At 37.7% G+C, this 144,179-nt stretch overlaps 1 long non-coding RNA gene across 2 annotated transcripts; it reads right to left on the bottom strand.

Moving 5' to 3' along the window:
* Nucleotides 1-57,425: 57,425 nt before the first annotated feature.
* LOC137851741 (uncharacterized) lies at nt 57,426-134,116 on the bottom strand. Of its 2 annotated transcripts, XR_011093416.1 has the most exons (4): nt 133,798-134,116; nt 102,378-102,489; nt 73,077-73,284; nt 57,426-57,912 (listed from the first exon to the last, which is right to left on the bottom strand). It is a non-coding gene; the product is annotated as an uncharacterized lncRNA (long non-coding RNA). The 2 variants fall into 2 exon arrangements; XR_011093415.1 differs by lacking the exon at nt 102,378-102,489 and having other exon boundaries at nt 133,798-134,114.
* Between the last annotated feature and the right edge of the window lie 10,063 nt (nt 134,117-144,179).

Raw genomic sequence — 144,179 nt, 5'->3', positions numbered from 1 at the left:
CTCACCGCTCCTTTCATCCTGAGAACAATATTTCTCAGAGCTTTTCCAGTCACCAGCATTTGGCGATCAGAAAGATCTGATCCTAGTCCTATGAAGTCAGTTGAAAAACTTCAAAAAAGAGTCAAACAGGCTCCCCAGCTCTTTGTACAGCCTTTAATCCAGAATATTTAAAAAAAACCTGAGTGTTCTTCAAAAAGTAAAGTAGCAGAAACTTCTTTAGAATTAAGGCTCCCAGACAACATTACAAAATGAAAAATAATTTTGATGTTTCTCCATGTTTTATCTCATTAGAACAGAAATTGTGGATTACGTCACCTAATTCTGGTTCTCACCTAAGATATGCAACAAGGTACAGAGCCAAGTGGCCAGTGTTGCAGTTTAGCTGGATGAATTCATGTCTTACAAGGAATGAGAATGAGACCACTGGCCATATTTCCCTATGATGAAATGCCTGTCAGATCTCCAGTATCCAAAAGTGAAAGGCTCCTGCCTCAAAACAATGCCTTCCAATGTGCAACTCTGTTGGGAATTGGCACAAAGGGCATGGACATGAGTCCGTGGAACAATTGCTTGATCTGAGCTTGCTTTAAGCAACCAGGAGTAGGCCTTAGTAAATCCCATGGCCTGCTGTAGCTGAGCAAACCGAGCTACCAGGGCAACTATGAGAAGTTCCCATGACAGTGTTCCCACGTCGCCCAATTGAGGAACTCAGAAAAATATTGTTACCAGCAGCTGGCTTCAAGGACAAGATCTACGTGACTGCTAATCACAAGGGGGTTGTTTTCTTGACTGCTAATCACAGGGGGGTTGTTTTCTTGCAGGTGAGGTTGTTTTCTTGTAGTTGTTTGTCTGAGTGCTTTTGACCAATAATCTTGTATGAAACACTGTCCGCCCCTGTTAAGTTCACTATAAAACTTAGGCTATTTGGGCAATAAAATGGAGAAGCATGATCTGACTCTGCTGGCGTCTGTCGTGCTTTCGGCCGTGCTTCCTGCAACGCACTCTAACACAACTCCTTATCTTGCCTGATGAATTATAGAATGTAAAAATCATGCATACTATTTCTCATTCGATCCTCCAGAAACAGTTATATCTAACAACTCAAAAGATCACCAAACGTCAAATTCTAACAGACAAATTAATGAGATCAAATTGCCTTTTCTACTTTTATAAGTACATGTAAATAACATAAGCATGGTAAGACCCTGGCATGGGTTGGACCTAATTTCTCATTCTCATTTCTAGGCAGAAGAGCTGTTAATGTAGGTATGTTCTGTGGGAACAGGATCAGCCATTTATAAGGAAAAGAATGAATAACCAGTCACAGAAATAAAGGTTTTATGGTAAGTTCCTGCAGTTCATTTTGTTGATCTGTACTATTTCTATCAGGTGTAGAAAAATGAAAGTCAATAATTAAAAATAAAAATAAAAATAAAAATAAAACTTGAGAAATACAAGGGCTCATGTACTCCACACCACACAGGTCTCTGTATCATACAACCTGGTTCATCCTTTTTTCAAAAATCATTATTAGGATAAAAGGCATTTCTCTTTGTGATAGACATTCAGGGAAAACTGGAAAAAATCTATTGCTTTTCTCAGAAATTGCCTCTTGCAAAGTTCCTTTTGGCTCTTGTACAATTAAAAACCCTAATTCTCTCAGTTTGCACTCAGAGATTCTCAGTCATCGGTCAGATCATCAGTCAGGGATGCTGCTAAAGCTGTTGAATGAGAGAAGAAAACACGTTTTCTCATCCACATACAAAACCGTAGAAAAAAATCTTCAAAGATTTTCCCAAAATTAGGGAAGAATATTGGTGATTACAAGAACGCCTTCTAACTGTACCTAACATATTTTCCTGTAACTCCAGCTTGTCGCACCAGTGCACAGCAGGACTGGAGGAACCGTGACTGACTCACTTCAGTATTTAATTATTTAAGAGAATAAAGTTAGTGGAAATAAGCAAGCCTTTCAAGGATACATTTGATTCTATTTTTCTGAAATGAAACACATTTTAAAAGCCTCTTAGAAGGAGAAATAGGCTAAAAGAATAAGTTAGCATAAAGAAACCAGCATTACCTTGTCAATAATTTGACTGCTCAGCTGTTATAGTCAAGATACTGGTAAATTATGCAGATACTGAAACGTGCAAGGTCAGCAGTAGTGATATGAGACCTCAACCTTTAGAAAGATTAGAACCCTAGTTATGTGTCACTTCTTTGTGACTCTGTATTACTTTAAGTATAAATAAAATGATATACAAGAGTCACATGCATGATTCAAAATGTAAGACAGCCCCTGCACACAGGTATCTCCATTCATTGCCAGATTCCTCCCTTCCCCCAGCACTGAGAAAGTTGCTTGTTATACAGCTGAACTTTCAATAAATGTGGGTATATGCATTATCTGAGATCTTAAATCTAGGCAGTAGAGTGAAAAATAGAGTTGTAAATCATCTCCTCCTACTGGGTCAGCTCTTTCTATCAGCAGGCTTTTATTTTTTGAGGTTCCTAAGCAGGTAGAACCAAACTCTTTACAATTTGCATAAATGTAAACATTTATTGACCTCCCTGTCGCCTGTGTTTGCATAGATTAGACTTGGGCTTGTTTTATTTTAGGCTCTGGAAATTCAAACAGAAGCAGATGTTTCACACCACCTGCAAAAACAAACGGCACCAAATTTTCTCTTTAGAAAACAATCCCTCAGTATGGAGTCCACTCCAGCAAATCGAAATAACTGTCCCTCTAAAAGTTAGCACAGCTAGTAAGGAACAGCATGTAAAATTAAGAATACTCACATACAATGACATTTTCATGTATCACTCTTTTTAGTGTGGATTATTCTACTAGATAGATAGAAAAAGACTCATGCATGACAGATGTGAGGAAAGAAATTGTTGGGTTTTAAAGTTAAAATTTCCACATTTTTCATCAAGACTATTGAATGAAACTGAGCTGTGGCTCAAAGGCATGAGTAACATCAAAGTACAGGTTCTAGCTGCAGCAGCTTTATTTATCCTGCAAAAAGCAGGCTTGGAAATAGGTCAAACCATTTTATTTTCTTCTGTTGCACCATTCCTCAGTTCTGAGGCAGGGGAGATTCTTCTAGGAATAAGAGTAATCCTATCTTTTACCTTTCAATCCATGATGTCCATAAAGAGATTTAATAATGGATAACAGTGACTGATCATTATAATGATGGACAGCTGAGTCTGCTAAGAGCCGAACTAAGAGCATCAACTTATTTTGAAGACACTGCTTAAAGAAACTTAACACTTGCACTCTAAAATATACTTCTCTTATTAAGCTCAAAAAGAACAGCAAAATAAAGTAAAAACAGATTAGTGACGACACACATTCTAAAACTGATTACACCAAAAAGAGACTACTGTGACATCATGCTTAATAGAGGCTGACAGTAGAAACAAGTCAACATGTAAGCCTATAGTGTGGTCAGCACCTGGGTATTTAAAGCAGGGAAATGAAAATGTTTATATACTTCGACTAAACTCATGGCCAAAGTCAGGTGGGCAGGTGTTTCTAGCTTTTAAAAATCTGACTCCATAGAGTTAATTGAGAGCTTTTTACTGCTTCAGCTTCAGGGAGCAGTGGACTCAATAAACTGACTATATAGCTTAATGCATTCATTTTCATGGTAATTATCACTCCTTTCAGTAATGATCTCTTGTCCTCTGGTTATCGTTCTTGTATCATATTTGAAGTTTATGTGCTTGTGCAGGAATAAACTTAGAAGCTATTTTAATATATTTAACAAACACTCCTGATAGAGTATTTTAAATAAAAATTAATTGCAGGTATTTTTGAGAACATACTTTTAAAAATCTTAGGGTCACTATGTCAGACATGTATAGTACCTTACTCCACACATACTTGTACCAAAACTAGTGAGACTACACATAAACAAGAAACTGAGCAAGGCCCCTTCCATAAGACTGATTTCTCCTTTCAAATCTCCCAGGAGCTCCCTGTTACCTGTTCTTTACCTCTTTCCTGCAGTATTTTTTCCTCTTCTGGCAATAATATTTCTCCATTCCTTTTTTTTTTTTTTTTTTTTTTCTTCTTCATGGTAGATCATCCAATTATTGGAAAAGGAAAGACTACTTCTTTCCTTCCATTCTCTATCATTAAGCCACTGCAATCACTGTGCACAATTTCTTTGTCAAATAGTGACTATTCCCAGAGGAAAATGCCAGTCCCCAAAGACCAAACTGAGCATAGCCCAAGTAATGGTAAGAATACAGATGTACCACAACTACTCTAAAGCAATGGGAGCAAGGTTTGTACTCTGTAACCAAAGGACTGAAAAAAAAATAAATATATATATATACCCAAACAAAAGGAAAGACTGTTTATGTATGGTAAACCTATCCACTTCAGTGCAAGACAAGTATCCTGTAGTTAGGTTGATGGCCCATTTTACAGAAATCTCTTCAGTTCACCTGTCTACTATGATGGCAATACTTTCAAAGACCTAATCTTAGACCTCAGCTGGTCTCACCTCTTTGTAGGAACCAAGCAGGCATGACTGTGATGATCCCTTACTCCCATACCTAGTTCAATCCAGGACAGACAACTGTATTTGTTCGGTGACTGGGGGAAGCAGGCAAATTGTTATGGAACTACCTCTTCTTGCTAAAACTTCCCACTGCTCTACAGTTTGCATCTAAATGATTTAACTAATTGGAAATATAAGAAGCATTTTCATGTTTAAAATTATGCACTGAGGAATGGGATTCATTCTTTCAGCTCAGGCTCTGAGCCTTAGTAAGAAATCTGTAGAAATACATGATGGATTATTTCCATTCCTCCACCCTGCTTAAGAACTGAATCCTTCCTAGACAAGTGTTGACTTCAGAAGGTAGCCAAGGAAGGAAAAATCAAAAATCATTCTAAGTTTTAGAAACAGATCACAAAAGACTTGTAGTATGCTCCTTGCTTAAATGAGCTCCTTGTAGACCATTACAAAACTCTGTTTATCTAAATTATATGGCAGATGTTGGAAGCACAGCTTGTCAGATATGTGTAATTATAGATCTACCTTCTCTATCGCTACTTATATACCAAAGCCCTTATATAAGCACAGATTATCAGATTATGCAAAAGAAATTAAGAGATGTTTCTAGTTTAGTGATATGCTTAGAGGATCCATGGCAGTGAAGCTGACCAGGTTCATGTGCTGGTTAGGAGCTGGTGCTGGGAGTGAATGTCCCAGCATTCCTATGAGTGCATTCCTATGCACTCAGTTTGCCACCTGGTACAAGCAATTCTGCTCAAATCTCACATACTCACTCAAACAAATTGAAAAGAAGGATTTTATCCTACCTTCTTTTCTAATGTGGCTGGCTGAGAGTCAAAATATAATTAGCTCTATTTTTCATTCACTGTGGCACTTAATGAGATCTTTTATGCTGCTGAAGTAGTTAAAGAACAAGCTGAGGAGGGAATAGCGAGTTAAAACAGATCATTCAAAAATACACCTCTGGTCATGATCTTCCCAAAACACTCATGAGGAGTTTGGATTTTTATACGATATGTCCTACTCAACAGAAGAGAAAGCTAATGATTGGATACTAAAAATGACATGCTGTTTCTCTTCTCTCACGGCAAAGATACAGATATTTGGGAAAGTAATAAGGGCACATTTGCAGCAGACATATTTATTAGTCTTATTACTCTCTGGTTTCAGATATTGCCGCTTTACCCAGACAGTTTTATATTTATTGGAATTTAGATCTTGCAGCAAAAATTGAATGGATAAATAAGTCTGCAGGATGAACAATTTCATGCTTACTTTCCAAAAAAATTCATTATAGTCTACTCTGGGTTAAGAAATTGTTTGGAAAATAACATTTTACCATTACTTAGGTTGACTGCTTTGTTTTATCCAAAACAAAAAAATAGTGGAAGTATTATGAAGGTAACTATTTTAAAGTTCCCCTAAGAAAGAAACAAACACACACACACACACAAACTTTTTAGAAACACCTCTTCATTGCCATAGAGATGGAGCAGCATCTGTAAAAATTCCATGTATTAGTCTATTAATGTGATGTATTTGTTCAGAAAACACAAAAGCAAACATTCAAGGTAGAGTTACTGCTAAACAACTAATCACATTAATAATCTTCAGATCATATTTGAATAATTTTCCTTATATATGTTGTGCCACTCAAGACCTTATCTTGCCACCTTGTTTGTCACTGACAATGTACCCGTGTTTTAGCAATTGCTAACAGTAAGGCAAGGGAAGCTGTGAAAACAGAGCGGAAAGTTACCTCTGCACTGCAGGCAAATCATGCATTATAAGGCATGACTGTCCATAGCACAAGCTCTTACTTAATGTGAACAGAAATTAAAAAGCAAATACAAACAAACAACCCTTCTTTCCTCCTTCACTCTTCCCCTTTCCCCTAGAAAAAGAGATCAAAACCACCACAATTTAGTAAAGATTGTAGCATGTTTCAAAACCATGGTAAGAGGGAAAACCCAAACCCAACACTGTCAGAGTACAAACTCAGAATTCAGTAGAGATTGTCAACTGCACGGTCTTGATTTGGGCTGTGGAAAAGATCCAGTCTCTCAATAGGGTATTATGAAACAATTGTCCCTTGTTTCATTAGAAACATCTCTTTTCATTTCTTTCCATACTAAGCAGAACCAAATGCTGCTCAACATGGCGTACCGTGAATGGGGAACAAGTACTCAAGTACTTTTGTAGTCTTCTATTTTTTGTTTGTTTGTTTGTTTCTCTTTTTTTTTTTTTTTTTTCATTTATTGCTGTAAAATAACAATGGAGCTATTTCCTTCTTATATCTTGCTGCCCTGCTATGAAACACATTCCATGACATCACAAGTGAAGGAGCAGTAAGCAACCCCTTATATACAAGAACTCTGATTGTCCAGGTATGTTAGGGGGACAGGGTGAAACAAAAAGGAAGCTAAAATCTTCTTTACCTCTGATTTCTCCTTTAGCTCAAAGCCATTTGAAGATAAAATAAATTTCCTGTCATCCTAAAGACAGCATTCTTTCCAAAGCCCTGTAGTATTTATTTAATATTCTTCTTGACAGAACCCAAATACTATCTGTGGCAGTTCTGACTCCTAATCCCAGTTCTTTTTGTACTAGTGTGGTTAGAGTGACAACAGAAATTTAATGAAAGGATAGGCGAGATGAAGACATATATAGCTCTAAATTATCAAATCAGTGAACTGTAGAGCAAAAGGAAATTTCTAAGAACCAAACAGCCTTGGTTACAGGAGGCTAAAAATCACATCCTCTGAGAATATACATCCTCTGAGAAGTATGTTAAATTCAACTTTTAATATCTCAGTGAGGGAACATGACAGTAAATATCAAACAGAATCAAAACGGACATTTTGGACACCTGCAAGCATCCTGTAAGACAATGTACCTACAAGAGCAAAAGAATTCATGGCATTTTCCCAAAACTGAATTCCTCTTCATGAATAGCAGGTAATATAAATAGGTATAAACATACCCAACGTTCATGTAGGTGACAGAAAAGTATTATGAAATTTACAGCATCTATTCAGGCAAGAGAGTAACTGAGAAGTACAATGTGAGCTCAGGCTTTTCTCTTAAAAGGGATGCTTCACTATATCAGAGCCACATGTAGTTAGTGGCACAACCTTTTGGCAGCCCTGATTTTAGCCTGACACACTACCACAAACACAAGAGAATGGAGCTCTTATAAAATCATTTACTCAAAATACTTGCTCTGAATTACAGATGACTTTATTTTACTGAATTTCACAAAAGACTACAAGTAATCTATATCCCTAGTTCAAAGCAGGAGAACAATTCATTTCATAGAAACATGTGAATAACATTTTAAAAACAAAATTTCCATCTGGAATAATTACTTTTATATTAAGTCACTTAGATCATTAGACGCAAACACCAATAGGAATCTGGACTCCTCCACTCAGCATGCGGCTTGCAATGGCCCCGGTCCAGTCTGCAAAACACAGTTAAAATAATGTTACTCTACACACTGGCTTAAGTTCAGGTTAGCCTTAACTCAACACTCCCTGCCCAGGAGTTGTAGCTGATAAGTTATCTCAGACACCTCTTAGAGGCTTCATTACTCTGAAGAATAATTTATTTAGCCAGTGTCATCCCATTTCTGCATATATACTAGTATCTTCCACAAAGACAGTGTTGATGTTCACTGCTCTATCTCCCCAAACCTTTAAGTTGAACATGCAAGCGGTCAAGAAAGTCATCCTCAATGCAGGCTTGTCTCTCTCCTCATCTTTGACCTATATTCCAGATAGACAGCATAAACCCAGGATGCAAAGAAGAAAAATGTGTTTGCTTTTTGAAACATGGAGAGAATCTAGGTCTCTGATGTTATAATCAGGGTAACCTGAGACAAAAAGGACTGAATGAAAATGTTCATTTAAAATAAAAGGTTTCACTGCTAGCACTAAATAATGAAGTGGAACCAAAGCACTGAAGGTTACTGAGTAATTCAGGTACAACTTCCCTTCTCCGTTTTAAAGTTTTTCAATTTAAATCATTGAAATACTATGAACTTTTGAGTTAATATTTTTTAGTTTGCTAAAATTCATAAGCAATCAGTTTCTTAGTATACCTTTGCTTCATCTGCTTTGACTTGCAATGGAGAACATCTGAAAATGTCTGGTAATATTTCAATGCAATTTGATATTGTTTAATACCTCCAAATAATATTATACATATTTTTAATATTGTATATTAATATTTAAAACAGTACTTTTTATTGTTAATAAAGTAGAATATTTCCTTAAATATTAAGTAAAATTACAGATACTAAGATTTCAACAGAAATGAAATTATATCACTGTTTGATTTATTAAACGTAAAATTACTTATTAGATTGAGTCAGGTATCAGGGCATATTAAAAAGATCTTTTGGTAGAGAAAACAGTGCTAAAACTTTCCCCTTAACTAATAAAGGGTCATTAATGCTTAATTATAATCATCACTAGGACACAGCCTGTTCTTCATTGCACAATCAGTTATTTTCATTTGTCTAGTCTTCTCAAATACACAACTGCATGTCATGTTCAATCCTTCACTGCACAGTTACTCACAATTGGTTATTATAGAACACTCTGAGTTGCAGACTACCTCAAAGTTCAAGGTCAAAATTCCCAGACATCCTGGATACATGAACTGCAATGGCAGAGACTGGTACCTTGACCCCATAAGCATCCTGCAATAAATAGTACCTGAAGCAATTTCACAGGACAATTGAATTGATGAATCTTGCTCAAATTTAAATTCAGAGATCATAGAGCTTGTCCTTGCCACTTTCTAGCACTGACTTTAACAACTCTGACTACATTCATGTAGATGCAAGTAGATGAGAAGTTGAGTTTGATCTCAGCCTGTAATTCTATCCACCTCCCTTCCTAAATAAGTATATAATAACAACAAAACACAACACTGCAAAGCTCTTAACTCACCGATTAGAACATTTGCATTTCAAACTTGAATTATTAAGCATTAGTTGAGTAAATTCAAAAAACACTTATTTCCAGGGATCTAATGTGAGAATCCACTTTCTCTTGATTTTTGAATTAGGACGCTATCCTGGGGTTTTCTAATCAATTGTTTAAGAGGGGCTAACAGATACGAGATGAACCCAAAGTCTCGTTTCAAACATTATAAGCTGAAGAGAGTTGAAGCACAACACATATTTTTACATCATAATTTGTGATCCATTGTCCTCAGCCCCTAACAAAGATTAGGCATTTATTAAAATCTGTGTGTTCAAATAGGCTGAGTTCTGAGTGCATGTGACTATTCATACACACAGAAGTCATCAGATACACCTAGTGTATGCAGGAGTGGAGCCTCAATCACTAATCTGAGCTTTACTTGAGACCTGGTAACTGTACAGGTGGACTTCAGTGGCAGGCAGGCCAAGACAGCTTAATGTCAGCTCTCAGAGGGGCAAGCAGTATAGACTTTGCCACAGGTTAAAGAACAGATAATATGAATATTTTATTGACTACTATCTAATAAAAATCTTGGAATAAGAACAGAGTGAACAGCCTGCTTATAGAGATAACCACTCTCTTCCTATATACTTGTGCAGTGACACCTTCAATACAGTTCCAGTAACAGTTTCAGTAATAAAACGTGAAGAAATAACAAAGATACGAGTGTATCTTCAGTCTATATTGGCAAATTGAAGGTTAGATGACAAAGACTAGAGAAGGATATAACTGCATTAGCACATTATATATGGTCTACATAAACAAAACCATTAACAGTGCAACACCTAATAAAGTCTTTGTTTCTTGATACGTCTTTGTTGAGAAACAAAACTGTTAATTTGTAATTACACAAAATAAAGACAAACAGTAACAATAACTATGCAAACCTTGAAACTTGCATATCTATAAACAAATATACAAAAAAAAATTATAATTCTTCAAGGTTCAATTAGAACAAAAAGGCTGTTTTATTTAGGGTTACAGTTTTTTCTTCCTAGCAGAAAATCTTTTCTATATAACCCCCAGTTGAAAGATACATTGCAGAGTGTTGGTATACTAGTTGTACACTATAGGGACAGATCTCAGTTTGTACCTACTGATAAAATTAAAAAGCTACAGTTATAATAACTAATTTGAAAATCAATTCCTTATTACAGGCTTTTTACAATTGTTCTGAAGGGTCTTGAAAAGATCTCCTACTCTTTCTGCCAGTGTAAAAATTACTAGTAAACTATTTGCGTATCTTAGCAATGATAACTAATAAATCACTTATTGCAGTAGCAACAATATTCTCTACTGTACTGAAGTATGATAGTAGTGCTTATATAGTAAGGTAGAATAACCATGACGTCTGTAGGAAAATTGGTAAATTGGTATTTTAGTAACTTTTAAAAAAGACTTTCAAATCATTAAAAAAAAAAAAAAAAAGTTGTTTTGAAGCCAAGTAAGAAATTTGAGAAAGCTACATGGCAGAAGTTGTATATTACCAACTGTTTGTTTTTTGTTTTTTGGTTTTTTTTTTGTTTTGTTTGTTTGTTTGTTTTTTAAACTGTATATTATAAATACATATACTGTTTTGTGTATGTTTGGTATATCTTCAGAAAAAACTTCGGTAGTTGCATTTCATAACACTTCAAGTATTTCATAATTATCCATTTTATACAACATAGTACAGAACAATATTTCATCTTAACAAGAAGTTCAAAGTTTTGATATGAATTACTTTTTCCCTTGCTTGGTTCCATCCATCTTAAAAGGGATGGACAGAAGTATTTGTATTTACAAACACCAAAAAAAGACTGGAGATATCTTTTTTTTTTTTTTTTTTTAAAGACATGTTGAAAAATATCCAGCATTTTATCACAACTCCTTCCAAAAACAGGCCAAGAAACACTGTTTCAAGATTTCAGCCAAAAAATAGGCCTTACTTTAGCAGATGTCTCAAAGTCCTCCAAGATTTTTGAAGTTGCTTGGTAGAGTAAGTCAAGGTGAACCACTCTTTAAGAATACTCTTAAACTTCTACCTAAACCAAACCCAAATGCTGTACCCTACTGAAATTTCCTAATCAACGAGGTTCTAGATTATGTTATTATGCAAATTGTCCAAATGATTTATTTCATATACAATTCAACAAAGATTAAGAAAAAACAAAAACCACCACCAACAAAAAACACCACCACCACCAAAAAAAAAACAAAAACAAACACAAACAAAAACAAACACACAGAGTGATTAAATAAAAATAACAGTGACCTTAGTAAAAATACACACAATGGGAAGACTTCACGGGGCTGTACTAATATTTCCCTTACATCAGAGCTGGAGAATGGAGACTTCTACGGAAGGTTATGTGTGATATATAAAGCACTGTTACTTTTCCACAGAATTCCTATTGACTTCTTAACATTTATCTTCTTATCTGTATCAATCTACAATGGTAACTTTCAGAGATGCTTGGCTATGAATATGCAGGAAATTTATAAATGAATTAGTCACTTTTGTAGTTCTGGTAAACACTTAAGATGTTGTGAAAAATAGGTACAATATTTGATATAGGAATCCTGAGCAGAGGAATTTCATTTCAAATTGGCAGCCCAAACAGAAACATCAAAATGCAGATTTAGATTTTAGTATGGCAGACAGAAAAACTACGAAAATAATTAATAAACTTTATAGAAGAATCCAACGATCTCAATAAAAGTGCAATATTTTGAGCCTTTTCAAAGAAAAGAGGAAACTGGAAAGCTGTCAGTCTGCATGGATAAGTAAGCAGAAAAGACAGTATTTTATGAGTAAGTAAAAAATATCTATAAAGATAGGAATTAAGGATCAATGAGTTACATAAATCAAAGTCAGAAATTCAAATGATCATAAGCATATGTGAACGGTTCTTTGTTAGGAATTTTAGAATTGCAGAAAAATAGCTATCTAAAGATAGGGTAATAGGAATGACTACAAAATGTGTAAAAGTGAGTTTACTTGGATAAAACTGAAGGACAAGATAATGCATTAACCAAGGTATTTATAATTTATATAATTCTGGTAGGAAATTTTCAATTAATCATTTAACCTCAGAATAATGAATAGCAAGCCTAGTACTACTCAGTCAGAAGTATGTGTGGGGAAAGAAAAAAGAAAAGTAAATGTCTAAGCTGCTACAAGCCCAGTAGTTTGACTGATATTCAGAAACAACTGAGAAACAAAAGGAGAAAGACAAAATATTCGTACATGATAAAAAGTTGCATAAAATCAACATGGTTTACCAAATGTTAAACCATGTCACTTTTCTCAGACAAATGTAATGCCTCCGTGATAATCACCTAAATTTAAGCAGACCTTCTAATATAAAGTCCTCATGGGAAATTATCATTTAATGCAGAGAAAATCAGGGTTTATACATTAATTGTTAAAATGAATAAAGAATTGACTAGCAGAAAAAAAAAAAAAAATCACACAGAAATAGAAAAAAAAAAAGTTACATTGAAAGTTAGGTTATCAGAAAAGAGATCTGGTCTTGGGACTGTTCCCATTTATTATCTTCACCAGTGCTTTTAGTACACAGAATGAGAAATTTCAGTGGCAGTATCACTTACTGAAGAATATATTCCTGTCCTTCAGGAGTAATTAAATGACTTTGTAGATAAAATAACAATAATAATAATAATAGCAAATATGCAAGCTGTAATTTAATTCACTTGGAGACTAACAACAAGACTGTTTTTATTCTAAGATGGGAGGGGTTATCTTGGTTGATCCTATGATTACAAGTGATCATTATGATTTGACTGAAAAAAAAAAAAGAAAATCTAGGGACACAGAAACTGGTAGGCTTGAAGAGACAGCTAACCTTGTGTATTTATCTATGAAGCACCATAAATGCTTCACAGAGAATTGTTTACAAACGTGTCAAAAATACAGGATTTATATAAAACAGGTTGGTATGGAGACAGGCTTCTAGCCTGATAAGAGGAAAAACTAACAGTGAAAAAATCTTTTTCATGCCAGTAAAATGAAAGCTGGAATGATATATAGTTACTCACCATGACATGAGATCAATTCACGTTCTTTAAGAATATAAGCTTTTTTTGTATTCAGTAAGCCCCAGCTTCCAGTGCTCACTATAGCTACAATTAGGATTCAATGAGTTGCACTGAGAATCTTAGTGGATAACGTAGCATACCATGGTTCATACTGGGGTATTAGCAGTTTTCTAACCACATGAAGTAGAAAGTTCTTGAAAAGCTCATTAATGCAGAGGCAAAACATTCTGAGGATTTTTCCAAGTTCATGAACAACCATGTAAGGAAGAATATGAGGCTAGATAATCAATCCTCTGACAGGACATGTTGAGAAAATTAACTGTTGGCATATTTAAGAGAGGGTATGGGATTGCTGTGCATTGTTTTTGTGTTTAGTAGGTTGTAAGCTTCTGGGGTCACTGAATAGCAAGGGCAAATTCTCCAAGTGACAAATGAGTGCACAGACAAGAATCTGTGTAGAGATAAGAGCTGGGAAAGATACCAAGCCCCTACCTCCTCTTTCAGATCAACAGCATCATCGCAAGAAGGGAAGAAAGGTGTGGGTGTATGGAGCTGTAAAAAAAAAATTCTTGAGAGCTGACTTTCATCTGGATGATTCATAGGGCAGAGGGAGGTGGGTATGTCTGTCTACAGCTGTTTAGGTATGCACAGAAAAGAAAAATATCCCAGTAAAATTAATGATGTATGGGTGTCTAGAAGACATGGATGAAGTCTGTAAATCCTGTATCAATGTGATAAGATCACTCATTTAATACAAACAGAAAAATCTGTATCAAACTCAGGACAGCTGACTGGTACCTTCCAAAAAGATTATCCATCAAAAGTAACTAATAAAATATAATCCTTATCTACCAGTGTCTTCGGTGTTTCCTCTCATGCATTTCCTTTTTTCACATAAAACAAACTTACATATATAATACATTTCATGACAGTGCCAAAGAAATAGGTAAAGAATTCTAAATTCATTACTTGCTACAAGGTTCAGAATCCAATTCGTACTAACACAATACTGTCGACTCTATAATTTTAGGATGAATCCTCAGTCTTCCCAGAAACTCAGACCTTGGAGTCATGAAAAAAAGATATGTTTATGTGACGGATCATTAACTTTTAATCATAAATCTATCAGTTACCACTTGTGCAGGTTGCTTGCTTTATCACCAGCACAGACACACAGTTTCCATCTAGTTTGACCTAAACTAGATGGAAAAAAAAAAAAAAAAAACAGATGAGAAAGATAACAAAATAATGAAAATATACTCAGTTAATCCTTAACACAGTTCCAAACTCTCACTCAATAGTTCTAATTGACAACAACAACAACAACAAAAGAGAGAAAAACATTATTTTTTGGTCATCTTAAAAACAACAGTGATATGCAGTTAACCTTAATTCTGCCCCAGCTGTTTGCCTACAATCACTACTGAACAGCAAACCAAACTGATATTTGTATGGGAAAAGTGTATTATACAGACAATTTTCAAACAAATGCATTCTAAAGTATGCACATAATTCACGTCTTCGAAATTCAGATTACAGCCCATATGTCATGAGTTGCTCGCATAGTTAGTTTTACCCCTTCTCTGTTCTTTTTGCTCCAAATGTAAAAAACAGATAAATAATAGTTAAAAAAAATAAAAATGGAAAGTTCATATCCCAACATGTTATTCATATAGTCAACACAAAAGCAGAATAAATATAAACTCAGGATAAATTCTGAGGTGCCTTTTTGATAGTCCAATTTATAGAAAAAAGGGGTAATAACGATAAGTACTACCAGAATTCCCTGTGGATCATGTCTGTTGCTGACAGTCTGCAGGATGAGCAACCCACTTGAGGAAAAAGATGATCATCAGAACCATTACTATGTCTGGTGACCGTTCCTTTCAGAAAGGATAGCTGTAAGTGACATCTAAAATAATAGAACCATTTTTGCTGTGCACCTGAAGGATACCTGTCTACATGAATTCCTCCCTTTCACAACATACAGTGCAACTTAATTACAATGGGCTTTCACAAAAGCACAGTCCTTAAACCAGCTAGCCTTTAGAAACTGGCTAGCATCACCTCTCAGGTAGCATTGTGCTCTGAAACCATGAATGTGCATCACAAACCCATCATTTCACCAGCCAGTACTTCAGAGGAAGTGCAATTCAGCATCTCTCTGCACCTAATAATAGTTTATGATTTATGCTTTATGGCCTACACCTTCTCCCATAATCAGAGATGACAAAATGATGATAACAGACATTTTCAGATGCTTCCCTACCTAGAAATCCTCCTTTCTGTCTTAACACTTCCTCTTTCTTCCGTAGCCATTTTTAAATCAGAGTATGTCAAAGTGCAGGTCTTATTCTCCTTTAGGATCCTCACATAATATTATCTCAAATTCCCATTTGAACTGAGGACCACAAAAAGGAGGAAAGTTCAAGAGGAACAATACCATGAAATCATTTCTTGCTTGGATTTTTTTAATCTCTTAGCCTCTTACTTTCATTTACCTATAATTTTTTGAATCATGACATAATTCATATTAAGAAAAGAAACAAAACCATGGCCAAAGTTTGTCAACAGAATGACTGAAAACTGGCTAAGTTACTAGTGCCCTATGTTATTCTAAAGATACAATAGAGTATGTGATGTCAATAAATATCAAGCTGTTTGCCCAATTTAAACTGATGTTTTGTGATTTGCTTTCTCAATTACCATTAGAAATAACTAAGATTAAATTTCACAAGGTATTATTACTTGAAGAGAACAATGTCCATGTTTCCTGATTTTAATATCCCAAGTCACTTAAAGGTCACAGTGACTGGAATCAGTTTGCCAGCCTATCTGCTCATTTTTCTCCCCTGAGTACAATGTTAAATGTATAGCCACTGATATTTTGGAGAAGTCTATTGAGATGCTGATGGGAGCAGCCCTAAAGGTGACCCAGCTATAATGGGAAAAATTACTGACAGCAAATGTCTGCTAAAACACTGACAGAATAAAATGCCTGCCAGCCCGAGAACTAACTGCCAACCAGGGAACCTGGCCTGTGAGCCAGAAGCATCCTTGACAAGGCACAGCTGACCTCTTTGAAGTGCTGCTGAGTGCCTAAGAAGTAGAGACATCATGAAGATAACATCCAGGAAGGCTAAAATAAGTAATTTCAGCAGCAACTTTTTTCTCTGAAAGGGTGAAAATAGCCTGGAAAAATGAAAAAAAAAAAAAAAAAAAAAGAAAAAGAAAAAAAAAAGAGAAAGTGGGAAATAGTGGATGCTATTGGCTGCTTTAGCTAAAAGAGAAGAAAATAGTTTGGAAAAGTAAAATTTTGTCTGAGAGAACAGCAAACATCATCACTGGTTGTCTCACACAGAAAACAAAAATTAGCAGCATCTACTGCCTGCTCCAAGAGGTGCCATCCTACAGCCTCTTATATCTCTGTGATATAAAAACGATTCATTTCCCATCCAAAATGGAGTTTCTCTCTTAGAGCTTCCCGAGCTGCACAAACATCATCTTTTCCTAAAGGATTTCCTAAAGAAATTGAACTTTTGCTGGGGACACCTGGCTGCCTCTGAACTCCATGTCATGGATCATCTTTGAAATGTGATGTCATTTGTTATTTATTTGGTTCCACTGCTGGGCTCACTTCTGGAGGTTGGCCTCTTCTGAGGTTGTTTTTCTTTACTGACCCATATCTGAGGTCAGATTGAACCCTCATTTCTCTGAACGGTTTGGCAGTACTTCATACACTTTACATTTAGAAAATATGTAGTCACAGGCATACATGTATAAAGTCATCATTCATATTTGCTACTTTACTAGTGATTTTTTAGCCTGTAGTATTAATAACATACATGTACCCTATACCATTGATTGGTGCAACAATTTATATATACTTATGTACACATACATGCTTTATTAATGACAGATGTACTTGCTAGTGCTGATTTCTAGTAATTTGTAATGAAGTAGAGAAATTTAGGAAATAAAGCCTCCATGTCCCTGTGTATTATGGAATACTGTGAACTGCTGCCATCTCCACACCCCCTCAGGCTGGGTAATCCTTTGGATTGTGACAAGTGCCTTTTTTTTTTTTTTTATTGATGCTGAAAGGCAATGTTAGCTTCTTACTCCTCAACATTTCTAGAATTCTTGTTATTTGTTCAGTTGCTTGTTAATTTATTAGATGCTTATGAGAATTTACAAAACCATTCTATCACTCGTGGTTCTTTGATGTAGCAAGCATTGGTTTTACATTGTTTGTAACATTCAGCCAAAACCAAAGGGATGCTTTTTTGTGGTTTAGTTAATTACTAATACTAAAAAAAAAAAAAAAAAAAAAAAAATCATAACCATTTTGAATCATTTGCTACAATGTTGTGGTTAGTATCAATTCGTGAAAAATCCGAAAGTTGTCTTCTAACCACTTTTGCAGAAAACCACAAATTCTTACTTTTCTGTTCTTTATTTAGTGTGAGTTTCTAGTATTTGTTCTGATATAATTCTATGTTTCCCAAATCTCCTCTAAATTCATGCTCTAACATCCTCTAAAATCACATAACTTGTCAACTGGGTAAACTGTAAAAAGTCTTCTAAAATAAAGCTTTTCTCATGTTATAGCAATAAAAGAATAGTGCATTTCTTGCTGTAACTAACTGTCTGCCTTTCTGGAAATGAATCAAAAATTAGCTTTGCCATTTATGTGACTATAGTTCAGGATTTTACTAGGCAATGGCACTCAATCCTAAAATCTATTCTCATATGTTAGTTTTCTGTACACATGCATATAAAGATGTTCCCTTCCACAAGGTCAGATTGCCCATTTAATTTCTGAGGCCAACCTCCCCTTGCATTACAGAATAGCAATGTGCTTTGTTAAATATTACCCTGGTTGATGGTTCAGTACAGCATTTCCATAGCATAAGCCTCTATGTAGCACACAAAGGTCCATCAGACTGTTACGACATTCAGGCACATCTCTAGATCAATGATCAGAGTAAAACCTCAACTGGAAAGACAGGCTGCTCAAATTTCTGTGACCCAATCCAGCCACAAAAATATTAGTGAGCCTTCAGCATACAATTTCAGTTCTTCTCCTTTGGGAGTGTATCTGTGACCAGGAGAAACCAAATGAATAAATATTCTTCCAGTCTTCATTTGCGCCCTGTCAGACTTGACAGCTGGGAAGAATTTTGAAGATAATTGTGTTTGTGTGTGGGTTGGGTGTTGTTTGTTTGTTTTTTATTTTTGTTATGAAATATATGAATATGCTGTTTTACCAAAATTGTGCCTTTGCATGTTTCCTTTACCTGAGGCAGTATGAATTAGAAAGCTGCTTTTAAAAAATCATGAGAGAAAAGCATTTTTCATTTTCCATCAAGCGTCTCTTGCACACAGTCAAATCTTTCACCTACAAGATTAGTATTTTCTTTTAAGGGCAGTAGACTTGCATCATCTTGGGAATCAAATCTAGTAACACTTTCTTCTCAGTTCACAAATCACAGGGACATAAAATAACACCAAAAGTTTAAACAAAAATAATAATGAGGAACAAAACATGATATAAATCATTAACAGCCTAAATGCTACAAAGAATAAATTTTCTAACAGCATTGGTAGGAAATCACACTTCTCATTTCAAGGGATATACTTTCACTTAAAAAAAAATAATCAGTATAACATCACTATACTGGCACTATATATTTTGAAATACTGTAAGATAATACATGTATAAAATGTATCCTAAAATTAAATAGATTAATTTGAAATATTTTTAGTTTACCAGTATTAAAAATTAAAAACTGAAAATTACATTTTATATTTGTCACCTACAGATATGCATTTTTTTATTATTATTATTTGTAAAGTATGTCAAGGGAGCACAAATATGAAATTTAAAACATTGTGTCACAGTTCCTCTAGTTGAGGAATAATCTTGTGGCATTCAGATGGCATAATCTGATTCTTACTGTGTGTGAAAAGTAAATGGAAAGAAAAAAAAAGATAAAAGAAAGGCTCTTGGTGTGAAAGAAAGGAATAGGTGCAATGAAATAATTCTAAGATGCTTCCTTTCACCATTGAAAACAACCTTTGTGGAAATTTCCAGCAAAAGTAGAGGTCAAAAAAAGAAAAAGAAAACTCTGGAAGACATCAAAACATCAGAATTCCTGAGTCTTCTCTGCCATGTATGAACTTGATTTAAAGTAATTAAGACAATGCAAATAACTAAAACAAAACAAATGACCAAAAAAAAAAAAAAAAGCTCAAAGCAAGCATTGTGCTTGCCTGTTTGCTTTTAAAGTTAAGTAAGAAAATCCAGCATTATTTTTCTGGCTGGAAGAGGGTTTCACATGAGGTTAACTCTTAGAAACACACACGCACGCGCACAGCAAAGATAATTCAAAGCAGATAACTTCGTTACATCTCGAATGTCCCCAAAGAACACAGTAACACAACTAGCGTGTAACTTCCTAAGCTCTTTTCATGTTCAGCAGAGAACTGAAAGGCTTTAATTGGCTGTAAACTGAAGAACACACAAAATCTACTCTGGATTATTTGTAACTATTTACTTGAAGTAGATTATGCAATCCTGAAGGCAGGTTGAAGTTAGTATAAATCATTTGAAAAGCATGAACTGCTAAATGAGACATGCCTATGTATTCTTAAGAAATGAAATCCACAGAATGCGTAGCTCTAATAACACCAATGTCGTGTATAAACTGTAGTCAGCACAAAACAAACTGAAAGATAAAGAAGAAGGGGAGTACACTGTATCCTGCACTCCTCTGACCTGTCTGAGCAACTCAGTAATTAGATAATACTTATGAGTAATTTTGGGAGAACACAAACTGGAAGGATAACTAAGTTAATAAAACATTTCAACTATATGGACAATTGGAAGCTATTTGATGTATCTAATAACAGTTTATCTTGCAGGATAGATGAAAGCAATTTTTTCTCACTCAGATTTTGAATAACATCAATGAATACAGAGAAGATGCTTTCAGCACTGATGTAATTTCACAGTAAATCTGAAACATGGACACTGCCTACAGTTGTATCCTGAGACTGGTGAGGTTCTCATTATTTCAAAATATCCTGAATTTACTGTCCAAAAATGTCTGAGGCGAAACTTACTTGCTCTGAGAAGATTCAGGGCTCATGGTTTTTGCATTCTCTGAAGTAAGGCATAAAGAATTATAAACACACACACAAGATAAGCAATAACCAAAGGGAATTTAGGTCTAATCTTGCTACCTCTGTGTTGTTCCACCTCTGCTTTCCCCCCATATCATCTGCAGGGAAGTTTGAAATGGATTAGGAATGGAGTATAGAACTCTTCTCAAAATGAATAAAAACCACATATATATTATATAATTTCTGCTAGGTTATCTATGCACCTTAAATTTTTAGTGGAAAGTAGAAAGAATGTAAGGAAAGTTACAAACAGTAATGAATGCATTTAAGCACATACATGTTTAAAAGGAAAAAGTTGGCAGGAATCACTGTAAAACAGAAGTGTTGTCTGAAGTATCTCTTGCTAATATGAATATACAAAAGTGCTTCTGATATCTCAGTAGTGCACAGGAAACATTTCTGATTTTGTTTCACCCATGTTTTGTCTAATCAGGTTTTTACATTTTTCACATTACTCAGAAAATCATCTACAGGGACCCTTCTGAAGGTGATATGGGGAAGAGTTATGAGTTTAAGTGAAACATTCTTGAAAAAAATGTACTGATTCTTATGGGAAAATATATCCTGATTTGTGTGTGTGTGTGCTTATGATAAGGAATTAAGAATTAATTAGAGTAATTCTTTTAGTTCTGTTTACTTGGTTTAGGCACTGAGCTGGTAAACACACTAAATAGAATATATTTAATGAAAGAGACCAACTTGAGTCAAATAACAGTAATAGCTAAAAGATTTCTCAAATGGAGAATGGAAAGCAATACAAAATCAAACATATTATGATCCTAAAGCAAAGGAAAAAAAAACACTGGAATTTACATTCACAGGAATATTTTACAACAGATCTTGGAGAGCAGTTTAGGTATTTACAAATGTCAGTATATGTTAGACAGTTACACGCCTATACACATCAGAACTGACATTCCTAAAAGAGTTATTGATGAATCAAGCAAAAATAAACAGAATATATGGTTTTAGGAAAGCATGCTATCCCAAGAATTTGCATCACTGAAAGTTTCAAACCTTCTACCCTGCCTGAAGCATAGTCATAACTGCAACAGTTTAAAGCAGCCAAACATCCCACACATAAGCCCCACATTTGAGATGTTAATCACATTCAGCAAATATTCTCAGTGAAAATGGCAGATGACAGCATGTTACAAAGCACCTCTTTCCTTTGATGAAACACATTTTTGGTCATCATTGTCACAAATCACATCATTTCTAAACAAGATCGGGGAAAAAAAAAAAAAGAAAGAAAGAAATCAAGAGAGTGGTATTTTGAGGAAAAAGAATTTCAATTCCAATAAGAGAGGCCAGATTCATTCAAGCTGTAGATCACTTAGCAGCTAATACGCTTTTTCTCTCTCTATTGACTACAAGAGTTGCCTAGGACACAAAGGCCATTATCCAAGTTAAAGTGATGAATATGGCATCTGATATGAGAATGATTTGTGACCATGAAATTTTATCCAGCATCAAACTAGTTCAGTTTTTATTACAACTCGCAAATGCTGTAGGTCAAATCAGAAATACTGGAAACAAAGACTAGCAATGTTTTATTAGGTATGGCATGGGATTATTCTTCAAGTGAAAGCCAAGTAACGATGGTCTCAGCAAGCACAAAAGTACTTGGCAGAGATTACAATGTTTTTTTCTAATTAGTTTTACATTTCTTAGTCATTTGTGCTCTTAATGCATCTCAGGCCGTAAACAACTCAGCAGTAGTAGAGAATGTTAAGCAACTGCTAATTATACTGAATTATAGTACACATCTTTGAGATACTTTCCCCCAACATTTCTAAGCCCCAGATTTGCAATAACAACTGTGTTACAAAATTCCTGACATGGATGCTGTATCACATTGTCTTCATTAAAAACTCAGAAATACAGATCTAGCTTCGGTACTTCAAACGGATTATTAGGAGCCCTCAATGACTGGAGACCTTTGGATTCATGTTCAACTGAATGCAAAATATATTATGAAAATTATCTTGACCTCCTTATGGGTAAATCTCAGCTTTCCCACCAACTGCATGTTTATTTTTTATTATTATTTTTTTTTTTTCCAAGATAACGGTTGACTTTTATACCATCATTTTCTTGTTAAAGAATGACTTACTGTGGTCTTCAGAAACAATTCAAGAAGCAGAGAAATTTAGTCCAAGTGGGAATCCCAAAGCAGAATAGAAATATTTTATATTTTCAGAACAGAAATTTTGCTGTTCCGAGAGACTTCTGAAGAACAACTAGTAAGAGAGGACTTAGTTATGTAGGTGAAGAAAATATCTAGTTTAATTTGAGAAGTCCTGGAACATCTCACCTTACCTACTCTTGCTGTTCCCCCAGGGGTTCTGCCTTCAGGATTTCTTACATGTCAGTACCATGTAAGTGTCTGAGATATTTAGAGAGAAACTAATTGAAATAATGTTTCAAATCAAATCCTCTGTGGGTCATAATATTAACACATTATCTATAACTTAGGAATATATATATATATATATATATATATATATATAAACGGAATTTGAATCTGAAATAGGCATATCTGTAACTAAGTTCTTCAGACAAGATTTCCAATAATTTGTCACTGTTTCAAACTGAAAACATGGATATGCATGGATAAGAAAAGATAAGAGGTGCACACACACACGCGTATATATTAATGATTTCCCCTTCTCAGAATTTACAGAACTTGCTCAATGAGAAAATTCTTTGATCAATGAGAAAATCAAAATAAAAAACCTTCACAGAAAATCTGGGTTCAGAAAGGAGTTGCTCAGACAAACAGAGAAGTAGAGCTACTGCACAGATCTTGTGACTGTTTCAATAGTAAGCTTTTCTATGTCTGGATACTAAGTCTCTGAGTATAACATTTTACAAAGTGTTTTCTTTACCTGCCAAAACTTTGCGGCCATCTTTTGGTGGGTCAATGGGGAACAGCAGAGAGATCATATTACCCTTCCTTGGCTGAATTATCCATTATGAACTCTGAAACAGGAGGCACCATATACTATTTGATTTATATATATATATATATATATATATAATATATTATATAATATAAATATATATAATATATATATAAATTATATATATAATATGTTATATATATAATATATAATATATAATATATAATATATATATACATGTATATACACACACACATATATTTTGTATATACACATATACACTTTTTAAAATTATGGTTCTTCCTCTTACTGTGGATTTTTTCGAGTTGTTCTGTAGCCTGGTATTTAAAATTATATAACTGTGTATGAGGTAGCTAACAGTTGTCATGTTTTAGATATGCATCAGCTAATAGATTTTTAATCACACCGTCATTCTAACTCCACTGAGTTGAATATTCAGTGTTTTCAACAGTAAACTACCCTCTTAGTTGCTTTTGCATTGCAAAGTGGAACACAGATTAAGCTCTATGCTAAAACCAATTCAAGCTGGTTAAGTCTACATGGTACAATGAACTGGCAAAATTATTGCCTCTGATTCCTAAAGCAACATAACATACATTTGCATGGCAGCAGTCTTGAGCTAATTATACCTGCCACTCATAGTTAATTAACGACGGTACAACATAATGCTGCAGTTAACTTCCAATTACAGATGCAGTTCATGTCAAGAGACCACAGGTCTTTCTATTGCACTGTATGGTAATGCATGGATGTGTTCCAATACAGCAGCAGAAGCCCACAGTAATATAACAATAAAGAGCTGCTCTTTAAGTATATATGAAGAGTATATACCATATATGAAGAGTATTTTGCACTACCCTCAGAAATACTCAAGTGAAATAAAACTAATTCTTTATTAAACTCAGATCTATCACAAATTGACTCCTTACAAACTGAATGAAAATTAGTGACTTTTCCAAATCCTTATACTTAAACATGTTGGAACTGAGGGAAAAATATAAGTGGAAAAACAATGATTTTCAGAAGCTAAAATGTTTTAATGACCAGGCCCTTATTAAATTTTTAGAAACACCTATTTTTTATTGAAACAACTCTCGCTCCACTAAGAGATTTCAATTCAAAACAAACATATTTCATGTTTAACCAATTTTAATGTTTTGTTTTTCAGTCTGTTCCCTTTAAGTAAACTGCACACTGTGGTAAGAAAATAAAGACAACTTTTTGAATATTAATTATAGTTCCCTTAAAGTCTCCTAGGTCATTAAAATATGATTAGCCAAAGGCTTTTCTTAGGTAGAATGAATAATACACACCAAATATAGAGAAAATATAGAGAACCATTTTAAAGTCTATAATGATTACCTTATTGAAATTCAGTTAATGAGAAAAATCCATCTCTGTTGATTCTGTGACATGAGTGAACAGTTCAATTCCCAAAGAAGTACAGCATGACAAACACAATTCACAGCACCTGGACTATCAAGTTAGCCACCGCATACTGCAGGGTCTGCAGGCTGGTAAGAAGCACATGGGTATTCCTGCTCAGTACATTATCTAAAGTCTCCTCTTTCTAACTCGTTTTTATTAGATTACTTTAAATTAGTTTTATGCCTTGGTTTATTAAAAAATGAATCCTGTTTCCATAGCAATAAATTTGTTTTACCAACTTGTAATAAATGGACGTATTAAAACATTTGCAAAAATGGATTTCCATTTCAGCTTGGACGTAAGCAAGCATTAGGTATATCTGTCCACAAAGAAATGGTATATGCAAATTTACATCACATATTTAGTATTGCCAAACTCTCCTTTTGGGTGTTAGCAATAGTTCCAGTTAGAAATAAATGTAACCACAATGACCAGTTTGTAGTTTTAAGGGACGTATTTTTGTTATTCTTCCATCCCTAAATGCTCTGAAACTATCTCACTTTAATGGAAGTCAGACTGCAGCAACCTCTCAAACAGCGTAATTTATGTGATGACATATAACCAATTCATGAAATTCTAGTGCTGTCTTTTTATACAACGATAAAAGGGGAACAACCCACACCCTCACACCTCATAGGCAAAAAGGGGGAAAGGAGAGGAGGGTATGGGAGAGGAAGGGAGTGGAGAAGGGAGGTTCTTCTCTCTCAAGAAAATAAAGGACGAATAAGGAGCTACAGCCCAAGCTCAAACATAGAATCAAAGCATGTAAAGAGATGCAAGCAGTGTAGGCTAAACCAGAAGAAATACAGATACTGCCTGAGCATGCAGGGATGGGGTTAGAAGAGCCAAAGCCCACATGCAGCTGAAAAGGACTAGAGACATGAAGGAAAGGCTTCTGTAGGTACATATCAGCAGCAAATGGAAAATTAGAGAAAATATAGAGCCACTGCTGAATAAAGTGGGGGACCATGTCACAAGCAACATGTAAAAGCTGAAGGTCTCTTCTTCACTTCAGCCTGTACCAGTAAGATCAGCCTTCAGGAATCCTGGGCTCCTGAGACCTGCAGGACATTCTGGAACCAGGAAGAACTACATTCAGGGAATAGGATCTGGCTAGAGAACAGTTAAACAAACTGGACGTATATGGGGACATTCCAATGGGATGCACCCACGAGCACCCAGAGAGCTGACTGATGTCACTGCAAGGCCACTCAGTTGTCATGAAAAGGTCATAACAATTAGGGGAGATTCCTGAAAATTAGGAGAAAGCACTACAAGGATGTCAGTGACATCTCCAGGAAGGGCAAAAAAGTGAATCCAGGGAACCACAGACCAGTCAGCCTCACCTCATCTCCCCAGTACAAAAGAGACAAGGACATGTTAGAGTGGGTGCAGCAAAGGGCCAATGAAGATTTATGATCATATGAGAAGAGGCAGAGATAACTTGGACTGTGTCTCAAGAGAAATTTAGCAAAGTGCATAAGTACCTAATGGAAGGAATAAAGTTGATAGAGCCAGACTGTTCTCCATGATGCCCACTAGGAGAAGAGGTAAATGGGTACAAACTGAAAAACAGGAAATTCCACTTAGGTGTGTTTTGATTCCAGAATAAAATAATAATAATAATAATAATAATAATAATAATAATAATAATAATAATAATAATAATAATAATAATAATAATATAAACAAAAGAACAAGACCCCTTTTTCTTTTCTTCATCTTATTTTTGCTACCACTGTAAGGTGGTCAAGGCACAGGAAGGCATGTGTGAATATCCCCAAAGATATTCAAACTCTGACAGCAGCCTAAAGTAACTGTGTTGGACTAGATGATCTCTAGATGTTTCTTCCAATCTCAGTGATTGATAGAATTCATCTAATCATTCTGTAAGCATAGAGAGACAACTCTTTCACCGCAAGCCAATAGATGCTTAATTCTTTTTTTTTTCTCTATCCCAAAGTGGCACAATTCTGTCACAATATTTGGATTTTATCATAAAGAAGGTATTACAATAGGCACTCATTTGAATATCTATTATTAAGGAGTTCTATCATATCTCTTTTCTCTGGAAAATCAGACAATACCTTATGTTAGAAAAAATGGAAAAAAAATAAACATTTTAATGGATGTAGCAGAATAACAGATGATTGTGTATAAAGCAGATATTATCAGGCAGACTAATTTATAACTCACCTCACACTTCTGCCATAGCTATTTTGAACATCTACTGAGTTCAATAAAGATCTTACCCAGTTGCTAATCACTATGTCACCACTCCATGTTGAATCCTCCTGAATGCACACGCACACACACAAACACTGCAATGTGATTCAAGTTTCAACTAATTATAGCTTGGAACAATTTGAGAAACAGCAACTACATACAGGTAATTGCATCTTCAACAGAGAAGCATTATAAGTTACTAGATGCCTGCAAAGGACAGGTGGTTAGTACAGGTGTCCTGGACTACAGAAAGCAACATTCAAACAAAACAGGCAGATCAACAGAGACACAGACATGTAACACATATACATGTCACGAAATGTATATATTCATAAAATGTATATATTCACTAACTCTTCAGGCTAAAAACATGAGGACTTATATGAGGACCTATAGGCAGAATAACTCACAAAACGAGTAGTTACAATTCACGGAAGTACACCTTCTTTATAACAATACTTGAACTCATTCTAACTACAAGAAACACATAATTAAGGTCAGGGATGTAACTTACCCTTGTCAATTCTAAAACAGAAGGTTGGTAAATGATTGCAATAAACAAACACTGAAGTTCTGGTGTTGTTATGATGCACAGAAAGGCTGAGAGCAAAATCTTTTTTTCTTTTTTTCTTCATGCTTTGTAGTACTTGAGGAAGTTAGGAGAAAACAACATGGAAAGAAAAACCTGGCCAAAATCACAAAAGAAACCCGAGGAAATGTATTTCCAAACTGATATATCATGACAGGAAATACAACTACAAAACACCACAGGATATTGAAAATATGCATTTTTTTTTTCCCCAAAACTGCAAATTGGCCAGCTTGTTTTTCTTCATTATAAACAGTAATCATGAGTCAGACTCTGCCGCTCTCGTTTCAATTCTTGTTTATGCTGAGTAGCATTTGTTGCAAAAACTAGGCCTCACAAGTAGCCTCTCTATGAAAAAAATATTCTCAAACTAAGGATGCCAAATAGTAATCAAGAATATTTTGATCCTTTTCTAAAGAAGCTCAATGCCCTGCATCTTATCTTATTTTGAGCATATACTCAAATATGTCTGCCCAGAACAAGAAGAAACTTCAGTTCCTCCAAACCGCTTAACAATGTGGCACATCTCTCAGGAGCTTATAGAGCACAGAAACATAAAAGGACGTAATACTTTTTATTGATCAAATGTGATTTTGTGTATGTGTGTGTGTGTGTGTTTTGACCATGTTAAGATACCAGCTTAATCTTTCTCAGTAGCTGTCTAAAACACCAAAAACAAGAACAGATGACAATGTACTTACAATAGAGTCTTGACATGATAGTAAGACAAAAACAATTAACAAGTGAACTTTGCTTTGCTAGCTGGGTTATAGAAGTATTTGTGCTGATGACTCCTAGTGACATAAAAACCTTGGTTAACATAAAAATTAGTCATCTGCACTGGCTTCACTTTATGGAAAGGACTGTAAGTTGCTTTGATGTCAGTCATACAATCAAATTTGATCCAACTTCTAGGTAAGATTTCATAAAATCAGGTAGCAAATAGCAGAAAACAGATGTTCCACTCTGAATTCCTAACACAAGGGCACTGTGTGTCAAACCACGGGACCAAAGGATAGAGAACTGGTGGGAAGAAATTCTGCACTTACTGAAGTTGATGTACGTTGCCACTGATTTCCCTGGGGTCAGGATTTCATTCTCAAACAGGGAACTGCAAAATGGAATGGCACAGTGATTTACAGACAGTGCTAGGAGAAGTAGTACGTGTTCTTCCACCAAGAGTATGAAAAGAATACTCAGGACTAACAGAGAAATCTGAAATATAAACAATGGCAGATAATGAACAAATTGGAAAAGAGGCTAGTGCTTGTGATTTTTAGACATGTAATCAGAGCCCTATCGCAAAAGGCTTAAGACAGCAGCAGAGAACAAATACAGATGATACGTTATTAACATTACTTTGAATTTAGTTTATTTTCTATAAATGCTGTGTTGGAGTTTAAGCCATTAAGGAAAAACAGGAAAAAAAAATCAGTATTTTTCTGGCAAATTTATAAAATGAGTTTATTTAAAGAAATGCATGACACTGATAGCAACCTCTAACAATGTCTATGGAAACAGCAGTTAGGACAACAGTAAGTTCACATAAAAATATATCTTATGTAGGTTTTTTGTGTGTTTATAAAAACACATACATACTACTTGCATTATATAAATTAACTAGTATACAAAAGCTTACAAAATACACATTTAAAATAGATATAAAAAAAAAAAAGTATAGAAACTGGTAAAACAACAACAACAAAACATAAGGCTGTTCTTTCAACACTGTGCTACTTAACAAGGAAGGGCTCTTTCAACTGAAATAGAGGGAGATGAAGAGCCATCCAATACATAGAATCTCCTCAAATGAAAATTGGCTATGTCCACATAAACAGGACTACACCTAAGTGATAACATAGACAAAAAAAAAAAAAAAAAAAAAAAAAAAGTGCAAACAGACTCTGACAGATTAGATGTAAGCCAAATGTTTCATATGAAACACAGCTCAAAATCACTGACAAAACTGAAGAGCCTGAGCTATGTACTAGAAACAGTGAGTTATTACTGGTAATGACAGTGGTGCTTGCAGCAGACAATCAGTGTAAGATCTGACTGCCAGTGCACCTGCAAATGTTAAGTACTGCTTTCTGTGAGACTGCTAAAATGTCTTCCTTAAATAATCTTTACACGTCCTCACAGCACGTCCTTTTCACTTAGTTTACCATCTTTGCTGCATTCTAAATTTGTTATTGCTTCCTGTATGTGCTTCCAGCTACTTATATCTGCCTTTTGATGAAAGTAGATGCAAAAAATACAGTGAATTTTTTCTAACAACAAAATCTAAACAGAAAATTACTTTTTATCAGCTTACTTTCGTGATAACAAACCAAACTACCCCATGAGCTGGTTGGAAGCCAGTGGTCCCAGAACCAGGGACTTGATTTACAACATGGAACCCTGAGTTTTGAAAGTGACAACTCAGTTACTGGGCTGCTCCCCGAGATCTCACTACCTAGACTGGAAGGAAAGTCTCAGCTAGTTTTCTGGATGTTTGACTGCAGAGAAGGTGGAGGGACAGGAGATGCTTCCCCGATTTCCCAAATTACCTAGTTAGTGGGCTGAGAAGTGCTTTGTTAGTTGGAGAATATTACACCTGTCAATAAATATAAAACTGTTTAACACATGAAATATATTAAATTTGTCAACAAATCTGGTTAGTCTGACATTGTGATTACACAAGGTGCAGTCTGATACAAACAAAAATTCTGGCTAATTCAGAGAGCAGCTGTGTGACTTCTCTGTTTACAGCTCTACTGCAGCATGCCAGGTTAATCCAGACCTCCATTTCTGTAACTGTAATTTTGCAAGAAAACTCCTGGGCAGACAGGTATTTATGTGCCCGATTTGCGGGCTCCTGCAATGCACATATAAGCCCTTCTATCTACAGGGGTTTCAGCAAGATTTATGTAGGTAGCAACCAAACAGATTTAGCAGTCTGTCTGAACACATTTCACAGTATAATCAATGCCCAACATATATTTAGGCACCATATTGGTCCTACAGATAAGCAGTAAAAAATGTCTATTTCAGAAAGTTTGATCCTGAATATCAACATTTAAAGCAGCAATACCACAGAATGATTGCACATGTATAATTTTGTATTATTAAAAAAAATACTTATCTATGCCTATTATTATAAAACATTTATACAACCCATTAACTTTGCATGATCTTTGACAGACTATAAAAGGACAAAAGTCCCTTCCTGGAAGATTTTCTAGTCTAAGTTAGGCAAAGAAGAGTTAGAATATGCTTAAAACAGACAAAAGAGAGGGATTTAGAAAACATTAATCAAAAGTGTGACTGTATTAGGGACAAAAAATTATTTTTGTTTTTCATTGCACAGAGCAATTTAAGGTAGGATATGAGAGATGAGATGGAAAACCATGAATGGAACCAAGGAGGAAGAAGCAGTTGATAAACAAAAACAGGATTCTCAGAGAACATTATTTTGAAAGGGAATACCACAAATACCTACAATAGAAGATATTCTGAAGAAACAAATACAGTCAGACCAACAGAAAAGGCAACACAGCCTGAAAAGTTCAAACAGAGATTAAAAGGAGTTAAAGCCCTCAAAACTTATGATGCCTTTTCTCCTGCTACAGGAAGCTGTAGTTGAAAAGCTGATATTTTTCATAGATATTACTATAAATTTGGTCTTCTGAAAAAAACAAACAAACAAACAAAAAAAACAACCTACAGCATCATGAACTATCATACCAGTGATAGTACAGAAACAATTCCTTGGCTCAAAAAGAGGTCTCTTTTTTTGTGCCAGTGAGGCAAGTGGGATGGTGACAGGCCCAGGCAGCAAAGGGAAAAATAGGATAAGGAGAGCATTCCTATTTTCTCAGGCAAGGCTGAAGCTAAATGCTTCAACATATGTCCTTTCTGATATAATGATTTCACCTACCACCCTAAGAGCCTTACCATGGCAAACACTTTTACAATAACCACCTGAGCCTGTCAAGCCATCAAGCCTGTCATTTTGATGTTTATTTTAAGCCAGTTCTAATATTTATCAGAGCCACTGGTGTTTGAGATTGTGGTAGGGTCAAAGGCTACCCCTATAGAGACAAAGCACCCCAACTGATCAGTTGTGCCTCTTAGCCATCTCAGTTCCTATGCCTAACGTATTTCGTAAATTGTCAGCAAGGAACCATTCCCATATCAATGCTTTTGTGAGCACTGGGAATTAGGAAGATGGGCAAAGAGAAGACTATGGCCTACAAATGCTAAAACATCATTCTGGATGCAGCTTGGGGCGCAAGTGACAGGAGCAAAAGACAAAAACTATTAAAAGTATTGTGTCTAATGCACTCACCAAGAAAGGAAATGATTGAAATTACTGTGTTTTTTTTGTTTGTTTGTTTGTTTTTCTTTTTTTTTTTTTTCTGGTACATTGCAAAAGCACTTGGTAAGTTGGTTCATGTTCACTTGCACGGAAAAAGCATAACTGATTAAGAAACCAAGTAAATAAATAAATAAACAAATAAAAATAAATCTTCATCAGTTCTCATTGCAGAAAATGGGCTGCATTTTCAAAAAAGATAATCGGTATTTTTAGTAGTAATGGTCCTTGATTTTTCCTAAATTCCCAGAATATATCGTTCCCAAATTTGGGCTTCAAGCAAATCTGCCTTGTATGCAGTCTCATAAATTACAGTGTTTCATGTTTACTAAACTTTATTCATACAAATATACACAAAACTAGGAAGAGTTTTAAACACAGAAGGGACCTAAACTTCAAAATTTGCCATTGACTTAGCACAGAGTTCGCATATCAAGTTCATCCACCATAAATGAATGACTTCTAGATGGATTTTTTTGACAGTGGACTTATCCCCATACCTTGTAAAAATCAAATAAACCCTGTAACACAGACATTCTGAAACATGCTGCTTGTTTCACTGGACTGCGCACAAACAGGCTGATATATCAGGACACAGGACAACTGCGTTTGCACTTAATTGCCCTGCAGTAACTATTCCTCAGTCACCGACTGGATTAAGCCCACAAAGGAGTGGTTTATTTATTATATTTTAAGGCATGCATATTAGATCTTGACATGCAGCTAAAAGGTCAAGTTTTAATTTTACAAATGAAAATAATTAATATGTAAACTATCTACTTCTAACAATGCAAGACAAAACATAGATTACTGTAAAACATATTTTTCTCCTACCAATGACTCATAAATCACAGTGCATTTGTTCCTCTCTCTGAATATATTTATTAGCACTACATGTAGGTGGGACATTATGCCAAGTCTATAGTTGCAGAGAAGCATACTAAGATGTACAATGACTTCCTAGAAGTGAATATACTTTCAGTATATTTTTAGCAATGTTACATATTCTTAATTACATAGAAGAAATATTACATAGGTAGTCCAGATCTCTGAGCTGCAAAGTCCCATAACTAGGTAGGAAGTAGGAGAGAGGGAAGGTAGAATATTAATAAAGAATTCAATACAGTAGTTTAGACATGACATTATTTCAATTGGTTACATTAATAGTATAAGAGATATTTTTGCAATGGAGGTTTGCATGTACTTTAAAGAAGTTGTTTGTAATAATAAGAATAAGTGAGTGGCAGATATGCATAAAATGGGGGGGAGGGAGGCAACTTAATTAACATATAATGGACAACTCTCTGAGTCCAAAACACTGTCGGCATGTAACAAAGTCCTATAATATTAACCACAGGAATTATGGCTCCTAATACCGAAAAGGACTTTTAAATTTAAACTTTCTGCAAAGGATCAAACAATCTCATCCCAAAGCATTTGCATTTACCACCTAACCTCTATCTACTACTTCCGTGAGAGCTTTCATACACTGGATTTACCCCTTTTATCCATCTGTAAGTTTTTATGTATTCAGATAAGTTTTGCTCAGTTCTAAATCAAGCTTTTCACGTATCTAATCTGCATTTGGTCAGAGATTTGGAAGAGAAAAAAAAAAAAAAAAAAAAGAACTTTTAATTTTTGAACAGTAATGCCTTACCAGCAAGCTAACTAGTTGTAGCAGTCATTACCATAAGAATCAATTATTCAGTAAATTTATTTCAAAGTATGCATATTGTCTAAAAAGACAAATGAAAAATAATCCTGAATATTTATATCTTACTAGAGGAGACATCTCTAGTGGATCTTCACCTGGAATATGTATTCCACAGTACTTATCAGTACTTCCTGCTGTAAAATCTGCATGCCTCAAAGTTCTAGAAACATGCATCTTAAACACCTTCATCACACAGAGAAAAATCTGCTTCTTACATCCAACAATGCCATCTATGTACTCCTTCATGCTGTCTACAACCAATGGGGTTTCAAAATGTCTCTCAGAGTCTTGCTGAACGCCAGAAAGCCCTGAGCTGCCAGCAGCAGCTCTCAGAACAACTACTGATGCCTCTGGCCCCAAGCTGGACCCTGCAGCACAAGACAGGGTGGGCAGCAGGAGCTTACGATCTTTCAGGCAGTACCTGAGGAAATTCAACACATCTCTGAAGTGTAGAATACCTTGCTTTTACTCATTTACCTCAATCATCTATAGCTTCAAATGAGTAATATGGAATGTAACACATACTCAATTACAAGATTTCCATCAGGTAACACTATTGAATGTTTATAAAGGATATAAAGGATAAAGGTGAAGAAACGAAAGCAGAACTATACTTAAACCACTTTTACTAGGAGTTACCTAAAAAAAAATTTCTGTTCCTCATACAGTTATGTTTCCCCATACATCTCACCTTTTTTCTGGAAAAGCAGTAACATGTTTCAAGTTTTGTGCTACCTTTAACTACTACAAAGCCTGCCAGAAAGCTCATCCACTGAAAAATTCATCTTCCAGAGCACTCCCATTAGATGACACCATTGGTAATGCTCCTCTCATCCAACTGCCTTTGGGTGACGAATGAGTTCCTGTGGTAGATTTTTTCTTTGAGAGGATCACAGATTTCATCTTTCATTCTGAAGTTTTTCTCAGCCTCATACTTACTAAAGAGTCTGGCTAATCCTAAAATTAAAACTAAGAGATTATTTCCCTTCCTTTGGAAAGGCTGGTGCCTGAGGACTGAAACGCAAGGGAAGGAGGCGGCTCAGGGGCAACCTTATTGCTCTCTACAGGTACTTTAAAGGAGGCTGGAGTGAGGTGGGGGTTGGTCTGTTCTCCCACACGCCTGGTGACAGGACGAGGGGCAATGGGCTAAAGTTGCACCAGGGGAGTTTTAGGTTGGATCTTAGGAAGAACTTCTGTACCGAAAGGTTTCTTAGACATTGGAACAGGCTGCCCAGGGAAGTGGTGGAGTCACCCTCCCTGGAGGTCTTTAAAAGACGTTTAGATGTAGAGCTTAGGGATATGGTTTAGTGGGGACTGTAAGTGTTAGGTCAGAGGTTGGACTCGATGATCTTGAGGTCTCTTCCAACCTAGAAATTCTGTGATTCTGTGGAATTCCATCACATCTCTTCTCATCTCCAAGAACTCTGGGGTGAAGGATACTGAGAAATGGAGGAGCCTATTTATGACAATCAGGTAAGCAAAGGGGAAGGAAATTGAAAGAACCAATAAGCAAGTCTAAAGCACAGTGGTTTTTACTGTGTTGCAATGTGTTTGAAAGGCATTTCTATTAGAGAGACGAAGAGTTTTGTGTTGAAGGTAATATGAAGTTCAAGTACCTGTCTGGGATAAATGGTCACACTGATCTTTGTCAATAGTTTCCAGTGTTGCAGCAAAAAAGGTAGATAAAAGAACAAGACATTTTGGAAAAAGAGAAGCTCTGTCTTTAGCATAAGAATTTATTGAAAAGTAGGAGATGGAGTAGTAGTTATGCATGATGAGACCCCATGGATATTTTTCAGTGCTATGTTTTCTCCTCTAAAGCATAAGAAAAAACTTACTGGCAGCACTGGGTCTGGCTGGGATGGCGGCTGGGGTGGACAAAAGGCTGGGAGAGAACATAGCCAGCACAGCTGACCACAGCTGAGCAAAGGGCAAATTCATTCCATAAAACACCAGCATAATTGTTGACTGGGGTCAACTCACCACACTAGCGAAAATGCTGAAGTTGGCTAGAACAGCTAGCACAAAGAAAGAGATGAGGTGAAAAAATAGGGAGAAAAACAGTAGGAAGCACAGCTAGCAGGAGAGATAAAGGCACAGCTAGTAGGTGCAGGGAGTGGGGGGAAAAGTTGTGTGAAGCATGGAGAGAGGGATGAGAGGCAGATCACAGAACAGAGGGGCTGGCAGCGTGAAAGGCAGCAAAATCAGTACCAGGTGAGATCAATACACCAACTCAGCTTAAATGCAGCCTTACCACCCACCAAGACTTCAAAAATCTTGAACAATGAGTGCCAATTATTACAGGAGAGAAAAAGCAACTAGCTGACCTGACTGTTGCTTCCTCTGAAGAAAACAGTAAATTATTATTGGTATAGTTATGCTTTAAAAAATAAGTACCAGTATTGTGTTTACTTAGAGTTCTCATGTTTCCATTTAATATAAATGTGTTATTAGACATTTGATTTCCATTTCATAGGTGCTTGATATCCTTCACTGCAGAATGCATTTTTCACTACGATTACATCTTGTATCAACTTCTATACTAAAAAAAATAAAAAATGACTCAAACACCTAAAAAGATGATTGTGTAATTCTTCAATGGTGAACACCTGACACTAATTACTAATTTATTTATATATATATATATAATTGTGTGTGTGTGCGCCTCATCTCCAATCTCTTCCTTTTTGGTATACCACAAAAGCAACCTTTCTATAAAACTTACATTTCTATTAATATTACAGCCTATTAATTAACCTGTCATGTTGTTAGGTTACAGTTATCAGTTACTTAATACAAGTATATTTCACATCATGACTTTAATTAAATGTGGTATTTTACACTAATGTCATTTCCTCCTAATATAAGTTTACTTAAAAATGATAAAGTCAAGGAATTTCACAGTACACTGAAGGAATCGTTGCCATCCATAGGTTAAGGAAAAGCAGTGCTTTACAGCAAAGCAGCTAAAATTGGAAAACAAAAAGTAAAGACATCTGACAATTTCTTTGCAGATTTGTTGCATAACACCCAGACTTTGAAGGTTTGGTCTAGTAATACTCAAATATCTCATGCAATATATCTATTTATGTAGGTGACCACAGAAAGTCATGCTATCTAAAATAACTGTCACACCAAACGTAAGGAAACAAGTATTCTCTTATTATCCAAGGTTAAAAAGTACCCTAATAGAAAAGACCAAATTACCAAGCAGAAAGAACGGCATAATTTTGTGGCCTGGAGTAACACACAAGTCAGAATTTCACAACATCCATAGGAGCTAACAAGGATCTTTCTACCTAAACTCCTCAAAACAAATAAAGTTCTGTGCATATTAGGTGACCACAAAATAATTCAGCTCAAGATCTGTTCACAACAAAGGCAAAAAAGGGGCAATGTTAGTAGAACACCATTCCTATTTAATATCTCTCAGCAGCCTTGTACCCAAGGCAATTTCCTGCTTTGTTTCTATCATTGGTCAGTTCCGAAAACTGATACAGTTATGCAAAAGGCAAAAAAATCCTTGGATATATCTAGTAAAGCTTTTTTATCAGCAGACCTATGTCCACCAGAGGCATATGACTGCTAGATGGAAAATTCCATTTGGAATGCTACACATACTTTTGTCACAGGTTAAACTGTCTAGAATTTATGCTGATGGAGGTGCAGATGAGAGCAAGTAGACCAATATAAAATTAAAGGAACTGGGCTCAATTAACCACACCAAAGGCCAAGGAGGGAATAAGAACCATTCCCTGAAAATAAATCTGGATGATGAAACCAGGGAGAAAGAGATAACTCAGCTAAACAAAGAGGCTGGCAGAATAAGCTCTGAATAAATCAAGTTGGTGACTTGAAGAAAGCTCCCAGTCATTGATGATGCGAGGATCTGAAACGGCTTCTCAGTAGGTGTGATGGGACACAGGCCAACTGCTGACAAGCCTGGTCATTTATTCAATCACAGGACACAGCTCCTTGTGAAGTGTGTCTGCAGACTCAACAAGTCAGGCCTGCTGTGGTCTCCTGGTCATACAAGAAGGGTTACATCTTTGCTCTGATATCATCTAGCTTTTTCTTGTTTCATCATGACAAAAATAAATATATATATAACATGTATACATTTTTTATATATTTATTTATACATATATAAAGATAATTGCTATATATGTCTCTCACTAACCTTTCCACAATGCTTTAGTTCCCACTCCCATCATACAGCCATTTCTGAGATCTAACATTACAAGTCTCTTGCTGCCTTGGCACTGCAGCAGTTCCCACACCACTCAATTAGAACTCCTGCTATTTGCTGTGCGGAACAACACCCTGCACTACTTACTCCATCACAGAAACTAACAGGAAGCTATAGGGAATCCAGCAGCAGGGCGTGGCTGATCAAGAGGAACTTCCAAAGAGCACCAAATGTCTTAATAAATAGCAGCATCTACCATCTCCCATTTTGGAGACCCCCGCAGGGAAAGTTCCTGGAAACGGGTGGGGTGTTCTTCCCTACCACAGCTATTTTAGCTGTATGGATTTACCTTTTGCAATAATTGACAGAAAAAAAAAAAAAAAAAGGGTATATGGGTTTTACCTGAGGCTCTCTGTGGAGCCTCAGGTAAAACCCATATACCCATTCTCCTTCTGTCCTGCAGCAGCTACTTCAGCTGGGCTATCAATACAATAATACAGTAATGCAGACAGTTAACTCAGGAGACTGCAAGAAAGAATACAACTTTTCATTGATGCTACAAATCCCAGACAAAGTAATATCCTAAACTACCTACTCGCAGTGCTTTAGTCCATACCTCTGAGTACAACTTGAAAAATGGTTCTGTTTGTTTTATCTTATTACATTAGCCTGGTATTACTTTTTGCTCATAACCATTCAGACATGCTTGGCATTTAACATATGCTATTTTGGAAAAGATTCTAATCTGTTAAATAAGTTTTAGACTTATCTGACAAGGCATTTTTCTTGCATATTGCTATCTGCAGATGGTGTGATGAAAGATTAAAAAAAAAAAAAAAAAAAGGCAGCGACTCTCCCTTCCCTACAAGCAGTTCCCACTCCACAAATCTTAGCAGTTACAAGGTAGCATGTCAGATCTTGCATAACGGCTTTTGAACTCTAAATTGCAAATTTTCTGTTAAATCTCCTAGGTAATTTTATCTTAAAGTTGTAAGTATACAGAGGTATACAGAACTGAAATTTATATTACAGTTCCAATTAGTTATTTAGGAGAGGGATGCTCTTCTTTAAAATGGAAGAGGAGAAAAAAAAAAAAAAAAAGCCTCGGGATATTGTGACCGTCTTAGGCAGCAGGCAGCCCCAACACATATAGCAATTAGGCTTGTCAAAATCCCCTATCAGAAGCCCCTGCTGCTCTAGCAACAGCAAGTGCCAGCAGGCAGCTGTGTTCCCAGAGACTGTGAACATAAACCCAGGAGAAGACAACTAGGTAGTTCATTGTGGATGATGAAGGAAGCCAGACAGATGTACTCCCTAATAAACTACTACTGTGAACTGAGAGCTGCAGGGAGCTTAAGCTTTTATGTTTTTATTTGAATAATGGCCAGTGTAAGTTCTCATTTCACGAAAGGAAATGAACTTCCCTGCCTGGAGCCACCATAGTCTGAATCAATCACCCCATCAGGCATGTGGCATAGTCCACTTTATATTATCACCCCTTCAAAAAAAAAAAAAATGTATCCTGTCAGGAGCTCAAGAGAACTCAGCAGTAGAGCAGATGGACTTGCTATAGATAGCTAAAGACTTGCTGAGGTGTGAACAAAATTGGTCAGGTTCTTTGGAAATTGGGACATTAAAAGCACACCTGAGTTCTGCCTATTTATCCAGCATCTTACTTAACCGTACCAAAGCACAACTGGCTTAGGCAGCACTTCCAACTACATTAAGAACGTGTACAGAAATAGATGTATACAGCGTATTAACCTAGAATATCAGCTGTTTTCAGAAACTGCTTGTACTCTTAACTCAGAGTAAATACAAGATAGTGGATTTTATTTATTTTTTAATTGAATGAAGATTCTCTGCATTCAACAAGAAACAAGAACACACATGTAATTCAGCCCTAAATGGAGGTGCACTGAGACAATCTAATTATTTTTCCTTTCCATCCCCAGTACAAGATCCCCAGCCTCCCTCAGTGCAGAGTTTGAAGCAAGTTTTAAGCATGGGTCACAGTAGCTGCAAAAAGAGTTATTTTCACTTTTTTTTTTTTCTTTTTTTTTTCCATTAGTAGGCCCTTGAGGCCTTGGCATTCTTCATTCTTGTCAATTTCTCATGGAAATTCTTTGTCAATTTTTGATTAACTATCAGAAATAAAATGGCAAATTCACTGCTTTGGTACAGTCCTTTCTTTACTGAGCTTCATAGTTAAGCATGGTAGATTATTCATTTTTCTGTTTCTCAAGTTAATGTCATTGGCACTCATTACTTCACAGCAATAATTATGTGAAACACCACACGATTCCAAAAAGCTGATGGAAAATAGGATGGTATTCTAGGAAAACAGACAACACTATTTAACACATGGTAAATGATGCACGCAATGCATTGATAAGGAAAACAATTTTCAAATACTCATTACCAGACTTCAAAAAAGCTATGTTTGTGATTCAATTATACTCATAAATTCTTAAAGTTACTTGGGGGACGGGGAGGGGAAAAGTGTTCATTGATTTGTGCTGTGAAAATACCATGCCTGAAGAAGACCTGCTAACAATGGGAGAAGTTGTACTGCAAGTATACATGTATATTGCAAGGGCATGCTCTTGAAATTAGATATTAAGCTGCATTTGAGGCTTATCCTCCTAATAGCTGTAAGACACTTCTAGTGTCCAGAAGTCCTCAGCTAGGAACAGATCTGTTTTAATTTGTTGCATCAGCACCTAGGTGATTCAGGCCTGAATGTCATTTTCCCCTTCCTTTCTGAACAGGCAGGAAATGTAAATCAGAAGAAAAAAATCAATCCACTAACAAAAGTAACACCCCTCCTAAGAAAGTATCCCTATATTTATCCTCAGGTCAGAATATTTACCTCTTGATATTAGTGGATGATGAAACTGCTAACCAGGCCTTAGAATTTGTTTGAAGGCTCTGTGGTGTCTCCTAAGAGATGCAGCAATAAAGGACAAAGAGGACTCAAGCCCTAGTAGATACAAGCTTGCAGCATGAAACAATCAACAAATTTTATAAGTTTCAGGCAAGATAAAAGAATTGTTAGAGCCTGATCTGACTCAAAGTTTATCACAGCCGTGGTTTATGAACAATGAGTAACAGGTGACCCCAGCCAGCTTTGCATGTGCTTCCATTTGGTACCCAAAAGGGTCACTGTAATGCAATTTGCAGGTAAAGGCTGTCACTGCTCAACTACAGGCAGAATTTCTCCTGGTTGAGACAACAGTCTTAGCACATAGGCTTGTCATGTTCTAGGCATCTGGTGGAAGAGAAGGAAACAAGCCTGAAGTTTTCAGAAGTTTTTTCTGCCTGCTGTATTCTCTATCCCATGTACACTGATAATAAAATATACTGCTTCTCCCAGCTATTCCTCAGGCTCCTTTAATTCTGCTTTCTGCAACCACTATTAAACAGAATTAAAACAGACACAGTATAGTGAACTCTCGAAACAGGCATCATGTGTCCCTATCTCATAATTATCAACCTTCTTGCTACAGTAGCATCTTACATAATGTCTTATACAGATATCAGTTAAATCTTTTTGCCATTTGAACAGTACAATTTTCAACATACTAAGTGTGACTGAAATTACTAGCTTTTTGGGAGGGGCATAGGGGGGGGATAGTTTTATTTTGCTTTAAATCTATCGTGCTTAATTGATACTGTTCTATTAATTTTTGGAATTTGGGATTATTCCCCTCTTCCCCCCCAAAAAATTGGGATCAACTGTTGCTAAACTGTTTATTCATCAAGAAGGCAAAGCAAATTTCAGTTTATCTCCAATGAATTATGCTAATGAAGCTAGTGACTGATACCTTACACATCTTTAAATAGATATGTAAGAAAGAGTAGAAGAACATTACTTGGCAGCACAGAGTCTACAGAATGCATCAGACCTAAGGTATGGCATAGATACAGGAAACAGCAATGAAACACACTGCAAGCTACACAACTGGAGGGAGGGTGTAAAGACTGTGGACAAACAAAACAACTTTCTTATCTATAGTAAAGACTAAGCATTCCTTTAAGGATGAGAAAGGAATTTACAGTCACTCCAAAGTGCCAACCCTGTTGTTCAACTAGCAAACGCAAATCAGAAATTCTAAGCCATCAGAAAAGACCAGGTATATACAATGATGTAGGAGCCTTGACAAAGCCTTCTGTACTCAAGTTGAAAGGAAATGAACGTTTTTTCTTCTGGAAAATGCAGGAAATTAACCGGTCATTCAACCTTGCTTGCACTATTAATGGAACTTAGATAAAAGATTAGAAGATCAAAATCTTAACTAAAGTGAATTTAAACTTCTGAAGAATCTTTTCAGATATTCAAAAGCAAGTTCTATGCTTCCCCTTTGATTTCAGAAGGTATTTTTTCAGATTGATGCCACAAAATGAAGTTTGGAGGTACACCTCTCCAGAATTTAGTGAGAAAGAACGTTCTTTTCTGTTTATAAGCTGAAAGTCATTCCTTTAAAAGAAAAAGAAAATTTACTTAAAGTGAGTCTGGCATTTCAATCGAGAGTAAATGTATAGGGGGCTCGGTGCTGGGGCCGGTCCTCTTTAACATCTTCATCAATGATCTGGATGACGGCATTGAGTGCACCCTCAGTAAGTTTGCAGATGACACCAAGCTAGGTGCGTGTGTCGATCTGCTCGAGGGTAGGAAGGCTCTGCAGGAGGATCTGGATAGGCTGCACCGATGGGCTGAGGTCAACTGTATGAAGTTCAACAAGGCCAAGTGCCGGGTCCTGCACCTGGGGTGCAATAACCCCAAGCAGAACTACAGGCTGGGAGAGGAATGGTTGGAGAGCTGCCAGGCAGAGAAGGACCTGGGAGTGATGGTGGACAGTCGGCTGAATATGAGCCAGCAGTGTGCTCTGGTGGCCAAGAAGGCCAACGGCATCCTGGCTTGTATCAGAAACACTGTGACCAGCAGGGCTAGGGAGGTGATCGTCCCCCTGTACTCGGCTCTGGTGAGGCCGCACCTCGAGTACTGTGTTCAGTTTTGGGCCCCTCGCTACAAGAAGGACATCGAGGTGCTTGAGCGGGTCCAAAGAAGGGCGACGAAGCTGGTGAGGGGCCTGGAGAGCAAGTCCTACGAGGAGCGGCTGAAGGAGCTGGGCTTGTTCAGCCTAGAGAAGAGGAGGCTCAGGGGTGACCTTATTGCTCTGTATAAGTACATTAAAGGAGGCTGTAGCGAGGTGGGGGTTGGCCTGTTCTCCCATGTGCCTGGTGACAGGACGAGGGGGAATGGGCTAAAGTTACGCCAGGGGAGTTTTAGGTTAGATGTTAGGAAGAATTTCTTTACTGAAAGGGTTGTGAGGCATTGGAACGGGCTGCCCAGGGAGGTGGTGGAGTCACCATCCCTGGAAGTCTTCAAAAGACGTTTAGATGTAGAGCTTAGGGATATGGTTTAGTGGGGACTGTTAGTTTTAGGTCAGAGGTTGGACTCGATGATCTTGAGGTCTCTTCCAACCTAGAAAATTCTGTGAAAATTCTGTATTAGCTCTTAGGAAAAAAAAGCAATCAGCATAATGCTCCACTGCAGTATCTAAACATGACAAAGGATAATAATACTGTAGGTCCTAGGATCATACTGTAGAACCACTACAATCACAGTTTTCAAGTACAACACATTCCCCCACCTGAAAGCATCCATCAAAACAGCTTTGATTATCTAAAAGTCATCATCCAGTAAAGAAACTCTAGGAATGTTCTTGTACTATGCCTGGAACAGTCACATCAATACCTGCAATATTCAGAAAAGAATGTGAAGAGGGGGTAGGTTCAGCCAAACAGAAAGCAGCAGTGCCGTATAATGAAATCGAGTATTATTTGCTCTGCAGATTCCCTTGCTTGTTTTTTAGGCAGATGTACTTGTTGACAAACAAATAACAAATATGCAGACTAAACCCTGAATGTTGATTAACTGCCTTTCCCTCTTTGCAAGTTTATATAAGCAACAGATGCCATCATCTTTTACAAACACCACATGGTTTGTATCAGATGGTTTTACCACAACTTAGATTCCAGTATGTATTAATATAAATGGAGGTATCAAGTGAACTGTTTACCATGGAATTCTTTTTGGAAGTTAGCAGAAGCATAAACAATTTAACAAAGTTTGTTATCAGAAAGAAACTCTAAGCAGAAATTAACAAAAGGGCAGTTTTGTGAGTTAATTATCCAATAGTGTACAGGAATACATATGTTACTATATTCTATATATATATTAACACATAATGTCTATGGCAATAAATAATCTATTAATAATAAACTATTTTATGAACTTATGTTTTTTCTTTTTGCTACCTTGTTGAGACCATGGACCAAGTGGATCATGGTATCATTGCCCTTTAACTGATGCACAGATCATGCCACGCATTCCTAATGGTATTGTTTTTCACATCACCACCCCAGAGCTCTCAACTGGTATCTGTGCAGTGATATTTGCACTACAAATGAGTCACCCCTCCAATCTCCTTTCATCACTAGCTTAGAAACGCAATTTACTTCGTTTGCTTTATACCTAGGTATCAGTATGGACAAAGTAGGATATGGCACTTAATTTTTTTAAATACTATAAGCTGCAGACATACATATACAAGAGATGAATCTCTTTTACCTGTGCAAGTTTTTCCATAATCTTTTCTGATCTTGGAGGAAACCATGAACGATATTCCAAAGTCAACCATCAAAACAACATTAAAGCTAAGAAATTGAAAGCAGTTAAAAAGAAACTATGATTTTCAACATCAAACATAGACCAAAAATTTGAGTTCACTTCAAAATTGTGTTAATTCAAATGTATTTACCTGAATACTCTTAAAATTAATTTGGTTTAAAAATACATGAATATAGCACCCAACTGTGAAAACACTGGACCTGTCTCTGAAATGTATGTTTTGAGCATCTATCTTGTGCAGCTATTCAGTACAAGCCTTTAGATTGCCAAAACTCCAAAACTCCAAGATGCCACATACGCTGTTTTGAATCTTTTTTTTTTTTTTTTTTCTGGTCAAGAACACTTCTACAATAAAAACTACAAAAATAAACATTTCTTCATAATTTTAAAAGGATTTAAACGTAATTTGTCTCAATGACTGTAATTCTGATACCCTGCAGGGCATTCTGCCATCAGTAGCTTAAATTTAGATAGTTTCGAGTTTTTAATACACATGACAAAGTTACTGAAGAAATTAGGATGATCACTGTTTATATTTTACTAAAAAGGCTACATTTATTAACTTAAAGATTGTGTACACCATCGAAAACCATTATCTTGTCTGGGTGAGTCTCTACTACACTTTTTTTCTCTTCCAGAAAAAAAAAAGAAAAAAACACAAAACACAAACAGGTAATTCTGAGATGGTTAAAATGAGATGTATTTTCCTAAATTTCTTCTCAGTAGTTTTTAAAAAATAGACACCAGGGAATTAAATCAATCTCAGTCTCTTAAATCAGTATAAGTGAATTATATTGATTTAGCTTAATTTACTAACAAGCTAAATTAAGGCACTCTAATGCAGGAGAATCAGGGTTGTACCAATTTAACAAAGTCAATTTAGAAACAGATTTAGTGAAAAATCAATGCAATTTGCATATATGTAGAAAAAAAGTATGTTGGGAAGTATATGCTAAATAGCATTAGGAAATGGTGTCAAATATTTTGTTTCCAGCACTGATAGCAGGGCTCATTCCAGGAATTCAGAAGTTCACATAGGAAGTTACATTCAATAATTAGTATGAAGTTTTCTTTTTCCATATTTTTACAGTCAGTAAAATGCAAGTGTGTGGGGGATCATTTGGTACATTGTGAAAATAAATAAGTACTACTGGCTGTGAAATACAGATTATGAATGTATCACATTTAGCATCAGCAAATATAGAAAAGATCAATTCCCATCCATGTAACAAAGCACCAAAATGACAAATCAGAAGCATTAAAGCCACAGAAATTGGGTTTTGAAGATACATATATTTTAACTTACTCAGAAGAAACATCAATTTTTTTTTCTTATTCTAGTAAAATTAAACAATAACCACATGTAGTTCCTGTTACAGAAATGAACTTTTTCCCCACAATACTGAAAAGTAAGAAAGAGTTTCTGCTAAAAAAAATAAAATAAAATAAATAGAAACCATTTTAAAGAGTTTTTGATGACATTAAAGAAAAAGATAACACTATCTTAAGAGCATCTTTTAATAGAAGCAGAGGAGCCTGTGAACTGAAATCAAAAGGGTTGTAAGAGCCTGAATAGTTGAGGAAGAGAAAATGGTGTATCTATGGTACTGTATGTCCTACTTGTCAACTGCAAGCACTGGTGAACATTTACCTTAAGTACCATTAAAAACTTAAGTATGTTTGAGCACATACTCAACACCCTAAGGCTTGCTAAAAACTCTGTCACCAAATTTTTATCTATGAAGATACACATCTTAGCATCTAAAGTAAAGTGTTTAAAATCACTTAATGGTTGCTTGACATATCTTTCCATTGTTTTCTGTAGAATATATCTGCAGAGTGAGATGCCTATTTCTAAGGGCAGCATGATCTGCCCTGATTTGGCTGAGAAGAAAATTTAAATGTGTTTTTCCACTGTTCTCATTAAGCTTCTCAACAGCATTTCTTCGAACATTTTTGCAGAGTAACAACAACCAACCAACCAACCAACCAAACACCAAGTCTAATTGTTTTAAACTAAAAGAGAGAGGATTTAGATTAGATGCTATGAGGAAATTATTTACTCAGAAGGTGGTGAGGCACAGGCTGCCCAGAGAAGCTGTGGATGCCCCATCCCTGGAGGTGTTCAATGCCAGGCTGGATGGAGCTTCGGGCAACCTGGTCTGGTGGGAGGTGTCCCTGCCCATGGCAGGGGGGCTGGAACCGGTTGATTTTTAAAGTCCCTTGCAACCCAAACCATTCTGTGATTCTATAATATGGTGTACTAGGTCTGGCTAGGATGTTAACTTTCCCAGCAGCAGCCCATACAGTGCTGTGCTCTGCACTTGTAGCTAGAACAGCAGTGGTATCACACCAGTGTTGTGTCTACTGCTGAGCAGTGCTGGCACAGCATCAGGACTCCCTCTAACCCTCCTAGGGGGTGGGCAAAACAGTGAGAAGAGAAACATCACCAGGGCAGCTGACCTAAACCAACCAAAGGGATGTTCCATACCATAAGTTGTCACACTCAGCAAGAAAAAGGTGGAAAAAGGAAGAAGAGGGGATGGGTGGGCTCTCATTGTGAAAACATTGGTCCTCCTCCAAAACACTGGCTATGTGGGTTGAGGCCCTGCTTCAAGGACATGGTCAAGCATCACTCATTTGTGGGAAACAGAGAGTAATTTCTTTCCTCTGTACTTCCACATAGCCTTTATTTGTTTTGTTTGTTTGTGTTTCTTTTTTTTTTCCTTTTCCCTCTCCCTTTTCCCCTTTCTGTTTTTTTTCCCTTTAGTTAAATTGTTTAGTTAATAATAATAATAATTATTATATATTAAGGAAAGATTATTTTCACTTTAATTAAATTATCCTTATCTCAACCCATGAGTTGTTCTTTACTTTACTCTTCCCCACCTCTTCTAAGGAGGGGGAGTGAGAGAGTGGTTGTGGTATTTAGCTGCCTAGCATGGTAAAATCACCACATATAGTAAGTCTAGTCTCTCCCCCAGATAAAAATCTGAATGTACCTCCTTACAAAGTGAATGAGCTGCTATTTCCCAGCTCAGCTGAATGCTAACAAAATACTTAGTAATGTCCATGTGATTCAACTTTAACTACTGCAGAAACACTTTCTTTAATCTCTTTGCTTTGGCAACACAATAAATTGTCCAATCTCGATCAGTGGATAAACATGTTTCAGTAAGCACTTACTAGACTACAAATTGTCCATCCTTTAAAATTTACAAGTTTAAAGGAAAGATCTGATTGTTTTATAGTTCTCCTAGTAGGTTTGTCTATGAAATACTTTTCCAGCTAATTTTTCTAGGAAATGCACTTGACCAATCATCTCCTCACTGAAGAAGATACTGTTTTTCTAAAATTTTTTTATAAACAATTTAAGCCCTGATCTTCAGTGTCAGGCTACGTTTATTGATCTACTGTAAAGACTAAGAAAAGAGAGCTAGCACAAGGTTGCACAACATTCCAGAACAACTTGGCTGATGCTGTATTTGAGAAGAACTCACTGTGCTTCCATATACTTCCACAGTAATGCAACATTTCATTTACATAAACAAACTATGGATTTTGATTTTCAAAGTATTTCTGTAGTTTCAAAACCTTTAAAAACTTTACTGAAGTATTCAGCAACAAGTATGTATCTGCACATTTCCAGCATCTTCTGTGAAAATTCTCATTGCATGAATCATACTGATCAAGACCGGAGATAGACAAATCAAGAAAAGTAAGGACATGGCTTTTTAAAACCCTACACAGTATTAGTATTTCTGGAATCTTTGGAAATGATTAAAGCAAAATTTGGCTGTAAAGATCATTTAACATACCTACACACAAAAATGTGTTTATCAGGATGCTTACCAGCAAATCTTTTAAATTTAATGATGCTGTTCAAATTCTAAGTATATATATATATATATATATACATACACACATACTTAGAATATATATATATTATATATATATATAATCTCCATGGCCCCATATTCATGTCCATCCCTGCCATATCCAAAGGACAACACTTTTCATTAGAGTCCCAAGTAGTAGTGGGATTTCTTTGAAATCACTGACTTGCTGAATATTCAGAATATGATTAAGCATTTTGTTGGAGAAGGATATGCAACCAATTGCACTAATCATATTAAACTCACATAAAGACTCTAAAAATACATGATTTTCATGGCGTTTCCATGATTAACAGTCTTAAATAGAAAGTAGTAGTAACTCAGACGTGTCTTGCACGCTGCCAAAATATTTTAAAAAGTATTCCCCAACAAAAAAAGTTTATGAAATGGTTTCATTGCTTTTGGGTTATGACAGGGTTGAATGATTTACTTTCTTGGTTTATTTGGGTGGAGAGACAGGAGAATTTTGTTACAAGCAATGCTCTTCTTATGGGAATATATTCTCTTTCTTTGATTTCTGTGTACAGCAGGGAAGCCTACTACAGACCCTCTTAAAGAAAGCAGAAAGTAGATCAATAGAAATTCAGAATGGATTGAATATGGCTGGACACCCAATCCTCCAAATGCTTGTTAGCAAAAATAGTCCAATCACCTTTAAAATATTGAAAGGTAAGGCCTAGAGTACTGCATGCAGTCAACAATTATGTATCGAATATTTCCACATTGTAAGCAGGAGGAGGAATCCCAAAAACAGTTCAGAACGTTATTCCCTGAAGTGTAAATACCATGTTTCATACAGTTTTGTAACTCTATTTTGGCTCTTAAGTAATTAAGAACAATAAAAGCAAAACCAAATAAAACACACACACACCATCAAAACAAACAAAAGATCACAAACAAAAGCCACCACAAATATTAGTAATGGTCTGTGTGGGTAAAAGACATTTGCCATTAATTTTTCCACTCTAAGATTTACCTCATTTACTCCACAATAAGCAACTGAAACTTTCAGAGAAAAAGCTTTTAATTATTATTATTTATTTTATTATAGCTTTCTGTGACAAGGTACTGCTGTTATCATAAAATGAATTTTCATTATAGCAGTACACACTGTATTTACTAGTATCATTACTCCATATATTACAGAAAAGAAACCACATAGGGTCAGATTTTAAAAACATTTAAATGCTTAATGATGCAATGAAGAGTTTGAGAAGAGCCTCCAAGTTTAGCCTACCATTGACTTCAACAACAACCAACCTCTGAGGTATTTTTGAAAAGTTTAAGGAGTATTTAGCGGAATCATTACAGGTTTGCTGATCCTTTAAAATCTCTCCTTCATTAATTTTTATTTTCCTTTCCCAAACAAGACTTAGCATTGTTGGAAATTTTGAAAGTTAACAGACTAAGTCAGAAATGTATACATTGCTTCCCTACTTCAAGCACTTGAATTTAACTATTCATATGGACATTTCCCAATGCCTGTATCTCTCCTATTCCATGTCTTGCATGTTTTCTTTTGGTGGGTGGATGAATAATTTGGAACATGAGTTCATTTATCTTTTATTATATCTCTCTCTCTCTTCAATGAACCCCTAGCTTTAAAATTCCCTATTCTAAAAAAGGAAGTCAGCCATTTTAGAAGCACAAAAAGAACATTCAGTAGAAAATACCTCTTCACCTAATAGATTTGATACAGTAATTTCATCTGTGCCTCGCACTGCCACCTGTGATTCTTCTCTAAAGCATTATTTCTTTTCTCTATATACTAACCCAACAAATGGGCATCAGTATTATACACATGTATCAGCAAGATTCAAAACACTTCAAAAAAAATGAGATTTGTATATTGGTACTCTTCTGTTCATGGTTTCCTGGTTGCTGAAAAGACAGCTAGCTAGTATCATCTATCAGAGAACAAAGGTAATGCTGCCATCACTCTGATTTCTTAAAACAAAACAAACAACAACCTACAACAATATCCTAAAACAAATGAACAAACAAAAAACACACACAAAAAGCACTAAACGAATAACAATAACAGAAGTTTAAATCTCAAGTGTATTATCCAACTCACCCACTTTTAAATCTTTGCAATTCATTTTATGTATCGGAAATCAGTAGATGAAAGGACATCAAATAAAGTTCAAATGCCTTTTTTTAATGCTTTCTTCCACCTAAAGTGAAGCTCAGCATGAACTGTTCAAAAGTCTTTGAAAAGACTATCTTTTTTTCCCTGTTTTCTCTCTTTCTCTCTTTTAATGGAAAGGACATTTCTCCTTAAGAAGTGATCATGCTTTGTGAGAAGTACTTTGTACATAATGTGTTTTGTTCAGCTCCAGCAGTGTGGAGAGCACTGTAACAGGTACATTGACAGCATCTTCCAGGTCACCCTGACTTTCTGCTATAATGTCTACATCTAGAAATGGTATGCACATCCACTATGTATACCAGAATCCAAAAACATCCATGAAAATTTGGCAACCATTTATACAAAATGTTAATTATGTGCACAATTACTTGATTTCCTTGCACACATACAGGGCTTTGCATGTGTAAACATATTTTTTTTTTCCGTAACACTAATTTTATCACTGTCTGAAACAATGTTGCTTCCCTTATCATGTTCTCTCCATTCAGCAAGCAGCAGACAGTGCATGCAGCTGAAGACACAGGTGGCAAATAAAGGAAAATAGTTGTCATAAAAACAGTATATACACATTTCCATACAGCATTTATTCTGCATTTTATTTTGAAGCAAGATGTAAGAGAACAGCTTAGGAGTCTGCTAAAATTCTTTACAGACTTATTTCCCTCCCCATCTACAAAAACTCTGCAATGAAAAATATTTTTGTGGTTGGAATCAAAATCAAAATCAAAACATTGTGTTAGGCTATCTCGGTACTTCCTTTGTGACCTTAAAAATGGTTGCAGAATGTATGCCTCTATTTACAAAAACAGTAACATCTGTTAACCCTTCCAGGACAATACTTTGCAACATTATCTAAATAGAACCTCATATTGTCTTGTTTTCTTGCAGTCTACAAATAGATACCTTAAACCTAGAGAAGATACAATTTTCCTTCATGTTAGCAGGTCACCAACTAAGATCCACTGCTTCCTAGAGTGTGATTTAGGAAAACATCAGATTTCACTTTCTTAGAACACTTTACTTTGACCAATATGGTTTAGTTGAAGGTGTCCCTCCCTGACAAGGCAGGGGGGTTGGAACTAAGTAGTCTCTAAGGTCTCTTCCAACCCAAACCATTCTAGGATTCTGTGATTCTACCCTTCCCTCTTATTCATAAACCACTCATACTACAAATGTAACCTTATTTTTTTTTAATGGGAGGAAATGCATCAAGACTACAAATGAAACCATAGTGACAGGAGTGACTGGTCCCATTCTATATAGTCTTTAGGAGACACAAGGCCAAGAAAATATTGTTTCTATAACAGATTATGTCAGTAGGCAGTCTGTAAATACAGAGGAGCTTTTTGTGTGTGTTTGTTTTTGTTGTGGTTGTTTGGGGAGGGCGTGTGTGTGTTGAAGAGTTTTGTTTCTTTGTTTTTAGCACCTTCTGCCTTGAATCACAGCACCATACAGAAAACATAAAAAAATAGACAAATCTGTTATTTAGAAAGCAATTATATAACACTACTTGCCTTACAAAGCATCTAAAGGCTGGATATATGTCCTTACCTTAAATGTTAAGTTATCAAACTCAAACAAGAGATTATCACCCTTTGTATGACAGAGGAAACCTTCTAAAAGAAGTTTGACAATATACTAGAGCAAGATCATAGTCCAAAGAATAAAAAAATGATTGAAGAACATGCTTTACAGTATTTCAGAAACTTAATCTGTGTCATTGTAGTGGGTTTACGTGGCAAGGTTTTGGTAGCAGGGGGCCATAGGGGTGGCTTCTGTGAGAAGAATCTAGAAGCTGCCCCACGTTAGATAATGGCTCCCCTGCTGGCCAGAGCCAAGCCAAGAAACGATGTCGCTTGTTCCTCTGTGAGAGCATATTTAAGAAAGGAGAACAAAAATAACAAAAAAACAAAAGCTGCTTCACAGGGAGGGAGAAAGAGAGAAGAAGCAGCCCTGCAGCCCCCCAGGCGAGTGCAGCAGGAGGGCAGGGTCGCTGCACCAAGCAGCCAGCAGCAGTTCCCCTGCGGGCTGTGCAGAGAGAGGCCCCTGGTGGAGCAGGCTGTCCCCCTGCAGCCCATGGAGCAGATCTCCACGCTGCAGCCCCCCCGTGGGTGGAGGAGCCCCCGGTGGAGCAGGTGGATGTGGCCTGGAGGAGGCTGCGGCCCACAGAGAGCCCCCGCAGGAGCAGGCCCCGGGCCGCAGCTGCAGCCCCCCCGTGGAGAGGAGCCCCCGCAGGAGCAGGGGGTCTGGGGGGAGCTGCCGCCCAGCCGTGGGGGACCCGTGCTGGAGCAGTTTGCTCCTGGGGGATGGATGGATGGATGGATGGAGCCCGTGGGACGGAGCCGTGTGGGAGCAGTGCTTGAGGAGCTGCTGCCTGTGGGCAGCCCGTGTGGGATCAGCTGGGGAAGGACGGCATCCCGTGGGAGGGACCCCACGGGGAGCAGGGGCAGGGAGGGAGCGAGAAGGAGCGGCGGGGACAAAGCATCAGGGACTGACCGCAGCCCTCAGTCCCCTGTTTCCCTGCGCTGCTCAGGAGGAGGAGGTGGAAGAGGGCAGATGGGGAGAAGACGTTTTGGGTTTCTTTCCTTTGTTCCTCACGTGTCTACTTTGTTGGTAGTAGGCAATCACTCTTACTGTCTCCCTATGCTGAGTCTGCTTTGCCCGTCACGATAGTTGTTGAGTGATCTCCCCGTCCTTATCTCAGCCCTTGAGCCCTTTGCATCGTATTTTCTCCCCCTTTCCCTTGGAGGAGGGGGAGGGAGAGAGCGGCCGTGGTGGAACTCGGCTGCCCAGCCGATTCAGACCACCGCAGTTGCAAAGGACTGGAAAAGTTTTCCGAAGAAACAAGAAATGCATAGTTTCCTTATTAGGGCTTCCTGGAGAATTGGGGTTAATTCATATTCCCAGCTCAGAGGAAGAGAATTGTTGATTTCACCTTCTTTTTTCTGACATGGAAATAAAAGATGAACTGCTCTACAAGTACAGGCAACGTCTCAGAATCAAGCTCTTTTGGTCTGTAATCCTTTCTCAAGGAAAAGATTGATCACACACCTTCCACAGATGTAGGGGAGCAGGGAATAATTTTTGAACTACCCTAATTAAAGTCAGTTTGGGCATAGTGGTCCTTCTCTAGCTGTTTCTGAGACATACGCGTTAGCAACAGAGAGTGTTGTGCCGTCACTGGGAGGCGCCTGTCGTGATGACTTCAGAAACAGAACTGAATTATGTCACCACAGCACTTTGGCAACAGCTACCTCTGCGCACGTTTAGCCGGGAGGGACAGAGAAGGGTGCTGGATGTGATGAAACCACGCGAGGATTTGTGGATCTCACCTCGAGGTGCACAGAGAGGGCCCATGCCCTTCTGTAAGTGTTTTGATGCTTGGCTGGGGAAAACAGCGTGGTTTTGTTGTGAATGCTTCATTTTAGTATTCTGTAGTTTGTGTCAAGCCCTTAGAGAAGCATCAAGTTTGGTACTTTGCTCAATGATGGAGCTGCACAGAGTGAGAACAGACCCAATGTACGGGTGAGGGCCTCTGCACGTTCTCTTCTTCCTACAGACGATCAACAAATAAGGGTAGACAGAGAAGAGTGTGCTGTGGTCCTCCCATAGACCGCAAGTACTAAAGCATAAACAAGAGGCTTAAGAGTACCCGTGTCACGTTAAAATTCAGGACAGCAATGGACTTCATCACATGGGCTGGCCTGTCGACTAGTGTCTCAGGCTGTGGTGTATGAAGATGCACGCCATCTGCTTTCAGGGTAGCAATTGCAGTGGGCAAGCTGCCTGACCTTAACATTGTTCATTCCATTTTTCACCTGAGTTTTGCTGGTTTCCCACGATTCACTCTTGGTCTAGAAAAAAAAAGAAAGTAAAAAAAAAAAAAAGGAATTTGGATCAAAATAAAAGGATTTCCTTTCCATTAGTTACATGTTCTATACTTGACAGGTTTGATTATCGACTTAGAAGGCAAATATCTGGCCAGACTGCAAGACTTGTGCTCGCAGCGTGGGACAGCTCTCGTAAAGGTGATTCAGGGTAGCTTCTGGAAAACAAGACGTCAGATCTCCCAGACAGCTTTCTTTGTGCTAATGTAGGAAGGGCGAGTAAGAGTAAAGGTAAGAGTCCAGGTACCGTAAGAAGCGGAAAGTGTGAAGGAAACTTCCTTCTGGCTGATACAGCTCCATATCTAGTTGTCAAGTATGAAGAGAGCAGTTCTAAGTTTCTCGGGGAGAGGAAAACAAAGAGGCTGGGAGATTGTACAAAGAAAAAAATGGGATGAGCTATTTCAGGAAATCCTAGTAACTGGAAATAGAGATTGGAAGAGTGCTTTAAGCCAAAACAGAAACTTTTCAAAACTAAAACCTAGGAGTTGGATGAACCAAGAAATGAATCCATTTTGATTATGCAGTTGTGTCCAGCGTTATCTTGGGAGATATGGTTTCCACATAAAATGTATCTGGGGCTTGAAGTTTTCCTAACGCCCTTCTCTGTGTATTCCCTACTGTTTGGTAAGCGCTGAGGTCACACTGCAGACAGCAGCACGTCCTCTCCCCACTCCTTAGCTGTCTGTTTTCACAACACGCCTAGCAACAGAATGGCTTTGGCACAGCTGCGCCTATGACCGAGTTCATTCAAGCTGGTGGACAAGGTAAAAGCTCTGGACAAGCGAAGGGGAGGGAGGGATGGACGGACATACAATATGATCACTTTAATCTCATTTCTCTAAGAACCCTTGCCGAGAAAACAAAACAAAACAGAACGGAACAGAACAAATGAAGCAAGCAGCCAGCTTGCTGGAGACATTGTCTGCGAAACAGTGCAGACACTTGCAGACAAAAGCATACCAAAGGACTAACTCTTTGAGCTTAATTCTACTCAAACAGCATAACCTCAAAGTCCTGTTTCTGTTCATCACAGGCTGGTACAGTAACATGTCGCATTTGATGACTTTGCAGCATAGATGTCAGGAATGCAGCTTGGGATCACCTCCTTCTACTGAGAGTTCAGTTTGAAGGGATGAGCAAGTAATTTTTCCTGGGTGGACAGAAATCTAAAGTCTGTTTTCTAACACTCTTACAGACACTTCTCTGTCCATCGGCCTGTCCTGCCAACTCTGGTGTGAGTGTGAAGTTGTGGCAAGAGGGGTTTCCCGTTCCTATTTGACCTGGTGGACACCAGCTTTCCTAGGAAATTGCTGATGTTGCTGAGGAGGCAGCAGTATCAAAGCCCTAGATTCTGAAAGCAGCAAAGCAAGCTAGAGGAAAACTGTATGTCCGGGTAATTTTCTTTCTTTTTATTTTTTCATTCTTCACTTGTAAGAAAATCTAAGTCTTTAAACCATTTGTTTGAAAACACAGCTTTATGGAAATGCTTCTGGGTGTGCTCCTTCCCCTTGTTTGCAACCTGCTTAACCTCGCTTCAGCTCTAGGACACCTATGCTCGAATTTATGCTTCCCATGATAAAGCGGCGTTCTTTCGGTATTCTCTTCTGTGACGGTTGCAGGTGAGGTTGAAAAGAGTTGTCAGTACGATTCTTCGTTTCCTTTGCAGTATCCAAAACTCCGTATTACAGCGGATCTTCTCCTCTGATCTGAAAAGCTTCACAGGCCAAAAGAGAATTGAGATGAAGAAGGAAACAGAGAATGCTGACCAGTATTTCCAGTTACCACCCGTAAGTGTTGTGAAAGAATCCGGTGCATTTCTGTAGTGGTAGAAAGTTAATAAAGTCATGATCGTGCGCTTGAAGGCAAGCAATGCTATAAAAACGAAGAATGCAAGGCCCTGCTTAAGGCCAGTCTTCAGGCTGCTTCTCAATCAACAGCTCATTGGGTTGTTCCACAACCTCATCTCCGCTTGCTTAGAAGTTGTGAAGGTCGGAAGCACACTCCGTGGTTTTCATCCCCTCTGTGTATCTTTTCCCTGACAGCAACTTCTGTCTTGGCTCTTCACATCCAGCCAGAGCAGTTTCTTTGCCTCCGCAACCTGCAGGCTGTCCTCTCGTGTGTACCTGTGCTGGACTGAGGGTAATGCTTGTGACGCACACAGATGCTGTATTCACTAGCACTTTTAGAAAAGAGAGCAAGAAGCTAACCTGCGCAGCAGTTTCTTAGGTTTCTGTATATCTATCTATCTATCTCTCTGCACATATATTTCATTACTTATTTACTTTTTTAAAGATCCTTTAAATATAGTAGATCCTTTAAGAAAGCTTACTTGTCCTTCTCCTTTACTTGTTTTTAATGTTTACTTTTCTAACCAATCCTTAATGTTACAATATTGGATTTATTTAGTTCTCAGTCCTTAGAAGTTCTCAAAGCACATCAGTGATTTCTGTATTTCTCAATCTTTCCATCTGCATTGAGACCTCTTATCTTAATTTAGGTATTAGGTGAAGAAGAACACTGAAACCAGCTGAAGCTGTATCAGCATAGATGCTTCTGTGCTAGGAAGTAATTCCGAGTGCTTCCACGGTGTACTTTAGACAGGTTTGCTCTGGTCCTCTGGACTCAGCATCCCCAAGGGATATTTCAAAGCTCTCTGAAGGACCCGTCATTATCTCTGACACTGCAGTCTCCATTAGGAAGGGGTAAATATGCCTTGCCCTTGTGCAAAGGAACTACTCAGTTAGCTGTTTCTAACCCAAATCTCTTTGTTGTCTTCTGTTGACAGACACCACCCGGCTAGCCAAGCTAAACCACTGAAAACGGAAGGAGTGGGACATCTTCAAAAGCCTGCTGCTGCTTCTAAGCAGAACTGCGATGTAGGTGGGGACACAGCAAGAGGACACGTCCAGGCCACGGTGGAACTGCAAGGCACCTGTCTAAGCCACAGAACGAAGTCAGCGATTCCCAGTTGCAGACTGTTGCTCGCCTAGTGACACAGCAGCTGGAGCGCTTCTGGTTGCTGCTGATGGGTTCTCGTGAATCAGCCAGGGATAGCAGCTATGAGAACGACTGAAGCAATCTGAAGATACCTGAAAGAAAGAAAAGAGGAGGGAAGAAGACAAGAGGGGAGGGAAGGGGAGGGAATAAAAGGACGGGAGGGGAGGGAAGGGGAGGGGAGGGGAAGGGAGGGTAGGATAGGGTAGTGTAGCATAGCATAGCATAGCGTAGGGTAGCGTAGCGTAGTGTAGGGTAGCGTAGCGTAGTGTAGTGTGGTAGAGGGGAGGGGAGCGTAGTAGAGTATAGGGTAGTGTAGGGGAGCGGAGTTTAGGGGAGTTTAGGGTAGGATAGGGGAGGGGAGCGTAGGGGAGCATAGGGGAGGGGAGCATAGGGTAATGTAGGGTAGTGTAGCGAAGGGGAGTGTAGGGTAGTATAGGGGAGGGGAGTGTAGGGGTGTGTAGGGACAGGGAGCATAGGGGAGGGGAGGGCAGGGGAGGGGAGGGCAGGAGAGGGTAAGATAGTGTAGGGGAGGTTAGGGGAGGGTAGGATAGGGTAGTGTAGCATAGCATAGCGTAGGGTAGCGTAGTGTAGTGTAGTGTGGTAGAGGGGAGGGGAGCGTAGGAGAGTATAGGGTAGTGTAGGGGAGCGGAGTTTAGGGGAGTTTAGGGTAGGATAGGGGAGGGGAGCGTAGGGGAGCGTAGGGGAGGGGAGCATAGGGTAATAATGTAGGGTAGTGTAGCGAAGGGGAGTGTAGGGTAGTATAGGGGAGGGGAGTGTAGCAGAGTGTAGGGACAGGGAGCATAGGGGAGGGGAGGGCAGGGGAGGGTAAGATAGTGTAGGGGAGGTTAGGGGAGGGTAGGATAGGGTAGTGTAGCATAGCATAGCGTAGGGTAGCATAGCGTAGCGTAGCGTAGCATGGTAGAGGGGAGGGGAGCATAGGAGAGTATAGGGTAGTGTAGGGGAGCGGAGTTTAGGGGAGTGTAGGGTAGGATAGCGGAGGGGCGTGTAGGGGAGCGTAGGGGAGGGGAGCATAGGGTAATAATGTAGGGTAGTGTAGCGAAGGGGAGTGTAGGGTAGTATAGGGGAGGGGAGTGTAGGGGTGTGTAGGGTAGTTTAGGGGAGGGGAGTGTAGCAGAGTGTAGGGATAGGGACCGTAGGGGAGGGGACGGGAGGGGACTGTAGGGGAGGGGAGGGGAGGGGAGGGAAAAGAGGGGATGGGAGGGGTGGGGAGTGCTACCATAAATAAAATTGCCAAATACATGACCTTTTGGATCCGGAGCCAAATATTTGTGTTGCTGAAGGGATGCAAGACACAGACTCCTGATGGCTCTTGAACAGGAGGCGTTTATTGCCCTTTTTCACTCCTACATGTCCTCTCCCCGTAGCCCCACGTGCTGTCCACGCGCCCGAATCTATCATACAGTTGGTCAGAGACCCTCAGACACGCACCTGGAGCCAGCCAGCAATTGCCCACTGCCCAAAGGTCCTCTTTAGCACTGTAGCCAATTCTTGATCTCAGCCTGGCTCAAGGTTTTGTTCCTACCACTTGTTTCCTCATTACCTCTAATTCAGGGACCTGCGAAACAGCGCGAAGCCACCTGAAAATTCCCTCCCCACGCGTTGCCATTCATTCCACAACCTGATTTATCGCTGCCATCCGCGCATTGCACAGTGCCATGAAAGCTTTGGCGTGCACAGAGGTGGCTGAGGATTTTCAGAAAGAACTTTCCTTAAGAACTGCATCAAGACTTTTGCTGGAAGGCAAAAGATCGGGTGATTGATTAACGTAGGGAAGGCAGCTGAGCAAGGGAAGCATCTTCCAAACTTCCAAATATTTCCTGGATACAGAACTACAACTCCTCTGCTCTCCGCTTAGGAGTTTCTGTCACCTGCTTAGGAAGCAGAAGCAGTAAGATGGGATTTAGAGGATCCAGCTGAAGCGTCAGTGCCAGTTAGAGGAAACCATCAATGTACGGGGTTTGAAGAGAGTTGGACCAGTGTTCCAAGGAACATGTACTAGTGCTGCATATATATGTATATAAATATCTCTACAGCTGGCTTGTATCAGACGTAGAGTGGCCATCAGGACTAGGGAAGCGGTTGTCCCTCTGTGCGCGGCTCTGCTGAGGCCGCACCTCGAGCACTGTGTTCAGCGAAGAGCTCGAGGTGCTGGAGCGTGTGCGGAGAAGGGCTCTGAAGCTTGTGAAGGGTTTCGAGAACAAGTCTGGTGAGGAGCGGCTGAGGGAGGGGTGGCTTCTGTGAGAATAATCTAGAAGCTGCCCCATGTTTGGGAAGGGCCCCACTGTTTTTCAGAGATGAGCCAATAAGCGATGTTGTTTTGCGCCTCTGTGAGAGCATATTTAAGACAGGGAAAAAAAACAACACTGCACTTCACGGCAGCTGGGAGAGTGAGAGGAGTGAGGAACAGCCTTGCAGGCGCCAAGGTCAGTGAAGAAGGAGGGGGAGAGGTGCTCCAGGCGCTGGAGCATAAGTCCCCTGCGGCCTGTGGTGAGGACCATGGTGAAGCAGGATGTCCCCCTGCAGCCCATGGAGTACCACGGTGGAGCAGGGATCCACGCTGCAGTCCATGGAGGAGACCACGGTGGAGCAGGTGGACCTGCACTGACGGAGGCTGCAGCCTGTGGAAGACCCCTGCCCAAGCAGATTCTGGGCTGGAGCTGCAGCCCGTGGAGAGGAGACCACGCAGGAGCAGGTGACCTGGCAGGAGCTGCTGCCCGTGGGGGAGCCAGGTTGGAGCAGTTTTCTCCTGAGGGATGGACTCTGTGGTACGGACCCATATCTGGAGCAGTTCTGGAAGAGCTGCTGCCTGTGGGAAGCCCACGCCAGATCAGTTCATCAAGGTCTGTATTCCGTGGGAGGGACACCACAGCACAAGGGACGAGAGTGACCGAGAAGGAGCGGCAGAGTAGAAGTGCTGTAGACTGACCATAACCCCCATTCCCCCATGCCGCTCGGGGGGAGGAGGTGGAAGAGGGTGGATGGGGGGGGAAGGTGCTTTTGGTTTCTTTCCTTTGTTGCTCACTTCTCTAGCTTGTTAGTAATGAGCAATAAATCTTACTATCTTCTTATGCTGAATCTGTTTTGCCTGTTACAATAATTATTGTGTGATTTTCTTGTCCTTATCTCAACCCTTGAGCCCTTTTCACATATTTTCTCCCCATTCCTCTTTGAGGAGGGGGAGTGAGAGAGCGGCTGTGGTGGAGCTCGGCTGCCCACTCGAGCGGAACCACGATAGTCATATATAAGAAAGATTAAAAGGATAGTTTGTTTACAAGTAGGAAACACCTCCAAGGGAAACGAAGTGTTATAGCAGAGTTAGTACAGAAGAGTTATGTGAAGACCTAACAATTAGGAAGTGAAGCTAGGCAAGCCCATTTAATCAAAAATGCAAAGCAGAGAGTTTTGAAGAAGTTCACTGGTACTTGAACATCAGCTACTAATTTTTCTTGCACAGAGAACCTCAGATCGTTTTGAGTGATGATTATATTTCTGAGGCTTCTCTCAAGTGCAAGAAGAACAGACCACGTTAAAAGTACATCTATTACTGTGATCTGTAGCTACACTGTTCTCTTGCTTTATAGTTCATAGTAATGACACTTAGAGAACCCTCTCACTGCACGTTTGGGAAGAACACAGCTGTTAGACATCATAATGCATTTAGTTAATAACAGGTTACGTAGCACTATATAAACAACACAGCTTAGTCAATTACAGGACAACCACTCTAGCCAGAAATGTTATTTCTGTAGAAAGTAAAAATGACTGGAATTCTCATGCTCCACAGTAGTGTATTTCTCAGTATGGCTAAAATAAAAATTTAAAATAAATAAATAATAAAATGTTGGGATTAGAAAAATGAGCCACAAAGTTGAATTGAAAAGTTAATAGAATATGTCAGTGCATATGTAAGTATATACACATATATATAGATACACAGATGCACCTACAGGCATGTGTATGATGATATGCAAAATTAAACTCTGTTCCTTTCACTTGTGTCTACATCAGCATATATAAGCTCACAATGAACGAGGCCATGAGACCCAGAGAAAGGATGGTATCCAAAAGCAGCTGTACAACGGAGGTTGAATATTCCCTCCTACTCAGAAGTGTCCTGTGATGGTGGGAGAAATACAAATTCCACACACTGAACTAAGTCTCTCTGAGATGTTATTTTCTGTTATTAATTAACATATTAATATTAATTATCTTTTTCTGTTATTAATTAATACCCAGAATTACCAACTCCACTGACAGAATACCATAAACCAAGCTTAACATAACAAAAGCAAACAATTTATTTGGCTCAAAATTAACATTTTACCTCTATAGGTCAGGCTACAAAAAGGATAAAACAAAAGCCTTGTTGGCAGCCATAACCACATTTTCACTAACTCTAAATAGTCCCCTCCTACTCACTGAAATTGTCCAGATACCACACCTTAGTGTCCTCCCACTGAAATGGACTTCCCTTTGGTAGCAGTAACACAAAGGAAAAATGCCTCTTACTTCTCTAATCACAATTAGTGTTAGCCTGCCATATGGAAGATACTACTACCCTTCTCTCTGTTGCACAGAGGATAGATATACAGTGACTCTGATTCTGAAGTAAAATTACACATTTGTACCAGGTTTTCCTGACAAGGTCGTGCCCATGAGGGCCTGCAGTGTGCTGCATGTGGCGATGCTGGGGTTGCCCTGTGCTGGCCCCAATGACCCCACCACAGGGCATGGATGGGCCCAGCAGCCATGGGTGGGTACCTTAGGAACAGCATCTTAGGGGTAACTTATCCCTAAATTAAGGATTCTTCAGCACTTGTGGCTTGTTTGCTTTTAAATTGTGATTCTGGTTAACAGAATGGATGTAAGCACTTTACCATTTTGCCAACCAAGAGTGAGATTAAGCTAAATCCTGGTTGCATTCGGGGTCTTCTACAGAGCCCCGGCAATAGGGTTACCTTCCCAAACTGAAGGAAAGGACAATTTAGATGCACATCTCAGCTTCCCTGTCCAATGCAGCTAGTAGCTTCTGCTCATAGGCCACAGGTGGAGTGCCACTGGAGACCCGTAACCGACCACGAGGCCCCAGAAGCTGTGAACCTGGAGGAGCCGGGCCTACTACTATACTCCGGCTGGCACAGCCTGAGAGACACTCAGTTAAAACATAGACATGTTTGTTACTGAGCTGAAATTACTGAAAAGGAATTGTAAAAACAGACTCTAGAGAAAGTATTGGAAAGCACTGTAGTATTAAAATCTTTTGTTATATACCAGTGGGTCCAAAAGGTCCAAAATTTAAGCAACTGACAGATTTGGGAGCTCCATGTAAGCAGATAATGCAAACCTAAGTCTTACCCACTTGCTGTCACAGATTGCTAGTGAAGGGGAAGAACGTGAGCTGCCAGGAAAGGTAGTGCTTCTGAAGGCAAGCTCAGCTGCTTCTACTAAAGGCAGTCTCAGCTCAGCTCCAGCTGGCACCACCAAACTATGGTGGTATGGATTCCATAATCCATGGTAATAAATACAGATTTGTATTTCACAATTATTTTATGTGTGTATTTTAAAACAGAAAGATGCAAACCCTGGATGGGATTCCAGAGGAACAAGATTGACTGAACTTCCACCAAGTGTGTAGCTACCTGTGTACAGTCTCCCTTTATAATGTCTTTAATCACTTCCCAGGCTATTTAAATGAAAGCATTTAAGAGACTAAATTAAAACATTCTCTTCCTAGCGCTTCTCAGATAACATCACATATTATTAGAACTGTAACCCACAGAAGAACTTATCACCTACTCCTTGAAATGTCATTGTTAAGAAAAAGAAATTTAATCCATTTCTAATTATTTTATTTGGATCAGTTGAATTTAGGGAATATATTCTTTCTTTGTCTTGTTTATGAAGCTATATGCCATGGTGTTTCTTCACACTAACATTTTAAATAGAAAGAGTAATTATATCTGCTTTCCTTCAGATAATCTAGATCAAACAGAGAATGCCTGTTACTAATTTAGTCCCTGCATATGGTGGTAGTAGTGGGATTAACAGTGATTTCAAAACTTCACATATAGCTTGTTTCAGGAAAACATTGCAAACGTGCACATTAGCAATTTGCTTCTATATTTTTAATTTTATTTTTTGCAGCACTGTCACTATTTGAGTCCCACTGGCATCACTAGGACTTCACTGGGAGTATTAGGACAGTAGAATTGTAGGCATATCCATTTTTGCGCAATGGAAGCAGTAACACACGGGCAAAAATGTGTGTAACTCAACAGGTCACTACTGAGGAGACAGCTGTGTTGCCATTGTGTAGTATACAACCCCAAAAATTCTTCTAGCAGGCTTTGAAGCATTGAATATCTCAAAGTAGGAGAACTAAATCATCTCAATAAACATCTCCTATATTTTTAAAGTATGAAATTCATCACCATAAGATAAAAGTTTCACACACTCACTTAGAATAAAAATATCTAATTTGCATAGACATGCCAAGAGTTACAATTGGTTAAGAACAGGTCTCAGGCCTGACAAAAGGATACAACAAAGACAGTAGTTGATGTCTGGGAATAGCAGATTAAAGGATGAACAGATGAGACCCAAGTGTTAAACACAGTAATATAAAAAATAAAAAAAAAATAAAAAAAATCCAGAAAACCCAGTAACAGAATAATCAACAGGGAACAAAACAGTTTCTGAAGTGAAATATTCTGTCCATAAATCATGACAGCTCCCCCTGAAGCTGATTTACAACACAAACATGACCAAAAAAAAAAAAAAAAAAAAAAAAGGAAATGTGGAAAGCAAAACCATACAACTACAAAATAAACTGCAGGTTTAGTAGAAACACAAGAGACTTCTGACAGCCTTTTAAATAACTCTGAGGAGAGCTTCAGTCTTCTGAAATTGAATTCTTATGAGTGAAATAAAAACAGCCAACCCTGAAATTTTAGCAAATAGTTTTGAAAAAAAAAATCAGCTTCTAAATCTAGTACAATTTCTTTCCTACTTCATTTTATGTCAGAAGATTGCTTTTTAACTAAAAAATGAATTAACACTTAGCTATGCTTTGGAGACCATTTAAGTCAATAACTGGGATAAAGATTCCATATATACCCATATAATAAAGGACTAAGTCAGTCAAGAGTAAATTTCACTCTAAATATATTGGTTATATTGAATTCTACTTTTAGTCATTTCACAAAGATATTTCATACTTGCCATGTCTTAAGAAGAAGAAACAAAATAAGAGTTCCTAAATTTTAATAGAAAATATTTAAGCATTTGATTAGTTGCTGACGGAAAAAGAGATATGCTCAGTGAGATTTTAAGACGTTCCTGATAGGAAAAATAATACTAATTGACTTTTCACAAAACTACAATTTTTCAGTACAACTTCCTGATGCATCTCAAGTGTGCTTCTACAGTAATTTATTTTTCCATCTTAAAACATATGCCATGGTCCTCATTAGAGCATTTGAGAGGCACAAAATCTCCACTATGCTGAGAATAACTACATCTAGTGCTGGTAAGTCTTCTGGGATTTCAAGCAGCCAGCTTCTGTCTTATTTCCTTTAAAAGAGAACTACTTCACAGAACAAGTAAATGCAAAGAATCTATTTTCATGCGTCTGAAGGATATATTCCATTTACATGTACACTACCAAATAGCTTTTACCTTCACTAATTTCTCAGATCTCAGTTCCATTATCAGACATACTGCATATGTATTAGTACACTCTCAGACTCTGAGAGAACTAATTCTGGGGGTAGGGTTGTGGTTGTTTTTTGTTTTGTTTTGTTTTAACATGTCCTCCCCTCCCCCAAGACAAAATCAAGGTGAGGTACAGAGCATAATTCAATTCAGAGACCCAACCACCAGCAGGATAATACTAAGATAAGTGTTCCTCCAACATGTACACAGCTCTACACTTCTGCTCCAGCAGGTTTTGCACACCAAAACTATCTATATAAGGTGTCATGTGCTCTATATTATGCCATACAAACAGGAAAGGTGCAGTAGAGCATCTGACTTCATGTGCTTTGAACTGACGAAACACTCCCAGAAATCTTTTCTGGCCAGAAAAATGTCATGGGGACCTAGACAGACATGAGTAAACACAACGAGTTGCTCTGGAGAGTGGCTTTGACAGGAAGGGGCCAGGTCACTACGCAGTACTTTGGCAAGATCATGGTAACTTCAGCAGTGCCTCTGGGAAAGAAACACATACACTGAAGCATCTCAAAAAAAATAAAATAAAATAAAAAGTAGAACAGAGCTACAATCCACTCAACAAACAGCTCCACAGCCACGGATGACTGAAGTAGTAGGATCCTGGCTGGAAGATAGCACCATACTTCTCCAAGGGCCACAGACACTGGAAGACTGGGGACCACTGACACTCAGCCATTTTGTCCAAAAGTCTGTGGGGGACTTCCCATACCAGTGTGATGGAGAAAAAAAGAAAGGCAAGGAGTTTTCAAAGAGAGAGTGGTTAACAAAAAAAACCTTCCAACCAACCAAGAAATCTAAAACACCACACAGAAAATCTGGTGCAATGTAACAAAATGAAGAGAAGTTTGGTTCTTAAGCAGCTAAAATAATATATAAATATAATAAATAAATATGATATATATAATATAAAAATAATAATTATATCAATAAATTGAAAATAAAACCCAACAGGATAGTTTGCCCTAACAATCTTCTGTTGAAAAGAAAAAAAAAGTTTATATGGAATGCAGAGGAGACCAATAAACAAGATTCATCATTTGTAATGGTTTTCAATCACAAAACCCTTCTGATAAAGTAAGCTAGAAATTTCATCTGAAGGTCTACCTAGCTCTTTTGCTATTAAAATTTTATATGCTTCTCTTAATAAGCATACTAGTAGACATAATGTGAGATAAAACAATATCCAAGTCACTATTACTCATTCCACATATCACTTAACACTTTTATGTATTTCAAAAAGCCAAATCATATTACATCTGAAATAAGAACAAGCGTAGGAGGAATAAGTCAAATTATTTATCAAGCAGAGAAGTAGATTTACAGTATTGATGTGGAATAAAGGACCTGAAAGGGCTACCTTCTTCCTGAACCTTGAAATGACTATTATTTTGCCTTCTTTATGACCTCAGAAACAGATCTTTTTAATGCTGCACTTAAAAGTGCTACTTTTCTTAGTATAAATTCAGTTAAAACTGAATTGTCTACTACCTATACACCAGACAAAAATTAATTAAGAACTGAATTTCCCAGAAGAAGGATTTGGCACAGTCTGTACCCATATTTCCCTTGGGCTCGTAACATCAAAAATACAGTATTTTTCTGTGTGGTTTCAAGGATGAGCTCTGTTCAGCTTGAGGGTAGCCTCTACTTTACACTTTTCTTTTACACAAGAAGAGAAAGATTTATCCCATTACTGTTCCATCATGCTCTCCACTAAAAACCAAAGAGAGAGTAGATTATCCCTCAGTATCATTTTCCTCTTTGAAATTGAAAAAGAACACAATAAAAAGGAGATATATTAATCAAAGAAAGGGGGGAAATGGTGTTTATGGAGAAGAAAACAACTGAGCGTAAAACTAACACAGCCATACCAAGCTAGAAATTTGTGGTGGTTTTACCCAGCTGGGCAGCTGAGCTTCACAACCACCCTCTCACTCCCCCTCCTCGAAGGGAAAGGGGAGGAAATACAATGGAAAGGGCTCAAGGGTTGCAATAAGACCACTCACCAATTATCATCAGGGGCAACACAAACTCAGCACAGGGAGATAAGTGTAATTTATTACTTATTACTAACAAGCTAGAGCAGCGAGCAAATAAAAACAAATTAAGACACCTTCTCCCCATCCACCCTCTTATATATCCTCCCCCTGAGCGATGCAGGGGAATGAGGAATGGGGGTTGTGGTCAGTCCCTAATACTTCGTCTCCGCGGCTACTTCTCAGTCACTCTCTGCCCCTGCTCCACATGGGGTCCCTCCTACAGGATGCCGTCCTTCCCCAACTAAGCCTGCAGGGGGCTGCCCACAGGCAGCAGCTCTTCAAGAACTGCCCCCACACGGCTCCGTCCCATGGGGTCCATCCCCCAGGAGCAAACTGCTCCAGCACGGGTCCCCCACAGGCGGCAGCTCCCCCCAGACCCCCTGCTCCTGTGTGGGCTCCTCTCCACGGGCTGCAGCTCTGACCCAGGGCCTGCTCCTGTGTGGGCTCCTCTCCACGGGCTGCAGCTCTGGCCCAGGGCCTGCTCCTGCGGGGGCTCTCCATGGGCTGCAGCCTCCTCCAGGCCACATCCACCTGCTCCACCGGGGGCTCCTCCACCCACGGGGGGGCTGCAGCATGGAGATCTGCTCTGTGTGGGACCCATGGGCTGCAGGGAGACTGCTGCTCCGTGCCTGGAGCACCTCCTGCCCTGAGCTTGGGGTCTTCAAGGCTGGTTACCTCCCATTTTCTCAATCCTCATTCCCACCTGTCTTTATTTATTTATTTATTTATTTTCCTCCTTCCTTAAATCTACTCTCCAGAGGCCCAGCCAGTGTCACTGGCTCAGCTCTGGCCAGCAGCAGGTCCCTTTTGGAACCATCTGGAGCTGGCTCTGATCTGACAAGGGGCAGCTGCTGGGCTCTGTTTACAGAGACCACCCTTGCAGCTCCCCTGCTACCAAACCCTTGCTATGTAAACCCAGTACAACATTAAAAAAGCAAGGAAAGATCAAAAGACATTAACATGACATACACATTTTTTACAGTGCACTCTCACAGTCTGACAACCCAGCTATAGTGACGGCAGGAATATTTTTTTCCCTCTGCTAGTATAGATATGAAGTGTTAAGTAATAGCAATAATCAGTAGGAGTAGAAAAGTTGGTTTCACGTATTTTGGAGTGACCTAGGGAAACCGTATTGAAAAACCTTAAGACCAGACAGGGCAAACCCATGTGGACATCAAATGCCATGCTTCTTTCTCTCACTCCCAGCCAAACTAGCTTTTTTTTTTTTTTTTTTTTTTTTTTTTTTTGACCAGAAGTATCCATTAATCATTGTTTATTTGGTTCCAATATTTTTAACCCAAAATGTTGCATTCATGTGTGAAAGGAATAGATAAAGTAATTTCCCAAAAGTGAGATAGTGCCTTTTTTTTTTTTTTTGTATGAAATTAAATATTTCCATTTGGAAATGAGAGCAAGGCACGCAGTGCAAGTTGCAGTTTGCAAGTACTATACTCTATAACCAAATCTTTTCTGCTATTTTCAGTTCCAATGATGCATAAAAGGCTTAAGTAGGGCAAAGGATTCATACAGGTACTTACACGGAAGAATGCCAAGACAGACATGATAAACCACAAATGTATTTTCTTCCTTTACAGAGCAAGTTTTTATGCTGGATATAGAATAGTAACCGCATATCTCTTCAGGAAATTACTGCTCATAGCTTCTTTTGAAAATGCTTAAAGAGTAGCTCAGATTTCTTCCTACTGATATTCCTGGGCATCATGAACTCCAAGTGGCACAGTACTGGATCATTAGTAGCTTGAAATAATTTTCAAAGCATGTATTTATAAAAGCAGATATCATTGTACCCTGACTGATTACTTGACAGACCTATCTAGGACTTCTGAGGAACAAACAACTGTACCATGATATGTGAAATGTCCCCAGTCATTCTCTTTCTAGTAATAATAAATGAGTTTTTCTGGCTTTGTATCTGGAGATTGCAAGTTTTTCCTGCACAAGAGCATTTCAGAAACCTATTTATCTATGTCCCCTAGAGAAAACAAGCTAGCCACAAAGGGTGGTTTAAGAGGTTACATAATGACATTAACTACAGACTACTTAATAGCTATAAAACCTGCAAGAAAATTTACTGACTTGCCGATTGCCTTCATTTAAAAATAGGAGATTTTTGTCCCTTCCGAAATCTTAGTTGTTCAGCAATTTGAGACACAGAACCCCTGCAAGCACTGGGTGGCTTTGTTCTGTTTCTCTAAGACCATGTGGCTTTCTGAATGAATGGTGAAGAAACATCACCAGAAGCAATTAAAAAAAAAAAAAAAAACACACACACATGGTTTTGCCTTTTCAATGTTAAATTAATTACATATAAACATATACCCAAGATTCATGGAAAGAAATCTCATTAAGAGGTTTCTGCATAAGTACCAATTAGGGCCCCACTGCATGGATTTTATAAAAATAAGCTTCTGAGAGGTTTTGTCTATTGGAGCCTGAAACAGTCATGTTAGCATCACTCTAGATTTGGTTCTCAGAAATACATATTTTTGACACTCTCTTTACACACCAGTGTTATGTGGAAGTAAGTATCAAATTAAAAATGACAAATGCTGTTTCCTACTTAGGCAAAGATCATATATATAGGTATTTCAAACATTAACAAGTTCCACAGACTGACCCTTAAATACTGACGTGTTGTTTTTTTTTTATATCCCAAAATACAGGCCTATTCTTCTCTACATTTATAGACCAACTATATTAACAGCCTTGGCATTCTAAAAGTTTATCATCATTCTCAGCTAATTCTACAAAAAATACAGGTTGGTGAACTCAGAAATGATGAGATTAAAAACAAAAACACAGTATCTTAAAAAAGATTCAGCCACAACTGTGGGATAGAAATTTCACGGGTTGGGACTTACCTAAATTTGAGAATGAGTATGAAAAAAAAAATAATAATAATGTAAAGAAAAAAGCTTACATTATTATATAATGTGGGAGATGGTGTCAAAAGCTTTACTGAAATCAAGATAAACAATGACTACTGCTGTCACTCTCCTCTTTTCCAAGCTAAGGAGACCCAGCTCCCTCAGCCTTTCCTCATAAGGGAGATGCTCCGAGTGGACCTTAATCTTTCTCATGGCTCTGCACTGGACTCTCCCAAGCAGTTCCGTGTCCTTCTTGAACTGAGCAGCCCAGAATAGGATGCAATATTCTAGATGCGGTCTCACCAGGGCAGAGTAGAGGGGGAGGAGAACTTCTCTCAACCTACTAAGCACACCCCTCTTCATACAGCTCACGATGCCATTGGCCTTCTTGGCCACAAGGGCACAGTCCTGGTTCATGGACATCTGGCTGTTCGCCAGGACCCCCAGGTCTCTCTCCACTTCAATGCTCTCCAGCAGGGCAATCCCCGGCTTATACTGGTGTCTGGGGTTGTTCTTGCCCAGATGCTGGACTCTACACTTGCCCTCGTTTTATTTCATTAAGTTTCTCCCCACTCAATTCTCCAACCTGTCAAGGTCCCACTGGATGGCAGCACAGCCTTCAGGCATGTCATCCATTCCTCCCAGTTTAGTGTCATCAGCAAACTTGCTGATGGTGCACTCCATTCCCTCATCCAAGTCATCGATGAGTATATTGAACAATACCGGATCCAGTACCAACCCTTGAGGGACTCCACTAGATACAGGACTCCAACTCGACTCCATCCCATTAACCACAACCCTCTGGCTTCTTCCCTTCAGCCAGCTGACAGTCTACCTCACCACCCGTGAGGTTTGTCATCTACAAATTTACTGAGGTTGCACTCAATCCCATCATCAGTATTACTGATGAAGAGATTAAATAAAACTGGCCCCAATACTGATCCCTGGGAAACACTACTTGTGACTTAAACCAGACTTAAATCCATTCACAACAACCCTTTGTATCCAGCAATGTATCCAGTTTTTCACCCAGTGAACTATGTGCCAGTCCAAGCCACAAACAGTTTCTCCAGAAGAAGGCTGTGGGAAAGTGTCAAATAGTGCTAAAGTCCGAGTAAACGACATCCACAGCCCTTTCCTTATCCACTAAGTGGGTCAGCTTGTAATAGAAGGAAATCAGTTTAGTCAGGACATGCCTTTTATAAACCCAGGCTGACTAGGTCTGATCACCTGTTTGTCCTGTACATGCTGTGTGATAGCACTTGTGGTGATCTGCTCCATAACATTCCCTTATACCAAGGTCAGATTGACAGGCCTGTAGTTCCCCAAATCCTTCTTCCTGCTTTTACTGCAGATGGGATTCACATTTGCTAAATTCTAGTCAGCCGGGACCTCACCAGTTAGCCAGGTCTGCTGAAAACTATTCCAAGTGGCTTGGCAAGCACTTCTGCCAGCTTCTTCATCACCCTCGAGTGGATCCCACCCAGCCTCATATATTTGTGGGTGTTCAAGTCTTATAGTAGGTTGCTAATTAAATTTCCCCTTGGACTGTAAGGCCTTAATTCTGCTGTGTTCCAGCTCAGCAGGCTGGATAACCTGGAAAGAATTGGTCTTCCTGATGATGACTGAGGCTAAGAAGGCACTAAGTACCTCAGCGTTTTCCTTATCATCATTTTCCCTCACATCCAGTAAAGGATGGTAATTTTCCTTAGTCCTACTTTTCTTGTTTATGTACTTACAAGAACATTTTTACTGTCTTTTATTGTAGTAGTCCAGTTAAGCTCCATTTGGTCTTTTGCACTTCTAATTTCCTCCCTGGATAACCTCACAACATCTTTGTAGTCTTCCTGAGTTGCCAGCCCCTCTGCTCAGACAGGCTGGTCTTCTTCCTTGTTGGTTTGTCTTTTCGCACATAGCGACAGTCAGTTCCTATACCTTCGAGATTTCATTCCTGAACAATGTCCATCCTTCCTAGATTCCTTCGCCCTTTAAAACTGCCTCCCAAGGGACTCTTGTCAAGCAGGTCCCTATATTGGCCAACATCAGCCCTATGAAAATCCAAACTAGCAGTTCCACTGACCATCTTCCTTGCTTCCCCAGGAATGGAGAACTCTATCATGTCGTGATTGTTCTGCTCAAGATGGTCTCCAACCAAATGTCACCCATCACCCACAAGACCCTCCTTCTTAACAAACAACAGGTCAAGTGGCACACCTTCCCTAGCCACAGTTCCTTCACCACCTGCATCAGGAAGTTATCCTCCATACATCCCAGCAATCTCCTAGTTTGCTGCTTCTCTGTTATACTGCATTGCCAGCAGATGTCTGGGAAGTTCAAGTCTCCCATGAGAACAAGCACTAGCAATCATGATGCTTCTTCTAGATGTTTACAGAATACGTAGTCTGCTTTTTCATCCTGGTTGGGTGGTCTGTAATATACTCCTACCACAGTATCTCCTCTGTTGGCTTTCTCCTCGACTTACCCAGAGACACCTGACCCTTTCAACATCATAACTAAGTCAGAACACCACCACACAGGCCAGAATTTCCGTCATGTAGAAGGCTACCTCACCTCTTCTTTTAGCCTGTCTCCTGCTATGATGGGTCCTTCCTCTTCAGTCTGCAGAGCAGTGAAGCAGTTCTACAAGGGCTCCTCAAGCTTTGGGGGACGTTCCTTCCTCTTACTGGTCCTTGACGTTGCAAGCTTCCATTCTTCTGCATTATTGGTCTCCTTCTCTTCTGCATGAGCTGGTCGGGAAATTTTTGGCTGTCTGAAGTAACTAGTAGTAGAGTGTTTTCGTTATATAGATGTAAAGACCATCATAAAATGTAGTCTTTCTGCTTCTGTAAATATATGTAAATTATGTAAACTTTCATGTAAGCTTTTAACATTTTGGTTGCATTACTTCCTAACGGGATAGTTTATTATATGTAATAATGCACATAATTAATGTAATATACATGCAATGTATAATGCAGTTTTTAATTTAATACTTTGTGAATTCTGCAGACCAACGGAAAACTTAAAATTAAAGATTGACATGCTCTGTTTCCTTTCCAGGCTACATTTTCTTCTACTATCTCTGTTCATTTTCATTCATCTCAATCTCAGCATGTCAAGTTCTCAGATGGAACAGGGCAACTGGCAAGACCAATTGTTCTCTTTTTCACTTGAACACAGAAAGTAAGTGAATACTTGTTTTTCTTTCAGCCTTGCTTTGGTCCAAAAATCAAAAATGTGAAATTTTATACACCTGTTACTGACTAGTGACTCCAAAGACATTCAACATAGATCATTCTGAGAACAGGTATTTCTATAGTACCTTGCTTTAAATCGTATTTTTCTTAAATACAATTTTGATTACTGAAAACTTATTTCTGTTTAAGTCGCTTCATTTTAGTGTTGTTTTGATTTATACTGTTTATATTGTACCCAACATGCGGAAGAAGGAATGAAACTGTAAGTACTGCATATAGTACAGTCATAAGTTAGTAGAAAAAAAATCAACATTTTTATTTTAGACTTTAATCACATTGTCTTCAAATAGCAAGCTGAATGCTTAACTAGCTGGAAATTTGGTTGTAATATTATGAGGAATTTTCACATTGTAAATTTATTTAAAAATATCTTAAGGACATAATCTTTACAAATGAGTATTCTAGCTGAACATCACTGCTGTCTAAAAAGACGAGAGTCATAACCACATTGCAAGCCTCCCTGCCCAACTGTGTAAGGGCTTGGCAATGTGAGCCTCTGCCTGGAGCCATTCAGTTCAATATCAGAAGCAAGCTCGTGTTTCAAGGACAGAAGCCTCTGAGCAATCTCTCTGTTACCAAATTTGCCAATTTCAAATTGGATCGTAAGTAATCTGTAGATTTCTGAGAATGCTTCATGTCTACATTACTAACTGCAAAAGTTATCTGTATTATTTTGAACAGCATTTTGCAAGGATCATGGCAGTTTGTTTGTCCTTTTTTGTTTTTTTTTTTAATGGCAAGGAGTTAGAACTAGAAGTTGTCGCCTGAGGCATTAAAAAGCAATGCACTGCCAAAATTTCCACCACCTCACCAGCTTTTGTTTTCAGTGGTATTCTCTCACAGGATAATAAGTAGCAGCCCTTATCTGGTATTTCCTTTCATGATAGCAAATCTCATTTTCCCTTTATTATCAGGAAGCCTTTCAGACAACTTTTACCAATGTCATTTTTCTATTGCACATGTATTATTTCTTTATTTCTTCTCACATTTCTTCAGACAGATAACTGCTTTTTCTAAAACAAAACCAAAAAAACTGTCTGATATAGGCTACAATTAAACAGGAAATTTCTTATTGGCTATAATATCCTAAAAGTGAAAACATTTAATTATATGACTACCAACTTCGTTCTTCATTATTAGAAAAGAGCCCTTATATCTTATCCTTCTTAGCCAGCATATCCCCAGTGACTTACTAAGATTTACACCATTCTCTTCAGTTAGTATCATCTCATTAATTGTATTCATGCAGACGGCACAACTTGGAGGAATGGCTGACAGACCAGAGGATCATGCTGCTACCCAGAGGGACCTGGACAGGCTGGAAAAAAGGGCTGGCAAGAACCTCGTGAAGTTCAACAGGAAGCGCAAAGTTCTGCATCTGGGGAAGAACAACCCCTTGCACCAGTACATGCTGGGTCTACAAATGTTTTTCACCCAACCTTTATTTTTACATATTAGTAACTTCCATAATACACTTATTTGACCCCAGGTGCATTGGCTTTTGGCTATTTTGGATGTTTTTCAGCCTAGCCCAGAACCTGCCTTCAAATAGAAAAGAGCTGAGATGAATCCTGCTACAGAGCCAGCACTGTCCTGACAACCTTTTCCAAAGGCAAAACATTTTCTCACAGTTGACTCAGCTGCACAGGAACAAATCCCAGAGCACTGCAGCACAAAGCAGCAGGGCTTTGCTCCCCCAGGCATACAAATATATTGGCTCAGGCATAGTAACACACAAAAGGCCTTGCTATGGGAATACTTCTACTTAGGTTAGGTTAACTGAACACTCTGATCCCAGCACTAATTAGCTCAGAGAAGTTTGCAATAGAAATATTCCCTATGTAAATGTTCACACCATCAATGCCTTCCTATGCACTTTTTACATTGCCTCTCTGGGACTAACAGGATTGAATGGCTGATGGTCACAAAGCTAATTCTGACTGCTGAGAATGAAATATTACAGAACACAAATATATGAATAGAATTGCATTAGGGAATAGAGTTTGAGTGGAAAATAATGATCAAATAGTAGCTTTTAACCTTTGGCTATCAAGGAGGATAGAATACGTGAGCACAGCAACACAAAAACTCACATCAAGGAATGGAGGGGCCAGGAAGCACCTGCTCAGTGCACTCGTAACAGTCCAGTACATAAAAGTTGTCTTTCTGTCATATGACAAAAATATCCTAATGCAGCTGCCTCTAGTAAAATATCTGACATTTATGTAACCTTTTGGGGTTGAAATCCCGTTTTTTTTTCTTTAAGCCATGTACGATGATTTACAGTGTCAAACAAAAAAAACCCTGAAGTCACCAGTTGTCTTGTATCAAAGGTTGTCTCTCCCTTTTATATCAAACTAGAAAACAAAACTGGCTTAGAACTACAACCCATTGGACATGATAGAGACATTGTTAATCTTCAGCAGGAATCCTACGTCACTCAGTAGGTCGTCTTCTTCATCAACCAAATGGAGAGGTATGGCTCCTGGCACTTAACCCACAGAACTTTGTGTCTTACACATCAGTCAGCTGTGAGCACAGTCTCCTCTTGTCATTTCTGAACAGGCCCGAACCTGTATGGGCTCACTGCTTAAGAGGGAATGTGTTCAGGCGTGAGGCTTGGACCTTTCACATAGAAGACTGTGTGCTAAACGAGAAAGGTCTCCACTAAATCTCACTCTGAAGAAAAGCATTCCTTGTGGAAAATGATCTTGCTTATGCTTGTCAAATATATATAGTTTGTATTATATAAACAGCAATCTGTCTGTGGCACCAATTTTTTGTTATTGGTAGCTTACACTTTGCTTTACCTTATCTTACAATTCTTCCTTTGGATAAAAACATGCAGTTCTCCACCTTCCATTTCAAACTAGCATGATGCTGTGATTTCCATCCATATTTTGCTTTTAGTTCCCTTGTCAAAAAATATTTTTCAAGCACATCATATTCAGTTTTCAGTGCTATATGTTTTCTGCTTGCTTATTCATCTACTATGTACTCTGTCCCTGCAGGCATCGCAGTACTGGAGGTACTAAAGTGGTATGCTTTGCAATTACAGAGTGAGATTTGCAACATCTTTTCTAGGTTCCTGTTTCTATGAAACTCATGCTGACACTCCAGGACTCCTCAGTCTCATGCTTCAGTTTTCCTTACTATTACATTTCCCTCCCTACTGTTTCCTTAAATGAAACTGGTTCAATACTAATATATAACACAGTTCTGTGCCAGCATCTCCCTATTTTTATATCGATGATTTCAACTAAGTCACGTAACAGTGGATTTTATTTTGAAAAGATAGGAACAGAAGACAGTGGTTCAGTCTTGTTAAAAAACATGAACATTTTCTGTTTGAAGATATTGCCTTAATTCCTCCCATTCATTTATGCTTGCAATTAATTTCTTCAAATGAGCACTTTTTCTCGTTACTTTGTTTACTTCCTTTTTGGAAGATGGTATCCCATGTAACACAGCATAACTATTAGAATGCACATATTAAAAATAATGCTGATTTTGCTCAGATTGGCATCCTTTGGCAAACTAGATACTAATTTTAGTTGACTGTACTCACGTGAATATCTGCTATGGAATTCCTGATAACAATTATTCTCAACAACATACATCATTCTTATAAAAAGCTTAGTGATTTGTTAATGTAAACGTAATTTGAGGCAGCAAGTACAACTACCTACTGTACATCTGTTTTTGTGTTTGTTTTTTTTCCCCGTACTAATTCTCTACAGAGTACAAAGGAAGAGCCACAGGGCAAATGGGACTTTATCAGATACAAATAACGCATTTCTTTTCATTTGTTCTACGCATAACTACACCGAACTTTTGACTTTGAATGGGACTAACTCACTGCAAATCTACAATAATCTGTCAGCATATATAATGTTAGTTTACCTATTAAGGGTGTTTTGAGAAAGGGAACAAAATTGCAGGCAAGATTCCACTGCAACCTGAAAAGCGTATTTTGATTTCACACATTAAGACTCAAAAACAATGAAAGAGATTACTTGGTCAAAGCTATAAAAGCACTTCAGGATGACTCAGCAGATGGCATTACTCCCACAGAAAATAAACTGTATCACCATTAGGGAGTCAGGAAACTCCAAGTTCCTGGTGTGAATGTTCTTGGTGGTGTGACCCTTCCCATCCTGTAAACAACCAACAATGTGTCCAAGAAAAGCTTTGCTGACTTCAGTTGTCTCACTGATCCAAACAGCACTGCAAATAAGTTATTTGGAAGCACTATCAAGTTCAGTAGAAGGCTCACATTTCCAGTCATCCGTAACTATCACAGAACTACCATTTTGTCTAATGCAAATGTGTTAACCATGAAGCAACAAATACATTGAACAAGAAATACAAGCTTTTTATATGCATTTAAGCCTTATGTCACAGTGCTCTTACCATTTAAGATGTATACTCTATTGCATTTACAGGTTCATCTAAAAGCAAGAGTAATACTAAAGGGTAATATGAAAGTAATGCCGCCGGATATGTACATCATTCTGACCAAAACTGAGAAGTCTATTTTTTCCTCATACAGATCAACATCCAAAATTTACTGTCTGTAAAAGCAGTTAGTACTTTAAAGATGTCATATCAAAGGTTTGGTTACTATAAGATATATTTGAAGTTTGCAGGTTTTGAAGAATAAAAAATATTAAAATAATAAAAATAAAAATAGAAATGTAAACAAAGTAAACATAAAAATGCTAATCCAAAACACAAATAATGGCTTAGATTCCATCTGTGCTAACTGAATACTTCAAGTTAGTTATTGTATCTCTTTTGTACTCCTCTATTATAGCACCAATACTGAAAGAAAAATAACAACAGTTGTTTATTTCAAAGGCCTGGACACGCTGCTTAAAAAAATTAGTCTCACTCACCTAGAACAGCATTGCCTTCAATTAGTACATATATTCAAGGCTTAGTTATCTTAAGAGTTACTAGCAGCACTTCAATAGTTAATAAAGAAATACGGCTAACCCTGTTTTGAAGGAGAGATTTTACTTCCATAGCACCCAGATGAAGAAACAGATTGTTTTTCAATGAACAAAGTTAAACTAGTTAGGAATGAGAACACTCACCAGATTTAGGAAAACCACTGGCATGATTTCACACCCTACCACCAAGTCTTTGTAAAAGATGATGTGGTTATTCTGAGCCTACTGAAAGATAGAGTACCATGCTGTCACTGAAGAATGAGACCACTGTACTGAAAACATACATCATTCTAATATAATGGAGATATAAATTGAATAAAAACCCTGATAAGCCTTAACTTAATGTAAAGTAATAAAGTAATGTATCACTATATAGTAACATAAAATCTTCAGTTCTGTATCACTGAAGTTAATGGAAGCTTTGTCACTCAATTCAAGTGGCCCAGGATTTTACTCAGTCAAAACTAAAGCCAAAATAAAAGGTCTTACTCCAGGAACAATGATTGCAATGAGTAGTCTTGTAACTTACTTTCTATCAAAGCACCAGTGATGTCATTCTTCAAATTTCCAATTTTCAATGACTTGATTTCACTTTCAATGACTTTGAGAGATTTTCTTAAAAATACTTTAGGGATTCAGAGATTTTTCTTTTAAATGGCCTCTGATATTTTCTCATGAAGAAAAACATAAACACCCATCACTGTTTTTTCCCTGCCTTCAACTCTCAACTGTGTGGATCTAGCTGGGAGATGTACTTAGGAAGGTGTGCAAGTGATGCAGGGATAACAAGTATGTTGAACAGTGATTCATTACAGAATTCCACTATACCTTTTGAGTAATCAGTTAAAGGAACAGAAGTGACAGAGAAAGTGCAGGTACAGTCTTAATTGTCCTACTTATCTGAGGATAGATATCGTTCAGATTTACAGTACAAATAAACACAAGAGGAAAATGTAGCTAGCCCTAAAGAGGCAGTACCCAGGAACCTGACTTATTTTCCTTGTTTTATCAGTAGTATACAAATTTCACAGCTAAAGCTTTCAAAGCCACCAGTCTCACACTCAAGTCTACAGGAAACTGAATGCTGGTAGACAGTAAGTTCATCTGACCACTTTTCCACAAAAGCAAACTCCTGATCACTTTGCAGTAAGTAATAAGAAAATAGTGGGATTTGTCTTCTACACTTCAACCAACCAACCAACCTAAATGTGACATACATGTACAGTGGGAGAGGATGTACTAACTCTTTACTAATTACTGTGTGGAATTTCAAAAAAAAAATTACGTTTTATTGCCATATGAATTACTGCGATAGAAATCAACCCCATTTCTTATGCACGTCACAGAAGGCAACTTCAGACTAACATATACATATAGATTATTTCTCTAGCACGTTATATACTGAAGCTGTATGTACTAAGCCTTCTCACTGCAGTCAATTTAAAAAAATCCACTGCAGTGTTTCCAGACTAGTTAATAACTCTCAGCATTGACAGAGGAACGGTATCAAAAGTTAAGGGAGAGATTCTGGCACTTTAACTGATTAGCGATTCAATTTGCTGTCACTGTGGCCATTAGCAGCCAACACACTCAGGGCACTGCCAGGCTGTTCCAGCCCTAGTGCTGTGAGGCTGCCCCAAGATGGCTCAGGGTCAGAGGAGAGCAAAAGCACTTCAGCTCAGCCCCTCAGCACAGCTCCCTGCAGAGCTGCACTGATGCCTGCCTGCCTGCCTGCACCCAATTATGTGGCTCTTAATTCTTTGCTGACCATAGCAAAGGGTCTCAAAAAAAAGAGTGTGGGGAGAATGTTTTGAAAACCTGTAGATACTGTTAGGCATTTATGACCCAGGGCAACAAATACAGCAGATATGAAAGGAAGCAAATGGGAAGGGGCTGTTATCACCTGTTGCCTTATCTAGCAATTTTTAGCTCATTCTTTCTTTGTACAGCTTTTCTGCCCTTCAAATGCAATAAAATAAAAATAAATAAATAACATTATTAAAAAAATCCCTGGCTACGCACTGAAGAGAACAAGAGCACACTACTAGGATGATTTTCTTTAGAGAAATATTTCTTTTGCTTGATGCAGTACAGTAGGGAGACAGCAATTTGTCTACAAGATGAAATGCATATAATGCCATGCAATTTCTGCTCTCCAAACTTTATGGACAAGTTCAACAATAAAAATTTAGAAATAAAACTCAAACTCAAATAATGGCAATAATGGAAGTCGCCATAGTTTTGTCTCTATCAGAATGAACTTGTGTGAGCTTTGGCTCTATACAATTTTGTAGTGCAACATCTACAAACACAATACTTTGAGAGTGTGTACCTACATATATACACACATAAAATATGTCTATATTTACACAGTATGTGTATGGTGTGCATTCATGCACACATACACACTCTTTTTATTTATACTCAACACACATATGTATACACACATATGCAACACTATTGATTATTATGCATACTTATGTAGTGATCAACAACAGTAACAAGTTCTGTGTAGAATAAATTAAACATGACCTGAGAACAGAAATGAAACATAAAAGTTGGGATTGCAATGAGCTTTGAAAATACAGGCACACAGACCTGAGGCTGAGAACAACCCACCACTGACTGGTGATTAACGAAGATCTCAGTGGTACTGCGATTGAACTGTGCATTGCAATTGCTATGCTTTGCTAAGTCTAAGTTATATTTGTGTTATGTTTTCAGTATAATTTGTATCACTCTGCTAAACCAAAAATTCACATGTAATCCTTAAGATTTCCTAATGTAACACAAGGTAAGGAGCTGCCATTGGCTCAATTTACTGAAAGGAGCAGACTGGTACTAAACAAGTATCACTGTGTCCTGAGAGACGTAGCACTGGTCATAATTAGCTGAAAAGGAAAAAGGATTTCTTAAACACTGTGGCCTGTGCCAAGGATTACTGACTGAACAAATAGAAGGCAAAGAAGAAACATCACCAGAGAAAACTCATTCACAGTACAGTCAATAAGTTTATTTAAGTATGATTTAGTAAAACACCCGTCAGCTCCCATCCTACTACATGCCCATGGTGAAAGACTTAGTGGGAGGGGGGAACAGGGATTTCATCACCTTGAATTGCTTGTCCAGAGCCTTAAATCTCAAGGTAGCCAATTTCCTGGATTTTCAAACTCCTAAACACTTGTTCTTGCTCCTCCTCTCATGTGTATATAAACTGCCAATGTTTTCAGCAAGAACTCTGTATGAACAGACTTGTACAGAAGAACTGCTTTCAGCATCTGTAAAGCTCACATCCCAGAAGTAATGTCATTTGGATGTAGACAGCTAGTGTTCAAACTCCCTCTTGACTTTTACTTCCATATAGTTTGTACGAACATGTTTAAAAACTGGGTGATTTTTCTTATTGCAGTCTTCCACCTGACCCCATTTTTTTCTTTTAATTTGCTTGGAATGAAACAAAGCTTTTAACAGAGCCTCTTTCATAAAGAATACCTGAACTTAATTTGGAATAGAACTATGTATCAAATTTTAATACAGAACATGAAAGAATTTAAATTAAAAGATAAATATTTAAAATACCAGGTTTTGAGGAAATATAGATGCTTGAATGAAGACAGAAGTCACAGAACTGCCTCAACAACAGAAGCTCAGATTCCTGCAGACTTTAATTTTACAAAGGAGCCTAATAAGCTAATACAGAAATGTGTGATATCTATAGAAACATCCCCAGTGTGTTCTTCAAGCATTGATAAAGCACTCTAATAGACAGGCAAGAAATATTGAAGTCCTTAAATGTGGTGTTTTTTTTTGTTTGTTTGTTTGCACTTATTTCCACCTTGTTTTCAAAAGACAGCAGCAGCAATTTGAGAAAAACGAATAATAAAAAGTATAAAAACCACAGCCTTTGTGACTAGATTTACTCCAACTTGTACTTCACCCCTTCTTTATCTCACTTTATTATCAGGAATTTATGAAAATTCTCTTGTTGGATTTCCAGCCTTCTTTCTTAAAACTGCTCATTAAAATGTCTTCTTCTGTCTGTTTCTCCACAGCCACGTTTCCTTTGACTCCAACCCTACCAGCTACCTCTGAAGTGAGACCCCATACATTCTCTCCCGCTCACAGCTTGCTTGGTTTTTCTTGCAAAGCGTAACCTCAGTTGTTGATGAGTGGGTTACTTACCTCCTTCCATCTCTGCTTTCTAAACAGTCTCCTATCCAAATGAACAAATTCCTAAGGCTCACAACATCATGGATAAATATTAGCATTAGACAATCAAAACTAAGAAACGTCTTACCAGACAGGGATGAACATGCTTGCTCAAATACAGCTCTAAGACTCAAAGCATGTAACAAATTCAGCATATGAGTTTTCAGGTCTCATCTAGCCATAAAACATTAATTTAATAAAACAAATTTAGTTAAAAACAGCAACGTAGCAATGAATAGTTGTTGGACTTAGCATTGTCACCACTAGGCACTTTTGCTGTTCATTTGTACTATTTTAATGTGCAATGCAAATATTTATACCACACTGTATGCCACAACAAGTTGCGGCCAGCATATCCTTCAAAAATTATTCCCAGTTGCACCTTGTTCCAATTGACACAAAGAAAAATTGAGCTAGAAATCAGTAACACATTTATCTTCCAGATTATCTAGAACAAAAATGTAGCACTGAAATCAGCTAAACAGATTTCAAATTCAAATATACTCTGTGATTTTGTAGGTCTTACTGCAGTAGCTTTTGCTCCAAAATACGCAATTGATACTGAGGATTTGGGATATGACTTTTTTTTTTTTTTTTGGGTGGGGGGAGGGGATGGGGGGTAAAGGGCAGGGGAGTGGTGTCTTTCAAGTGAAGTCTCCGTGGCCCTGCCAGGCTTTTCAGATCTTTACCATTAAGGCTCTGTTTAAAAGTAACACAGCAGTAGCATGAATAGAGTAATTACCACAGCTACACATCCCCTGCAAATAACCATTACAAAACAGGATTCCTTTTTCCCTTCCAAGAAGTCACTGTCTATCATCTCCCTTTGCTACAGACAATTCTGAAAATCATGCTGGGTACAGTTCTGCCATTTCCCCATTCAAGCACATCAATCTGTATTTCAAATTTATTCCTCTGTAGGAACACAGTTATACTTGGGGGTATCTCCAAACTATCTAGTAAGCTGCAACTTAATTTTCATATTTCTGCAGCTGTGATAACAGGATAAACATCTAGCACAAGTGAGAAAACTACCTGCTAAAACATAGTATTTTGTCCACTGTTTTTCAGTTTGCTATACAGCTTCATGTATTGATAGAAAAATGAATGTTTTTAAACTAAAAGAGGATAGATTTAGTTTAGATATAGGGAAAATTTCTTCACTCTGAGGGTGGTGAGGCACTGGAGAAGGCTGCCCAGAGAAGCTGTGGATGCCTCATACCTGGAGGCATCCAGGCTGGATGGGGCTTTGGGCAACCCGGTCTGGTAGGAGGTGTCCCTGCCCATGGCAGGGGGTTGCAATTAGACAGTCTTTAAAGTCCCTTCAAATCCAAACCATTCTGTAATGTGATTCTATGATATAGATGTGTTTTTTTTTTTGGCTGTTGCAAGAACTAAGACGGAATACCAGAAAAAGTCAGACAAAAATTTCAAGATGACAACAAGCATCCATCTCTAAATTTTCTTTTTGAAGTCTCCCTTATTCAAGTAAGTAAACAAATAAACACAAACACCCACACAGATAGGACTTATTTTGGGAGTTATTTTGTTAATAATTTACTGCTTTCTAATTTAGAGAGACTATTTCCAGAAACCAATTTTAAGTGATCAAGCTACTACAGCATATTTTCTATACAAAACAAAGCACACTAATTTGTCTATAAACAAGTATGCATTAGCAGAAATTATTACTATGAACTACAGCCCTGAATTGGACAATCTATGAGCAAGTACATGATTAGTTAACACACTTCACTGACTTTTGAAACTATGGTATTTCGCTTGCAATCATTTAACAGACTGCCTGAAGTGGGGATACTGTCATACAAAAAAACTACCATTATAACAGCTGCAACAATACCACATTTTTAAAAGAAAGAGTTCTTCGGTGTCTTACTGAAAATATTAAATCTTCCCCCCCCCTCCCTTTTTTTCTTTCTGGGGGGGGGGGGGGGGGAGGTGGGGAGGGAGGGAGAGAGAGGGAGAGGAACAGTCTATGAGTAACTATGTCATGCTTTGGAATTTATCTGTAAAATCTTCTTTCAAGAAGGATAAATCTCCCTGCTGAAAATAACCATATCAGTCTTTAATGGAGTTGATATTAACTTACTAGACATTTCTAATGGATTCAATATGGATTTCTAAGGATTCAATAAGCTGCAGACTTAAAAATAAATAAATAAATAAATAAATAACACCACAGGAGAAGTATACACCTCAGTGATCATGTAATATGGACACCTCACCAGCAACCTACTGGTCATTACTCCGCATATTTTAGGAATTAAATCAGAATTACCTCATGGGTGTTGACGAGTAACTTAGTCAATAGTAGCTTTCAAGAGAAAATAGCAGTTAATGGCAAAGTGCAACATTTGCACATAGAAAAGAATCTCAAGTAAAAGTTCATGTCTGCCTTTATCAATCACTACATACAATTTCTGGGATCTGTGTTTAGAAGATGGCTAAAAAGAAATATAAACCCACACCACACTGGTGGATTGGTAAAAAAAAAAAAAGAAAAGACAAAAAAAAACCACAAATAACAAGAATTACCAATGACTTGAAATAGCTAGTCTTCGGTAAGACAGCAGATAAAAAGACTGTTTTGCTTTAGTGAAAGCTTCATCCCAGTCCAAATCCACACCGGAACACTTAACAAGGGACCATGTAATGTGGCAGATGAAGACATAATGAGACAGAACTGTTGAAAGCTGGGGGAAAGACCATTATATAACCTTTTCTTTCTGTCTTTAAAGGTTGTAATTAATCCTTGGAGCTACTTACCTGGAGTTCTGTGGATTCTCTGACACCACAAGGCTAAATAAAAATGAGAGCATCGTTAAGAAATACTTGTTCAACGTGCATGTTGTCATAGATCAGACAATCCAGTGAATCCCCTGTGCTCTACCAGTTAGCAGACTCCTCGGACAATTTCTAAATTTTACAAGGAAAGTCATTTAAATGGACTCACAATTTTTTATTTGCAAGTTTCTCAGTGCTTTATGAAAATGGTATAGGATCATACAATTCCTATAAATTTACACACCTAAAGAGATGCTGTAAGTAATTATTTTTAAAATATATTTAATAACCCAGTTTAAAATTAATCTTTCTTCCCAAGAAGGACAATGAAATCCTGGACAGTTTATTGTCCAGAATCTGAGATTTTGGTTTTCTTTTTTTTTTTGTTTTGCCCCCTTCCCTCTCTCTTGAGAAACCAATTCAAAGTTTATTCAATTAAGACAACCAGCTTCTCTTACACCTTGTTCTTTAACATACTGCTACAAAGTTATGGAAAAAACACCTGAAGGATAATGTGGTCATTGTTCACAGTCAACATAGGTTCACAATGGGAGGATCCTGCTTAAAAAACTAAATTCCTTTTATGATAAGGTTGCCCATCTAGTTGAGCAAGGGAAGCCAGCTGATGAATTTCAAGCCAGCTTTGAACTTCAGCAAAAACTTTCAATAGCAACAGGGAAGGGTCAGGCTGGGTGTTAGGAAAAGGTTCTTCAACAGGAGTGTGGTTGGGCACTGAGACAGGCTCCCCAGGGCAGTGGTCAGGGCACCAAGTTTGACAGAATTCAAGAAGCATTTGGACAACACTCTCAGGCATTTAGTCTGATTTTGGAGTGGTCCTGTGTGGAGCCAGGAGTTGGACTCCATGACCCTTGTGGGTTCCTTGCAACTCAGGATATTCTAAGATTCTATGAAAGTCAATTTGTTTGTTTGTTTTTCTCCTGTCTGGATGACCAAATGTTGTTTATTAACATTTATTATAATGATCTCTTGCTCCACCCTCTACTCCCCCAAAAGGAAAGGTGTTCAAGGCAGCTAAACTCTAGTACTCATGTCAAAGCTTTTCTGACCCCTTAAAATTGAAAATATTAGTACAATATCAGAATCTCTAAAAATTAGTTCATTTATGCAATGACTTGTATTATTTGATACTAAATATTCTTAAGATTTGCTTAAATATAATTTAGGAGTTTCACTTTTTAGTAAATTCAAGGTTATACAGAGAAGTTCAGTAACTCAAACACTGTGATCTTTGAGAGAACCAGATCTAATTACATGAATCAAATTATTTTATCTATATTTTGGAAATCAGTATCTCTTGAAAAACAATCACCGCATGCTCCTTCCAGTTGCTCAGCCACAGGACATAAAATCATTTTTGAATCTTCATGCGTACACACACTAGAAATACGGGGCTATTCTCACGGAAGACAGCATTCCCAGAGCAGGAGGTTATTTTCCTGTAAACAAATTTCTCTGCTATTGATTACTTGTGGTACTGGTTGGTGACCAAAGGCATTTTTGTCACACCATAAAAGGCACTCTTGTCACCCATCCACAGCAGTAGATCACCTTATTAACCTGCTTAAAGAACTCTCTATAATGACTCAGTAAGCATAGTGGTAGTGTGGACTTTTTTTGGTTGTTGTTTTAAACCATAATTGGCATCTTCATAACATGCATTAGTTCTGGGGGGTGATTTCCCTTCCCCCCCTACCTGAAAGGGCATTATTGGGGAGTGGCAGGTGAAGTGGATGCTCCACTACCCCACCAGGATTTCAGGCCTGATCTGCCATGATCACATCCTCATGCCATGGGGACTAGTCCTCAGCTCCCAGCACAGCAAACCTGTGCTAATTTAAGAGTTCTCAGCAAGGCTAATCAGCAGATAACAGGCTCCCACACAGCAGTGTTACTGCTTCTGCTACACTAAGCAAACATGAGAAGCACTGAAGTATTAAACCACAGTAACCTACATCTCTCTTCAGGGGTCCGAGCTATTTGCAAATTTAAAAAAAAAAAAAAAAAAAAAAAAAAGAGTGGTTCAAGAAAAAAAAAAAGGAGGGGGGATCATTATGAGCACAGAATTTCCTTAATGGGAGAAGAAACTGCAGGACACAAACTTTCTTCTGTGCTGAACCTACTCCAGTCATACAGCTCAGCAACACTACTTAAACCTCTCTGTTTTCTTTTGCTTTCTGAGACATTTTTGTATTCTTTTTAATCCTGAATACAACCAAGGCAAAATTATTGTTATTATATGAGCTGGACGCCCTATTGCACTGACACAGAGCCAAGTGTTCTGTTCACCAGAATTCCTTTGTCCATAACCACAGGGTATCTTATTCTCACACCATAAGGCAGTATTTTTATTAACAGCTTTCTCAAGTTAGCACCTGAAGACAGATAAACAAGAAGATAATTCACAAAACTAAATAGGGCTGGAAAGGAAACTAAAGAGATTCATGTATCTTTGTTCTTATGAGTGTCTGAAACACCAGGATACAAGGATACAAGGATGTCTTTAGTATCCTTTCCAGAGCACGTTCCCAGGTCTACTGAGCTTTCTGCCATTTCTGTAAAACTATACATGATGTTTCTAGAAAATATCTGCAATGTATTTACATTGCTACCTGAGGGGTCAAAGAGGCTAAACATTTGTTGAAAGACAAACCAAAAGTTTCAACAATTACTTTTGGGGAAAAAAATAATCAATGCAGTCCATGTAACTGCAACATGAAAATTATTTTCCTACCTAGTGATGGGAAGTTTATGGTTTCAAAGAATATAAAAGTCCTTGAGAAAAAATCCCTCTCCCTAAACTGCCAACAGCAGCAGGTTGGAAGGCTGTTACTCTGCTTTAGAACCCTACACAAGACAATTCTTTTCCTTGTATTTAATCACATAAATACTACTTTTCACAGCAGTTTCTTTAGACCACCTAGGACTCTAAACACACGTACACCGACATGCATACACACATGTATATTAATGGAAAGTATCATAAAATTACAATACTATATGCAGTCATTGGTCCCAGCCAACATGGGTTCATGAGGGGTAGGTCCTGTTTGACAAAATTGATTTCCTTTTATGATAAGATCACCCATCTAGTCAATCAAGGGAAAACAGCTGATATGATCTTTTTGGACTTCAGTAAAGTTTTTGACACAGTTTCCCGTAGGATCCTACTGGACAAAATGTCCAGCATACAACTTAACATAAACATCATATGATGGGTGAGCAATTGGCTGACGGGCAGGGCTCAAAGGGTTGTGGTAAATGGGGCCACATCTGGCTGGCGGTCACCAGTGGGGTCCCCCAGAGCTCCATTTTACTCCATTTTAGGGCCAATTCTCTTCAATGCTTGTATAAATGATTTGGATGTAGGACTAGAAGGTGTTTTGAGCAGATTTGCTGATGATACTAAACTTGGAGGAGTTGTTGACTCTGTTGATGATGGAAAGGCTTTACAGAGAGATCTGGACAGATTGGAGAGCTGGGCAATCACCAACCACATGAAGTTTAACAAGAGCAAGTGCCGGGTCCTGCACCTGGGACGGGGAAACCCTGGCTATAAGTATAGACTGGGTGATGAGATGCTGGAGAGCAGCCCCGCAGAGAGGGATCTGGGGGTTGTGGTTGACAGCAAGTTGAATATGAGCCAGCAGTGTGCCCTGGCAGCCAGGAGGGCAAACTGTATCCTGGGGTGCATCGAGCACGGCATTGCTAGTTGGTCGAGGGAGGTGATTGTCCTGCTCTGCCCTGCGCTGGTCTGGCCTCAGTTCAAGTACTGTGTGCAGTTCTGTGCACCACCGTACAAAAAGGATCTTACTCTTACTTTGGAGAGTGTCCAGAGGAAGGCTACAAAGGTGATGAAGGGCCTAGAGGGGAAGACATATGAGGAGCAGCTGAAGTCACTGGGCCTGTTCAGCCTGGAGAAGAGTAGGCTGAGGGGAGAACTCATCTCAGTCTACAGCTTTCTCATGAGGGGGAGTGGAGGGGCAGGCACCTACCTATTCTCCTTAATCACCAGGGATAGGACCCACGGGAATGGTGTCAAGCTGCGGTAGGGGAGGTTTAGACTGGACATCAGGGAGAGGTTCTTCACCGAGAGGGTTGTTGCACCCTGGAACAGGCTTCCCAGGGACATAGTCACAACACCAAGCCTGTTGGAGTTTAAGAAGCATTTGGGCTGTGCTCTTAGTCACATGGTCTGGATTTTTGGGTAGACCTGTGTGGTGCCTGGAGTTGGACTCAATGATCCTTGTGGGACCCTTCCAACTCAGGATATTCTATGATTCTATTTCCCATGGCTGTGCTATGCAGAGCTGTAACCATTACCAGCACACTGCTTTTAAAAATGCTTTCCTGTAAGCCTCCCCTCAAAGGGTCATACTCCCAACTACAGTTGAAACAAAGTATCACAAAGGATTTGATGAACTACTTTTAATTTATGACCCCACACTATTAAAAAATAGTATGGGGTCCTCAAACCTGGTTTAACAGTCCTACAATACAAAGAAGTATTGCTATGGAAAACTGAATTTCTGGAAGCAGAAGATACACAACCTTCCAACACATTGTCACTTAATTTGGGCTTAGTTTGAGTCACTGTTCACAGTCCTTCTTGAAGGTCTCTATCAATAAATGTCAACCATTCATCTCCCAGTCTTGGAGCATGAATAAGCAGTCATGAGAAAGGCAATTTTAAATTTAATCAGTCCATGACAAAACCCGAAGTCTGAAAATCAACTCTGAATAGTATTTACATGCAGGAATATCAATCAAGCCATCCCTACAATGTAAATTAAAACAATGACCACCTAGCTGATCTGTCAGCACAGTATCCCTGGCAACAGACAAACCCTAGTATTTCAGGAATTATTGATTTTCTCTGTTTGTAACACAACATTATTTGGTAGAACTTTGGGGGTGTCAGAGGCTGATGCTTCATTCCCTAAAGCAATGCAGGTAGTGCTCATTTTCTTCTGATATCAGAAGTAATAAACTTTTCACTAGGGAAATGTAATAAGTTACTGCTTCACCCTGAGAAGTAAGGGAGTTTTAAAATCACTGCTGTTGCCACCCACCCTCTGTACCAGAACAAAAAATAGACAAACAACCAAAAACAAATTAAAATAATAATAATAATAATAATAATAATAATAATAATAATAATAATAATAATAATAATAATAATAATAATAATAATAATAATAATAATAATAATAATAAAAAACAGAAACCACACTAACCAAATGCTAGTGGAAAACCTGCGAAATAGAAGAGGACAAAGAGTTGTGTAAAAGAAAAAAAAAAATATTTTATGAGAGATACAGACTTAATAAACTTTCCTGAGGTTTAAGACTTTTCCTTAGTTTAAGACTTTATAAGACTTTATAATTAATTATAAACCCCAGAAAAATAAGTATGTGCCAATGAAGTTAGAGGTGCCGCAAGTAGTAAAAGGGTTAGGCTGTTACAGAAGAGCTAGATAACTGAGAACTTGTGCAGCGTAAATCACTATTGTTATGTTTTTACAGGCTAACTCCAAACACCTTCTATAGTATAACCTTAGAATACATTGGGTGTGCTATTTTAAGCAAAGATTATGAAGTCACGATGCTAAGAAACCACTAAGTACAAAAATTGTACATGGTCCCAAACACATAACCCATTATTCAGGAATGATAAACTCGTGGCAAAAAAATATTCTGAGAAGAGCAAGTAAGATCTTCAGGGACAGAGAAGGGTTTATTCATATGTTGAAGGCTAAATAATACTCTTGATTAATTTAGCAAATATCCTGTGCACAATAGCTTATATACAGAAAAGCACGAAGGAAAGAGAACTGTACACAAGACATGCAAACTTGAGATTTTTAATCAGAAATTTCAAGGAAAACTGATTTTCATCAGCAACCATTTGGTGATTCTGAGATATTCTGCAAATAGAATTGAAAGGAAAAAGAAATTAATTTTGAAATGCAGCTTGTTGTTGTATATGCTTTCAGATGCTGATCTAGCACCCTGTATTTAATCAAACAAAACAGCTAAAAAAGAGAAAGCCTAGTAACCCTGCATTTAAAGTTTTATCCCAAGCCACATTACTACTAGGGTGCCTTTTCATAAGAGCTACAAATAAAATCCATTTTCCCTACTTTAGAGTGGAGTGCAAAAAGCTATTCCCACTAAGGTAATTTTAATTAGTCTGCAGCTTACTTCAGTATTTCATCTCCCACTAACATGAAAAGTCATGAGTAGCGTCTCTAACTGTTTGACACCTAATTAAACAGGCAAAAGTTTGTTAGAACTTATGATCTATCATAATTTATTAGAAAATGAATAGAAGCAGCTCCAGAGCTGTGGCCAAATCCATCATTGATTTATTGGACCAAAGAAAGCCTAGATTAAGTGCCTTTTTCATTGGAACTAAACACACATATTTCAGTTAAGAAAGAAAAAGGAGACAAATAGAAAAGGTTAAGCTGAAAAACATGCCAAATACTTAAAAAGAAAATGCAACATGTAATGACCAAAAGCTAACAAAAATAAGCAAGTTACAACACATTCCTAATCTCACCTTTATAAATTCTGATCTGTTCTTTGCTTGTTTCTTTACTTTAAAACAATATACAGCCTTGCACAAATTCAGACATGAAAGTACTCAATTAAGTATCTATTTCTCCTTTTCCTATCTAAGTCCTTCCCCATCACAACTGGTAAGTTTTAATTCCTCACCTTAGTATGCCTTACTTGTGCCCTGCCTTGTACTCCTTGGACTTCCTTCTGTGGAGCCCACTTACACTTTACTTTTTGAACAACAGAGTTTCTTGTCTCCGTACTCATACTCAGAGATCCCCTACGAAGTGTTTCAGAGCGCTGTAGCATTTAATTTAAAGGGAGGAGGGTGAGAAGACCAGAAAGAAACTTGTCATCGAGTGCTCAATTTCTAGCCTGGTTGATCCATCCTTGTGGCGCACATGACAGAAGAATAACATCTGATATTTTATGGTTTCCCTTTGCTCACCCAGAAAGCCATGAGGACCAAACTGTTTTTTCCTCTTTGTGTGTCCCTTACTGAGCAGAACACCAACACGTTGTCACACACTGACACAACTCCCTGCTGTGGCCTTGGATTCTCTTCCTTACAAAAACCTACCACAACTGTTTCCCCCCTGGACCTGTCTGTAATATTCAATGTGTGTTCACATGTGTTCCAAATATAAAAGCAAGCATGGCTTTTATCTGGAAGTAAAGATCATCTGAAGTACTTCAAGTCCTTGTACTGCATTATGAGATAAGGTGGCCCTGTTTCTCCTGTTCAGCAGATGGAAGCCAAGCCCCACCATCATCTTTGCTTTGATACTTTAAAAGAAAATCTTACTCTGTTAGTAACTTGATAGCTGCTGTATAATGCCCAGGATGGAAAGCACCAAAACAGAAAAAAACACAGCATAAAAAAAAATAAAGCTAAAGACACCTTTATTAACTTTAAACAGAAGAATTAATAGTTGCAAACAACTGGATTTCCTTTGAAAGCCATCTGTCCTACTTATATGGTTCCCCATTAACCTCCCAATCCCAGAGTTGCTACGACCAGTACTTGCCCTTCAGCTATGATACCTGCTGTAGTTATGAATCTATCAGTGGAGCTTTTATTTAGACCATGGCAAGGTTTCAGAAGCACACTTCTGTCTGCTGTTCTTTTTATACCACGGTGTTGACTGATCATTGCCCAGACTGCATGGGAAGGTCTTGAGCTCATACACATACATTCAGATGAGCTTCCAAGAGGCTTTGCCAGAACTACGTCTCCTTACAATTTATTGTCTTGTTACTGTGGAGTTAACTCAAGCAAAGCTGAAATGAAAAGTTTTACAGATGACTGGTAAAATAACGCTGCAAGGACTTTCACAGATCCTTCATGCATTTACTAAGAGGTAAACAAGTAGACTGAAAGTAGCAAAGTCAATTTTCATGGCGTGACTAGGTTCAGAAAAGATGTAAATTTCTGAACTATTTCAGCAAAAGAATGTACGAACATCAAATTTGGATCACCACAATGATATGAAGAATTTTGCTTGCCGATTGAAATATTATGAAGTTCTGTGAAATGTAAAGTTTCAGTATTTGTATTACTTCTTGCACCCCTCATGAAGTGCTAGGAGTAACGTTAGATGTGTAAGGGTAACATATCTACTTACTATTCTTTCAAAGATCACTAAATATTATCATAAGAAGCAATAATTTATGAGCCAACCCATTATAAGTTCGGATGCAATGGAACTACCTTCTCATTTAGTTCTTTACTCGTTGATAAAAAACAGAATATTATATGAAATTCCAGTTTCTTTCATATCATTTATTTTTATTTTAAGAATAAAATCCTTTTTCCTTTTAAGCTGCTTTCTGCACTTAAGTGGAAGCCTCGCCCGTGTCAGTGACTGCAGCAGCGAAACTAGGTAACAAGAAAGACGCAGATTTTTTTTTTTTTTAATTCTGCTTTTAAAAGAATAAAGATTTATCATCCTTTGAGGAAAAATAATCTAATTTTATCATATTTTGGCATTTAAATCTTAATTTGGTAAATCTTAATCTTCAAAATCACTATTGGCTCATTAAAGAGATTCCACAATTCTGAACGCTCTTTGCTCTGTTCCTGCATTTTCTTCCATGAAACACCCATTGCCCTTGACACAGAGGCTTTCTGTGCCTATGCATCCATTCAATACTATTACATGTATGTCTAATACAATGTGTGCAGATTTAAGCAGTTCTTCTCATGTGTACTCCAGTTTACTGAATTTTTCTGTTTGGAGGGAGTAGTAACTTTTCAACAGGCAAGTTGTGGTTTCTAAGTAGTGAAAACATATGTACCTAATGCATTAACAGCAAAGAGTTTTAAAACTGTTAAAAAAAATCTGAAATAATGAAACTGATAATCACACAACAATTTTTTACTACATTGGTGATTATTCTCTAAGATATTTACAAGACTTTGTTACAAAAGTGAATCATCCCAGATCCTGCACCAGTGTTTTGTATTCACTGTTAAAACCTGCTGACTGTGAATATCACTGATAATTTGACTATGTTTTGACCCTGCTGATTAAAACAATTAGAACTGAATTCTGCTGGCTCACTAGGTTCTATTTGCTGACGTATCCCCTCTGCACCCAAAGGGAATGCTGGTAGCACTACAGACATAATGCTTTAACCCTTATTCAAGCACATGATTCAAAACATGAATTATGATTATTTATACACAGTTGATTATGTATATGCAGTAAGAGCTGAATCCACAACATTTTTCTCAAGTATTCCATCCATACATTGCAGATAAGAATCAGAATACCTTGAAGAAATTCAATCGAACTTGAATTTCTTGGGCTCTTTAAAATGAGAGTAAAGTAGGATGTTAAAAAAATAAAAAATAAAAAAATAAGGAACCACCACAAATTCTGTAAAGAGAGGAAGAGAGCGATATCCTGCCTATTAATTAAGAGAAGGATCATCATTAAGGAAAAAATGATAGATTTCCCAAATTGTTTAAAACAGCATTTCTAACTGCCCCAGACAAAGATGGGATAATAAAAGGTAATCAGTAAGAGGCAATTGATCTATAAATTAACTGAATTCATATTTTAGGATTCATTTCCTTCACTTATGCTGCCACAGTGGAATTTGGTGTTCTTAAGTAATTTAATTAGACAATAGTAACTAGAAGTTCAATCATTGCTAATTACTTTATTTGCTAGCAATAAAACAAAATGTTAGAACTAACATGCATCTCAATCTAGTGTTTACAACTTAGCATTTTATCTGTCCTTTCCACCGGATCCACAGCTCTGCCCTACCTTTCCCCATGCTTACATTAACAGAAGCCAAAGAGACAGTACAGGCTATAATGATCTTGTACTGACATACTACTCCTGGCTATGTTGGCTGAAGAAAATGAGAAGAATGGAAGAAGAAATAATACCTTCCTCTTCTTTTGAGATTGAAACTAATCTTTAAGCATGACTGGAATGTGTATAAACACCAGCCACCAGGCCTCTTTGAGTGCATCATACAGCAACAGAAGCTGCTGAAAGGAAAAGCTGTGAATCTCATTGCTCCCCTTCTTCCACAGCACTGCAGTCAGAGGGATCCAGAGGAGGGCAACAGTCTCTCAACTACTCTCCCTTTGGAGAGTAACACTTCTTGCTGAGATCCAAGGAGAGAGATACAAACAAGCCTGTCATTGCCTTGCTCAGCTGGGAACACCTCAGAAGCACAGGCAAGACGGCTCACTGAGATCAAGTGAAGTCTGTCTTCCCAGGTGCCTGCTGCATCCAATTCCCACCTCCCTGCATCAATTTCTCTGCTTATTAGACATACCATTTGGAATGCCACTCTTTGGATAAAGCTTTTCACCAACATCTTTGTCCTTATCCTTTTAAAGCTTTTCACCAACATCTTTGTCCTTATCCTTTTTCTGTGTGCCAAGGCAATGCAAAATCTCTTAATCACTGGGTGGTAGCTTGAATGCCATCTCCCCTGTAACAGCACTGTTCTTAACAGCCACCTGCATGGGAGTCACACGTTTGTTTTAAAGGAAAAGTACAATAAGTGAACAAGATAGACCAGATGATACTTTCAAACTTTGTTTTGTTTTTCTTGCTTTAAACAACAGAAGTGACAAAATCTTGTAGCTGCTGTTTGAACATAAATGAGATCTGTGAGACATATTGCCCTCTATGATGGCTGGTTTTTTTTTTGTTGTTTTTTTTTTCCTCCATTCTGTGCTGCAAACACATCTTTTCTGTGGCATGACTTAAGGCCTTGAAAATGAGTGATTGGAGCACTTGTCATACAAGGAGAGGCCAAGAGAACCGGGACTGCTGAGCATCAGAAAGAAAATTCAAGGGGATCTCAGGATGATGAAGAGAGAGCCTGACCCTTCCCAGTGGCACCCACTGAGAAGACAAACCAACTGAAATACATAAAACCCTACTTACATGTTTTAAGGAGAAAAAAATGAAACAGAACAAGAAACCCCAAACCTTTTGCTGTCACAGTGTTTGAATACTAGTACAGGTTGCCCAGAGAAGTTGTGGAGTCTCTGTTCTTGGAGACATTAAAAATCCAACTAGACACAGTTGTGAAAAACCTGCTCTAGCTGACCCTGCTTTGAGAAGGGGCAGGACTTAGATTAGGTCATCTCCAACAGTCCCTGCTAACCTCAGTAAGTTATTATGTTTGCAAAAAGAGTTTCAAAATGCTTTTGGAGTAGCTACTTTTTAAATGAAAAGCAAACTAAAGAAGTTTAGTTACAGAAAAACTGTGTAATATTTTACCTATGTTATTCAGGCAAAAATAAACTACGCAGGGCTATACAGAACATATTTCATAATAGCATAAATTACTACTTCAGTCATCATCACACCACAGTTGGGAGAAAAAAGCAGCTGGCAAGACCTTTTCTTTGTGAATTATTAAATTGTACATCTAGCACTGCCTATGTAAAAGTACAGAAACACTATCACAATGAAGAAAATAAGTTTGCTTTCTTTTGATAATCTGGAAAAGTATTTGAAAAGGTCTAGGCAGTTCAACAGGAAAAGTAAGGCACAATGAAATTACATTTCTACTTTTGTTTGTACATGGAAAAAGTAAAAATGTCACTTTGGCTAAGTTAAAAATGGTCTCTCATATTGCAAAAATGTTATCAAACCAGCAGAATAAAAAAAAGGTCAAGTTCATGACTGGATGCTTCACTGCATCTGTTTCCACATGGACTTGCCATTTTATTGAAAATACCAAGCACATAGATCAAGGTTCCAAAGAAGTGAATTACTAGACCTGATAAGAAAAACCTATCTTAAAAAGTTTGAGAGTTGTCGCAACACAGGTTAATTGTTTCATTACTGAACAAAAAGGGCAAAAAAAAAAAAAAAAGTAACATTTTATCCTCACAAAGCATTATTGACACACTGATCAAAACAGTGAACTGAAAGCCATATATGGATGCAGAGAAATTCTTAGAAAAACAGTAATATAGTAGAGCAGCATCAAATATAACAGTTGTTTGTATATATCAACCCTTTGGGTTGGGAAGTTTAATTAGTGTACTCAGATCTCATTACATTTTTGCTTCTTTGGCTTTTTTTCTGGCAGCATGACCTGAAGTCAGTGCAAATTAAGTACTCTGAGAGCCCTGTGAGATTGGTCTCATAATTATTTCTTACCTTAATGTCATCTAGTTCAGCTTAAAACAGCCAAAACATGTGCAAGGGAAGAACATGTTTTAAACAGTCTCATTTGAATGCATTAGAAGTTGTTTATGGGCATGCCTAAAGTGTCAGGCATCTGGCTCAGAAGTTACAGATAACAGATTTGCTACAAGTTGCATCAGAAATACAATTTGAGATAAGGCAGAAAAACAATAATGCTGTTTTGTTTAGGGCTGAGGTGCACCCTATGACTCAAACTATGCAATTTTTTTTTATTTTTAAACATTTAAGAGTTGTTCTTTACTTCTTCATTGCTATTGCTGATTTCTTTGGGGAGGGCAGGTTTGTTTGTTGTTTTTTTTTTTTTGTTCAGAACTGCAACAAGCAATGATATAGTACAAACTTCAGTAATTAGATAAATGCATAGAATAATAAAGGGAAATTGAAATTATATATTTCTGTTTCCTAGACTCAACAGAACTCAGAAGTGGTGCTTTGCATGTACCTTGCCTGCTTGGTATATGAATGAAGCCACAATACTCCCACTAATTTTAGTTGTGTATGTTCTGCTACAGCTACTGTAAATCTAAATACACTTTCAAATTATTTATTTCCTTTGAAAAGTAGGTATCTAATAAAACAATGTTTGGTATACTATCAAGATGAAACAGGAATAGAAGACATGGACTTTTACTGTATTCGGTAAAAAAAAAAAAAAAAAGTCTCAAAAGACTATTACAACTCCAAGTTATTCCAAATGAGAATGGCATGGAATTTTTATCTTGGGAACAAAGTCTAAAACAGCAAAGGTCTGGTTTATCCCATCAGACATCAAGAGTTAGAAAACAGCAGAATACAAGAGTGAAGTTCAATTCATCTGCTAAGACATCTCTAAAACAGACACAACTAAGTCAGATACACTGCTAGGAAAAGGGGGAGAAAAGCTGTGTATTAGATGTTGATATTTAGCCATCAGATGTTGATATTTAGTTGGATTTAGTGCATCATTGCTGAAAATGTTTTTTACTGCTTTTTCAGGGTACTACAGATAGTTATACTACGTTATTATACATGGGCTCAGAATTGTGTTTGTGGTTTAGAGAAAGGCATCTAAAGATTAATGGCAAGACTGCTCAAACCAAGAGTTTGTCCCAGCAACTGAAGGAGCATACCCTGATTTGCTAGGTCTTAAGTTGATGATATGAACAAAAACATGGCAGTTGTAATTGTTGTATATGAAAAATGCATTTGTTAATACCAACTAATCTGGGTTTGTCGTAGTGAGTACAAAAACACTGGATCAAGACTAAAACTGTTTCTCCAAGAACAGAATACACCTTAGTTTACAGAAAACTGGTAAAGAGAGTTACAGAGTGATGCATCTCATGCCTGCAATGGTCACAGAGACAGGCACCTTGATGACACAAGCCTGCACTGTTTAATCATTTAAGGTAAGATAAAAGATGGGTAGGCATAATATTGAGAGAGAGGAAGTCCCACTAAATTTCTCGTGAATATAAGACTTCAGGATTAGCCTTCAGGATCAACTCCTACACTTTATAAGTAGATCTGAAGACAAGTATGTTCAAACCACAATAAAGGAATCAGGAGACCAATCGGTTAGGTAGCAATGATATTTTACCTGTTCAGACCAAGCAGTTTCACCACATTTTACATGGACTGAAGTGTCAATGACAATGTATTTTGTCATCTTTGCATCTTCTCCAGCTGAGACTGGTCACCACAGGGGAAGGACGTACTACTACATGAGTCTGCATGGCAACTGGGTACCTATTGTTTTTGTCCCATGAGATTTTATCAGTACTGTACAAAGAGTCAACAAATCACACAGACAGACTGAAGCTACTGAGTTGGAAAGCTGCCATCCTGGAAAGTTGCCTACAAGCAATTAACAGAATTTAAGTTATTTAATGAAATCTATAAAAATTGAAAGAAAAAAAAAAATACACCTTTGCAGCATAAGGCTGTAAGCAAACTTGGGCCATGCAATCCAAAAGCTTATTCTGGAGAATTGACAACATACAAGGTCAGAGCACTAACTGGAATTTCTCTTCTGCATGCACTCAGGCACATACACACACAACACCACAAACTGAAGATAAGCGCTTCCCTGGGACCTGCTCTCACTGGCTTGTAGTGGAAGAAAAATAAGGTAAATTGCTAGAGCAGCTTTGGAGATACAAATATTCTTGTCCGCTGCTAGCAAATTTCCACGGCATTCAAGAATGCAGAAATATTGCCTCCTTCTTGCAGGAAACATACACAAGTGAAGGAGGAGTAAAAGAGTAATTCATTGCTATTTTTTTTCCTAAAGAAACAATGAACAGAAACTCAAAAGTCTTATTCACCAAGTAAGCCAAAAGAATAGTAACACCTTTTTTCTGGTGTAAAATAAATAACTCAACATGCACTTTCTCCCAACTTTACTAGTTTCTGTCCAAAACTGATAAATTTCTGTCATTGCTGAGATTTGGGCACATACACAAAGCACTCAGACTTTATTTCTACCTCAGTCAACATTAATCTCTGTACTCTGCATAAATCAGTGAGATTTTTACTAGCATCACAACTTCTCAGGTTGCTATAACGCAAAGGTCTGGTAGAAATAAGACAACTTTTCAAATGGAAGAAGTTGCGTGACAACACAGGAACACATTGTGGGCAGGTAGCTCAAGACTGACACAAACTAAAACACAGTTCCTAAAGTCTATTATTACTGACAGCAGTGATAATTATTCTTCTGTTTCTGATATCAATCTAGGGTAAATGCTCTAACATTTCCACAAACATCAAAAATTGAAGTGGTATAATTGGTCTTGAAGTCAAAGAATCACATGGTTGGACCTTACCACAATTTACAGCCTGAAACTGAGATCACCAATACAACATATACAACAAGTCTCAACTGAAAAGAACATCAGTGGAATTTTTCTTGTTTCATACCTAAAACTCTGACCTCATCTTTGAGATTCACGTTTTTCTGTAAGCTTCATGCTATGCAGAATAAATTCTATATCTTCAGACTGATTACTAAATGCTATCTTCCTCATGGAAGGAAATAAACTACTTGGCTAATTACAAGAGTATTAAAGAAAGAAAAAAATCCCAAATGAAAAAGTCAGAATAAACTATAATCCTTCATTTACACAGCTGTGATGGAATTGCCTCTGGCCCAGGCTGAAGGCCAAGCTTACCATTTGGTAATGGTTTTCTCCCATTTGGAGAAACCTCTCACCTGGCCATGAGGAAAGGCAGATATGAAATCAACATAGTTATGTTGGAGCACAGATGTCAATGCAATTCCTGTGGCTGTACACCTCACACATGGATAGTTCAGATCCCCTGCATTTGACCCAATACAGCCATCCATCCCACCTGCCTGTTCTAACCATTCCACATGGCGTAAGACAGGACAGTACAGGTTTTTATACAGACTAGGCCCTTCACAGTTTGTCACAAGATGAGATGGGGTTTCTAAGCGGGTGGGACTCCATCCATGTTTATGTTGCCCTACACAAGGAAAGGAAAGAACATGAGGTCTACGTGTTGTACTTGCCCCAAAGGCACAAAGTTCCAGGGGAAAAAAGTCAGGCCTCACTGCCACTTCTGACAAGTGAGCGGCCCTGGGAAGAGGGCAGGTGTTTTTTGTCCAAAATGCACAGCCTTATGACAAAATAGCAAAAATTTTTGTGGATTACTAATCCATAATAACCATACCAACTGTTTATTCAATTTGTATTCATTTTATTTCTTTTTTAAAGACTGACTACAATAGCATGTACGTGACTGAGACCAAAGTCAGGTTCTCAGCAGAATCAAACAGAAAAGAAACAGCAATGTTTTATTTATAAAGTATCAATATATAAATTACTATTCATTATTTATCCATCTGAATTGTCTGAATTTTAACAAATATCTCAGTGATAATTAACAGTTTTCTATATTTATAGACAAACAGCATTTCATAAATATTTAATTTTACTATCTAATTAGCATGTGTATCCCTACTTCATATATAATACATGTAAAAATAGGTAATTATCACTAGACTATTTTTTCGGTCAAAAATATTCAGAGAAACACTTTTTTTGCTGATTAAAATGCAAATAACTAAATCTATTTACATTTCATGCCTGACATGCTTCTAGCATCAGAGTAGAAGTATAGAAAACACAGGTTAATTCCAGTGTTAACTGAAGAATCAGCTTTAATATATTTTTTTTTGTAAACAAAAAAATATTTTTGTTTACATTTCTAGATCACAGTGGTAAGAGACAATTAACCCAGTAAGAGGTTAGTTTACTAGTTTCAATATTCCAGAATTGAGATAAAAATGTGGTGTTGTGGCATGGTAAACTACATAGCAGTTCAGTTGTCTCAAACAGTGCTGCAAAGCTCAGCTACTCACCCTTCTGCAGTCTACTCCACACTTCCTTAACTACTGGCAACTTTCAGAGGCTTTTCCTCAGTCTTAAGGTTCTTGGTTCTGCAGTTTGACAGGTCATGGTAATTTCATACAGCTGTAACATAAAGACTGCCACTTAATTACACTTCTCTATCGAATTCATGCTATTAAATAATGTAATTTCCATTACTGAACATAGAAGCCTATTTAAAAGGACCACTCCCCATGGACTGTTAGCATTTAAAAACAGCCCAAACATCCCGATTTCATTTTACCATGCTTTATATCAAATACCTACCTACAGAACTCAATGTCAGTGCACATAAACCTCTTTGAGCTAGATCAGACTCTGTTTGGACAGTAACATACTTCCCCATGAACTGCACTGTTCATATAATTTTCAGGCACAGAACCCACCCTGGGAAAGGGGTAAAGTCTGTATGGTTTAACATTCATATATTTCTTTCTTTATTGCTCAAGACAGTGAGTCAAAACCATTCAAAGAATGCATATTAACTGCTCTGAGCACCCTAAGTGTCCAAGCTGGAGAGCTGGATTCCCCTCCCTCCACGAGTTCCCATGGAGGGAAGCAAGGTCAGATCTGCCACAGGGCAATTCAGACCCTGAAGTCAGAAAACTGCCTGCCTCTGCATTGACAGCACAGGAAGCTTAGCTGCCTGCTTTAGTTCCCTGAACTGAATACAGAGTAATAATACTCCTCTTTTGCAGCTCAGAGGTAAAATAGTTCAAGTCCCACCAGTAATTAATGCACAGATATATTGTCTGTGAATGTGTGAAAATTGAGCTGTATTCATGTTCTTTGAAGAAAGCTAACATACATAATCATAAATAATAGTATAATTAATATTTATTATAAATAGTTCTTTTAATTCATGAAAATGCATATTATCTTGCTGCTGATCAAAAAAAAATATATGTATATGTGCACATGTATTCTTTTCCCACTCAGTATTTCAGCACCTACCCCCGAAGCATTGCTGGGCCACCTCTCATGATACACTGTTAGACACAGCACACAGAACCCAAGAGTACATTGGACAGTTTTCAAAGCATTCAGTCCTCTGAGAAAAGAAGGGCAGGAATAAAAGGGGAAGAAAAAAAAAGCATTTGTGCAGTGACATAGTCAAGAATTCCACCTGTGCTGAAACTTAATGGAAACACACAAGACAGAAGCATTGAAACATCATCCAATTACATGTCTGCAAAAACTAGATGCTCCCAAAGAAGAACAAAGGAACAAGAGGGAAAGGAGGCCTTAGAGTGTACTTGGGTTATACCTGGAAAACCTGGAAAAGTCCTGCAGCTTTGGAAAAGCTTGGCCATTTTCAGGTAGTACTCCCTTCCCACTCACTCCCTGTGAGAGAGACCAAGATTTTCTCAAGGGCTGACTCTGCCCTCAAGGAACAACCTCTGAACTGGCACTGATCACATTCACACACAAATACTTCTCTGCACCTAAAAAAATAAAAGTTCCCAGACAGACTACCGAAGAATAAACCCACAGCTGGTCCTTACACTAAATCTGCAAACACACGGCTTGCATTCCCAAACCGTATCATGCAATCTGACAAAGCTCAGAATGTTCTTCTGAATTTCAATTAAAATAGTATATTTCCTTGAAGTAGTTCTAAAAAAATTGTTTGTTAAGAAGAAATACAGACTACTTCAGTGGAGTTTGTAAGAGTGATGTATCTATACAACAAATTAGTTGGATCAGTGCAGAGAGGTGTGACATTTCACTGATGAAATATGGAAATACAATAGCCACACAAAGGCTTATGTATCATTATGCTTTTAAGTACCTGTAGTATTGCTTATTTGCACATTTGCAGATATATGTTAGTATAACCAACGTGTTCTTTGACAAACATTGTATGAGACTACAGTCCAACACCATTTAGAAATTAAATCATTAATTTCAGTCTTAACAAAACAATGTTTGACTTGAGATAAAATTACAGCATATTTCCCCCCACCACCTTTTTATTTTTTTTTTCTTGTTGAATTTAGAAAATATATTTAAGCTTCAATTACAACAGGAAAAATCTATAACAACACAGATGAAAAGAAGAATAAACTACATTTTGAACCAGGAATATTTCTACATTTGGAAACAGCAAAGAACAACTGTTCCTCCCAGGAATAAAGGATAAAACATGGCTGTTTTTCTTATGAAGAAGTTTGAAATGGCGCCTGTTACAAGACAAGAAAATAAGTGCAACTTAAAATATCCACTAATTATTACATTCCTCTTGTCAATCTGTAGCCTCAAATCAAATATTGTTCTTCTAGAAAACAACCACTTTGCAGTGAAAATAAAATATGTGCAATAAATGTTTGAGCTTATAGCACTGGATTATAGGTTACTGCATTTCCCAGTGAGCTAAAAAAATAATGGGAAGAGTTGTTTGTTCTATTTTACAGTACAATAACTGAGATTGAGCAATAATTTATTAAACATCTAAAATTAAGCTTCCACAATGAATAGCTTTCACCAGCACAAACACCAACCTAGTTGCTTAATTGCTGCCCCAATTAGTTATATAATTATATTATTACATTTGTTTATAATGTATAAATAATATTCTACTGAGCTTCCTTTTTTCCATCTTACTTGAAAATAGACCCTAATTTTTACTTATGCAGCCTGTGGCTGAAACAGGAACATACAGGAAAGAGATGTTGAAACTAATTCCTCAAGGTGACAAATATTCAGACAAATGGTTTAGGATCCACATTGCTTGTATGTTTTTATTTTATGGAAATGCACACATGTAGCCTGAAGAACAGTAAACACAGGCCTCATCAGTTCACTTTTCCCGGCCTCTGAGACTTTAGCTTAACGTTTGAACTATACTTAATACAAATGAACAAAAACTTAACACAAAGCACATTTTTTGAAATAAAATTAATATTCTCAACTTGTTGCAAAGGAAACTTCCCTCCATCATGATATCAACTATCTTCAATCTTTTCAGTGTGTCAGGTCCTTAGAGGGCCAACAGCAGTACCAAGGAGATAAAAAAGCCACCCGTATTTCCGCCCAGAAGTAAAATAATCATGTATTATATCCCAGGTGTTCCACAGAGATGTTGCTGTAGCAGATACGATCTCAGAAGATGTGAAGGAGGGTATGGCATTCACAGTATAATTAAGTTCCCTTCTACTCCAGGAGAGACTTGCTTCGTGGAATTGACTATTAGTAGAAAGATTAAGATGAATATATGACTTGATTTCAGTCAGTTCCATACTTACAAAAACTTTCATGGCTATTCTTTTTCATCTCTTTCAACAGCTTCTTCTCTTGCAACTTGCCAACCACACAGTCTTTAGATGATGATGGAGATGTATTAGATACTATGGGAAACTTGACTCGATGCACTGAAAAAGAGTCCCTAAGAGACCTCCTGGCGCTATTTGTGTCATAAAAATCTAGTCATTACCAGCGACCTCCAAGAGCACTTTCATGACTACTATACTATGTTGAAGTTTCCAACATATCTATTCACACTTGACTTTCTCTTTTTGGATACTGTTGGTTTTTTGCTACTTATAAACACTTACTTTTGGAAAGTATCTTAAGTTTTGCAGATCCTATGCATAATAACATAGGGTATTATTATACAAATGCATAATAATACCCTAGAAAAGCTCACTAAAAATAGCTGAAGTTTCTAGTATCAGCACTCTCAGTATGTGCTCAACCACAGAAAATTAAGCCACTGTAATGTAGATTATCACGTTTAAAGTTGCACGGCAAGAACAACTTCCAAACCTAACAGTATTTTAAGCCATGTTTCTTTACAGAAATATGTAATATGAAGCTTAAAGAAAATTCAGACAATGCAGCATTATTAACGTTGAACAGCTGATACAAAATGATATCTAAAAACAAGGAACCATTTCATTTGCTGTGGAGATCTAGCAAGATTCTTTAGTCTCACACACCTAGACATAATGGAAATAATTTTTAAAACAATCCAAAAATCTTAATAGCATTGAAATGCAAATGTCAGCTGTGTTTCATTTAAAAGCAGCTGGAAGCAAACATCTCTTGTTTTTCAGCTCTCCATTGTGCAGTCATTGTACAGGTATGATGTTCAATTTCTTCTTTTCTCAGTTCCTTATTAGTCATGGAAATTTTCTATCCTGCTCCCCTTCCCATGCTAACACCTCATTATTTATTACACTTTCTTTGTCATCCTGAATGAATACTATCAAGTAAATACTTGTATTCTTACCCTTTTTGCCGCCAAAAGAGTTTTTCTGTGTGGACTACAGACCAGATGTCATGCTTTAGTTTACAGCCGATGTCACAAACACAATGAGAAATCTGCTGATTTATAACTTTACTGGAATTAAAATAAATAAATAAATAAATAAAAAATCAAATCACATGAAGAACTGTATCTTCCTGATTTATTTTTTCTTTGATAAATGAAGAAGCAAAATTATTCCTTGCTCCTAACATCATAGTACTATCACATTACATGGAGAAATGAAACATTTCAAGAAGGCCATTTCCATTTTGGAAAAGCTTGTTTTGGGTATCATATTTAAGCTTCAAAAAGGAACCATGGCTTACCATTGATAACGTCAATGAGGTAGTTTGTAAATATATGATAGAAAATATAAAGATTATTTTACTCTTTTTTTTTTTTTATGATGACTGTCATATTACATTATTGGTTCCACAACCTTCTCTAATTTTCGTAGCTTGTTTTATATTGCCATACAGTAAGAAAATATTTGTAATGATAAACCGTCCTTGCATAAAGTGGCTTTTAAACTTTATTTTTATTAGCGATAAAAAATGCTGATTTATTGCCTCCAGTATTCTGCGGGTGAAGCAGTTCATGAAAGAACCCCTAATGTCACTTCCCAGTGTTTTAATTTAATCAGCTCTGAAATGGAGATACTAAATTATGCTGTCTCAGGTTTGAAGAGTACGTATGTCCAGTGAAGCTTGAAAAATCTTAACAATGTGTTTGTTATTACTTTTTATTAAACTTATACCTAACTTATATTGCTAAATATTAATACAGAAGAATAAGGCTGTTTTACTGTGCAAAAGTTGCAACTATAAAAACTGAACAGCAATAATTAGGGCAAATGCAATTTGAATGTTAAACAATTTTCCTTATTTGAAAAAGGACCAGAAGTGTTTTGGTCCCCTTTGTGGTACCCAATTTCCTAAGGACTGATCTTGCTATATCTATCTAGACACAGTATCCTGATTTGGTCTGTTTTCTAGGTATTTCAACATTCCCAGAACAATTACCTGGCAGAAAGATGAGAAATGCCAGATGTTGGTGGAATGCTTGCAAACCAATGCATGTCTAACGCTGCAAACCTACTGACATTAACAGACTTTGTCTTCTAACTGCTTGGCCATCAGCCCCAGAGTAGTCACTAGTGAATATTTACTAAATAGGCTACCTTGCTAATACTATTGTTTATAGTTATAAGCAATAAATAGATAGAAGAATTTTACTACAGAAATGAAGTTTGGGCAAATTCTGTAGTGTATTAGTAAAAATATGTAGAGCCTCATACTACTTTTAATTCATAGATGTTTGGAGGCATACAAGCCATAGTCCAACAGCAGCACCATCCACTTGGGGCATCATTTTACTTTTCCCCTCATCTTATTTTTGGATAGCATCTATATTCCCATCCCAAGCTGTCCAAGCTGGGTCTCTCCTACTCATCCCTTTTAAACCTTTTTTTCCACCAGGCTATTTCTTTTCCTGAAAGTTTCCAATGTAGTAATGTTATTCAAAACAAAGACAACACTGTTAGAAAAAAATCTTTTGCATAATCTGGGATTACCTCATCAGCCCACTGGACTGATGATACACTCTGACATGATTCAGGTCCTTGCCTCAGATCAGGATTTACTAGCTAAACAGAAAGTTCATCTAGATGAACATTACAAACATTGAAACAGTATACAGTTTTTCTAACTTTAGATAACGGACTTCACAGATTTTATTACCTTTTTTCCTCTTAGACTTTGACAAGGCACAGACGTTTCAGTCACATAGCCATAACTATGCAAGAGACTTATAGGCCCTGACCTCCTGGAGCAGATCTTTCAACTTCCTTCTTAATCACTACTGGCTTCTTAGGTACAGAGGTATTTCCAAATTCTTCTAAGAAGACAAGGAAAACTGAGACCACTTTCCCCTCCAAGTGTCCAATGCAAGACTAATTATGGCTCACCAAAATAAATAAATAAATGGAACTGCAGCCAAAAAGACATGTCGTTTTGCACCATTCTTTATAAATAGGCAGAGCCCCTTGGAAATTTTATATACAAAGGCAAATCTATACATGCACTCTCTGGTGGTCCTTCTTGGCTACTGTTTTTCACTACCTTGGGAACATGCTATGAGCTACAGGAGGACTACTTATCTAAAATTCCTAGTACTCGAACATAACTTGTCCTGAATAGGCTGCACAGTTATCTGGGACTCAGTTCCTGAATTTTGAGCTTATATTTTGCAGATTTTTAGAATATGGAATGAGATGACACACTTTGAATTTTATTAATAAACTATGTTTGCTAAGTAGCTTAATAAGCATATGCAGAGTATAGTTGCATTCCCATCAGGAAATGTAAAACACTATTTAAAACAGTGAAATTACCATAATTGAAAGAACACAGATGCTCTTTAATAATCTAGTAGATTGCACCCTCAATGGAAATGCTCATTAATTCTATTTTAAGACAGTGTGATTCACCTATATGTCTGATAATTATCATTGAAAGCTAGGTAAGCAGAAAGGTTACAGATTCAGGTTTGATGACTCCATCACAGAATATCCACCTTCTTCCATTCAGCAGCAGTAAGCTTATTCACATACTTACCCAAATTATATCATTTATAAACAACAAAAGAAGTCAGTGAGAAAATTAAACTCCTCTTTCACACACAAAAAAGAAATAGAAAAGACGATCAGTTTCAGAAGTTGATCTGACTCTAAAAACTTGTACGAATTAGCACAATAAAACATCTACAATCCAGAGCAGAAGGCTGTGGACCCCATTCACCTGATCTCCAAAACCTGAAAGTGACCTACATCAGTAACACCTGCCTGTGCAAACGTTGCTAAACTGCTGCAAGCTTGAGAGTAGTGCAACAGCTAGCAGCTTTTATAGATAGAACACGCAGTGGGATCATTACCAAGATCCATGATATTTGTACAAGTGTACTACATTGCTTTTCAATATTCAAGATCCTGAAGAGATCTTAATGCAACATGGTATAAGCCCCTATTCCAATATTATTTAAACAATTAATAAAATGCTGAAAGAGGCATCGTTTGTGTTCCTTTTACTTTCCACGGGACTTGCTTGAACATTTTGGAAACGTGGGTGCTACTTTTCAGTTGTTGGTTTATAACATATGGTAAAAGCTCAACAGTCAAATAAGTCACTGAGAGGTAGCTCAAACCTTTCTCACTGAAACGAGCAAACATTTTTAAATACAGAATGTACTAAACCTGGATTTCCTGCGTCCTGAAAGAAAAAAATTAAGCTGGAACACAATATGTAAATACATATAAAAAAAAAAAACAAAAAAAAAAACAAGCATTCAACAACACATGCTATTTTTTGTAGTCTGTTAACGCAAGTTAATTGTAAGCACAGAAGAAACAGAATTTTCCTCAATTTGTTTTCATAAATTATTTTTTTACATGCAGATACAAAAGAACCTGTGCTTTAATGGGTTAAGAATTTACTTTCTGCCACTAGATAACATGTTTTGACAAAATACCCAAGATAAAAGTGATATCCCCACTTACCAAGGACAGTCTAACTCACTCACCTACACCTTCCCAGCCTCCTAATGAAACAAGGGTAATGCAGAGATTATCCAGGAACGAAGAGCTTCTCTCACTGAGCTCTCACTGTTACTTATGCTTTCCTGCAGATCATACTGGCCTATAGCAACATACCAGAGGAAACAAGCACAAGCTGAATGGGAAATAACCTTTCCACACAGCTTAAGTCTGATATAGAACTGGGGATACAACCATGGAAATATTTGATATAAGCTCATTGATATTTTACAGTTGGTAAGCATTCCCTTTAGTTTTCACATAAAAGGTACTTTTCATCAGGTACTTCATTGTATCATATGGTTAACTCTAAGCTTAGGAGATGTAAGTTATACAAATTCAATGGAAGTGAAAAGGCAAAGAAATACCGCAGTTTCATCACACTAACCTTCTTTTAGGTAAAGTAAAATTCCATAAGAATCTAACATTAACATTTGCTAACATAACTCTTAGTAATATAAAGATATTTGCTGAGAACCACTGAAGAGCAGAACTGTATGAAAATGTTAAAAAAAAAACAACAAACACCATCATGCACAAAAATCAGAAAAGCACAAGCTTCAAAGAATAAAAGCATACAATAATAAAATTTTACTTTTTTTTTTTTTCTAAAAATGCATATAGTATCTGTCTCAGAGTTGAAGAAACTGCAGTATTTTAAATGAAAAATGTAGTACATATCAAGGATATATCAATAAACATTTCAAAAGCATAGAGCATTGTGATTACTTTTAATTTAACTGAAGAACTTAAATTAAAAAACAAATCACGAAAATAATGTGTAATTCTCATTCACTGTAAGAAAATAAAGTATAGAATTACATGAGTCAAATCAATTTGTTGGTGCATCCTAGTTTACTAAAACCATTATAAAATGTAGTATTCTAAGTCAATTAACTGATAAGTTAATTAACTCATCATCCTTGTATTCAAAATAGTTTATTTTATGAACAGGAGTTCACTGTATATTCAGTTTAGTTTCTTTTAGTGGATCATGCACTGCCTAAAAGCTTTTTGCTACTGGAAAGAGGAGCAAGAAGACAGACTATTATTTCAGACTAAAGGAGTTAACCCAGAGGTGCTCATATATACCATTAATTAAGAACAAAACCGTGTCTGTATTCAAATGTGTTTTTTTTCAACATCATATTGAAACAACAGAAGGGGGAAAAAAAACAAAACAGCCGGAAATCCTCCACTGAAACAAACAAGCCTACATTCTTCTAGCCTTTACTGTTGTTACCTTTTCAAGACGTAAAGCTGTAATTATTCAGAATCTCATCAAGTTTTTCTAGGTATGTTCCTGGTCTGCTTCAGAGGAGGGGGGATGCCACAAAACCAACATACTCAGAATCCTCCTGTAGAGCAATGAAGCCTAGAGATACCACTCTTTCTGTAGCAGGAGGAAGGAGGGGAAAAAGAAAATAAAATCCACAAGAATCCATAAATAAGTTAAGGAGTTTTTTTTTTTTCTTGGGGCCTACAGATAAAATGTACCTTTTCCATCATCTAGCCAACAATGTGAGAGGGCACAAGGACAGATCAGTTCTTTCGTTCCTACTATGAACTCCATATCACATTTCTATGATCTAGAAAGGATCAGACTATTTTAATTAAAATAAGTTGTTTTCTGAATGCAATATTTTGTATTATGACTATAAAACATTGTAGTTAATATCCTAAATACCCTAAAATAAACACATTCTTGAAAAACAGGTAGTCCAAAAAGAGATTTTATTTTAAAAATAAACAAACCCGAACTTTTTTTTTTTTTTTTTTTTTAATTGAAGATAGGTCTTCTAGATCTTGCAGGTTTCTGCCTAAACTACTGTGTGGTCTCTAGTTCTAACAAAATCATCATAAACAGTAACTACTCTTTCAGCTCCGGTCCTGCCTTGGTAAAATAAATTGAAAATTCGCAAGCTAGTATCAGGAAGATGGAATAATTTTTGTTCTGCTTTTTACACATATTTGAGTATACTTGTTTAATTTTGAATTTCCTGGTTTGTTACCTATTTTAACATTTTATATGGATGACTAATTTGCAGAGTAGCCACAAATGTGAAGCTGCTGTTTGGAACTCGGAAAAGAAATACATATACAAGAAGATGCTCTCTAAAACATACTTCTTATGAAAAGGAATTTTGCAATAATATCATGACCTTGCAGGGTCATTAAAATAATACTTTTATTTTTTAATTGACAGAAGTATGAACTTCACAGGAAACGGTAAAAGACAGCAGGAACAGACCCACAGGCTTAGTATCTCAGAGAGATACTTAACTGCGGCATCACTGAGTTAAGATTCTTAATAATGTCTGTAAATCAAAATGAGATGTTGACAACACTAGTTACAAGTTTTCCTTCATAAATGCATTTCCCTCCTCTTCCAGCAACTTTCATCAACACCCAGCAAGACTTTACCTTTTCAAATCTCTTGCCTCCACTTGGCCAAGTTTTATTTATTTGTTATTGCTGGAGTGCTGCATCAAGCCAACAATTACTGCACCTCAGCATATCAGGTCATGTTTAGATAGGAACACTACTTTTCCCAACTTGAGCTTAAAATATGAATTTAGTACATTTTTATATGTATGTCAAAATAACCTCATGTGTAGGAGGGTGACTAAGGTTACTAATATGGAGGTGCTGCTATAACCGCAACTCGTGGCATAGCTGTATACCAAAAAATGGAAAAAAACAGTTGAAATCAATCCCTTAAGCTCAAGTACTGCAGTAGGAAAAGGTACCTGCAATGTTGTTCAATGTGAGCCTAAGAAGTGTGAAAGCATAAGAGGAGAGCAGCAGCAAACAGTGCAACACAGAACACTGACACTACTAGTAGAACTTTAGAAAGATGTTTAAAAGGCTAAACTAAAAAAAAAAATTGATTGCTGTCTATAATCTCACCTGACCATCAATCCCTCTATACCATAAAAAGTTTTCATCATTTTTCATAAAATTCTCTTACACCACACACAGTAACTCAAGTGCACACAAAATGTATTTTGAGACTAAATGTTCATTAATATCGAACATCAAGGAAATAGTTTAGTGTATCTGTCCACGTATTTGCTGGTATTACACCTCTGTTAAGACCACTACAAATAGCTCCATTTCAAACCCGTGTTTTGGGTTGTTCTTGACACATAACAGTTTCAGGCTGTTTGTTTCAAGAAAGTAGTTAATATACCTCTTCTCTTCAGCTATGGAATGACTAAATCACAAGACAATTGAGCAATCAAGATATTTATTAAAATAGAAAGATCACTTCTTTCAAAAACTAGGACCTTATAAAATTCATGTTTTTTTAAGGGAAAAAAAACTCTACGCCACCAGATTTCTAGCACCCCAGGGTATAGACCGTAGCACAGTGCAGTCCTCTCAAATAAATGGTAGCTAATAGAATAAATGTGTTTAAAACGAGATTACTCATTTAACAATTTTCTACTATGTGTTCATTTTTCACATAGTAATTATTCACAACTATAAAAAGGAGAATTACAGAAAAGTGGTTTTAAATTGCACTGCATGAAACAAAATGCTAATTCACTGCTATAAACAAACCCAAGAACTTTAAATAAATTAGCTTTTTTTTCCATTCTGTAAAATAACACTACTGCTACTTCTGATCCTACTCCATGCACAGAAGACTGGAAAGACAAAGTTGAAAACCCACTCCATAAAGAAGTGACCTCGTGAACTTTGGAAAGATTGACAAGAAAAGATAACCTAAAATATGCAGTACAACCAAGTATGGCTGCTTAAGCTGCAAGTACTGATAAATTCAAATAGAAATAACAAGACATGGTGAGTGCTATTTTATGTAAATTAAGTGATTTAACTATGTTGAGAACTAAGGTGGGTAAAATCTTACATAAAGTAAAAGCAGCAATTGGAAAACAGTCTTGCTATCAATAAACTTCAGACGTAGCAACATGCAAAACCCATCCAATCAGTTGGCTTTTGACAGCACTATCTTAGTATTATGAGTTCCATAAACTTAGTCATGTTCAAAAGCTGCTCCCTAGGGGCAGCTTTTGAACGGCCGGGGAGGGGGTGCTGCTGGCTCCGCCTGCACCTCGTCAGCCTCCCTCACGAGGGCTGCTGGGTCCTGGCAGCTCCCTCAAGCAGACTTGATGCTAGAAAAATCAGCCCTGGCTGGCCCGATCCCCTGCTCCGCTGCAGAACGCGTCTGCCCCGGAGCCAATCGCCTCGGCAAGTTAATTTGTAACGTTAATTTATAGTTGTTGATTTATAATTTTGTTTTGGATCAGATTTCTAGTAACACATACTGTAAAGTAGTCACAAAAATGTAAGAATTGTTAATGTATATGGTTTGTCTTTAAAAACAGACTCTCAGACAATACAAATGACAATTAATTAATCTACTGATAATTAGTTTTTCAAAGACTCTCCCCATCCTTCTGAATGCAGATCAAAGGAGATGTCAGTGCAAGGAGATGTGTTGCAGACTACCAATTAGGTTAAGAAAGCATGAAGTCTGTAAACAACTAAAGGTCTCTAGATCATAGACTGTTGCCTTTAGGAGGGATTTTTTCCTGCAATATACCGTAATGGCAACAGAGTTAAATCCAGGCAATTCAGCAGTTTCCTGGGGACATGGTAGGGATAACTCCTTGATGTAAGTACTGGGTTAGGCAACTGTAGGTGATACACAGGCAAATCCACTCGTCACTAAGGAGGAGGATCTGGCTGGGGAGATGTTAATCAATAGCAGCTTTGGCTGCACTGATCATGAAACAGAAGAGTTCAGGATCCCAAGTGAAGGGAAGACAAGTAGCAGACTACAGACCCTGGGTTTCCTATGAGAGAAGGATTCAGCTTATTCAAGGAACTAGAGTAGTCCAGTGAAAACCAACTCTGAAAGGCAAAGGAACTTGTAAAAGCTGACAAGCCTTATGGAATAATCTCATTTTAGCTCTAAAATGGTCCAGGCCAATAATCAGGAAAAGGAACAGATTACCAGATCAGTTTAACTAAACAGGAAGCTCGTGACTGAGTTTCAGTGTAAAAAGGCAGTACATTGGAACAAGCTACAAAGGAGTATTGTCCAGATGCTCAGGGATAATGTAAGGAAAGCCACAGCTCACATAAAGTTGACACTTGCAAGGGCTATCATAATCAACAAAAAGAGCTTCTAACGCTGTATTAATAGAAAAAAGCTGACAAGAGAAAATGGTCTTAATTGTTCAACAGGGCAGATGTTTGTGTCTGTTGTTGCTCTAGCCAAGGCTGAGATATCCGATGTCTTTCTTGCATCCTCACCAACAAGATCTCCCAGTCCTTTGTGCATACTGAAGGAGAGGAACAGTCAGCGGTGAGTTATGTGTGAGAACCGAACCCAGAGAAGTCCTTGCATCCAAGAGTGCTGAGAGACCTGGCCAATTTCACGGAGGACATTATCACCTTGGAAAAATAGCAAAGATCAGGGTAAGTTAGCAGTGACTGAAAAATGTAAATGTCACACACATCTTTAAAAAAACACTAAGAAGTAAACTCAAGGAACTACAAGCCAGACAGCCTCACTTTGGGAAAATGATGGAACAAGTTCTCCATGAATACAGTTCTGGGCACATGAAGGAGAAGAAAGAATGGACAGCATGGAATTACCAAAGATAAATCATGCCTGAGCAGCCCAACAGCCATGCTGAAATGGCAAGATTAGGGGATGAAAAGAGTAGTAAATGTTATTTACATCAACTTCAGTAAGACTTCCAATGCTGTCTCACAATATTCTTGTATCCACATAATGATAATCATATTCTGAGTGGGCAGGTATAAAATCTGACATACTCTATAGGGATACTGGTACCACATGGAATAGTGCAGCACCACAGAAGGCTGTGATGGAAACTTTCCTGTTTAATATCTCTGTCAGTGACACTGATAGGCTACACTCTCGTTGGTTTGCTGATAGCACCAAACAGGGGGAAGCAACCAACACTCAGAGGGATCTACAAAGGCTGGAGGAATTGAGCAGCAGGGAACTCCTGAAATCCAGCAAGGACAAACACTAAGCGCTGCCCCTGATGGGAGAAATTATCCTCTACTTGGCAATCCCAAGAGCACACCTACTAACACCATTCACTTTTGAAGTGCCCAATACAGAAAGGATGTCATTTAACTGAGGCAAGCTCACTGGAAAACCCCTAGGGTGCTCAAGGGCTGGATGCTTAACCGTGAGGAGAGGCTGAGGCTTGTCCAGCCGGGAGAAGAGAGAGCTTCAGGGTGACAGGCCTGCCCATACCTGCAAGAGGTGGAGGCAGGTGCCTGGTGGAAAGACAAGACTGATCAGGTGTGGATGCAAGAGACAATGATCACCCTGAGGACATTACAACAATGGAGTAGGCTGCCCTGAGAGGCTGCCTTGGGGGTTTCCAAAATTTGACCACATAAAGCCCTGAGCAATCTCATCTGACCCTGTAAGCTGAACAGCTTTGCACGGAAAGTTGGACTAGAGACCTATGCCTGTGGTTCCCTCCAGTCTTACTCTTTAATTTTATAAATTTGTACATAGAAACCATAAAGAAATCAATCTGACAAAGACACTCTATAAAAACCTTACAATGTAACAGAATTTTACAACTCCATAGCTGTGAAGAGAAATGAAATCTGAGGATTCAGAGCTCTAAAGGAATAATTTTAATAGCAATTTCTAAAGTACAATGTGAGAAAACAAATAATTACATTTATATTTAAAGTTGTGGAACACATTGTTAAAAGTTCAATAGATGTAATAAATAGCTTGTTAACACTTAATATGAGATGAGACACAACTGCTGTAAAGATGTGTTTTTTGAATCAGATACCTATGCAGTAACTTCCTTGAACAGACGGCAACTTTTATAACACCCAAACTAAAAATCAAAGACTGTAAGACCTGACCTTGATAAATCATTCCTTCCTTCTCCCTGAAGACATTGTACAACACATGCACTATTGTGACTGTTGAGAAATCTACTAGTATGGTAAATGCCACTATGATCTTCTCGTGCCTTCAAGAAAAGTTGTATTTATCTGTTCAAAAGCCTATTTCCATAAAAAAGATTTTTTTTTTTGAAAAAAAAAAAAATAATAATAATAATCCTAGAGTGATTGTGATAAAACCCATTGCAATTGGCCAGAATTCCTTACACATTAATAGCAGCAAAATATTCCAGGACAAAAGAAGAATATGAAAAAAAAAAAAAAGAAAAGAAAAAGGAATAAGATAACATATCAGAAAATAAACTGATTAAATCTTGCCGTAAGACATTATCACTAGATATAAATATAACCACTATAATAAAATGGGAAAAAAAATCTATAGTTGAAAGACAATTAATAAGGTGTAGTCATTGTGTGTACATATATAGAGCTTATCTGTAGCCTATACAACACCCAGAGCCACACTCTAGCTTTCTGTTGTGCAAGATATTGCTCTGTAATTTTGCCAAGGGCATGAAAGGAGTGATGGAAAAAAACATTAGCCCATGTGTCAAAAAGCCTGTGTTTCTGGATCCAACAGGCCAAGTTTCAGTGTCGGTTCCTTTTATATATATAGATAGATAGATAGATACACATCTTTTTTTCATACTAACTTCATACATACTTTGTATGAGCATCTTAGGAATGCCAAGTGTCTTTTTTTTTTTTTTTTTTTAATACAAGTCAAGCTATCCATATTCCTCATTTCTGTGCTCTGTGCTGTTCACAACAAGTAAATAGTGTGTATTTATCTGGAGCAGAGACAGCAGCAGAACTGCATATGCCCAGGTATACAGCAAGTGAAGCAGCAGGGAAATGTGCATATGTAAGTGATATGCAAATGAAATGACAAGCTCTCAGCTGATTAAGTGCAGACTATGAGATTATGATAGCTCTGTAAAACTGCCACTTTGGTACTCACTAGCAGCCAGAAAAAGCAAACGAAGCATTCAGAATTATTAGGAAAGGCACAGAGAATGAAACACGTATCTTTACATTGCTGTGCAAGTTAACTGAAGTACAAAGTAATGAAAGTGGAAAAGAGCCAGAGTATGTAGGTAAGAACATTCAGTAGCATAGGACACATCCTGTGTGAACAAGAGCCTAAGTTTGGGGAGGAAGAGAGAAAGAAAGTTAAACTATAAAATGCAATCTGATGTGGAGAGATGGTAAATGAGGAGAATTGCACACCACCTCTTCCAGTATGGGAACTAGCATAAGACAGATTCATAACAAAGGTGCCTCCTTTGTTCAAGGGGTCTTTTGTTCAAGGTTGATCAAACAATGCAGCTGTCAGACAATGCAACAGTGCCGCAAGATGCTCTGAATGCTAGGAGTTTACATTGTCTTCAGGGTAAACAAAAATTACATGGAAGCAAAACACACTGTAAACAGATTTGCTTAAAAAAATAAAATCTTGAGAGTGAAAACTAATTCAAAATTGAGAATAATTCAAAAGAAAGCCATAATATTCCATCTTTATTATTAGATATTTGCTTTACAAGTTCTGATCCAAACAGGTTAGTAGGCTAGATGCACCTTTGACTCACAAACTCTTCTCTTATATTAATATTTTCTGCACCTCAACTAACCCATCACCTCTGTGCTCTTACATTTTAGTTGATCAAAATCAATCTCAACTATTCAGAGATCACATTACATGTGTCATGTGAAAATTTCCTGTGTACTATTACACTAATGAAACAAAATCCTTAACACACCCACAGCTCAGAAATTACTGTTTTGCCAGGTAAAACATGTGTAAGGTTGCCTTTGCATTCTTTTTTAACCTTTAGTTTTCTGTTGTGCAAAGACAATGAAATCTTACTGTATTATTGAAAGTGCATATATATACTAATGGATAGTTCCTCACCTCAAAAAATTTGCCATCTAAAAAAGTCATATAACAGATTTCAGCATTTGTAAAAAAGAACCTGCACAGAGATAGAAAGCCAAATGATAACAAATCATAGAGTGGATAACAATGCAGATAAAACCAAACTGAACCTAGTTTTACATGCAGCTGCTGTTAGCCAGAAATGTACCAGTATGCACAACTAACCTCTTGTGAACAATTGACTCATGGGTACAATAACTACTTAGTTTTGTTTTCAAAGGAGGAGTGGAAGTTAAGGAGAAACTTCTACTAAATTGCAGCTAATCAGTGCCATTGTAACATTAATTATTATTATATTTTTAATTTCTCTGAGTAATCCACAAGGTTTTCTTCTCTGTTCAGCAGTACTCTAGCTCAATCTGATGCTAGGTCTCATATGCTGGGCATTTTATATAAATTTTTATATAAGTTTATTCCTCTCATGAAGATCACAGCAGGGACTCATTTAAATATGAAGCAAATAAATTTCCTTACTCTAACACTTTCCTGAACCCATTTGATCCACACTAAAGATAGTCAAAACCCAAATCACCAGTTCTTTTCTATGTGGGGTACACATGCCACATAATTAACAACTGAATGGATTAATATTCATTATGTTTCTCCCTATCCATGTCTCCTCCACAAAGGATGAAGATTACAGTTTGATGATGCAGACAAAGTCAAGACTTTTCCACCTGAATATGAGAGGTGACCTGAAAATAATAAATTTAGAGACTGACCATGAGTATTTTGTTCATATGGTTTTGTTTAGCATTTGCTTTGTGCAGAGTGCTCCAACAGGCATTGTGGGCCTGAGACAAATGAGCTGTGAAATACAACACGCATACTGTTTCAGAGATCTCTTTGTGACTGCGGTAAAGAAGAATACTCTTGTCCTTGGAAAACAAATTTACAGGTACATGGTTAATTTGACCTGAGTTATTGATCTGCCAGGTATGTGAAATCTCACCTTAAACAAAGTCCATTACCCATGCACACAGTGGAAGGAAAAGTTTACTACTAAGAATGTAAACTAAATTGCACCGACCATGGTTGACTGAGTTCAAATTGAAGATCCATTCAGGCATTCTAGTTAAAGGGATACCAACTTTTGCATGAGCATGAGCGTGGGTAATCACAGTACCAACAGAAAAGAAAGCAAAGATATCTGTTAAAAACATTTTTAAACTGCTTATGAATAAAGTTCGACCTGCAAACATTTTTATGTTGTTTTCCCACAGAAAAAAAATGTAGTATTTGCCAAAAGCAAAGAACTCAAAAAGCATTAGGTTCCTAGCACTGTATGTAAACAGGAAGCTTGTTAGAGAATATTAGAGAACAAAAAAAAAAAAAAAAAAAAGTAAATGCTTATGATCAGAATTTAGCTGAACTCACATAACAGTTCCCATGCAGATATCAAATACACATACAGGAAAGAGTTAGCAGATTTCCTCAAATATATGTTTAATACAATACCATGCCTTATCAGGCATTAAGGGATCTAATCACACATTATCTTTAAAGGATAGTGGGCTTAGTAACCCCAACCACTAATCACAGATTTTCTTATAGATGGAGCTAATTTATTTTCAGGTTCTAACGTTTTTGTAACAAAGTCATAAAATCCTGGTAAGTCATGGTTCTGTCACCACAGTCTTAGCGTGGTGGTTGTGGAGAGTATCTTTAACCTTGAAGAAAAAGAAGGATAAAATATTTCTTTCCTGATCTTTCATCAGCTTCAGTGTTGAAGACAAAAGTAAAAGATGTAAAGATACTGCAGGGTCAATACGGACTTTCCAAGAAGCACATCACTACAGTTCCCTTTTTCATTGCTACACTGTACAATGTGGTGCCATGAAGAACAACCTGAGCTATGTTGAAATGACCTTACTCAAGTACCAGAAGTAATGCAGCTGTGTTTGTGTGGGTATCTGCACAGAGTAATTAACCATGTTTCTCAGTGGCACAGACTTATGCAGTTGATAGCTGCATCTGAACATTTATGAATGCCTGGAAGCAACACTGACTTCAGTAGTTCACTGACCCCACTAACCACTACACAGTACTTTCCAACTGTTTGGGAGGAGAGGACGCTTAAATAGATGTCCAAGGACTTTGTCAGTTTCATGAGATGTAGGAATTATCTTATTTCATTAATCCACTGGTTTGAACTTATTTTCAAAGACACGTGGAATGATTTGGAAACAGGTGCAAAAAAAAACAAAAACAAAACAAAAACAAAACAAACAAACAAAAAACAAACAAACAAACAAAAAAAAACACAATAAACTCACCCCCCCCAAAAAACATGAAGACGTTAACATACCAGCAGAATTCCGTTTCAAACCTCAAGTAAACAATGTGCTTGCACTTGGCAGCATTGGAGTTTACAGACCCTCCAGAAGTAATTCCAACCATACCACCTGGAACTTATGAATGTCTATATATGTGTGTGTATGTGTGTACATGTATATACCTATCTCTTACTCCAGCTGAGGTCTTACCCTTCAGTTAGCTTCAACAAGCAGTACCAAGTTTTATTCATGTTCTATTGGAATGTTTTTTAATTTATCAAGTTTGAACTGGTCACATCTAAGTTGCATTACTGAATTTAAGAAGAGATTGGACTGTGCACTTAGTCACATGGTCTGAACTTTTGGGTAGACCTGTGCGGTGTCAAGAGTTGGACTTGATGATCCTTAAGGGTCCCTTCCAACTCAGGATATTCTATGATACCTGTCCTGAACAGGTGGTGTAAGAAGAAAGGCACTGTAAGGTTTGTTTTCTTTATTTGTGTAGGGGTGTTCCAGTCATTTCTTGGTCCAGTGACACAGTGTTTACTATTTTCTTGCCATTACATTCTTTTTCTAATATCTGCACTCTAAAATAAAGTCTTCTCCAACAGCATCTGCATTGATAAGAAATTCCATGTAATTATCATACACAGTTGATAGGTTACTGACTGTAAATCCACCATGTAACCTGTGATGCAGGTGACCAAAACAGAAAACATTTTTTTCTAAATACAAAAAAAAAAAAAAGCTTAATAACATGCAGACCTTTACAGAAACTGAGACCAGATACAAATGCAAACCTCTTCTATAGTGAATGCTCAGTTTCAAGTGGAAAGGAATAACTATGAATTTTTTATTAAAATTTCAAGAACAACAGAAAGCAAAATTAACACTGAAAAACGTTTTTAGTCTGCCTCCAGAAACATCTGGTAATATCTGGCGAATTAAATCCTATATAAGCAAAAGAGCAGAGAAGAAATATGCATGTGTAATCTTAATCACAGTATAGAGCAGTGGACCTTGAGAGGACATGCAGTTCATTCACTTCCTCAAATGATGATCAGACAAAAAAATACAAGAAAAATCACTCAGTTTCTCAAAACTATTGATAGACTTGCATGAACAAGTATGTTTTCTGAAAAATTGATCTATCGAGGTTAGCAGTGCTGAGAGAATAAACAGGTAATGAAAGAAAAATACACAGAAGATTTCTGTAAACAGTATTTTCCTATGTATCTGGAACTAGTATCTTATTTCTGGCAGTGTCTAACTAGATACCGAGTATTGCTGAAAAAGCATGTCAAAAGAGGGATGAGAAAGCTATTTTTTTCTTTGCCCTTTGCACCCTGCAAGTAGGAATATTTTATTTCATACATCATTTACGAATTGCCATGGGGATTCCAGAAGCTAATTTCGCTTCACAGAATTGATGAATGAGGAAAATAATACTGCTGTTTTTCCTGTGTGCTGTTTTTGAAAGCTGTGCACCTGGGACTTTGGCACACTGGATATTGCAAATGATTCATTGTCACAGTGCTACAGTGAAAATGCTGTAGTTTCTTTTAAACCTCAGGGAACTTGTTCATCAAAATGTGTAAATAATTTGCATTTTACTGTTCTTTTACTGGCCACCGTTAGCAACAGAAAAAAAAATAAACACTACAAAAATAACCCATTAAATCTACTAAAGCTTCTAAATGAGTATGTTCAAGCAGTAAAAACTAAGAGAGGAGACAATCCAGACTGAACAGAAATAGGAAACAGGACTGCACAAGGGTGTGATGTGTGACTGCTCCTGCATCTGGCACAGAGCACTGGTTTGCACATCACTGTACATGCTGCTGATGGGAAAGGAGACTGCTCCAGACACATTAGCCAATTTCAGTTTTAACAATTTTAACAGAACTACACTAGATCCAAGTTCAGGAGGAAGATAAAAGAGCATCTGATCTGTTACAACCTCAACACTTGGAACCCAATCCAGTTACATTTTCTTTGAACTGTATCTATCATCTTTATCACACTGAATGAAACCAACTTCCATAAAATAGTCAACTACAAAGCAATCCTTGACAGTTCCAGAGCAAAAAGGATTGTCATTCTAAACCAAATATTGTTACACAGAGGTTTCTATGTACTAAAGATAACGAGAATATTCTACAAGTTAAAGAGACGTTATTTTACATAGAAGGGTATGTAGTGGTTATCCTGTCACTGTATAGCCACAAAACCAAATTCTACAGATAATAATCTGCAGTAATTAATGAAAATAAACAAATACAAACTAAGTGTCTGATAGACATCAGTTCCTTCAATAGTAAGTTATTAAACTTAAGTTTAATAACTTTAATAACTCAGGTTATTAAAGTCATAGAGAGAGCATGCGGCTGCAATCATATTACCAAGTTATTACCTATACTGTTTACAGTTCAGGGTAAACTGGTAAATGTTGCTTAGCCAAATGAGGCAGCTACCGATGTTATGAGACAGATGCTCTTGAGGTTGCTATTTTTTACTCACATAAAGGTGAAAAAGTCGCTACCCTATTACACATCCTTTTGGGAACGTGGTTTCAGGGTCCCCAATTCCTGACACAATCAAGTGGATTAGCTAACATCAAGAAACGATTCCCATGAATAGGGCAGCCAGGCTGGTGCTAGGTTTTCTGCCTGCCCCATTTCCTCAACAGAACAAAGCCAGATAACTTGAGGCTTATCATCACAAAAGCGTCACACCTCAGAAACGCTGTGCTGGTGTCATTCGGGACTTACTTCAGAGGTAAAACAGATGGAAAGAAGACAACAGGGATCTCCTTTATGAGCAACCAGGGCTGAGCCTTCACTGAATAACCAGTCTCACTGCACAACAGAGGGGACAGAACAGACAGTTCCCAGATAAAATCCCAAGTTTGACTGGGAAATTATTTGGGATTTTTTTTTTTTTTAAAAAAAACACCTTCACATTTGCTGGTTAAAATGTCTTCCTAGTTCTTTAACACATCTGAAACTGAAGTCTGTTCCACTACATTTTGCGCCCTTTACCTGCACTTCCGAATCAGCAAACATAACTCGGTCTGACTACTAATGAGAGTAAAATGGCTGCAGAGCATTGCAAAGCCCATGCACTGGAATCCAAAGTATAATCTTGACAATGAACTAAGTCTGAATACAGGTATTAAAACCCACCAAAATACACAACAAATTGTTAACCCTTTAAGAGGTGAACAAAGCCTTTCAAAAAAAAAAAAAAAAATCTAACACTGGAGTCCATGTGACCTTGACAGTACATCGAGGATAATGCCAAAAGGAAATGTGACATTACTCCTCCTAACTTCTGTAATTTTTATTTCAAATTTGGGAAATATCTTGGTATAAAACATAGAAAACACATCCAAAACTACCATATGCTAAGAACAAATCCATCAAGAGATACAGCTGCATGAGCAGTAACATCTCCATCCTGTGTACCCACAAAACTAACAAAAAACTAAGAGTGAAAGAGTTACACATCAGATCCCACATATCCATGCTGCACAAACACTTAAACAAGTATGTTGGAAACAATGAAATAAATATCTCCCAGGCCTTGAATTTCAGAAAGCAAAAAGGCCTCTTCATTCCATCTTGATTTATCCAAGTCTACCTCAAGGTGCTACAATGTAAAACTGATGGGAAAACACATCTCTTCATTCAAATATTACACAAGACTTCTGTTAATTTATAGGGCAACAGAAAACCAAACAGAACCCTCAAAAAATGAAGAAGGGCAGTGTTCTCATTAATTTAGCTTCCCCTCTCATTATTAATTTCTCAAAAAAAAAAATACAGACTTTTGCTTATTGAAAGATTTTTGGTATGTGATATGACTGAAAACTAAGATTCGCTTTTAACAACAGGTAAACATGACTCAAACAAATCCCTCAAAAAAAAAAATCCTATGTTTGCAGCTCCAGAAACAACTAGTCCCCAGGGCCTGGAAAAAGGGAAATATCACTCCCATTTTTAAAAACAGCAGAAAGGAGGACCCAGGGAACTACAGACTGGTGAACTTCACCTTCCAGGAGAGCCTGAGAAAATCAAGGAACAGATCCTCCTGGAAGCAATTTCAAGACACATGCAGGACAAGGAGGTGATCCAAGGCAGCCAGCGTGGCTTCTCCAAGAGCAAATCATGCCTGACCAACCTGGTGGCCTCCTATGATGAAGTGACTGCATTAGTTGACAGGGCAAGGGTGATGTCATCTATGTGGATTTCTGTAAAGCCTTTGACATGATCCCACGTGACAGCCTGATCCCCAAATTGGAGTGAGATGGATTTGATGGGTGGACCATTCAGTGGAGAAGGAATTGGCTTGAAGGCTGCACCCAGAGAGTTGTGGTCAGTGGCTTTATATCCAGGTGGAGGCCAGTGATGAACAGTGTCCCTCAGGAGTCCGTCCTGGAACCAGCGCTGTTTAGTATCTTTATCAGTGACAAAAACAGTGGGATCGAGTTCACCCTCAGCTAGTTTGCAGATGACACCAAGATGAGTGGTGCTACTGATACAACAGAAGGAAGGGATGTCATCCAGAAGGACCTGGACAAGCTTGAGAAGTGAACCCACATACCTGATATTAGGTTCCTAATAGGAACAGAGTTCAAAAAGCGTCTGAATAATGCTCTCAGATACAGGGTTTGGTTTTTGGGTGGTCCCATGTGGAGCCAGGAGTTGGACTCTGTGGTCCTTATGGGTTCCTTCCAACTCAGTGTATTCTGTATTCTTAATGGGACATTAAGACATGAACACTTACAAAACTTTAAAAATTTGCACAAGGCAGTGCTAGAGGAATGTGCACGGAGTGCTAGCCAATATTTGCTGCCTGTTTTTATCCTTGCCTATTTTAAGGTTAGTCAATCTGCATTTGACTTAATTTTACATGTTTGGTTGTGCTCATAGCTTCTCTGTTAATCATGTGGTGGGGATCTGTAGCATTTTTACTATTTTGATTTGCAATTTGCAGCAACATTTATGTTAATGTTTCAGGTACCAACCATGTCTACTGAGCATTAAGGTGTTTATGTATACACACACACATGTATACATATATATATATATATATATATATATATATATATATGCTTCCCTAGTTAGGGATGTGAGCTGTTGCTGCTGTTGTTAAGCTTGTGGAATAGCATTGTGAATGGGTGTGTGAGTAGATGATGCTTTATTTTTTGGTTCTGTCATGCTTCAAAGTGAAAGCATGTTTGCTGCCTGGTTAAGGTGGCTCATGAAGCTGAATATCATTTTTTCCCAGTTGCTTAGCATTGGAAGTTGGTCTGGTAACTAGTCTGTAACATTTGTTGCTTCTATCCTTACACGTGTCATAGAATCATAGAACGGTTTGGGTTGGAAGGGATCATAAAGTTCACCTAGTCCAACCCCCCACCATGGGCACGGACACCTTCCACCAGCCCAGGTTGCCCAAGGCCCCATCCAGCCTGGCCTTGAACACCTCCAGGGGTGGGGCATCCACAGCAACCTGCTCCAGTGCCTCACCACCCTCTGAGTGAAGAATTTCCTCCTAACATCTAATTTAAATCTCCCCTTTTTTAGTTTTAAACAGCTCCCCCTTGTCTGATCACTATCTGCCCATGTAAAAAGTTGCTCTCCATCTTTCTATAAGTCCTCTTTGAGTACTGAAAAGCTGCAGTGAGGGCTCTCCAGAGCCTTCTCTTCTCCAGGCTGAACAGCCCCAGTTCTCTCAGGCTATCTTCGTATGAGAAGTGTGCTCCAGCCTTCTGATCAACTTCATGGTCCTCCTCTGGACTTCATCTAACAGGTCCACATCCTTGTGCTGGACGCAGTACTCCAGCACTCCAAGTGGTGCCTCACAAGGGCAGAGCAGAGGGGGACAGTCACCTCCCTTGACCTGCTGGTCTTACCTCTGGTGATGCAGCTCTGGACACAGTTGGCCTTCTGGGCTATAAGTGTGTACTGCTGGCTTGCGTCAAGCTTTTTGTCCACCAGTACCCCCAAGTCCTTCTCTGCAGGGCAGTAAGTTCTTTTCCCAGTCTGTCCTCATGTCTGGGATTGCCCTGGCCCAGGTCCAGCACCTTGGACTTGGACTTGTTGAACCTCGTTAGGTTATTAGGTTCCTATTAGGAACCACTGCACTGAGGAGCCTGTTAACCAAAAGGGAGGTCAGGCACTGGACGAGCCTTTTCCTAACACCCAGCCTGACCCTCCCCTGACACAGCTCCATGTCAGTATTATTACAATATAGCAGTAAAAACAACAAACAAGCAAAAAAAGATTTTTAATATTTTTCATTTGCATATTCCAGTATCATTTACTTGTGGCAGGCAAGAAAGGTAAGTACATAGAAATCTTTATTTTAAAAAATAAATTCTAATAACCTGAAAGATTACAGCAATTTCCACATTACAAAAAAAGCACAGAACAATATTAATGGTCCTGGTTTAGTGATGGGACTCCATCAGTCAGATTGACTGTTAGACTTTGTAATATTGAAGGGCTCTTTCAACACAGATGATTCTATGATTTTAAAATGCATATTAAAATTGACCACCTCCAAACTAACCTCATACATTTTACATATCATAGTTTTATTTCATAGCATATATATATATATATATATATATATATATATATATATATATGCATGCATGTCCTTTAATTTTGCATTCTAGGAAGAATAGTTATTACTAAGTTACATCTTATTTGGCACTGGTATTACTTTTATACTTTGGAAGTGAGTAATCTTGACTGATCAAGAAATTACCGCTGGCACACACAACTCTAAACATGGCTTTAGTTAAGTAATATTTGACAGTTTTAAGCCATAGCTATGTGTTTAAAGAACAAAGCATGAGTCACCAGTCAGAGTGGCAATGGCTACTTCTGCCATTAAATCATCTTAACATTAATAAGCTTGTCTTTTAGAGTCTTAAAACTCTCTACACATTTTACTTTACCTTAAATACAGTTTTCAGTTTTACAAGGATTTTTTTTTTTGATCAGATTAAATCATTATTCAACTCAGAGAACATACAGAGGGGCTAATGAAGGGGAAAGCAAACTAACTTTGTAGATTACCATCAGCAGAGCTGGTTATACAGAACAGTATTTTGAAAAAAATAGTTCATTTAAATATACAAATGATTAATATCTTGCAAGTAGCAACACTGCTCTGAATCACCAGTGTTTCATAACGACTTTACAATCCATTGTGTAATCTATAGGAGCGGTCAGTGGTTTCTTGTTCTGTTTATTTTATTTTTTTAATTAAAAAGTATTGTTATGGCTTATATCATATGTTAATCAACAACCACAATTTTTCACATCAAAGGTTCTGTAGTTACTGCTGCTGCATTTTGGAATGAATTGAGGACAAAAAGCATTTGGATTGAACAAACTAGCTAACCTTCTCTGTCAGCTCCATGTTTCCCAGCCCGCTTCTTTTACTTGGTTCCATTTTGGCTTTATTTCCACCCCCATCCCACCTTGTAAATTGTGAACACTTCAACCCTTACAAGTAAGGTCACTTTGGAAACCTTTTCTTGGCTTTTTGTCAGTTTCTTTCACATTGATTTCTTGCAATCTCATTGTATTTGACAACAATTACCAAGAAAGACCTTAAGACACAGAACAAAATGCATGCCTCAGGTGCATGCTTCTTTTTTTTTTTTAAATATGTAATATTACTAGTCAGGTAACTGAAATAAGTAATAATAATGGGTTTTGTGCTATACTTAGATCTAGTTTACTAGAACTGTTAAAAGTTGTTAATGAAAACAGAGAACTGCATGGGCTTTTTTGTATGGACATTTTCTTCAAAGATAAAGCTTGTAGAAACAAGAAAATATGCACTTTTGTATGGCTACCTCAGCAGAAAGTTCCAATAGTTTTTAAAAAGTTTATAATAAGTAGTAACAACAGTAAGTAAAAAATATTTAAAATCCAACAAATTGTAAAGGGTTGTTTCTCAACATCAGCTTCAAATTCCTTAAACAAAACAAACAAAAAAAATCAGAAACATTTGAAACCATAATTCAATTCTCACATCAGTCTGAACAGTGAGTTACAAACACTTACAAATGCTTACCCTGTTTTAAAATCAAACAAATCTGAATGCTAGCAATCCAAAACCACTTTAGAAAGTGTGTTTAGCAATTACTTTGCTCTTGGCTAAAATCTTTGCTTATTTTTAATAGCCAGAGTCCTGTGGCTCCTAGTTCCACAGGAAGACAAACCAATATATGAAGAACTACTTCCTTTTGTTTACTGTTAATGTGACTCCTACTGGTGTACATTGATAGCCCAAGTTCTTATTTTGGAAAAGACAGGGCATAATCACGCCTCTGCTTCTCCCATTAAATCCATATGAAGTTTCAACAAGCCCCAGTTATATTCTTTCTGCAACTTCTCAAGACTGAAGAGTCCTAGCCTACCTATTTCTTAGATCGAAGCTTTTTCCCTATCTTTGATCACCATTACTGTGCTTCCCCGTGTTCCAACTTTGTACATGTATCATCCTTTTTTTTCCTAATGCTAGAGAACTGTACACATTCTTTAGATAAAACATGGAATCATACAGAAGCTTAATGATTTTCTCTGCTCTGATCTCTACTGTCTTCCTAATAATTCCTAACTGTTCTTCCATGACAGCCAGCTGTTAGAGAGTTTACATTTTTGAGAAATATTCCTTCCTAACTCTGAGAACGTGGACTCCTTCCAAGTCCAGTGACCGGGAATCTGTACTTAAAAGGGCAAGTTAGGTTTGTCTGCTCCCTTTGTCATCAGCATTAATTTACATTTATCTATATTGAATTTAATCTCATTATCTAGTTACTGAGTCTTACAAGGTTCTTCTACAATTCTTCACAATTTGCCCATGTCTTACAACCAAAGTTTGATTTTGGACAGTCATGGAAGTCTCAAAGCATATGTTGCAACACACTTTACATAACCTATAGGATGCAATGTTATTCCCACAGCCCGTCAGTGTCAAAAACATCCAGGAAACCTGTATCATCCATAAGCACCCAGAAGAATACTTTATGGTGGAAGCAAAGTGGAGAGAGTAACAAAAGGCTCCGATGTATTTGCATCCAGGAAGGACATGCAGAACTCAATAATTAACATAGTAATTTTCAGTACCCTACATGATGCTTAAGATGGGATCAGATCTCACCTCACTACACTGTTATTTGTAACAGATGTTATTTTAACATACTTAACATATTTTGTAACTACTGACAATAAATTGGTTGTTAGGTGCCTAGCGACATCATTAATCACTCTATTTGTGCTTGGGATTCTCATGGGAAGCTGAAACAGCTATTCACTGTCATGCTGTGGATTCTTTTGCTCATCTTGTTTTCATGCAGGTTGCCATTTTGAAACTGTGCACAGACACAGTGATTTTGGATTGAATCTTCAGGGACACTGAATATAAACCTATCATGGTTTTATTGTTATAGGGAGGCCCAGTAACTGGGGATTTCAAATCTGTTGCATCTCTGCTCAAGGATATAGAGGTTCTGTGCCTTCATTAACAACAGACACTCAATCTTTTTTTTGCTGATTTTTTTCATTCACTTTTGCTGATTTTTTCATGCTTTTAAGTTGACATATATGAAAGTGAATTTTCAGTTTCAAAAACCCTAGTTCCTCATTCCAGTTAAGTCCATCTCTTCCATATAGGCTCTTTATTACAGAAGTATCCCCAGCCTCTGATTAACCTAAACTCTTGCTTACATCTGCTTTTACAGCCAGGCACTAAAATTATGTCTTTCATCCAGTTTCCAAAGCAATACAGAGTTTTATATAAGAGTTTGAGAGAATGCTCCACTGCCTTCCTAAAGGCTCAAACTTTGCTTCTAGACTAAAATGACCACATTGAAGACAGAGAGAAAGCAGCGGATACCAACTTCCTTGAATGTAACAAGGCTTTCCACACTCTCCCACAACATTATATTCTGGATGGATAGACTGGTAGACGGGGAAAAAAAAAAAAAAAAAAAGTGGATGACTGGGATCATAGGATCAGGCTTAGGGAGCTGTTCACAGGGGCACTGCCAGGACACTGAGGGGAGGGACTATCCCCCTCTAGTGATGAGATTACACCTGGATACTGCGTTCAGTTTTGAGCTAGCCAACACAGTAAGAATGTCGCTAAATGGGCAGGTTCAGCAGAAGGTCCCCATGCTGGTAGGGGGCAGCACCACTTGCACTGTGAGTGCAGGCTAAGGGAATGGGGCCTTTTCAAGCCTGGAGAAAATGTGAGTACAAGGACACCTAAAGGCAGCCTGCTCCCACATACAAGGGGATTCTTAAGAACACAGAGCTGGGCTATTTATGGAGGTGCACACTGAGACAGTGAGATGCAGCAAACATTAGAAAAATAAATGAGATTCAGACTGGGTACATGGAAAAGCATTTCCATCTTGAGACTGACTGTTCAAGCAGTGGAACAGAATGCCCAAGGAGTCTACGCTCACCATCCCTGAAGATTTTCAAGTCTTCTTAAGGATAAAGCCCTGAGCAACCTTGTTTCAGCACACAAGCGATCTTTGCTTGAACAGTGAGCAACACCAGAGACTTCCAAACTTAATTAGACTACAATCCTCTTCTGTCCTTCACCATATGGCCTGTTACAGAAGGGAAATCTTCTTGCTTGTCATTAGAATTTATAAGTACGATTATGGTAACTGTTACAGAATGCACTCACGTACCTTGTACAACAGCAAAGCATTTGACCAAAATAAAACAATTCATTGTAATCAGTCAAGCCTAGAAACCTGCTCTCTTAATGAATGCCCTAAAGGAGAAAAAAAGGAATTAAAATGAAGAACCTTAACTTGGCAATTTATGTACGTGTTCCCACACTTGCTTTCCTTGTATCTTTTTCTTCATCATTTAATTATTTCAATTGCCTGTACTTTTCTGTGCTTGTAGACTTTCCTCTGTGTTATCTATTGTTTCCAGTTTCTTGCTGAAGTCCATTCTAAGTCTATTGCTTACTAAAATATATATATATATATTTAATTTGAATCCTTCCTTAAAGCTGAGAAAAAAAAAAAAAAACACAAAACAAAACAAAAACAAACAAACAAGAAAGTAATTAGAAAAAGAAGCTTCTAGCATAACAGTCAATGTATGAGATTTCAAGTAATCCTGAGCAGCACAATCATGCTTCTTTTTATTATAAACCATACTCCTCATGTAGTTTGATTTTCTTTTTATGGCAAGACTGTCCTCAGATTTATCTATCATGTAATTATCTTGATTATGATATATAATTATATTGATAGAACTTGAATCATGGCAATCTTCTACTTCAGAAAAACTCTCCCCATGATCGCAGCATCTCTGGACCGAATAGGAGAAAGTTCTTTCCATGCAAAGAGTAAACATCTAGTTTTCTAATGTGGTGAAAGTACAGATCACATATCAGAACACCACAATCTATTCTCATGAGATAACAATTCTTCTAGTAATTTCAGTAGATTCCTACCAGCCACAGTCACATTTAAAACTGTAAATAAACATTATGAGAACAAATACATTTTCAAGGATTTTGCAAGGTGGAATGCAACAGAATGCTTTACTAAAGCCCTCTATTCTGCCAGGTAGTTTTACATAGCATATTGTGAAAATGCCTTAGTTGTTACTCTATTTTTGTGAGAAAGCACGCGGCTGTACTTACACATCAGTTCTGGGTTGTCCACTTGTTTCCATACCACCAACTATTTTATACATAATTGAATTCTCCTGGTTATCTATGTTCTAATAAAAAATGTTTGCAATAAATTATCTCCAAGGTTTTCACCTAAGTCTTTTCAGGAAGTAGACCCCCAAGGCTAGTAAAGCGGACTTTTTGGAATTATTTTACATATTTATGTATTTTTTTTTAAGAAATAAGTAACAATTCACACAGTTAAGCACAGATATTTTACAGCTCGCTACATTAACAATACATCATGAACACTTTTAGCTGCTAAAGAGAAGCAATACGTAGCTACTGTACTAGCTCTCCATGTAATTTTTCAGCTGATGTAAAACATGTAATTCAGCAGCACTTACTATTTTACCTTAAGCCTACCCAGTAGAACAGAGATTATTTATCATTTTTTTTATATGATATGAAGTATTTCCTACTGTTTTAGAATCAGAACTTGGTACTTTCTATCCCTTAGATGAACTGGTTAATACGTTTCAGAAAAATTATATATATATATATTACAAAGAACATAAAGGACTAAAAGACTACATTAGATTATGTACCTAGATATAAATACAGATGAGAATAGTCAGCTACAAGAACACAAACTAGTTCTTTTACCAAAACTTGGTGCCACAAAAGGGAAGAGAAAGTAAGAATTTCTCACCTTACACACTGAAGCCATGTACTCCCCAACAAGAACCTCCTGGCTGCCATTGCCAGCCCTCTCATACTGAATGGGTATTTCAAATCTTCTGGGCTTTGCTCCTGAAGTACCCATACATCAGTGGCCAGCTGCAAACAATTTTGCTGCAACCATTCTCACAAGTATGCTTAATAAAGATATCCTGAAGGTCCACCTTAATTTCTATCATTATTTTTTCTACAGTCTGTAGCACTGTTGGAAGGTTAAGCAATTACAGAAAACTCAGATCACAACTGGCAACAAATCCCAAATTCCTGCAAATTGCCATTCCCTTACTTTTAAGTTCTCTGAGGGCACAATGGAGAAAAATGAGCACATCTCAGGTTACTTACAGCTGTTCTTTGGTTTAGAGCCAGATTTTTCTGGTGATGTTTCTTTTAAGGAAAAACATTTTCCAGCTATGAAGGGTGCAGTCCCACCACATTCCAAAGAGCTGAGCAGGGCCAGGTCAAAGGCAGGATTAGGGAACTCAGGGTCAGCTGTGTGTTGGACATTTGAGGCTATGGTGACAAGGCCACAAGGAATGAGGTGGGTCTTGGGCAATCAAGGTGGGCAAGGGAAAAATCAAAGCCAGAAACATTCTGGCCATTCAAACCTATGGCAGAGATCTTTAGGATAAGTAACTGGAGTGCTGCGATGCCTGGCTATAGGCTCTTCAGAAGGGACAGGCAGCACAGAAGGGGTGGCGGTGTGGCTCTCTATGTTAGAGAGTCTTTCGATGTTGTAGAACTCGAGGCTAGGAATGACAAGTGTACTTCTGGCAACGGCTGCAGAACAAGTGTTTGCAGCTGGCTACTGGTGTATTAGTACTTTAGGATCCAAGCCCGAAAGATTCAAAATACACACTCCCATCGAGAAGGAAGCCAAGGGCCTGGCCACTGCAGGGGGCATCCATGAGGCCCCCAGCCTCTCTGGGGCTATGTTTGGTCACGGCTGCCCAAAGCCTCTGAAGGATGGGGTCAGAGAGGGGGTTACAGATAAGCACCTCTCGGTGCACTCAGGGCCTGGCAGTCAGTTTCCAGTTAGATGCTTAAATAAGGTGAGCTATAGTAACCAGCTGACCAACTGTCTCTTGAAAAAGGCTTCAGCATGGAGGAGACATCTCTTGCCCATAAGCTGCACCCCAGACCTGAACATGGGGCCTGATCTCATCCAAAACCTTATGCTTTCTGCTGCTTCTTGTATCACCCTAAATTCTACTTGATCTGCCTTGAGTGAAACACTTTTGGTAAAGTGTTCCACTTTGAAAAGCTGAGAGAGCTCTTCCTGCAGATTCTAGCTGAAATAGAATGGCTCTGCAATCTGCAATAAAACATTTTTCCCCTCCTCAGTAAAGCCATGCATTTGGAGAGAACTTTTTTTTTTTTTTTTGATAAGGTTTGGCAAATATATTATTAGCTAAATGTACAGTTTCATAACCATATGAAAAGCTAACTGAATCGTATTTGATTCCTTTTTAAATGAAAAACTGAAAACATTTCTGTTGTGATATTTTGAATTTTTTTCTTTTCTCCCAAAGTTTCAATTTGTATTCTGAAATTGTTTTAGTTCAGTATCACAAAACTTTTTAAAAGTAAAGAATAAAATATAGATTTGGAGCAACTTCAGTGTGTTATTTCAAGTTAAAATTGACCCTTTTTATCCATGATTTGCTCATGTATTATTAAAAGCTTTCATTTCTCATAAAGCAAAATTGGTTCTTTCCCTTCAGTTACATCCAAATTAATCTTTTAAAGGAATATTAGTGCATGTCTTTACCTATGTACACTGTATCACAGTCTCAAGAAAATCCCAATTTCAAGAAATACATGTCACATGCAAGTCAAAACCTCTTGCTATTCTTTCACATCCTCAACACCCAAGCCATAAAGCCATCAGTGTTTCAGCTACAATAGCTACATCTCACAGAAATTACAGTTTACCAGCAAGTCACATTGGATTTATTTAAACAGGAACTGAAATGATTAATGTTTAAGGCAAACATTCATAAATTATTATGATACATTATTATAAAGATGGTAAATAGTGATCATTATGTAAGCAAATGATTATGGGAATATGATCCACTGTAAGGTGTATACCTCTTTTGGAAACTGAGTTGTTCTTATGAAACGAGTACACTACATGCCTTTTTTTTCTTATACCTTCCTAGCAGATCAGAAATCCAAATCCAATTCTAACTTCAGGAAGTTTTGTTCTGCAATAACCTCTCTCTGCATAAATAAATATTATAGTATCAGTGGCAAACTTGCACAAAGTCTTCGTGAATAAATGTATTTCACAGTAGTTCACACTTGAATGCAACTTAGCTTTGTTAATTAAACGGTGAAAAAAAATGCAACACTCCAATGCTGTATTACACAAACTCAGTAACTATGTTTTTACCTGGATTTTTTTTTTTTTAAGCATTAATAGGATAAAAAGAAGAAATCTAATATATGTCTAGCTTAGTGATGGAGTTTCTTCTGAAATAACTTTGATAAAAAACTTGCAACGTTTGTGGATTTTTTATTTTTAGTTTTTTGCAATGCCTTCTAACTCCCAAAGTAATTTTCTTGTGCAGACATTATGGAACTCTAGATTAATCTTATTGGTTTTAGGCTTCAGTGATTGAAGTAACACTTTCTGCCTAGTTACTTAACAGCTCAACTTCTTATATGAATTCATTTATATCTCTGCACCTGAGTAAGGATTTCTAACTTGTAATATGTTTTTGTGCATCACTACAAAGCCAGAGACAGCTCAATGGAAGAGATTACCACTTCCAAACCGTCATATATAAACTACAATAATCTTCAAAATAATTCCAGGTCTATCTTCTGTTTCAAAGATAAGGAGGTAAGAAACAAGGAGATAAACAGATTTGGTCAAGATACCTGCCCCCCCCCCCCCCCAAAAAAAAAAAAAAACAAAAAAACACACACACACAAAAAAACATTATGTACAGAATGATTTCTGTCTTCTTGTATCTGTATCTCACATCCCAGCCTTAGAACCAAAGTTCCCATTGCTGTTGCAAGTAGGGCTGTAGGATTCCACGTGCAAAGTCGTTGCTGGAATATAGACTCACACAGGTTAGAAACAAGCACTTTTTAGAAACAAGTACTCATTTACAAAACAAAGTAGGCAAGCCAACAGTGGGAGAAAGAAAAAGCAAACGGGATTATTTTCCTGCTGACCCACAGCTCCTTACAGCCAACAGCTACCTCCTCTGCCAAGCCAGCCTTTACGGAAGAGAGAATCCTATGGTCGGTCATGCACAAGCAAAAACACCACTCAGGTGTCCAGAAACTGTTGAACACTCAAGTCTAAAACAGCCTTGGAAATCTTGACAATTGTGTACATGCATCAAGCAGAGAACAGGCGGCAGTGAGTCACACCAGGCTACCTGCGGATGGCCACGCGGACGCCCCTCTCATGGGCCGGCCTCACACAGGGCTCTCACTGCCCCGTAGGGCACTGCCATGGAGGCCAAGCAGCCAGGTGCTTCCTTCACAACCACCGCTCCAGAATCAGCCCAGGTGCCCCACAACCACCCCACGGGCCCAGCTCCACAGACACTGAGGCCCCATGCAGCAGCAGGGGGCAAGGCCTGGATCAGGGCTGGCTGCTGTACCCCCTCGGCCTCTCCCATGCACCAGCCTGGCCACCACGGGGAAGGATCCCTAGAAAAATGCTTTCCCCCCCTCTCCCCAGTTTAACTATAGATAGCACTGAGGTAGGGGAGGCTTCACCTCCTTTTCCTGCTCTGCCTGAAGGCTCCTGCCCTGCCAGGGTGTCAGCAGTCTCCTCAGGGGCTTGTGTGGGTTCAGGACACTCCATGCTGCCAGGAGTAATCAGCACAGAGGAGAGCTTGGTTTTCAAGACTGTCTACAACCTGGCTTTCCATGAGTGATACTGAGTCTTACTTCTTCTAAAGGCAGTACTGGATAACAAGCTTTCCCCACACAAACATCAAGAACTGGATACTTAAAAGTGAGGAAGAAAAAATAAGTAAAAGTAGCAAATATAATTACATATACTCATCTCTGTATCAGTAATAGCTATTAAACCTTATAGACTGGTAACGTACTGAAATAAAGTATTGGAAACCAACAAAACAAGATTAACATCAAGATTCCTAGATGCCTTTTTTTTCATCATGTTATTGAAAAACATGCATGTCCCAGCTGTATTTGTATTTTCATGATTTATAAGTGTTTTTTTTTTTTTTTAATCAAGCTTTCTCTAGCATGCTGCTTTACACCCAGCACTGCAATACATGAATAAGTAAATAAGGGTGCACTCAAAAAACAATTTGAGCATAATGACTATGCAATATTAGGATGACAAGCAGAAACTCCTCTTACATTAAAACAAAACCTGATGGGACTCTTGTTCCACTAAGGACTCGCATTGTACCATATATATATATATATATATATACACACACACACAAAGGCATCAGCAAGGAAACGGAAGAGGTTCCTACTCGATTCCTGCAGGATACCTCATTACCACTAACAAGCAAAACTTTGATGACACTTATAATAACTTAGCCTAATAGGATAAATGTTAATGACTACCAACCATCAAATATCTGAAAACACAATATCATTCTACAGTTGCTAAGTGTATACCATTTTAAAATACTTATTAAAAATACTTATTAAAATACATATAGATCATCTGTGTATAAAAGATGATCTATATGACTTTCAGATTAAGTGGATAAAACAATTCACTGAAAATATTCACAAGGCTTCATGTTCTACGTAAAGTTTTAAGGTTTTCTGTTTAGATAATTTTCCCCAGAAGATGGAAATAGACAGGGATTAAACTGTAATCCCCATTTTAAGCATTACTTTTGAATGTAACATACAGTAATACAATAAATAACTAGCAACTAGTGCATGAAGGGATGATTCTGAAGAAGCAAACTAAGATTTAGAAGAAGGGAAGAAAAAGCAGTCATTTCCCTGATCTGATGGAAGGAAATCAGAAAGTAAGTTGAGTAAAAATTTTGGGCAGATCCTAAAGGTTACTATGCTGTCACAGAAAACATTCTGAAGCTAATCAACAGGGACTTGTAATGTTCCAGAACAATTTTTCCATAAATAACTACAGAAATGCAGTATTCAGACAAAAGAATGGCGGCAAAGAAGTGGTTATAAATGCATGGACTTCTCTTATCAGGAATGACTTCTAGGTACTGCTGAGGAATAAGGTCACAGAGTGAAGGGTGAACTCATCAGATTTAAAAAACAAAGAAATGAAAAACATAACACACAACTGTAAATGAGGAAATGGAAAGCTGTTCTGCAACCCTGCATTGAAAAGCAAGAGTCAAAATACTACATACTGAACCAACTTAAAGGTTCAATTTCTTCTCCCTCCCCCACAACACTTTTTTTTTTTTTTTTAAAGAGGTGAGGAATAGCTTGGTTCTCGCAGAGAGAACAGTTTGCAACAAATGTATTCTGCTTGCTTTGTCAACCCAACAAACTCAATTTTTTTGTTAAAAAGTGTTCCTTACGAAGGAAGAAGAGCCACTGTTGCATCCCAGCACTTAGATAATTATCACTAAAATTCATGTGAAATATTTTGCTGCTGTCACAAATAAACATATTGTTAAAAAAGTATCTGTTAGGGAGTTAAGAGATTGCTGTGTTGACAGCAGTTTAAAAAAAAAAAAAAAAAATAGGTCAGTTCACCTTCATACTTCCAAACACTTACTGGATTGACACTCAGTTATAGTACATGATGCCAGTAGTTAGTTCTTATTCACTACCAATCGTTGTCTTTACATATACAAAGCAACCAGTCAAAGCAATCCATTCCAAATGGATTTCAGAGCCAGAAAGCATAACACTTATTGATTCCAGTGATATGCTATTCTCAACTTATCAGTATCAGGACATTTGGCTGTGTATCATTTGAATTATCAACAGCTAAGGATATCTGCTGGGCTGCTAGAAAGCCAAGAGGTAGATTTGGATCATAAATGCCACTCTAAAGAGTAGCTATTCACTTGCTACTCTTTAGAGTGACATTTATGATCCAAATCTACTTCTTGGTAGATTAAATAAGGGGCAGGTTAATGCCAGAGTAACAGACAAGAGGAAGACCTATGATAGAAGAAATGAAGAAGAAACATGGGATAGACGTACCCCATACATCTGACTTTCTGAACACTTACTAACATGACCAACAAGCCATCACAGTATGGAGACCTCATGCTATGCACTCTTTTGACTACGCTTCCCAGCAACTATGAATGAATGAAAAACTACCTTGTGGTTAAAGAAGATTCCATGAAAGATGTGCTTTCCCTACATTGCCCAGGTCTTTTCTTCCAGCACAGATGGATTTATGCATGGATTTGTATCTGTGAAGCAGGCATTTGATGCTTTACCTAGATCAAGTTTGAAGAGCCACCTTCCTGCACTAAGGGGTCATGAAACTACATTCTGCTGTATAACCCAGGAAACAGGAGAGTCTTCTGCTACTATGAGATGGCTAGCATATAAAGACAAGATGAGAGTGATCAGGTCCTAGCTTCAGTAACATTCCTGGGCGTTCTTCTTGTTCAGTGTGCTAGACTTGATTTTTGAACATTCATTATGAGGTCAGATGTAGTCATTCCACGTAGTCATGGAGTGCTGATTCAAGAGAAAAAAATAAATCATTTTTTGGGAAAAAAAAAAAATGTATCAGCCAGCTGTCAGGATAAGGATATAGCTTCAACTTCCAACATTTAGGAATCATAAGTCAGTCTCTGACAGCCAGGAAAAGGTTGGCTTCCAATGCTTCTTAAATTGGGCCAATCCACATTCTTGCCAAATTGCTATCTTTGGATTTTTTTTTCCTTCATGTTTCGTATCTTCTTAGGTTTTTCTCTTTCATCTTTGAGCTGCTAGCTATTTCTCAACAATTTCACTGCTGTTTATTTTCTACCTTTTATTGCCTTTCACTGTTTTAGCTCACGTCCCTTTTCTTTTCCCTTCTCATGCCTTAGGAACATAATAAAACTGAGTCAAGACCGCACAGCTGTGCCCAAAATGAGACCTGAAGTGGCAGGCTGAAGGTTACAGCATGCTACCACTGGAACTAGCAATGTCAGTAAACATTTACTCATTAAATACATTCAGTTCCATGTGAAGACCAAAGGCCAGGACCACGAATAGATAATGATCCCAGCCTATTGTGAATCTAAGGCAGTTTCACTGCAAAGAGCTTGTAAAGAGCTAGAAACAAGCTTCATATCGAAAAAAATGGGAATCAACAGGGTGTGCTTTTTGTTTGTTTGTTTTTGTTTTTTCTTTAACGAGGGGATTTATGCCCACAAAGTCATTATCCTGAAACTGAATTTTTCTATGTACATTTTCAGGTTCATTAAATCTAAAATGATTTTTTTTTAGTAATTGGAAGGTAGCTAACTAAAAAGAATTAAGACAGAATATGCAAAAAAGGTACACATCTGATGTAAAGCCAAGATTTTAGTTCATGTTAACTGCCTGAGCAAATAATAGAAGTACAGATCTAATTACAGAACATTAAAGTCCTACTATTATAGAAGAAGCTTCAATAATACAGTAATAACTGTCAGACAGTTCCCCTTTTCCAGCACTGTGGCCATCCATCTGCTCTTCTGCTGGGCCCTAAGGTTAACATCTTCACTCCTGGGCTGTGAGGAGAGCAGGAAATCACTCATGTACGTTCCTAGATCCTTGCTGGGTGGTTGATGTTTTTTTTATGATATTGATGGTTTCCTCCTCCTCACTCTAGGATCTGTTTGTGGTCATTTCTACATGTTTCCTAGCAGTGTTCATTTTGTTTTCTTCACTTTCTGCTAAAGCATGTAATATACATGCTTTATGCATGCTTTTTTTTATACATGTGCATCTGTCTATCAGATGCACAGTGTGTGTGTTAAATACTTGCTCTTCTTACCCCTATAACTAGTTCGCTCCAGCTTCCCCCTGTGACTTTGATCTTTTCTGAACTTGTTACAGCCCTGGATTCTCCAATGTAAGGGTGCAATGGATCCCTTTTCTTACCCCACATCTGCAGGATTCCACAGCATGCCCCCAACATTCAGGCCTCCGCTGTCATATCAAGCTGATATTCCTCTACATCACTACATTGTGAATATTTCATTTCACACAGATCTATATAAACACTATGGCTATAACATGCATAGCTAAGCAAAAAATAAATCATGCACCAGACACCTAGTCACTGGAAAAAAATAACTTGTTTGTTTTTGCTGTGAGGGCATGTTGTTAGCTCATGGACATTTTGGTATACAGAAGAATCACAAGGTCCTTCTTTGCACAATTGTTTTTCAGTCAGTCCCCAGCAGATAGTGGTGGCTGTTTTTTTTTCAGTTGGTTGGTTTGGTTTTTGTCCCCAGATGCAAGACTTGGCCGCTCTCTTCATTGAATTTTCTGAGACTACTGTTGGCTTTTTTCTCCAGCCTTTGTCATCCTGCCCATTCAGCAGCAAGCCTGTGTTATCTGTAGTCTTTTCGATGGACTTGCAGAAGCCTTTTTTTTCCCCCCCTTTGCATCCCTTGATAGATGCAACTGCATTCAGGCTTTACCTTTCCTAAGATGATGGCAGCATGGTGGAGGTGAAGTGAGAGTGATCTCCTTGAATGCAAAGTTTACAGATGAAGCTCCTTCTTCTGTTCCCTACAGAACTGGTAGGGAGAAAATTCTAGGGAAACTGGTTTTCCAGTTTGACCCAGTAGGACCATCCCCATGTTTTCAGGATGTTACAGTGGGTGCTGTGTATGAACTCCAGGAGGCACAGTGCCTCAGAGATGCTTTTAATAATTCTGTGGATGTTTCTCTGTGAGGTGTTTCTAGAAGCCCCTCTTAACAGCGAGTTGTTTTTAAAAGATGCAGTTTAGCCCAGAGTAGTGCTTGGATGGGAAGAACAAGAGACAGAAAAAAACATCTCTGAATTGAGGAGCTACATTAGCTATCTGTTGCACAAAATGATCAGAAAGACGGACTTTGCCCAAACTGGGAGGATAGATCAAACTGACAGAAAAAAAAGTATGATAGCAATAATTGTTATAAGTCTCCAGGGCTCAATAAAGAAACTGGTCAGAGATTTGGGACTGACTTATGAAGAAAGAAGATAAAACATTTATCATAAATTTCATTTAGCTTGACAGTTGGGAACAAAATAAGAGATGTGGAAATGTTAAGAGACAGAACATAATTTATTGTCTTCACTGTCCAGGAGAGTATGCAAAACAAAGAATTCAGTCTTCGCTGGTTTTAATAGGGACATACAGGGATATTGTTATATAATATATCGAAGTTGATGGCATAATATACCTAAGTTTATGTATCTTTGCTCTTTAAGAAAAATTGAACCTTTAGTTACTTGATATGCTAGCTGAAATTACATTCAAGCCTTTAGAGAGAAAAAAATGATTTACAGGACCAGAAATATTGTCCACATGAAAACAAGTTTCTTATAAGACCATACAGTCATTTAGATTGGAATAGGCCCTTAGGATCAAGTCCAACCATAAATGATGCCCTACATCAAAATCTGGAAAAAAAAAAAAACATAATGCACATACAGAAACTGATAATTATAGAAGAGGGCTAACACAGGAGTTATAAAATCTGCTTCACAGGCAAAAAGGTTTCAATTTCATTCATTACATCATTACTAAAGCAACTACATTTCTGAATAAAATGCCTGTATATACTACACCAACAACCTACTTCTTTAAAAAACTTAGTTAAAAAACGCATATGGGTGGAAAAAAAACAAACAAACAAACAAAAAGGAGGCACGCAACTCATATAACCCTTCTGAAAATCACTGCCAGTCAGCAAGAGTAGAGACTTCTCCCAATTAGTTCCCATGCTCCTACTCAAAAAAGACTCTTTAAATAGGGCTTTTCAAGTCTGCAGCTACAGTCCTTGGGAGGGCAGCCTTCTTTGGGACCAACATCTGTACGTATTTTAAAGCCTTTAATTTTAACTTCTACTCATACCAACTGATACTGAACGTACTGAGGTACTGAAAAACTACTGAGCATAGTGCACAAAGTCAGATATGAAACGCTGATGAAGGAATAAAGAAAGAAGGCATACATTAGATCCCTTAGGTTGAAAAGAGACAGGATATAAAGAGTTGATACTAGAAGAATTAGGAGAAAGTGAAATTCATATGACATGGTAGTTGAAGAGATAATCTACAACCAAGGCAAAACACAAAAGCAGACAATAGTAAGGAAGCATGTAGATTCAATAAATTAAATATGAGGTGAAAAAAGCAAGCACTGGGAAAAATAAACACTGAGAACATACACTATCAACTGTTTAAGAAAA

The sequence above is a fragment of the Anas acuta genome, chromosome 2, assembly GCF_963932015.1.
Source record: "Anas acuta chromosome 2, bAnaAcu1.1, whole genome shotgun sequence".
Lineage (NCBI taxonomy): Eukaryota > Metazoa > Chordata > Aves > Anseriformes > Anatidae > Anas > Anas acuta.
Note: the sequence above shows the minus strand (reverse complement) of the source record. Positions and strands in the feature narration are given on the sequence as shown.